General features: G+C 38.9%; 3 protein-coding genes across 9 annotated transcripts; 1 reads left to right on the top strand and 2 right to left on the bottom strand.

Annotated features, from left to right (window-relative positions):
* Positions 1-7,267: 7,267 nt before the first annotated feature.
* On the bottom strand, positions 7,268-18,498 carry Prokr1 (prokineticin receptor 1). The gene is made up of 2 exons (XM_048353558.1): positions 18,014-18,498; positions 7,268-7,964 (listed from the first exon to the last, which is right to left on the bottom strand). Exons 1-2 carry the CDS (start codon positions 18,496-18,498, stop codon positions 7,268-7,270), a joined length of 1,182 nt encoding a protein of 393 aa, XP_048209515.1.
* A 36,408-nt stretch (positions 18,499-54,906) lies between these two features.
* Aplf (aprataxin and PNKP like factor) lies at positions 54,907-104,761 on the bottom strand. 3 transcript variants are annotated; one of them, XM_048352644.1, is made up of 10 exons: positions 104,466-104,759; positions 98,254-98,325; positions 91,256-91,428; positions 89,048-89,195; positions 88,391-88,505; positions 82,604-82,788; positions 76,251-76,585; positions 73,323-73,448; positions 61,000-61,046; positions 54,907-55,352 (listed from the first exon to the last, which is right to left on the bottom strand). In XM_048352644.1, the coding sequence occupies exons 1-10, from the start codon at positions 104,559-104,561 to the stop codon at positions 55,153-55,155; spliced, it is 1,497 nt and encodes a 498-aa protein (XP_048208601.1). In that variant the 5' UTR covers positions 104,562-104,759; the 3' UTR covers positions 54,907-55,152. The 3 variants fall into 3 exon arrangements, with proteins under 3 accessions (XP_048208601.1, XP_048208603.1, XP_048208602.1); XM_048352645.1 differs by having other exon boundaries at positions 55,205-55,352; positions 73,323-73,444; positions 104,466-104,761; XM_048352646.1 differs by lacking the exon at positions 91,256-91,428 and having other exon boundaries at positions 104,466-104,598.
* Positions 104,762-104,974: 213 nt separating this feature from the next.
* On the top strand, positions 104,975-110,843 carry Fbxo48 (F-box protein 48). Of its 5 annotated transcripts, XM_048352650.1 has the most exons (5): positions 105,002-105,070; positions 105,255-105,515; positions 106,902-106,947; positions 108,094-108,435; positions 109,277-110,843. In XM_048352650.1, the coding sequence occupies exons 4-5, from the start codon at positions 108,130-108,132 to the stop codon at positions 109,436-109,438; spliced, it is 468 nt and encodes a 155-aa protein (XP_048208607.1). In that variant the 5' UTR covers positions 105,002-105,070; positions 105,255-105,515; positions 106,902-106,947; positions 108,094-108,129; the 3' UTR covers positions 109,439-110,843. The 5 variants fall into 5 exon arrangements, with proteins under 5 accessions (XP_048208604.1, XP_048208607.1, XP_048208608.1 ...); XM_048352651.1 differs by lacking the exon at positions 105,255-105,515 and having other exon boundaries at positions 105,004-105,070; XM_048352649.1 differs by lacking the exon at positions 105,002-105,070 and having other exon boundaries at positions 105,116-105,515.
* The last annotated feature ends 33,336 nt before the right edge of the window (positions 110,844-144,179 follow it).

The raw sequence follows: 144,179 nt of genomic DNA, 5'->3' as shown, positions 1-144,179 counted from the left end.
TTATATAAAGCAAAAGAAACTGGCTTTATTTTTGTTGTGCCCCAAAGGGGTAATTGTGAGCATAACATGTGAGCTGAACAGAGTGCTAGGACGTTTCTTTGCTGAGCCCAAGAGATCTCTCTCCCTTCTGGCAGCTCCTCAAGCACTGAGGCGAGCAGCATAGCTCTTGTGTGAGCAAACCATGTAAACAAGCCAGCCAGTGATTCTGCTTGGTATCTGTATGAATGCAATGTTCCCACTGGGGCGAACCCAAAGAGGGAAGCATTCCAAAGGAGCTAAATTCTCCAGGAAAATGATTCTGGACCACGGGCTTAGTGGATGTTCTTTGGAGAAAGAAGAGAGCAGCAATACTTACTGATCTACCTTTTCACAGCTGTGCAGTCTTCTCCCCACTCTAAACCTGCAGCTGTGGGGCGGGAGTTTTCTTAAAACCATGAAGGAAGGTTTTCTGAGAAGAGGCTTTAGACTGCTAAATCTTGTGGAATATCTCCACCATAATGGGGGATGTAGAGAGAATAACAAGGCAAAATCCAGTGGCAACACAAATATCTCATCTTACCACAAACAATGACTTCACTCCCCCCAAACGCCTAGTCCCCTAAGGAAGGACTTGGCAGGTGTCTTCAGCATGACAGTGCAGGCTTGGAAAGCAGCTGCAATCCAATAGCAGAGAGAGTCCTGAACTGAGGGCCTGGAATTGAGATGAAGCAAAACCTTCAAACCAGTTCTGGAAACACATCTCTAGAAGCAGATCTAAGAAGGGGCTGAACCCAATTTTTCAGGGTGGATCCCAAGGCAACAGGCCTATGGCTGAGTGTAGCATCCTCTGATAGTTCTCTAAGTCAGAAGTTCAATGTCACTGGACTGAAGTCAAGATGTTAGCAGGGTTGGTTTACCCTGAGGGCTCCTGGAGTGGCATGGGGATTGCCTTTCCTGGACTTTTCTAGCTTCTAGTGGTTGTGGTCTATGCTGTTTTCCTGACCTTCAAAGTATATCACACTAGACTCTGCTTCTGTGGTCACAGAATGGTTTACTTCATGTAGTCAGTCAAATTTATTCCTACCTTCCATCAACAAGGCCACTTCTGATTACAATGAGGCTTATTGTGAAAATGGCCCAGCACCAGACCTTGATTTAGTCACATCTACTATGGAAGGAAACATTCACAGGTATTAGAAACTAGATATTCTAGGACCATTGTTCATTCCACAATATATAAAGTAAATTATGTGTATGCATGTAAACATGTACAGAACCCCCATGAGTTTGTGGAGGGACATTATCATCTAGCTGCTGATTCTGCAGACTATGATTTAGTTAGATTTTCCTACTGTAACTAGCTACCTCTTTGTGAGATTGTGTTCTTATAATCACTATGTCTCTATCACAGACACACTTTGAATGTAGAGTATGAATAATACCTGAATACAGGTGTTGATATTTAGTAGATATGAGTGTATAATGACTGTATCTGTCTCTATCTTTCTCTCTCTCTCTCTCTCCCAATCCTGGAGCTTGAACTCAGTGCCTGAGCACTGTCCCTGGCTTCCTTTTTTTTTCTCAAGGCTAGCACTTTATCCTTTGAGCCATAGCATCACTTCTGGCTTTTTCTATATATGTAATGATAAGGAATCAAACTTCATGTATGCAAGGCAAGCACTCTACCACTAGACCATATTCCCAACCGTGAAATGTGTGTATATTTCTTTCTAACTATTTCTAACTGAAGCTCCCATTACCAAGGTCACACATGAAGGTCAAGCACTCATTACCTCATGCTAGATAAAGGCACAAGTATACCTGAGAAAGGTCACTGCTGTCCTACTTGTGAGAGGGAAAAAATACTTGAACTCTGAGACATGAGTGAAGGAAATTTAAGAAATGAAGGGATTTTGCTAAAGCAATGCATATAGCCTGATCCTAGGCTGGCAGAGGAGGATTTTCTTTTCTCCTCTATTGAAGTTGGGTTAAAGAAAATAAAGTGTCCTTATAGGTGTGGTAAAAACTAAAATAGAATTCTTCAGAGTGGTTTTGACTATGGTACTGGAATCCTGGAAAATATTGATATCTCACTCATGCGTGTTATGTAACATTGATTGAAGATGAAGAGTGTGTAAAAGATAGGCTGTAGTTAAAGCTAGCTGTTTCTGGGCTGATCTGGAAGCAGTTAGAGTCCATTTCCTAGGGTAGCAAATAGAAACAGAAATCTTGTGAAGTACCTTAAACTTTATTATTTACCTCAAGAGAAGTCTAGGGACACTCAGTCCTGTGTTGGCATCAGCATCATGAAGTTATCTTGAGCTCACTTTTCCTTCCTCCTCTCCTGTCAACCATTCCAACAATGCAAGCCTTATGTCATTATCCAAGAGGGTTCTTCAAGCTCCAGCCATTACCTCTGCATCTTAAACAGCAACATTTTAGAAGAGACAGAAGAAAAGAACATGTCCTCTTTTGGGAGAAAAATGCACATAAAGAGAATATAGAAATCATGACTTAATATCTGCACAGCTCAATCATGTAAAATGAAATAAAGGGGAGCAATTTAGAGCTAAAGAAATTCTACATGCCCAATCAAAACTAAAACTGCCCCCAAAGAAATCTCACTCCCTTTATCACTTGAGACACAAGAAAGGATTAAAATTAGGAGAATGTATTTAACTCAAGACAATATAAAAAGACAAATAAAATGAAAATGTTCAGAACCATGGTAATTCATGTAAGAACATAAAGTGACTAATAAGAATGTGACCAAGCTCAACATCAGGATCTTCAATGAGGTGTTTTCAGGGGATGTCCCCTGCTTTTCCCCAGGAACCAAAATATTCCCTCCCCTTGAGAGCAGGCGGCAAGGGACATGGGCTGGAAGTGTCTGCCTCATTTGCCTCTGTAACAACTACATCTAGGACAGTGCATGCTTGTTAGATACTTGTGTGATGGAGTCCTGGAAATCCAGAGCTTAAGGGTTGTTCAGATGAATCCTTGCCATCCCATTTAGAGTTGGGGCCACTTGCACAGACAGGGGTAGAAAATTGGGAACTCCAATGCTCAGTGAGGTCTCTTTATAAGAAAATGTCCTGTGAAAATCCATCTATTGAAATTCACATAGACCCATGTGCCTCCTTTTTCCTGTCATCTGCATTTCCACCAGTGCCCAAAGGGATGTGCTAACTGCCTCTCTTGGGGTAGATGCCCTTCGCCAGTTCAGGGGAACGTGAACTTGGATCACACAGAACACTATTCTCACTAACTTCTAGCTGATGTTCAACATTTCTTGACCTTATGAAGGAGGCCACAAGCCACACTAACTCTCCAAACATGCTCTCCCTCCCTCTGTCCGTCTGTCCATCTGTTCGTCTGTTTGTGTCTCTATCTACCTATCTCATCCCCCGCTTCCTGAGGCAGGCAGGGCTCTCCCAGCAAGAGCCTAGGGTTGTTGTTTTTTTCTCCATACCTAAAGACCTCCAACCAGGCAAATTAAGAAAGAGCAGCTATAAACATGTCTAAGCTTCCTAAAACCCTCCGGGGCCTCCATGTCTGTGCTGTGAGCTCCAGAGATAGAATGAACTAAACTTGGATTGTAAAGGAGCCAGGAATGTCTCTGCTAAACTGCTTAAGGGTCTCCAGAGAAGCCCAGACCGACTGAGCAGTCACCTCAAGGATTCCTGGAAAGCATTCTCTCTCCCCTTCCCAAGATTTTGCACCAAAGAATGCTGTGTTAGAAGCACCTTTGATTCAGCTCCAGGAGCCTTGGGGTCTAACCCGGGCTCTCACAAGGACCAGCTGTACGACCTTGAACATATCTCTTGCTCATTTTGAACTACATCAACTATACAATGAGTGTTTTGAATTTTATACCCTCACACTCTTGAAAGGGAATACCAAAATTGAGAGACACAGGGTAAAAAAAGACAAACAACTACAAAAGCAATACTTGCAAAACTGTTTGGTGTAAGTGAACTGAACACCTCATGGGAGGAAAGGGAAAGGGGAAGGAGGGAGGTGGGTGTGAGGGACGAGGTAACAAACAGTACAAGTAATGTATCCAATGTCTAACGTATGAAACTGTAACCTCTCTGTACATCAGTTTGATAATAAAAATTTGAAAAAAAATAAAATAAAAAAGAGGAAGAATTCATTCTTTGTGAATGCATTCCAAAATTTATCATAGTTATCAAGAGCAGGATTCATATTTAGAATTTTCTGTTCATCTCACAAATTCTTTAGCATTCTTTTCCAGAACCAACATGAAACTTGTTACACACTTCAGAGTGTGCTATAGCAATCACATTGCCTTGCTTTAATGTCTTTATTACAATTTTGTTTAGAAATATGTATTCAGTAGCCATATGTATCTAGACACTTTACTGTGGATTTGTCCTTTTAGTTAGGGAAATGGTTTGCTGTTACAAAATCACCTCTCTATTCTTCTGTCTAGAAAATACATGTGTCTTTTTGCATATTGCAAGAGTTTCGAGATGAGAAAAGAAAGACATAATCCTGAGTGCCTCCTTCAAATCTTACCATCAGTTTCTGGAGACATCATCTGAGTGTCGAGTTCTGTGAATCCAAATGTGATGTGCTGTAAGTCCATCTCTTGTTCATTTTGCATGTATGGACATTAAGCCAGTTCAACGGCTGAGCCCTAGCTCATGGCATCGGGATAAACAGGTCTTCAGATTTCAATTCTTGGCACTTAAATGCTAAAAGGTATTAATGGTTTTGCCAGAGCACACTTAAAGGAAGTACATAAATCAGTTAAGTATCTTCTGGGTGAACATGGGAAGTTTTTGAGCAGTATGTGCACTGTTCTCAGAATTTACAGAATCGCAGAATCCACTCAGTGGGCAAAGAACCATCCTATTAAAACTTAGAAAAGAATGGGAGAGGGTATCAGAAATGACAGAAATTTTACAGCAAACAATGAGGTGTACAATTTTATTTTTATTTCACTTAATAACAACATCCATAAAATCACAAGCAGACATTAACATCTGGAACTATCACATTTAAATGAGTGAAAAACATACATTCTAAGCTGAAAAGAAGAAAGGATTTTATTTATCATATGTGAAAAACACCTATTTATTACAATCAACTGTTGGTTAGCCTTCTAAATGGAAGGTAAATGTAATGCCAATTAAGGTATAACCTTTGATTATTTCTTAATCTAAATATTGTTTTCCATGTGTGCTTGGTTGAGAGTTGTATTTTTAATTAACTTTCATTGTCTAAGAGAATGCTGACTAAAATGTAAGGTAAATCTGTTGAAACAAGAAACAAGGCTTTGCAATATGTACTGTCAAAAATGAGAGTTGACTCTATTTGGAGGAGAAACACCACATAAGCATAACCTAGACTTGAAAATGTTAAATGATCCGTTCTACATAAGAAGAAAGGGAGACGTTCACCTGTAGCTCTACACACTCACAAGAATAAAAGCAGATTGAGAAACATGATTACACTGCTCAGATCCATGCTGACTGGGAAGATAGTCCAATGCCTCCATAAACACAAGGATGCTCTGATTCTGTCTGCTCTGATGGCAAACCCACCTGCTCAATATTTCCTTAAGGCCTCTGCCACCCAATCTCATGGCCCAGTTTATACAAATGTGTTATTAGGGCATGATACGCCTAGAAGAAAAAGGTCAGACTATTATTCACATTAGAAAACAACAAAAGGAGACGAGGACAAGGATGCAGAAGCCAAGGTCACAAGGTTTTCTTTGTCTAGGCATACTACACATATTTACAGCCCATTTTTTCACTATGCATATATTTGAAAGCATTTCATGTTATTCTGCTGGCTCCCATCACCACTTCAATAAGCCTTCACAAGTATTACCTTTTCTCCTCAGAGAGACGTTTCCTAGGGCCACACAGACAACAGAACCAAGACTGGATCTCAGATCTCCTTGGTCCAAGGTTTCAAATTCCCAAATTCAAAACATCAAGCAAAGGGAGGCAGGCTAGAAAGTGAGATAAGCCTTTAGTGAACCAGTGGGTTCACTAGACCTCATTGTTGGTACCATCTCGAACACCATTACCCCACATGACTTTCCAGGGAGCATGACTTCATTTACACTAGGAAGTAGGGATGTGATGATCTACCCCTCCCAAGGCCACCTGTGTTTTAAAATAAAAGCAAGTCATAATGCACAGAACCCTAAGTAGGATGAGATTCAGGCATCAGAGACAAAGGCACCTTGCCTTCCGTGTATACCAGTGATTGCTTAGGAGAGAGCTCTTTGTTCAGTCATACTTGAGAGCTGGTAAGAATGGGAAAACAGCATGTCATCACAGGAGATGGTCCATCTACCTTAAAGGAGTCCATGCTTCAGAAGCAGAGAGACATGAAAAGAGAAGGACTTAAGGGGAAGCCTACTTGGAGCAGACCACAATAACTGAGGGGTGAAGTAGCAACATCTTCTACCTAGAGAACCTGAGCTCTCAAGATAGAGCTCCACATGTCTTCAGAAGTATTGTTTTGACGCTTTCTATCTATACCACCCTTCCTCTGTTCCACAGCAAATGACTCGTAGAACCAAAGGGACAGATCCACACTGAGTCCACATATCCTTGTCCCAAGGACCTAAAACTCCACAAAGTCCAGCCAGAATAGCATCTAGAATCTGTCCATTCTCTTGATGACAAACCAATTCTCTAAAGCTTGGGGAGTGGCCATAGGCCAGTGTGGTGGGGAGGAGTCAAAAAGGTGGCACAGAATTTGGCCCCTCCCACTGAGGGTCGGCGATGAGAAGCTGCAGACAGTGAGGAAAATCTATTTTGTATTCTGGGCCTAAGCCTTGCTCATGTTAGGAGTGAACTCAAGCCCAATCATGAGGTGGACAAGTATGGGTGTGAGCAGCTGGAGTGACCCATAGATGCCCTCTCATTACAAACATATCTACTGCAACCCTAGGCGTCTCCTCTGGCTCCCTTCTGGAAATCCCCTTATTCCAGACAGTCTACACCACATTTTTTTTTCTTGGTTTAATTCCTATTTAATTTTGCAACTGAGTATCATCCACATATCAGGTTTCCACAGTGCCTACTCTTGGCACATATTAGACACTAGACAAGGAGAGCCCCATTAGACACAATCACATCAGGTCTTAGAAATCTCAAGTTCATTGAACGCAGGGGCTTACGTGGTGATCCACACACGCTGTAGAAAAACAAAAGTTGTGGTTGTTGTTTGTATCCCACCACACCCGCTAGTGTTCCCAAAGCCTCGGCTCATGTTGAACCTTTGCGAAGTCCGAGTGTTATTTTAGCCTGATACAGTCCACCTCTTCCGTGGCCGGCATCCCCGTGGTTTTGAGATCAAGGTCAACACTGGACTTGCTGCCATTGTGTGACGCCTTCCAGTGGAGCAACATGATCTTCTTGAAGTACTTGATGGTGTTGTTCTTGACGGTCACGAAGCACAGGGTGTTGATCATGCTGTTGCTCATGGCGATGCACTCGACCACGTAGAAGGCGGTGAGGTAGTGCTTCTCCTTCACGAACACGGTGGGGAAGAAGTCACGCACGATGGTGAAGCCGTAGAAAGGCGCCCAGCACAGCACGTAGGCCGTGAGGATGCACATGAGCACCAGCACCGTCTTCCGGCGGCAGCGCAGGCGCTTGCGGATCTGCTCGGTCTGGAAGCCTGGCACGGTCTTGAACCAGAGTTCCCGGGAGATCCTGGCATAGCACAGGGTCATGGTGACCACAGGACCCACAAACTCGATGCCAAAGATGAAGAGGAAGTAGGACTTGTAGTAGAGTTCCTGGTCCACTGGCCAGATCTGGCCGCAGAAGATCTTCTCCTGGCTCTTGACAATGATGAGGACCGTTTCGGTGGTGAAGTAGGCGGATGGAATGGCAATGAGGATGGACACGGCCCACACCAAGGCGATCAGGCCCGTGGCGGTCTGACATTTCATCCGCGGTCTCAGCGGGTGCACAATGGCCAGATACCTGGAAGGAAAACGCAGATGGAGTCAGACCAAGGGAAGGCTAGGTCTTGAATGCCAATTTCATTCTTGCAGCATTCTGGGGAGCAATGGAATGGGCATGTGTGAGCTTCCCACAGGCAGCCTTGAAGGCAAACCCCAGCTCTAACTAGCTGTGTAACCTCAGACAAGGTTTTGTTCATCTTTCTGAAGCTCAGCTTCTCTGCCAAAGCTGTGAATTGTTTTTGAAGATTCCATGAGATATTGTGTGCATTGCTCCTGATGAAGTTTTTAAGCTTGATATCTATGAACAAGAAATTCTTGTTAGCATTATGCATAGTATTCAATGTAGTTATGGTATCTTGCACTAGGTTCTACCTAGGCACTATACCCAGGTCCTTCTTGTTCTCAAGGCATTCGTCCTAATTATCAAAAGGTTCTGAGCTAAATAGGACTGACAACACACGAGTTGTTGGTAGAATGTGTCCTTTCCTTTTGCCTGAAGTAACAGGTTATGTTTTGTCTGCATCCTGCATTTTTAAAAATATTACTCTACATGCACAGGTAGAAGACAAGCAGGTTGCCATTTACCTCATTTTCCAGGTGGGAGGATGGAGGCTGGTGAGCAAGTAGTGACTTTCTCTAAGTCATCCAGGGCCAGATCACTGATAGGACATATTGAACTCTACTGCTCAGGGTGGATGGGAAAGTTAATACAATATACATGAATAGGCTTTCTTTCATTAACCACAACGTATCAGGAAGTAAAAGATACTGCTTCTATTCTCTCCACAAGAACCCACATTGCAGTTACCAGAGGAGACCAAAAGAGAGAGAACACTTTCCGGGCTCCGTGAGTCATCTGTGTGGTATGGCGGCGCCCTTCCCAGGGAGCACACACACTTACATTGAGAGCAATGGTTTCCTGGAAGACTGCACATCTGGCAGAGGAGTGGAGGTTAGAGGAGAAAGACGGGAAGGGAAGCAGGAGAGAAGTATTTATCAACACTGCAGATAGACACATTCTCATGTGCCCACAGTTGATCCCAGGCAGAACGGACAGATTTGAAGGAGAGCCAAACCAGTTCTGTTTCCTTTGAAACGAATCCCTATGATGTCATATACGTTGGGATTTTGATCTAAGGAATGATTTATTCTTGTTTTCTTTGGGGTGGGGGTAGTTTGGGGTTTTTTTTATTTGTTTATTTTTGTTTTAGGATTGAATTTCTACTCCACAAAACAAGCAGCCAAACTGATTGAGGGCATCTGGAGACTTCACTGATGAGTGCGATTCCTGCTTTATTTTTTCTGGCTCCCAAAAGATGTTGAACAAAGCTAGCTGGGTTGAGTCCACCCTCTGGGCACCTAGCTGGCTGACTTCCCAACCACCAGTTCACCTTCCTGCTACTCTAGGCAGCTGCGCGGTGCTGAAAATGAAATAGGAGTACCTGCAGATTGTAGGCAATGCTTTTGCCAGTGCATAGGTAAGGGGGCTTCATAAAGTTCCTGAAGCTCCTGATGGTGAGAGGGCCTCAAATGTGCTCTGCCTCACATTGAAAATTAGAGCTCAGGCCTTTTGCTCATGAGTTCAGAGCAAAAATCAGCATTCCAGCCTTCAGACCCTTGACTCAGCTAAGTTGCTCTCTCTCTCTCTCTTTCTGCCTACCCCAGTGTCTTCTGGTTTCTCTGTCAAAGAAAACTTTCCTCCTCATATTTGCTCTTGACAGGATGTTCTCTGAATTACTTCTACTCTTTTTCCCAAGAGTAATGTCCTAGGTTTCCATGATGCATCAAGCTCACAATGTCTGTCAGTGAGTATGTAGGAGGGAATTCATCCAGAATTTGAAAGAGCAAGAATTGAGTTTTTCTGTGAATTGAAGCCATTTATGCTAGCCCTGATGGCTAAATTTCCTCATCTATAAATGCACACTTTACCTGGGAACTGGGAGGCTCCACTGAACTACTGAATAAGCATAAAATTCACCTATTAATACCCAAGAAACTATGGGTGTCATAAAATGCACTGCTTAAGGGCTACTCAGCATGCCCAGCAATGTTCTTTTACCTGTTATTGGAAAGCATTGCATTTGCAACTTTATTACTTCCTCTTTTATTGAATCCAATTCTTTGTATCAAAACTAATCTTCAGTGTTATATCATTCTGGCTCTCTCTGACATCACCCCAATTCTATCTCCAAGGTTAATGCCATAAACAGTGCAGCAGGCCTTCCTGATACAGTCACCAACAAACAAGCAGCAGAAAAGGCTCCATCAATTTCTATCAGCTTTTTCCTATGTATAGGATCCATAATCCAGAAATATAACTTTAATAATACTCATTTATGTTTGCAAAGAAGTTTCGAATTCACAGAGGATTTTAAAACTTGCATTTTATTAGGTAATCAATAATTGGGTAAGATGCCCATCTAATGGGTAAATAAACTAAGGTTTGAGAAGTAAAATAACCTATCTAAAGATACATGGCTAGAAAGTGCTTAGAGCCCTGATTCAAACCCACCCCTTGCTGCCAGCTAGGGACCTCTCCTTTATGCCATTCACTTCCTCTCTTTCTAGCAAGAGCAAGCCCGACCCTTCTTCCCACCTCTCTGGAATCCTAGCAGCTCTCTTCTCTTTCCTTCATCACAGTTGATTTCAACCTACTGTTGCACGATGAAGTAGTCCACATTGAGCACCTGCTTTTCTCTACTCTGGAACATGCCTCTGCTTCCCCTATGCATGAATGACTTCAGTGACTTAGGTCCTGATCTATCCAAAGCCAACAGCTCTCAGGGACAAAACTGCTGCTGAGCCCAGAAATGTCCAGGCAGTAGTTGGTGTGATGGCAGTGGGCTGAGTGCTTGATTGGTGCATTTGGCATTCTCAATCCCCTGGACACAACCCCAGGTCTAACCATAGCGGAGGCAGATGCAGGTGCTACTAGGCTGGTTATAGGAGTATTTGTGCTGCCTTAGCCTGGGTGAAGTTGATCAGGCCTAAGCTGGCTTCATCAAGGCAGAAGGGGGCCTCCCAGCAGTCACATACACTGGCTGGGTGAGCAGTGCCCTGAAGGACCCCTGTGAGATCTGAGGGACACATACATCTCAAGGTCAGTGCAGGTTATATCCACATCTGAGAGAAACCCTAGGCCTGGCAGAGCTCTCTTTGCTGCTTTCTGCCACGGGTTGTCCCTCTGCTGAATTTTGAGATCCTTTGGAACATGACCCTGTCTTTTCTGCTCTCTGTTCTCCTATGCTCCTTGTCCCTGCCACACACAAACCCCCAAGTCTTCTCATATTCACCTGAGACATCCCCACCTCTAACCTTTACCAAACACTGTTCTATCCTCTTGCACTCCTTTCCTCTCCTTTGGTGATCATTATTTGTTGAATGCCACATTAAAAGTCCACCTCTTCCATGAGCCTCCTCTGATGGCGCCCGTATATTATATTCTCGGCCTTCTCTAAAGTCTCTCTACAATTTACCCTTTCCTTATTCACTAGCTGTCACTTTAGTGTTACTTCAGACAGCAGTGATTCTGTCTTAATTCCTTCATAAATTTGACTGTCCATGAATTTTGGTTACCTAGTAGGATTTCAATAAAATGTTATCCTTATCAAGAGCCTGGTAGTAGACGAATAGAAATATAAAAAAAGGCCACCAGGCTCTGGTGTATTGTGCCTGTAATCCTAACTACTCAGGAGGCAGAGATCTGAGGATCATGGTTCAAAGCCAGCTCTGGCAGTAAAGTCCCGCATGAGACTTTTATCTGTAATTAACTACTCAAAACCAGAAGTGGCGCTGTGATTCAAAGTGGTAGAGATCTAGTCTTGAGCAAAAAATCTCAGGGACAGCACCCAGGCCCTGAGCTCAAGCCCTGCAATGGACAAAAAGCAAGACCATGTTGACAGCTCACAAAAAGACTGAAAATGTTTTTGGAAGTACTTTTTCCTTTATTAAGACTGGAAGTTGAACTCAGTACCAAATGCTTTTTGCTCTACCAAATGAGTCACATCTCCAACCCTGACATAATTACTTTTGTACAGTGTGAAACTAAAGTCTGATGTTAGAAAATACAAGCCTGGAAGTAAGGGGAAGGGAGTTAGGCTATATTTTGAAGATGATAGAGTTATAATCAGTCATTTAAGGAGGAGAGACTGTATGTGCTAAATACAGGTTAATTTGACTGACACCTTTCTTAGTTCTTTTAAGCCAGGGGGCTTTCTCTCTGTGTTCCTAGAATTCATCAAGTCTGTTCTGCCTCAGGGCCTCTGCACTTCTCAGTCCCTTTGTCTCAGATGCTTTCTCCCCATTGTCACGATGCAAACTTTCCCACCATTCAGAGGAGGGTCCAAATATCTCCTTCTCAGAGACACTTTACCCAGGGTGTATCTCATGCTGCATTAGCCTTGATCTTCCTGTATATGTGTTTGGTTTTGTTCAGAATTTTTCTCACCTCTGAAATAACTTTCCCTCTTTGTCTGGTAGCTATCTCTCCCCATCTTTTGGAAATAACCTCCTTAAGGGCTAGGAGCTTCTTATATCTTGTCCACTATCAGTGCTTAGAGCAGTCTCTGCCATGAAGCAATCACATGAAAAGAATGTATGCATGCATAAACAAAGGTGTGGGGCAGCTGGGCAGAGCCTAGAGAGACAGAGAGAAGACCATGGGGAGACTCTGACAGTCCAGCTAAATATACTTGGTGGGACAGGGCTGAGTTTGGCCAGGATGTGGCAATGGGATGGACCCTAGAGAAGAAGGACAAAAGAGAGGCCAGAAGAAAAGAGATTCTCTAACTTCAATGTCTATAAGAACAAAGAACTGATAGCAGGCTCAGAGAAATCCAAGAAGTTCTGTTCTATCTTGAGAGCTGTGTTTCTTAAAAACCTTGTATTACTGTTTTGTCTAAAGCACATCATAAAAACAATAATCTCAATGAGAGTAAAGATGTTAGCCAGTTGAGAATAGGCATGAGTATACCTGGTTTTGTTGTTGCTCTTGATCTTTTTATGGGTTAACTGAAGAATTATATAATCACCACTCTTTGTGCAGTACTTAATCTCTTGTCTTAAGCATTGTTATATGCTGCTATAGATACTATTCTACATAATCTTCAAAGCAAGCCAGATTGTTTGGTTTTCTTATTATTCTCATTTTATAGCTGAGAACACTTGAGTGAGAGAGATTAGATTAACAAATACAAGGCCCTACAGCAAATAGGGAGGCCCTACAGCAAATAGGTGGTACAGTGGAATCTTATAGGCAAAATAAGTCTAACATGGTTCCCTAAAGAAGTTTCATTAGACAAAACTAAAAGCCTTTTTGGTGTGCTGATTTTGTGGCTTGAACTCAGGGTTCAGGCTGTCCCTGAGCTTTTGCTCAAAGCTAGTGCTCTACCATTTGAACCACAGCTGTACTTCTGGCTTTTGGGTGGTTAATTGGAGGTAAAAGTCTCACAGAATTTCTTGCTTGGGCTGGCTTCGAACCTCAGTCCCCAGATTTCAGCCTCCTGATTAGGTAGTTCTGAGCCCCAAGTACCTGCTTCTACCTTCCTTTGAAATAGAATTTCTTAGATTTTTCTGTTGTGGCTGGCCTGGAACCACGATCTCACCAATTTCAGTCTAGCCTCTACATAGCTTAGGATAATAGACACCTACTATTGTGCCCAGATATGGGTTGAGAATGGAGTCCTTTGAGCTTTTCTGTCTGGGCTAGGCTTGAACTGAGACCTTCTCATTCTCAGGCTTCCAAATAAGTAAGATTACAAGGAAGATCTATAGCATCTAGCTAGTGTTCAAATTTTTATCAGTGACATTCAGATTTGTCTTGATTAAAAGTCTGTGAGATTCTTATCTCCAAGTAACCACCAAAAAGCCAGAAATAGAGCTATGTCTCAAGTAGTAGCCTTTCCTACCCTTGGACAAAAAAAAAAAAAAAAAAACCCTTACAGATCAGGCCCTGAGTTCAAGCTCCAGGACTGGCACCAAAACAAAACAAGAAAAAACAAATTAACAACTGAATTAAAGGGTTAAAGGCATGGCTCAATGCTAGAGTGCCTAGCAAGCCAGAGGCTGAGTACAAACCCCAGTACCACACACACGCACACACACGCACACAGCACACACACACACACACACACACACACACACACACACTGAAATTTAAAAAAAAAAATCAAACACAGAAGATTCAGACAAAAATCAATGGTTCCTGGACCTCAAATTTAAAACTAGATAATAGCACCTCATTAAAATTAAAATCATTTGGAGCAAAGATCACAGAGACATATTTTAACAATACCCCATGCACTGGGGCAGCCAGCCAGTTAGCCAAGCCAGGGGCAGCCAGTCCTGCATGAAGTACAGTCTGGATGCAAGCTTCCCCTCAGAAGCCCATTTGAAAAACAGCAGCCCCCACAGTGCAGAGCCTGCTCCTAAGTCATCTTTGTTACTGTATCCAGCTTTCATTAGGTAAACTCACTCAACAAGAGAATGTGTGCAGTCTTTGAGACTAGCTGACTTTGGTGTGAAAGCAGAATATGGGTTTAAGCAAGTTCAGTAGATAAAGGCTGACTGTCACCAATACTACCTAGTATAGATTAGAAACACTCCAGCTAATCCAGTTTATCAGTCAATCTTGACTTCCTTTTTTAAAAATTTTTATTTTTATTTATTTTTTTCTTCATTAATTAAATTTTGTTGACAAAGTGTTGTGCAAAAGGGGTACAGTCACATAATAGGGCAGTAAGTACATTTCTTGTGATATCTTACACCCTCGTTCTTACTTCCTGTTTTCCTGGAAGTCCTACTAGAATTGTTGCTCCTCTTGCCACATGGACCATTATGTAGTGAAATGGATCTGCCCCAGGGGGCAGGGGCCACTCTCCACAGCAGATACTATCTTCCCTGCCCTTAATAGCCCAGAGCACCTCTTGGCCAAAGATGTCTTGCTAGCAAAAAAAAGTATAAATAAATAAATAAAACACACACACAGGAAATGACCCCATGGCTTTGACCTGTCCAAGTGCTCAGAGACGAGGTAGTCACTTTGATTTTCTGAAAAGGTCAAGGGGGAAACACCTGAAGTTCCTCGTGGCCAGCTCTGAGCAGCTCTCTCTCTGGAGGCAATACTCCTTCTGCTTGAGCAGAGTTCTTGCCTAAGTGGACAATTGACCAAGAAGAAGTAACCCTCAACCAGATGGCTTAGAGCACCAGCTATGGGTGACAGATCAAGGGCCATATCACCTGCTGACTCCCTGGGGAAAGCAGGCAGAAGCTCCACACCACTGTGGTTTTAAAGCCCTATGGCAACTATTTAAAGATTAATAGTATGTATTATAATAATAATTATAAATGAATGACTGACACACTCCTACAAATAAATCCCTTCATGGACCTTTCCTTAGGAGCCCTTTGCCATGCTCTGTGAGCTGAGCTCCTCCCTGAAATCCTGCTCTGGGGCTGTCTTGAGTGTGATGGCCAAATCTAACAGTGTAGAGCCCCGAGGCTGTGGAACAGGAAGAGCATGTGTGCTCCTGGCTCTGGGTGCATTCAGATCCAAGCACATCCAAGCCTGACTTGACCGTCTCTGGACCATAACAAAGAGCTTTGTACTGAGAGTCAGAAGCAGGCAGACAAGTTTGCAAAGGCTGTCCCCTAGAACAAAAAGCTCCCCAGCCCATTCACACAAGTTTTTATCACATGAAAAGACTATGTATCAGTTAGAATGGCCTATACTCTGAACTCAGGCAACAACAAATGCTGGAGGGGATACAGGGAAAGAGGAACCCTTCTCCACTGTTGGTGGGAGTGCAAATTAGTACAACCACTTTGGAGAACAGTATGGAGGTTCCTCAAAAAGCTCAGCGTAGACCTACCCTATGACCCAGCCATACCACACCTAGGCATCTATCCTGAACAACAGGTCTCAGGATATTAAAAAGACATCTGCACATCCATGTTTATCGCTGCACAATTCACAATAGCCAAAATATGGAAACAACCCAGATGCCCCTCTACAGATGAATGGATCCAAAAAATATAGTACCTATACACAATGGAATACTACATAGCGATTAGAAATGATAAAATATTGGTATTCGCAGGGAAATGGTCAGAACTTGAACAAATAATGTTGAGCGAGACAAGCCTAGAACACAGAGAACAAAGGAGCATGGTCTCCTTGATATATGACTGTTTGGGGGCGGGGGGACAGTAGAGACCAGGTCTGTGAAACAAAAAACTTCTTGTCAAATGGTATTTCCACAGGTTTGGGTCAGTGACCTTACATTATGTATCTAAAACCAAACAACTACTAAACATCAAAAGGTCTAGAATAGACCTCTCAGTGGATCACAATAGCTCAACAGCTATATACATATGATCATATAAGACAAGGATAAGCAAACTCTATTGTTGACATTATATTTAAAGTTCTAGGTGAATTTCCTTTGGCATACACCACGTGGCTACAGTATATGATTTTGGTACACTGGGTATTGTATATATGCCTACCTGATCTAGGGAAGGGAAAGAAAAATGAGGGTGTAAGAGATCACAAGATAGGTACTCACTGCCCTATTATGTAACTGTACCCCTTTTGCACAACACCTTGTCAACAAAATTTAATTAATAAAAAAAAGTCAGTACAGAAAACAAAAAGTGACACCAGTGACTCACACCTGTAATCCTAGCTTCTCAGGAGGCTGAGATCTGAGGATCAAGGTTTGAAGCCAGCCTGGGGAAGCAAAGTTCATGAAACTTTTATCTCCAATTAACCACAAAGTGGAACTGTGGCTCAAGTGGTAGAACACTAGCCTTGAACACAAAAGCTCAGAAACAGCAACCACACCCAGAGTTGAAGCCGCAGGAGGTGCAAAATAAAGTAAAATTAAATAAAAAAAAAAAAGACTATCAGAAAGATTTTCCACTATGTGGGAAATCAACTGTATAATTTGAGGACAGGAGGGAAAACTGAGAGTGAGGGAAGGGGTTCAAAAAGAAATGCTCTTTACCTGACTATGTAACTACAACCCATCTGTATGTCACCTTTACAATAACAATAAAATATATATTTTAAATGAAAGCTTTGTGGTGGTGTGTTTGCTGATATTATTTACCGTCACTAACAATAGGTGGCTTGTACTGTCCTGTGTAAATGGAAATAAAGATGGAAAGTAATTAGTGCAACAGCAGCAACAAGGAAAAGTGAGCATTATGTTACTTTTTTAATCTTTTTTTCCAAAACTACTCTTAATCTTTTTTTCCAAACAACCCTTAATCTTAAAAGTCAGTTAGAGAGGAAAATCAGTAAAGGAAGTCTAATGAGATTAAGATGTTTTATCGTTATTAAGGTGATGTACAGAAGGGTTACCATTTCATAAATAAGGTTCCCTTAAGATTTTTAAGTTGAATGCCAGGAGGTAATGGCTCACACTGTAATTTTAGCTACTCAAGTGCCTGAGATTTGAGGTTCCCCATTCAAAGCCAGCCAGAGTGAAAAGTCTATGAGATTCTTATCTTCACTGAACCAGCAAAAAGCCAGAAGCAGAGGTTTGAGTGAAGTGGTCTAGTCCCGGCTTTGAGAAAAAAAAAAAAAAAAAGACACACAAAAAAAACAAACCCCAAAAAAAGTCAATCAAGGGTACAAGGCCTTGAATTGAAGCCCTAGTACTGGAAGGGAAAAACAACAACAACAATAAAACACAATAACAGCAAGAAATCAAGAAAGAAAAAGATTTCCAAATTGACTCCAAAGTAACTGCCAGGAACAAAACTTAAACCTGCTCAGCACCTCCACTTTCCTATCTCCTTTAAACCTTGAACAGGTACACCTAAGAGCATGTGCACCAGAGGGTGAGCAAAAGTCTTCCAAAACCCAATCCTAGGGTGTCTGCTACCTCCTGTCTGACCAATGATGGGGCAGAACTCCTCCTACTGTTCAGCCAATGGGTAAACATTTAAGTGCCCCATGCATCTGGGAGGTGCTTCCCATCAGTGCACAACTGCAGGAAAGAAACTCAAGTCACGAGCCGCATGCCCCTTCTGCTCAGCCACCTTTGTCCTCCTTACACTCACCTGTCGATGGCGATGGCCAGCAGGGCATTGGTGGAGACGTAGAGAGACACAGTGCGCAAGTAGTTGACAGAGGCACATAGGACATGGCCGTGCTCCCAAGATAGTTGGCGCACCACATAGTAGTCCATCTCAAAGGGGCAGCAGACAATGGCCACCAGGAAGTCAGAGATGGCCAGGTTGGCGATGAGCAGGTTGGTAAGGTTGCGAAGCTTCTTGTAGCGAGCCAGGGCAGCAATGAAAATGAAGTTGCCAATGCCACAGACCAGCATGATGCCCACTAGGGCCATGCCAATGACGATCTTGGCAGCAAAAAAAGTTCGAGAATTGGTGACATCTTCATCTTCACCCATGGGCATATCGTAGTCACCATAGCTGAAGTTGAAGGGGAAGGAATCAGCTTGAACTCCATAGGAGTCAAGCTCAGAAAGGAAACTGGAGGATGTGTTGGTGGCATTCTCAGCTGTGACACCAACCGTGATCTCCATCTGGCCAGGCAGGGTGTGAGCACAACTGCTGGGAATCCTTTACAATGGTATCTACAAGGCTGGCCTCTCTGGTCTGCAGACACTCAGCCCACTCTTAAATTTAAGTTAATGTCCTTATCAGCTTTCTTCTCAGGGCTTCAGTATCCGAGCTCCATGCTAAACCTTTGAAAGATATATATATATATATATATATATATATATATATATAGAGAGAGAGAGAGAGAGAGAGAGAGAGAGAGAGAGAGGCAACATGATACAGAGAACCTGGCTGAGTTTAAAATCAGCCCCATTAGCCACCTGCTCAGAGTGAACAGCCCTTAGTGGAATGGAAATAAATGATCCAGTGAGAGAAAACAAATGAGTGAAAAACCACATAGCTTCACTCAACTCTGGGAAGGCTGAATGGCTGGAGAGACAATCAGCTCTGACTCCATTTAATTCCATTCCACTGCAAACTCAGTAATGCTGCACTTTTCCTCAAAGGCCAAAGTTGGAACTGTGGAGAGGCTGATGAGACCAGATGTGACCATCTCCAAACTCTGGGCACTATCCAGACAGCCGGATCTTAACATTCACTGCTTCCTGTGGCTCCAGAGAAATGATTCAATACCATTGAAGACAGTGTGGGGGGTGGGTTTCAGACAACCCATCAGCTCCCCTTGAGCTAGTAGTCTGAGAAAACATAGCTATAAAATCCAGAGCCTTTGTGCAGCCATCATCCCCTCTTCTCACTCATCTAAATGAGCTGTGTCCCTATAGTCTGAGCACAATATTTACCAAGGCCTGTCCCCAAGCACAAGCTGAAGGCGCAAAATCATGATCTGTGTAGGTTTAAAAAGGGAGCTGAGTAAATCTTCCTTAGCTGATGTGTTCTCTGGTGTTTAGCTTAAACTTAGCTCAGGTGTTTATAACCTCCTCCGGGCAGGGAATCAATAATGTCTATAAAACAAGGAGCTTCCCAGGGGGGCAGATTTTTGTACTCCAGTACAGCAAAGAGTCACTATTGAACACAAGCTCTCTGCACTCTGACCAGCTATGAGCAAGGGAGGAAAATCCTAAGCATCAAACCACATAATGGGGCTGCTGTGGGCTGACTGTGGCAGGAGAGGGTCTGTCTGCTGAGGACAAGAGAGGAAGCCAGAGTCCCCTGTCCTCTGAGTCTCCCTGGAGTCTCTTAGAATCTGAAGACATCAGAGTAAGGAGTTGCATGTAGAAGAGAGGCTGGGTTCTGGAGAGCACCCTAAATGTTAGGAGAAGCCAGCTGTGGTGACACATGCCTGCAATCCCAACTTTGATGAATAATCCTAGTTTGAGAGCTGGAAGCAGCAAAATTGATTTCCAGGCCAGCCCAGGCAAAGACAGAGAGACTCTATCTCAAAAACAAAATACAAAAAGGGCTGAGCTCATGAATGGGGAGAGCCAAATAACAACAATAATAACACCAAAGTCAGAAAACAAAAGGGAGAAGAATAGCAAACCCGAGTTCCTGGGAAAAGGAGACACCTACCCCAGGAAAGCCTGCTGGTCAAGCTCTTCAAAGGCAAGACTTCGGGAGCCTCTCTTTTTATTTATTTGGGGGGGGGGAGGGGGGGAGGAGTTAAAAGTCCCTCTGCAGCCCAACTGCTGCCTCCTTCCTTCTCCCCCCTACCTGAACCTAGCCCTTCCCCTGAGCTGCCAGATTTGCCCATCCCAGTCCTTCTTTGCCCTGCCAGGGGTGAGACTCAGAACCCAGAGCTGAAGCTCCAAGGCGTGGACCCAAGACAACAGGGCTGCCACCATTGGGGGTGGGGGGTGGGGTACCCGTCTCACACCCCCACCCCCGCCCTGTCCTTTTCACTGCCACTCCACCTCCAAGGGGTACCCCCCAAAAAAGCATCCTACTGGAAAGGCTTAAAGTCAGCTTTCAAAGCAGAAAGTAACCAGAACTTCTAGGGGGAATGCTAGGTGAGGAAGGCTTTAAAAGGAAATATGTCCAGCGGTCGCGTCCTCAGCTCCCAGGGGGAGGCCTCACTCCCCGATCCCCTCCCCCGTGTCCCCACTCTTTATTCCTGTGGCTGGATGAGTCTTTTCCTGGGTCCAACTTTCATCTGGGCGCCTGGTGGCTCTGCCCGAGGACAAAAGTAGGAAAGTGCCCGTGCTTGCTCTAACGACATGAGCACCACCGCAGAGTCCCTGCGAAAGCCCCTCTGGATTCAAAGCCCCCCACTTCCCAACCCGGCGGAGGCCGCCACGTGGGGCCCGGGAGCATCTCCTGCGGGGGGCGCGCTCCGTACCTGCGGCATCCTGGCGGCCAGCCTCCTCCTTCCCGGCCCGGGACCAAGATGCCCCCCGATGCCCGGCGGCACGAGGCCGATCTTTCTCCTCGGTGGGGACCCGCGCTCGCTCGGTGCGGGTGGAGGTGGCGGCTGGGCGCGAGTCCACGGAGCAGCGTCCGCCCGGCACTCGCTGTCCCCGCCTCCGAGGGTCTCGGCTGCGGGGGACTGGGCGGGGCGAATTGGGGGGTGGGGAGCCCGCTGGAGTCTGGGACTCCAAGTGGGGTTACGTCTTGGATCGGCCAGGCGGGCGAGCAGGTGGGGAGCCCGGGGTGGTCCCCCGGCCGTTGTGCCGGGGACGCCGATTGCAGCTCGCGGGGAAGACTGGCCAGAGGGAGCGGCCGGGCGGGCGGGCGCGTTCCCGGCTCCGGCGGCAGAACCGCCGCCTCGGGCTGGAAGCCGGGCGCCCGCGCTCGGAGCGGGGAGGACAGGTCCGGGCGTGGCTGTGCCCGCCCCGGGGCTCACCTGGCCAGCCCGGCGTCGCCACTCGTGGGCGGACACGGCCCCACTGAGCCGTGCGCTTTCAAAGGACGGAGGAGCCTCGGGGCTGCCCACGCCACCGCCCTCGCAGGACGCTCGTCCCCTCCGGCCGGCCCAGGGGGCACCCGGGCCTCAGCCGTCAGTCTCCGCACCTGTGGGGAACAAGGAGCTCAGAACTAGAGAGCAAAGCGATTGCCGCTGGGGCGTGGGGTGTCACGGCTTCATAGAGAAAGGTTACCCCACCCCCAAGGGTATTTATCTGCTCAGAGAAAGGCTGAGATGACCAGAGCTGGCTCCGAACACAGACTCCCTTCCAGAGCCTGCAGATTCCTCAAAACATTAAACACAGATTTATGACAAGATCAGTAATTGGCCTCTGAGGAACGTAACCGTAAAGAATGGAAAGCAGGAATTCGTGGCAGGATTATTCACCATGAATGGACGGCAGAAACCATCCAAAAGTCCAGTGACTGGTGAATGGATAAGCAAAACACATATGGTATATGTGGTATATTTGCCTACCGTAATGCCATTCAGCTATATGAGTGAATAGAGCACACACACACACACACACACACACACACACACACACACACACAGACGTTGTTGGTGAGGGAATTCCCTAGCTCCTGGGTGATGGTGCAGTAATGTAAACAGGTGTGGCCACTATGGAAAACAGTATGGTGTTGACTCTATTAGACTTCCTACACCATCCGGCGGTCCTGCTTCTGGGTATATATCTAGAAGAATTGATCTCTAGGAGATGTTTGGGTGCTCATGTTCATAATGGCATTACTCATAACGGGTAAAACTTGGAAAAACCCAAGCATCCGTCAGTGGAGGAATAGATAAATAAAATGTGATAGATACACAATAGAATATCATTCGAGCTTAGAAAGGAAGGATATTCTATTTTTTTTATTGTCAAGGTGAAGTATGGAGGGGTTACAGATACATACATTAGGTAGTAAGTACATTTCTTGTCCAATTTGCTACCCTCTCCCTCTTTTTTGTCACATGTTTATAACAGGGCCAGAATGTATCCTTTAGAATACAGATATAGCTTCAGAATATTGCTGTAAGTGGAATGAGACCAGTACAAGACAAATTATCTGTGATTCAACTTATTTGAGCTACTTTAAAGGAGACAAATTCATGGAGGAAGAAAGTAGAGCAGTGATTGCCAGGGTCTGGGAGAGATGGGGAACTTGGGCTGTGTTGTTTGTTTTTGTTTGTTTGGTTGTTTTTTTTTGAAAATGAAATGAACCCAAAGGCCCATATGCTAAAGCTTTTGTCACCAGTTTATATTGCTAATGAGAGATAGTAGTCTTTAAGAGATGTGGCCTAGTTGTTGGAAGTTAGGTCATTGGGACTTGACCTTGAGAGGATATTGGGAATTGAGGAATCCCACCTCTCCATCCCTCCCCTTCTTCTCTCTTTCTCCCCTTCCCCTCTCTTTCCTTTTCCCCTTCCTCCCTCCCCTTCTCCTTTCTTTCCAGCTGCCAAGAGCAGTTTGCTCCACCATGCACTTCCTGAGTTATATTTTCAAATACAACTGAGCCAATCAACCATGCACCGAAATCTCTGAAACCATGAGCTGTAATAAATCTTTTCTCCTAAGCTGATTTTCTCAGGTATTTTGTTACAGTAATGGAAAATGTGTTCTTGTTTAAGCAGCACAGAAGTCATGTTTCCCAAATGAAAATTCTGGAGATGGGTGGTGACAGTGGTCAATATGGTCATAACTGCCAATATGTTTAATACTAATGATCTGCACATTTAAAGACAGGATGGTAAAAGTACTATGTATTTGTAACAACCTTTAAAACAGGATAAAAAGAAATTAATGAATTATGTGGGTAAACCTTGAAAACACTATGCTAAGTGAAAGAAGCCAGTCACATACACACACACACACACACACACACACACACACACACACACACACACATATTGCATGACTCCACAGAAATACCGTGCCTAGAACTGGCCAATTCGGACAACAGTGCTTACCAAGAGCTGGGTAGAGAGCAAACAGGGTATTATTGTTCAGAATTTCTAAAACTCCTGGAACTGGATAGTGATGGTTAACAAACTATGATGTACCACCAAGTTGTGCCACCAAATTGGGCACTTAAAATGGTGAAATAATGATATATATAATGATATATATACATATATAATGATATATATATATAATGATATATATAGTACAGGCATAGCTCTGCGAGCAAGGCAGCCATCCCATGTCTATCCATGATTGGCCTCCAATTATTGCTAGTGGAAAAAGTTCAGAGATTGGATTTACTCTGCCTCTATGGACATTTGAGTTCAGGTAAGACATAAAACCTCTCTGTTTTCTCTGCCCTGTTTCCTCATTAACAACGTGAATGAGTTGAGTTGCATGAAGACAACACTACCAGATTCCAACATTTCCCACACTACATCTGGTTCATGTCTTGTGTCATTGAACAACACTTCCATCATTTTCAAAAATATTACCACACTGTCCAAGCTCTGACTCACATGTTTCTTGAAAATGGATAGAAGCTAAGAGCTTAGGATATGAAGTTCCTTTTTTTCTAGCTCTACATAGGTGAACCGTATAACCTTGTGCAATATAGATGGCCAAAGCCTGGCTTTCCTCATTTGTGAATTAAGTATGACAAAAGCTCTTATGTCACAGCGTTATGGTAAGGATTAAACAAATTAAGGCAAGTAAAGTGCTTAGTACAATGCCTGACACTTAGCCAGCACTTGGGAAATGCCAGCTATTACTATAACTGATTCTTTCCTTATCTTGCCCTGTGAAATCCTAATCAATCTTGGAAACCTTGCTCATCTGTTATTTCTCACTCCAAACCAAGGAATAAAGCCTAGATATCTGTGTGTTTAACCAAGTGTTTCTTATTGTCAAACATGTTTGAGAACCTAGGTACCTAAAACAGATAGATGGATGGTGATTTGTCAGTGTAAATGCCTTGACTCCTTTTTAACGCAGAAGAGAAAAGCATGACACAAAATCTATTAGTTATCTTTTGCTTATTGCATAACACAACACCCCAAAACATGGCAACTTAAAGCAAGTACATATTATCACAATTTCTGAGTGCCCAGAATCTCACCATGGCTAAGCTAGATCATTCCTGGATCAGAGTCTTTCAGAGATTAGAACTGAGCTGTTAGCCCAGGGTTGCAATCATCTGAAAGTATAACAGAAAGAAAATGCACCCCCAAGCTCTCACACATGTTTGCTGTTAATCCTGTTTTCACTGGGTGTTGTTAATAGATTTCAGCTCCCCATCATATTTCTAGTGCTGATCTTTCTTTTCCTATCTATGGATACCTGAGTGAACTCACAGCTTGGCAGCTGACCTAATAAACTTCTGCACTGTTTTGTGTATTGAAACAAACCCTGAGGTAATATGAAAAAGGAAGCACACACTGTGTATGAATTCCAAGAGGTGAGGGTCAGTGGGGATTAACATGGATGCCATCTTGGAGGCTAGCTGACAGAATTCTAGAGTTTCCTTTTCTTCTTAAAAGTCCCAGCAGGAATTGGTAGCTGAGGCTAACAATGAAATTTCCATAGTGAAGATAACCTGGAGTGGGAAGACCATGGATGATTTGGGGATACGTATATATCTGTATCTACCCTAGATAAATGGTAGGTAAGTCCAGAGGACATAGTTCAGGTGATTTATTGCACTCCCTTGGGAGAAATAGACTCAGGGAAGGAGATGCAGTCTCCAGTCTCTGTGTATGAGTACTGTTGTAGATCCTTTGAAGGGCTTAGGTGTCTGCATGTCACTCTGCATCCTCCTCCAGCAGAGAAGCAAATATCCAGCTGGGTTCTATGAGGAATCCATCCAATTAGAGTTGTGACAGTCTGACAGAATTAAACTGGGACTCCCTCATCTTAAAGCAAACTCTGAAACAACAACGACAACAACACAAATGTCTTTAATGGAATAAAAGGAGATGGACCCAAAACAAAATCTGGAACTCCATTAATGATTTATTTTTCAATCTTATTGTCCCAAGGACAACAAAAACCTGAAAAATTTTGCCTGTCATGTGGGGAAGAGCTGACGTGGCTCTTACTGCCTATAAAGAGAACAAGGACATCTGAGAGGATTTGTCATTTGCAGGATTCCTGAACAAACAAGATTCAAAGGACCGATTTGGGAAGCACTTTCTTTGGAGTTGTCCAGCCAATCCCAAACATACCCTTGGACTACTTTTGATCATCTTCTTCTCCTGTTCTACTGACAGTAGTCATCCTAGCCTCTGAATTCTTGTTTCTTTACTTTTTCCTATAATTATTTCCCTTGAGTTTAGGCATAAAAGTTCTTAACATCTTGGGGCTTTGATTTTAGCCATGCAGTTCCTATGATATTTAGTAAATACCACACAGAAATAAACTCAAAGAAGGCCTTCAAGGTCCCTCAGTGAGAACTCTCAGTTGGAAAAGGAGCTAATAGATGGTCAAAATAGAAAGCTACTCACCCTGTGAACCAGTGCCTGCTGATTTCAGAGCTCATATTCCAGTCCAAGTCTCCTAACTTTCAGCCCAGCCCTCTGTCCAGTTCTCTGGCCAGCCCACTCTCAACACATATCTACCTGTTCCCAGCTTGCCCTTCTCCATGGTCCTTGGCTCTAGGGCCCAGCTACAATTTCTCCTGTCTGGCAAATTTGATAAATCAGCTAATTTTCTGCTTTTCTCAGATTTGTTCTCAGCACACCCTCATCGAATGCCCTGAAAAACATCAAGGATTCCTGGAAGATGCCAGCACTGGCTCAGAGCTCATCCTGCTTCCTATTCCAATTACCTCTCCAGCACGAGTGCCAGCCATGCTCAACCAGCTTCCCAAAGCCCACTTGGCTGTTTATTTGACTCCCTCTGCATCTGCTCTGTCCCTAAAGTCATATTGGGAGGGAGAAGGTAGTTCATATAGAAACAGACATATCCTCCTTTCTATTGCTGGAATTCTTGTTGTGTTTTTTTCAATTTTTCTTTTTTTTATGGAAAAAAATCACACAGAGAGGCCAAGAAACAAAATTCCAAAGGAAACTATAAAAAGGCAAACAACAACTCCCTCTCCCACCCTCAGCCAAAAAAATCCCCCCAGTTTTAAAAAATTTACAAATGGCTGTCCAAGAAGGTTATAATTTAACATATCCTTTATGGAATTCTTTTGGAAGCTAGAGATACTGTTCATGTTTATTTGAAAGAATAAATAGAAAATAGCAAAGAGGTAATTTGTTACTCCACTAATAGCTGAATATTATGAACTTTCAGGAAACAAGAAGACATGAGCTTGATCACAAGGGGGCTCTGGTGTTGGGATTTACTGATGTCTGTGCATGAAGTCTGAACAGTCAGCTGAGCTAACCATTCTGGAATATTTTATATGAGAAGAAAAAGGGGGAGGGCAGGGTCAGAGCCCACATTTAGTATCTGCCTATCCTCTTAACTAAGCCCCATGATGATGAGGCAATGGGCAGCGGGACTTGGAGAGACACAAGAGCACAGGCCACACTGCTTTGGGGCTTCCTGTGCATCGTGAAGAATATCAGTGCTCTGGTCCTCAAGCCATGAGGTGGGTCCTTACTCCTAACACCATACCATCTTAGGGGAAGGCAGATCCAGAACTCTCTTAGGGGGATGTCCTGGAAGGGTGAGCTGCAGGGGAAGGATACGAGAGGGCATCTGGAATCTAAGCCCTCCAGAGACTCTCAAACACAAGGGGCTAGGATTTTTTTTTCTTTCTTTTTAAATTTTGAGACAGGGTTTTTCTGTGTAACCCAGGGTGGTCTCAACTTCACAATCTTCCTGCCTCAGCCTCCTGAGATTACAGGTGCTGAGATCACAGTGCTGAGACTGAGATTTTCTGAAGTAAGACTATAGAGACAGTTCTATCTCTATGTGAGCCCTTTATTCTACAAGCTGAGAATTTCTAGTGATGAAACTGGATGCAGTCACCTAAAAGTCCATTGAAAAGGAGGCCGTGAGGAACATCCATGGCTAGAACATAACTGGGGAGGTTAACACTTGGGTGATTCATATCCATCAGCTTACTAGTACTTCCTGCTTCTTTCATAAAAATGGTCCACATCTGTACTTTCTTCTGAAGAAAAGAATTAAAGAACTTCATATATACTGAAAAAAGGGCAATAAAATGTTAGGGAAAAAAGGGTATCACTCAAAATTGGGTTCTTGTATTAGTTTATTCTCTGCCACAATAATATGAAAAATAAAGCTTCCAGAGGCTGAAGTCTAAGGCACCAGGACAGGCATACTCACTCTGAGATCTGGGCCCATCTTTCTTAATCTCGTTTCTAGCTACTATTGGTGGCCATTTCTGGCACTCGTGGCTTTAGTTGTATCGTCTCTCCCCATCTTCACCAAATTCTCCCTCTGGCCTGTGTCTTCTTATAACATTTGCCTCTTACAATGACATCAAGCTTAGACTTAGGACCCACTCTGGTGACCTCATCTCAATCTGATTACACCTGTAAGTGCCCTAGTAAGCTACATTCACAAGTATCATGTCTTAGGATTGTATCATATCTTTCAAAAGAGCACCATTTGACTAACAACAAGTATGTTATGATAAGAACATGGAACACCGCATGGCCACTAAGAAACTGTGAAAATATATTTGGAGCTAGTAGAAGTTGTGACAGAAGAACAATTTTGAGAGAAGTGCCTAGAAAGAGCTATTTGAAAAGGCACTGGTTAGTAACTTTTGGAGATACTAGTAACATCCCATTCTTTAATCTAATAGCTGGTAGCATGGGTTTCTTCAGTTGGCAAAAGTGGATCCAGCTACACCCTTATGAGAAATGTGCTTTTATGAACGTATACTAGATTTCAATGAAAAGTTAATTAGGATCTGATGCTTTAAAAATGTACTGATTGACATGGAAAGATAGGATATATGTTACTGAATGGAAAGCCTCAGATTATAAAACCACATTGCAATATTATTCCATTCGGAAGGGAAGTGTGATGAGAACCTCCACAGAAGGCAATGTCTACAGGGACAAAAGAAAACTGCTCATATCCAACTCACAAGGGAAATAAAAACTGTGTTTTTCATTTCAATTAACTGCCTGTTCTGCACTTTTGCTGAACCTGTGCTATTGGCATAATGCTTTAAAGCTGATAAATAAGAAAAAGAATAAAGTAATCACCATGAAGAGGAGATTCAACTTCTACAGAAGTGAAATATATGCTATATAAAAGCAACAGCATACAACTTTGTCCATCAAAATAACCAAGGGCATAAAATTTAATGATGGAAAGTGGATTAACAGCTATTAAAGAACTCAAACAATCTAACTTCAGAAATATCTTGAACATCCTCCGATTCTTCAGTCTCCATTCTGCCAAGGTTTGCTTTATAGTAAGTCTAGGCTAATCTGATTGATTCCACACACTATTTTTCCCTCCCCGACTTCAGGTCTGCTGGACATTTGTTTCAGCTGCCGCCAGTAGAACAGGCAGAGGCGCCAGGCCAGAAGGATGACATCATTCAAAGTCAAGTGAAGTGTCAGAGCTCAGAGCCCGGTGCTGACCAACCCACTCTGGTATGGAAATGTACCACAGAAGACTAGACATGTGTATTAGAACTAGGGAAGGGAAAGGGAATATCAAAGTCGAGAAACAAAGGATAGAAAGACAAATGATTCCAAAAGCAATACTTACAAAACCATTTAGTGTAAACCAACTGTACAACTCATGGGGGAAGAGGTAAAGGGAGAGGGGGAAGCAGGGGAAAGGTGAGGGAAGAGGTAACAAGTTGAACAAGAAAGGTATTCACTGCCTTACATATGAAACTGTAACCCCTCTCTACTTCACTTTGACAATAAAGGGGAAAAAAGTGAAAATCATTTTTACGTTTTATTGTCTGTTACAAGATGGTCTTAGATTTATATCATTTTGAAGTTGCATGTGCCTCCTTGTGTGTATGTGTATTCTTATGTGTATGTGTGTGTTGGTGTGCATGCAGGGAAAGAGTGTGTGGTATACACAGGAAAGCCTCAAAAGCACTTTAAAAATCTTAATTGTCTTTATTTTCTATTCTAGAATGAGACTGCACCAAAGCACTTTTCTCTCTGGCAAAAAGCCAGGAAGATGTGATAGCTGACCTAATGAAACTGCTTTCAGTGATAATTAAAATAGTATTTAAAGAGCACAGGGAAAAGCCAAGGTTTGGAAATACCAAGGCAAAGGATTGTCTACAAAGCAGGCAAAGCAGAACAGGGCCCTCCACTTAAGAGTTGAGGTGGCTAAGCCAGAAATACTACTTTCTAGAGGAACACCTTGTCTTTGACTCCTTGCACTCTTCTCTAGCATTTTTCCTGGGGATAGCATCACCTTGCTCATGTTCAGGTATGCTGCTTACCTGTGACTTCTTCTCCACCATCTTTCCACCAAATACTATTCTCAGAAATAAAGACATGGGCTGGGTACTAATGACTCCTATCTGTAATCCTAGCTATCCAGGAGACTGAGATTGAAGGATTATAGTTCGAAGCCAACCCAATCAGAAATGTCCAAAAGACTCCATCTCCAAAATAACCAGCAAAAAGCCAGGCTGAGGGTGTGGCTCAAGTGGTAAGGTGCCAGGCAAGTAAATGTAAAGCCCTGAGTTCAAACCCTGGTACCAAAAGGAAAAAAAAAAGAGGGACATATAATGGCTTGGGCTATAGCTTAGAGGTAATCCACTTGTCAAACATAAACAAGGCCCTGGGTTTGATACAAGAGAACAAAGAAACATCATATGTATACATATATACTATTTAATTAGGCATAGTATGCAAAGAATATATTTGTCAATGTTTTAAAATATTATTTCTAATCAGAAACGCGACATCGACAATAAAGAAATGAAAAAAACAACAAACAGCTTATATTTAAAGAAATTTTTTTTTATTATCAATTTGTTTTTTATTTCAATGGGTACTGACAAATTGCTCCCTAAAAGACCTATAACAATTCATAGCCCTACTAACAATGCCGAAGAATTCCCCCCACCCCTACCAATCTGGGCTAGTAATAGGTATTTTAACTCTTTTCAATTTCAATAAATCAGAGAGGTAGAAACACATCCTTTGCCATTCATGAGCCCAAATGACATGTGATTTATTGAACATTTGCATTCCACGTCTCTGAATTACAGCTTATCCCTTTATTCTTTTTTCCCCCTCAATGTTATACCAATCTGTGTAATTATTGTATACTACAGAGTTTACTTCTTGGTCAGTGATACCACACATAACCATTTTTTGCCAGAATTCACACATTCCATGCTCCATACTTATAACAATAATTTCTCAGATTCTCTGTGGTAAGGAGACAACTTTAAACAGAGACTCAGTGGTACAAAATTGCCAAACCACAGTCAATCAGGGCTACAGAGCAGACAAAAACACAAACTTGGAAGTCATGATAGCAGTGTTGAGTTTCCTTATGGAAATAATTGCTTATTTTCTTTTCTTTTTTTTTTCTCAAATTTTTATTATCATACTGACGTACAGAGAGGTTACAGTATCATACGTTGGGCATTGGATACATTTCTTGTACTGTTTGTTGCCTTGTCCCTCATGCCCCCCTCCCTCCCCCCCTTTCCCTTCTCCCCCCTTAAAGAAATTTTTTTAAAAAGAAAAGCAACAAGTACAATCATACAAAGTATAGAAAACAAAAACTTTCACATGACTTTATCCCTGATTCTACTATTAGTATATTGCTATAGATACTTTCTTAAATACAGAATGCCTTAAAATAACCTTGACAGTATTTATTACCATGATATTAGCATATACAGATGTTTATTTCACAAAATAGATGGTACACTGTAATATAACAATGGATAAGAATACCCACTTCAGTTCCAGAATATTCTAATGGTGTACGTGGCATATTAGAATCTCTCTCTTTCTTTCTCTCTCTTTCCCCCGACCCACATTGGAGAGAAGGGTGTATAGGAAACCAGGAAGAATAATCTATGTCTTGAGAGAATTCCAAGTTTGTATTGTGTTCCCCAGGTAGAGCCTGAGAGAACAAGACAGTGGTTACTCTGAGGCTATCATTTCTAGAAAGAAAGGTGGTGGACTGGTCCTAGGTTTTAAAAAGAAAGGATCTTTGAGCATATGCCAGGGAGGCAAAGAGGCTTGTGAAAGATACAGGGACAGAGCTGAAGTACCCTGGGCTCAGACAGGCACAATGGCAGCAAGACCCTTCTCTTCCTGACTGAGGATGGTTTGGGACATGATGAAAGTCTTCACAGTGTGCTAGTGATCTTTGCTATTGCTTGTTCTTATAATTACTGGATCTTTCTTTGTCTTCATTTGTTTTTGACTTATCTTTTGAGATTTGTTCTTACCTATGCTTTTCTAATTGTGTTTATAATCCTCTTAGTGGTTTTAAATTTCTTTAACTTTGTTTATCATAGAGGATTTTTACTTTTCTATCAATTCTGTAGAATAACTTTTCTGGATACAGGAGTCTAGATCGGTAATTGTTATCTTTAAGGCTTGAAATATATATTTCCAAAACCATTGAGAAATCTGTTGTTATTCTTATAGATTTATCATCATATGTTATTTGTTCTTTTTCTTTTCCTTTTTGGTTTTGGTGATGCTAAATATTGAATTAAAAGTCTATAATTGCTAGGCATACTCTATCACTGAGCTATGCCTCCAGCCCCTTTGCACATTAATTCTTTTTAAGGTAGTTTTCCATTTTATGGCTAGGCCAGCCTGTGCTGGCCTTCCTACTTGACTTCCCCTTGTCACTGAGCATGATAGGTGCATACTACTACAGGCAGCCATTATGCTTCCCTTGTAACTTGGATAATCGGTGTAAATCACCACACCCAACCATTGACTGAGAAATGGAATTGTGCAAACTTTTTATGCCTGTGCTGGAGTACAACCATGATCCTCCAGTCTCTACCTCCAAAGTAGCTAGGATTATAGATTTAAGCCACCATGCCTGGCTGACTTGTTCTGTCTTGCCTTCTTCTATAGATTTAATGTTTTTAACTATAGTATCTCTTGAAATGGTTGTTTTCTGGTCTTGTCTTTAGTATCCTAAAAGGGTCTTGTACCTTGGTAGATGCTTCTTTTCCAAAATTTGGTAACCTTTGTCTATTACTTTATTGAATATCTTCTATTTCTTTAGCTTTCACCTCTGTCATTCATTCATTTGGTCTTTTAATATTTTTGTCTCTTATATTTCTTTAATTTTTGTTTCCTTTTTCTTCATCAGACTATTTAATACACCTACCTTGCCTTTCAGTCTTGATAGCCTATATTCCATTTGGTTCAATTTACTAGAGAGATTTTCCACTCAGTTGGTTTTTGTTTTGTTTCATTTTTTAACTTATTGAGATTTTTTTGATTTCCAGAATTCCAGGTTGATTCTTTCTTAGGATTTCTGCATCATTACTGAATTCCTCTTTCGTGCTCACTTCGGCAGCACTTATACTAAAATTGGAACGATACTGAATTCCTCTTTCATATCCTGCATTCTATTTCTTATTTCATTCAGCTGGTTACTTGTATTATCTTTGAGTTCTTTCAGTTGTTTATTTGTATCTTCACATTGATTCATGCGTGTTTTTCATTCATAATCACATTCATTTCATTGATCCTTCTTCTGATCAAGCTTCTGAGTTCTTTGAGTTTTTTTCTTCATTATCTTTGGTGTCTCTTACTCTGGGGTTGTTGACCTTTGGAAGCATCATGTTGCTTTTTTTTTTTCAATAGTTCCTGTTTCTTCATTGAGATTTATACAGTTTAAACACCTATACTCTTTCAGTTGAAGTGTCCTCACTATTCAAGCAAAGTTGTGTAGTGAGGGTTACAGTATAATCTTTCACAATTGGATTGGTTCTGTAGGAAAGTCCCATTTGCTCAGGACACCAAGCCTAATCCCCAGCAATACTCAGATAGGGGAAAACTGGACTTGGGTTTTCTTAATTAAGGCTTGCAGCTATTTGTGGGTTGAGGATGGGGCTGGTCTAGGATCAGTTGTCCACTTCTGTGTTACTTCCTCTATAGTGCTTCCCTTTATTATGTGCTTGGAAGCCACTGTAGCATCCTAGAACCTTTTAGTCTATTTGCAGTCAGGTTCCCACTTTTTTCCCAGGCTCTGTTATTTGTGTCCTCTGGAGCAGCATAGGTATAACCCTCAGGGTATTCCCCAAACGTGCCTGATAGAAGGGGAAACAAGCACACTGAGTACTGCCCTGGTAGTGGGGAACCGAAGGAGTCAGGCACTTTGCTTACAAGTTCTAGTTCTTTCAGACTCTGTCCAGAGCATCAGTGGAGAGGAAGAGGCTGGGAACTTCACATGAATATCAGGTCCTATGCTCAGAGCTCTCAGCCTTTCCTGGCAGCCAGCTCCTACAGCTAGCAGACAGTTCTCGGATTCTGAACACTCTGTCAGGCATGGGCTTTGTGCTATAACTGCAGTGATCCTCAGGCACTTGGCTTTGCAGTAACAAGGGAAGATGGGGCCACCAACCACCAGGTAGGAAGGGACCAGCTGGCAACACAGCTTGCACTTCCCAAGCTCCTGTCAACTTCCCGTGTTGCCATGTCAAACTGTTTTCCTTTCTACAAGCCTTTCATCATCTCCCTTCAAGACCTCATGGCCAGGTGCCTCAAGAACCCCTGAGTTGTGGTTGCTCTTTGATTTTAGGGCTTGTGGCTAACTCAGTCTTTTGACCATCAGGCCTTTTTGAAGACCGTGCTTCACTGTAGCTTTCCAACAAAGAAATGAATAGTTGTCTTTTCCTATCCTGTCCTATCGTGCAGTAGAAGTCACTATCAAGCCAAATACCCCACATTGTGTTTTAAGGTTTGTTCCACAGCTGGGTTTTCCAGTTGGTCTCAAAGACCAAGGTCTCTAGACCTTGTGCTGGAGGCTTTCAGCACCCCTCCCTCCCAGGGAAGTGGAGCAGAAGCTGCTGTTTCCTAACATACTCTGTTCAGTTTCTATTTCACCAGGCTTTTCAGCTGTTCTCTCTTTATTTCATGGCTCTTGGTGCTTTCTTTCTCATTTTCAACCTGGACTCCTCATGTTCACTAGTCTGATGGAGAGAACTTCTACTCTGCCACCTGGCTCCTCCAGGCTGATGGTTGTCTCATGGGTTTTTCAAGTCTGTCAAGATATTTAATGCAGGAAAATCTTTTTTTTTTATAAATGATATTATGACAACTAGATATTCATGTTCAAAGAATCAATTTGGACTCTTCAAATCAAAATAAATCAAAGACCTAAACGTAAAAGCTAAACTATAAAATTCTTAGCTTTAAAGCATAAGAATAAGTGATGTGGGCTGGGAATGTGGCATCACAGTATAGTGCTTGCCTAACATGCATGAAGTCCTAGGTTCGATTCCTCAGTACCACATAAACAGAAAAAGCCAGAAGGGGTGCTGTGGCTCAACTGGTAGAGTGCTAGCCTTGAGCAAAAAGAAGCTCAGGGACCATGCTCAGGCCCTGAGTTCAAGCCCCAGGACTGGCAAAAAAAATTTTTAAGAGATTTGAGTTTAGATATGACAAATTTCTTACAATCAAGCAAAGGAAAAAGTAGGGTGATTGGACTTCATTGAGATAAATTCTTTGTATTCATAAAAGATACTACCAAAAAAAAAATGAAAAGCCAACCCGCAGAATGAAAGAAAACATCTGTACATCATATATCTAGTTTCACCAGTATCCAAAATAATAGAAAGAAATATCCAATAACTAAGAAGACAATCTACTTTTTAAATTGCCTTTTTTTAAAGAAGGTAAATATGTGGCCAATAAACACATGAAAAAATGATTAACATTACTAATTACAGGAAAATTAAATCAAAACTTGAATAAGATACCATGTATACACACCAACCTAGCAATAATAATAATAACAGAAAATAACTGTAGAGGAGGATGTGGAAATTTGGAACCATCATAATATATTATTGATGAGAACACAAATGGTGCAGCCAGTGTGGAAAATAGTTTGGCAGTTCTTCAAGAAGTTATAGTGTATGATCCAGAAGTTTCCTTCCTGCATGGATGCATGAGAACTGAAAATATATGCTCATTCATAAACTTGCATATGAATTCTTGTAGCAGGATTATTCATAATAGTCTAAAACAAAAAAAAATCCATCAACTGATGACAAGTAATTAAAACAAAATGTGGCATAGCCAGACAATTGAATATTCCCCAGTCACAAAAAGAACAAAAGTGCTGTTCATACCACAATGTGGATGAACGTGTGTGTGTGTCTGTACACTAAGTGAAACAAAACAAAATTCTACTTATTATATGAGCCCTTATTAAATTATCTTCCTTGTGTTTTTTAAGTGACACACTGATCCCAGTCATGAGAAAAAAAGATAGTTACATGGGATATACATTGTAGTGCCAGAATTCAGTTAGGTTTATACAACTGGAAACTTAATGGCCTTCCTATCTTGCTGGAAAAAAATGAAGCAGGAGAACAGGAAAAGATACAGGGTTGAACTTGACCTTCCAACTCTTAATTTTGTTTGGGGAACTAAGGGGCTTCCTGGGGTTTTATTACTTCCATGAATATGGTTTTAATAAAAGTTGATCATCAGAATCACCTGAAAGATATTATTGGTACACTCTCACTGTATATACTCACCTCCTGAAGTATCTGATTAGCAAAAGAATAAAGTATATTAAGATTTCCTTTAACTTTCAAATAAGACAGCAAATAAAAATAGAATTAAATAAGCTCAAAATATTGTACTGCATAAAAAGATAGAATTTAGTTAATTTAGAACTAAGTTAAAATATGCAGCAGTACTCACTAAGACTGAGTTATTTCCAGATATGAAAGATGTGAGGAAATCTTAGTGGGATGGCATTTTGTTTTCTGGTTTGTAACTCCTTGAATCAGGAAAAGGCTGTCTGGGTTTCCAACAGCATCTATATTCAAATAGCAGTTCATTTTCCTACCTTCAATTCAATCCAGTCACTCTATTTAAAAGGTCACATTGTTTTAAAGTTCCATCAAGAAGAAGAGGTTACATGCAACAACAATTTGAATGCACAGGTTGAGTCTCTGTATGCTTCATACATTTAACAACCAAAAATTGGGAATACTTCAAAGAACATATCTGTACTGAACTGTACAGATAACTTTTTATTATAATTCTTTAAACAATTTAGTACAGCAAGTGTCTATCATATTTATATTATCCTAGATATTAGAAACCATCTAGAGATAATTTAAAGTAAATGGATGGCTATATATAGGTGGTATGCAAATACTGTTTAATTTTACATAAGGGGCTTGAGCCTCCTCAGGTTTTGGAGTCCTGAAACCAATGCTTTCCAGATATCAACAGATATCAATAATGCTGGAATTGAAGAGAGGGATGAGGGTTCTAAGCTGGGTCCAGTTTCAAGAAAAAGAACTAGCTTATCTAGCACAACACAAAAGCAAACTAGTCGTTCAGCAAATTTCTGCTAGATTTTGATTGTTATAAATGCAATTAATTATTCAATATACAAATATATCTGTTGTCAAAAACACGGTCACATTTCAAGCCTAGAGCTTGGGAGTACATGGTATTATTTATTAATAATTCTCTGTGTTCACACTGATCTGTAGCCAAAGTTTGCTTTCTTAGCTCCACAAGCCACATCTTTCTCAGTAGACTTCAGGCTTAATCATAGGACTTACTTTGATGGATGTAGTGAGTGAACATACTAGGACTACTCGCATGGTTCCACTTAACCTTCTGATGGCCTGTCTTCAAATTGAGAATAATAGTCCTCAAAGATAGGAATGAGAAGACAGAGAGAAAAGATGTCCAGAGGCATAAAGCAGTGACAGGTCCACACGACTCATCTGCTCCCTCTGAGGAGGTTTTAGGCTGCAGTGTGTTTGGGGAGTTGGGTGGGTTAATGTTTATAGGTATATTAATTATCGATTGCCACATAAAAATTATCCAAACTTAGCAGCTTAAAACAGCAACTGTGAAACCCCTAAAGTGCTTCAGAAGTTAAAATGCTTACCACAGGACCTGGTAGCGCTCAGCAAAGAGCAGCTCTTACCATCCATCATCTGTGCTCTCATCAGGGCCTCTGTATAAAAGAAGCAACATAGTGCTGGGACAGAACATGAATCCTGGAATCAGACGGGTGTGGCTCCACAGGCCTATGCTTCCTTTCATTAGCTGTACTTTCCACATCCCCAGCAGGATGAGGAGAAGCAACAGCTGGGAAAATAGGGGGCACCTATACAAGGCATTTGAAATCACTTGGAGAAATCCAAGGATTAGAAACAAAACCAAATTCCAACTTAAAAAGTCACCTTCATAAGGCTGAGGGTAGAAACATTCTAGCACTAGTGGCTATAAACACAAATGCCTGCCCACTGTCAGTGTGAAATAGGTGAACTTTCAGAGGCAGACAATAGTAGACTCAGAGGAATCTAACTCCTTCATGTCTTTTAGCAAGACTTTGGTGTTAGTGTTTGTGCTGACTAGTTGGTCAACAAATCAGCTGTGCCATAACCACGGTGTGACCTAGCATCTTGCTGGGTTGAATGGTGTGACAGCATTTTGCATAGCTGGAGGCTGGAGTTCTGTTTTGCACTGGTTACTTTTAGGGTAGGGTGTTTCTTTCAGCTCAGCTGCACCATGATCTGCTCACTTTAGGCCTCCTGTAGTTGCTGGGATCACAAGCAGGGCCACTACATCCACCTTCCCTCCTTTGAGATAGAGTCTTGTGGACTTTTCTGTCTTAACTGGCCTTGACTGTAATCCTCCCAGTCCAAGCCTCTCACGTAGCTTCGGCATGAGATGTGCTAACCACTACGTGCAACTATGAGTTAGAAAAGACATGGTCTCATAAACTTTTCTTTTGGGGCTGGCCTCTAACCATGATCCACTCATTCTGAGTCTCCCTCAAGTAGCAAGAATTACAAGTGTGAGCCACTGCTCCTGGCTTTCCATTGATTTGATTACTGTAGCTTTGCAACATTTTGAAATCAGAAAGTATGAGAATTTCAACTTTGTTCTTCTTTAAAACAGTTTTCCCCATTCAGGATCCTTTGAAAGGCTATGCAAATTTTGAGATTGATTTTCCATTTCTGCAAAAAAAGAAAAATATCATTGGTATTTTTATGTTTTGGGCAGCAGTAAGGTTTGAACTCAAGGCCTCATGATTGCTAGGCTCTAGGTGCTCTACTGCTGGAGTTACACCTTCAGCCATTTTAGCTTTAGTTTATTTTTTAGACAAGGTCCTGTTTTCTTCCCCAGGCTTCCTTGGCTCCATAATCTTCACCTTCTGCATAGCTGGGATTATAGGTGTGATATATGTGATTATACCATACATCAGGCGCCATTGATTTTGATAGGGCTTACATTTACCTGTAGACCCTTTGGGGTAGTAATGACATCTTTATAATATGAAGCCTTCTAATCCATGGAACTGAATTGACGTTGCACTTATTGCTGTTTCTTGAGTTTTTTTTAGCATTATTTATTGCTACATCATACAAATCTTTCACTTCCTTGTTTAAAATTTCTCCAAAGCATTTATCTTTTTGCAGGGGAGGGGAGATACTATGGTCAATGAAATTGTTTTCCTAATGTCCTTCACAGATTTATTGGATGTTGATACACAAAAATACATCGACTTTTGTGTGTTTATTTTGTATCCTGCACTTTTGCTGAATTTTAGTTCTAATTGTATCTGTGGGATTGCCCTTCCTTAGGGATTTCTATATATAAAATCATGTTGTCTGTAAAGTGAGATAATTCTTCCTATCCAATTGTTTTGTCTTTCCTTCATATCTGTTATTACAATAAAACTCATCTATCGGGGGCTGGGGATATAGCCTAGTGGCAAGAGTGCCTGCCTCGGATACACGAGGCCCTAGGTTCGATTCCCCAGCACCACATATACAGAAAACGGCCAGAAGCGGCGCTGTGGCTCAAGTGGCAGAGTGCTAGCCTTGAGCAGGAAGAAGCCAGGGACAGTGCTCAGGCCCTGAGTCCAAGGCCCAGGACTGGCCAAAAAAAAAAAAAAAAAAACTCATCTATTGGCTATTAAGTAAATATTTTTAAATAATTCAGTCCTTTTAAAATGATATTCTCACTGGGAGATGCTGGCTCATACCTGTAATCCTAGCTACTCTTATCGGGAGGCTGATATCTAAGGATCACAGTTCAAAGCCATCCTGGGAAGGAAAGTCAGTGAGACTCTTATCTCCAACTAACCACCAGAAAACCAGGAGTAGAGCTGTGGGTCAAAGTGGTAGAGTGCAAGCCTTGAGTGCAAAAAGGCTCAGGGACAATACCCAGACTTTGAGTTCCATCCCCATAACTGACAAAACTACTACTACTACTACTACTAATAATAATAATAATATGCTCTTTCACATTCAGAAATGTCTCAGAGTGGTGTTAAGTTACATGGCCTAAGGCTGTACAGAACATATCTAGACATCCTATACTCCTGAACACAGGTTTCTGAAACTTCTAAGCTTATGTCCTTTACTTGTCCTGTGACTCCAAAATTTGGAACCTGTAATTTATAGATGAAGCTGTCATGGTCAGCCAGCTGAATTCCTGAAAACTAAGTATAACGTTTACAGGAGAACACAAGACAGATTCCATTATAGAGATGGGTGAAAGATCCCCAGCATGCTCTGGTAAGGAGGAGAGATGTTCTCCCAAGATATTGGTCCTCCATGAAGGAAGTTAGGAAGGTATGCTGGGATTTAAAAGAAGGGGACAATCTTCAATCTACATAGAACTAGAAAGAAAGATCATTTAAATGCACAAGAAAATAACTGCAGTATTAACTTGTATCCAGTGCATACCAGATGTACTAAGCATATGAGAACTATGTTAAATGCATTTCTTTTTGCTTAATAATTTCAACCCTTCTAAGAAGTGAATGTGCTTGCCCCATCTCCATATGCAAACTGCACGACTTCAATTTCTGCCAGCAGAGGGAAGTAGAGAGCATATTTTGAAACAAAAGTAAAAGATGAAGAAAGGAAAAGTTTTAAACAATAATAAACAAAAGGCATATTTACAAGTGGAGAAAAGTATATATTCATATTGACCAACGTGAACAAAACCTTAACAATACCCTATTTCCAAAGTGAATAGGTTTGGGAGGTTCTTGAGAGCCAAGCACCCTCATTAATTCAACTAGAACCAAGCATGCCCTTCTTTGGGTGCAGAGAGCCAAAGCCCAGGGATAATTATGAAATGGTTTCAACTGCCAGACATCCTCCAGAAGTCCTCTTTGAAGTGGAATGTAGAAATAACGCAGGTAATCAGCTCCACTGGCTGCTGGGAATGATGCAAACACATTATTCTCCCTAAATTAAAATACTCTATTCATGTGCAGAGCTCAGAAAAAAAATGTTTTTCACTAAAGGTCAAGAAAAGCAAACAGTGCTTGAATATGATTATTAAGCCAGCTGTCAGTCACTGGCAGTGAAACAGGCAGGAAGACATTTGAAGGCAGGAAATCGGCTGCAATTAGCATAATGGGATCTTCACATTTCTAATCAGGATCTCCTCTTTCAAAAATACTTTGTCACACACACAAAAAAAGAAAGAAAGAAAGAAAATGATGCTAGGTGGCTTCTGGGTTGTTCCTTTATCATACCTTCCTGTGTTAAGCAGCAAATCTGGCAAACTAGACTTTAGTTCGCTAACACTATGGGTTTCACTGGGGCTGATAATTGTGTGAATCTGTCACGATTTGCCCATATTCTCAGTTAGGACTTTGGAGCAAGATGAAAGCATGGAGAATAGTCAGACCTCCTGGCACTTCATTTTGCTTGTACATTTAAACACAAGAGGAGGAGGGCCCAGTAGGAGGACGAGTTATGTTCCTGAATCCATGACTATGCACCAGGAATGTGGCTCCTGCCACAGTCTAGCTACTCAGGAAGCAGAGATCTGAGAATTGAGGTTCCAAGAGCCTCTTACCTCCAAGTAACAAGCAGAAAATCAGAACTGGAGGCATGGCTCAAACTGAAGGCATGGAACCAGCCATGAGGGTGGGGAGGGAAAGGGATATGGGGCTAACTGGAGGATTTGACCCACAGCTGTAAAGGAGGAGGAGGCCACTCCCTGAGACACCTGCCCCACCCTTATGTGTCTGCCATGCTCTCAGGCATTGCCCCTGTAGCTACTCACAACACCTCTCTCCTCTTTAATAAACCAATTGAAAAGCAGGAATAAGATACCCCAAATGTGAATTACTCGTGAAGTGCCAGACTTTGAAGTCAGGCCCCATTTTACCACGTGAACCCCATTTTACCACGCGAACCTGAGATAAGCAGGCCCTGTGAGCAGACCCAGGACAAGCCCATTAGGGCCCAGTCGGTCTAGAACTCTAACCGCTGGGAATGCTTAACTCTGACCACCCCTAGAATCGAACCCTGAGCCAATCAGATTTGTACCTGTGTCCTAATCTTGCTTGCTTGAACACCTGATTGTTGTAACTTTGTTTTTTGCCTTTATAAGCCCTGTGTAATCACAGCTCAGGGCTCCCTCCTAACCTCTGCTGTGTCGGTGGGTAGGACGAGGCCCGAGTTGCAGCTCACTTACATAAAGCCTTGCTTTTGCATTTCGGAATGTCTGAGTCTCGGTGGTCTTCTTGGTGGTGATTTCACGACTTGGCACAACACTGGTAATATAGGCTGAGGTGGCAGTATCTGTGGGTGGATTTCATGTTGTTCATTTTGTCTTCTCGATCTTTTTTCTGAAATAAAATTACAAGCAAAGCTTAAAGTTTAAATATTATTTGATTATTGTACATCAAAGTGTCATTACATTGTAGTAATAGACTACCCGTTGATAAATATTGTTCTGTATTTTTATTAGATTTTAGATATGAGGTCATTACAGGGAAAGCAGTCCCTCGCTAACTGGAATTACAGTCAACATACCTCGCCAGTCAATGTTGCTTCTCAATAAATTCTAAAGGTGTGGTGACCAAATACAATGTATTTGTGTCTTGTTGAGTGCAAAATCAAAACAAGCACAGTCAAGGAATAAAAGGAGAAGGATGCATTACCTTCAGCAAGCAAGGAGACATAGGGTTATTTCCAAAGCCTGTTCTCCCAAAACGAAGGAAGTAGAAGGGATTTGTTCCAGGATCCTACACATATTCCTATAGGAAAGCACAACTCTAAACATCCTCAGTTCAAATTCAAGAAGAAGTGGATGACACATTTTGAAGCATCCTTAACCCTGCTCATGACTCACATATTCCAAAGGCAAAATGGCAGGAATGTCTCTGGGCTTTAAAAAAAATCATAAACCTCTAGCTGAAAAAGAAATGGGGGAGGGACCAGGCTCTTTGAAGGTGTGTTAATATAGGAAACTGCCACTCCAGATACCTGCCTTCCTTCTCAGACAGCACTTCTTCCAGCAGCACAATTAAATGATAAGGATATCTCTACTACTTTCACTTGGTATTTATTTCCAGACACCATGATGACACACAAACACTTCCTGAGGGGATGGTCTGACCAAAGTTAATGAGCTATACAGAAGAGTTCAGAAATATTACCTAACTTGTGATCAATAGCAAAAGCTACTTTAGGAATATGGCTTAGTGGTAGAGTGCTTGCCTAGCATGCAGGAAGCCCTGGGTTCGATTCCTCAGCACCACCACATAAACAGAAAAAGCCCAAAGTGGCACTGTGGCTCAAGTGGTAGAGTGCTAGCTTTAGAACAAAAGAAGCTCAAGGACAGTGCCCAGGTGCTGAGGTCAAGCCCCAAGACTGGCAAAAATAAATAATGGGGACACATTTCAGAAACAGTAGGTATGGTAAACTGTTAAGGAATGAAAGTACAAATTTGCTTTTTCTTGATAATACTCATATTGATAATATACCTGATTTAATCTCATATGGACAATTTAGTTCATCATGGTACTTCATCATTAAAACCCCATTGAGTTTCACTATTAAACATCCTGCAGAATCTGAATCCCTGGCAAAGTCTACTGCTGACTGTGGGAATGGGAACTGTAGGAGGAGAATGTCAACTTTGGACCTCCAGGCAATGCCACACTCCTTCTCAGTTTCTTCATTTTTATTCTAAACCAAGACCAGAACCCAACTCTTAGTGGGCTAAGCTCACCTAAGAGAAGAGAAACTCTATCTTCTGATGGTCAATTGGGAGAGATTTTGATACCCAAAGAACCATAAGGAGACAGGCAATGTCTCAGACACTCAGGCTGTCTGACACAGGTGGTACAACCTCCCATAAAAGGGGATCCAATCATACCCTCAGTTTCATTCCCCTCTTATTCTGTGCATTCATGTGCATGAACATCATCCTTGGCTTGAGCTTCTTATATCTTGCTTTCTTGTCTCCATTTACTTCTTTTTTTTTCAAATTTTTATTATCAAACTGATGTACAGAGAGGTTACAGTTTCATACGTTAGGCATTGGATACATTTCTTATACTGTTTGTTACCTTGTCCCTCATACCCCCCTCCCTCCTCCCCCTTTCCCTTACCACCCCCCCCCCTCCCCGGAGGTGTTCAGTTCACTTACACCAAACAGTTTTGCAAGTATTGCTTTTATAGTTGTTTGTCTTTTTTTACCCTGTGTCTGTCAAATTTGGTATTCCCTTTCAATTTCCTACTTCCAATACCAGTATACACGATTTCCAATATACTCAGATAAGATTACAGAGATAGTGTAGGTACAACCACAGGAAGGTGATACAAGAACATCATCAATAATAGAAGCTACAGATACACATGGGACGTTGAAAGTAGTTACAACTGTGATATAACAATTGTCTCCATAACATGGAGTTCATTTCACTTAGCATCATCTTATGTGTTCATAAGGGTATAGCTATTGGGCCTTGTGATGCTCTGCTATGACTTGCCTAAACCTGTACTAATTATTCCCAATAAGGGAGACCATAGAGTCCATGTTTCTTTGGGTCTGGCTCACTTCACTTACTATAATTTTTTCCAAGTCCTTCCATTTCCTTACAAATGGGACAATGTCATTCTTTCTGATAGAGGCATAAAATTCCATTGTGTATATGTACCACATTTTCCTGATCTACTGAGACATCTGAGGGGCATCTGGGTTGGTTCCAGATTCTCTCTATGACAAATTGTGCTGCGATGAACATTGTTGTGCTGGTGGCATTACTGTGATTTTGTTTGTGGTCTTTTGGATAGATACCCAAAAGTGGGGTTGCTGGGTCATAGGGGAGTTCTATATTTAGCCTTCTGAGGAATCTCCATACTGCTTGCCAGAGTGGCTGAACCAGTTTACATTCCCACCAACAATGAAGTAGGGTTCCCTTTTGGCCACATCCCCTACAACAATTGTTATTGTTAGTTTTCTTGATATATGACATTCTTATTGGGGTGAGATGGAATCTCAATGTTGTTTTGATTTGCATTTCTTTTATGGCCAGTGATGTAGAGCATTTTTTCATATGTCTCTTGGCCATTCTCATTTCCTCATCAGAGAAGTCTCTTTGTAAGTCTTTAGCCCACTTGATGAGGGGGCTATTGGTTCTTTGCGGTTTTGTTTTGGAGGAATGTAATTTTTTTAGTTCTGCATATATTTTAGAGATGAGGCCTTTGTCTGTTGAATGTCCGGTAAAGATCTTCTCCCAGTCTGTGGGCTTTCTGTTTATCTTGTGAGCTATGTCCTTTGCCGTGCAGAAGCTCTGCAGTTTGATGCAATCCCATTTGTCCAACCTTTCTTTGATTTGTAGCCTTTCTGGGTCTTTGTTAAGGAAGTTCTGTCCTGTGCCAAGGAGCTCAAGTGTTTCTCCTACTCCTTCCTTTAGTGTTTTCAGGGTGTCTATTTTGATTTCGAGGTCTTTAATCCATTTGGAATTGATGTATTTCTGGAAGTTGCCTTGGGCCTCTATAATAGAATGACACGGGATGTAAATCCATGCAAGCCCATGGGGAGCAGCAGGGTGAGTGTAGGCAGAGGAAGAGGCTGGTCTGTGTTTATACATTTGCCTAGCCTGCACTTTAGTCATCAGAATTGAAGGTCATGAACGCCGCACCACACTGAGTGATGAAATGCCATTTCCACTGGCATTTACTGTTAAATTGCATGCTGTGTTTTATTGTACCATAGCCATTACTGTAGAGGATAGAAATTGTTAAAGTCTTTTTTTTTTTTACTAAAGGGAAGGGAGACATTATGTAAATCACCATTTCTATCAGGTCTGAGTTGGCTGAATTCTAGCTACCAAGCATACACTTGAACCACCTGAATTCTAACCATCAATTTGTTCTTCCTGGGAGGGAAGGTAGACTCTCATAAGAATTAAAATGTTGGGCCAAGCACCTGTAATCCTAGCTACTCAGGAGGCTGAGATCTGAGGATCACAATGTGAAGCCAGCTCCAGCAGAAAAGTCCATGAGACTCTAATTTCCAACAACTACTCAGAAAAAAAACTGGAATTGGTGCTCTGGCTCAAGTGGTAGAACACTAACCTTGAGCACAAAGAGGTTCAGAGACAGTTCTCAGGCCCTGAGCTCAAGACCCAAAACCAACAGAAAAAAAAAGAAAACAAAATTGAGATCTTGGTGTAGGAGTCTGTAGCACTCACTTTGCACACAGGAAGCCCTGGCTTCCATCTGCAGTATAGGAAACAAAATACAGTAAAATTGAAAACTTTTCCATCATTTGTTTGAAGTTGGCAACAGGAGAAAATGAAATATAAAAGGAGTGTCAGACTCTGCATTAGCTATTTAAAAGAAATATGTCTCAAGCAAAAAACTAATGGTACCTTACTGTCTAGATTACATAGCTCCAAGCAGACTCCCAAGTTCAGCTCCAGGCATTGTCAGGCTGTGGCAGGTAAAGAAATAGAGTATGACAAGAGCTGGCTTATGCTCTGTGAGCACTTGCTCAGAGAATATTGACCTAGTCTCCTATGGTCATTTATCTCCTCTGCCTAGGGACTTCATTTCTCCCCCCACTTTGAGACGTTTGTTCTGAGAAAGTCCAACCTTGGTATTCTGAGTCTGGGCTCTGTGCCTGCAAGATTAGTTAATGCATTTGTATATGTGGCCAAGGTGAAAGCAGCAGTTGCCAGGCAACAAGAAGACAACTACCCAACCCTCCTGTAAGCCAGAGTTTGGATTCAATTTAGAACAAACAAATGGGTGTCTTTTTTTTTTTTTTTTTGCAGTAAGTTCATATATTAGAAGGGAAACTTTGGGACAGCTGGGATTTATGTCACCTGAGTGCCTCAAACAGAGCTTGGTATCTTAGGGGAGCTCAATAAACAGATATAGAATGAACATGTGAAAACTAGGAGTTAAGTGACAGTGGCCAGCACAACTTCATAGCTCTCAAACCAACAAAAGCACATATTGCTTGTGTTGAAAATGAGCTAACCACTTTGACAGGCTCAGGCTGAGTAGTTCACTCATGCCCAGCGCTTCCAAACCCCAGTTCTTTTCTTTCTTACCTTACAGCATTAGGAGCCATTAAGTTGTTCAGGAAATAATGTCAGGGCCAGAGAAGGCCTGGTCCTTCCCACTGATACAAAGACACAAGACCCATGACCAAGACAGGGGTGAATCATCCCTCTCTCCCAACTCCTGCCTTGGCACTGTTTGTGACTTCTCTGCAAAGCTGCCTGTGACCTTGTCCTGAACCCTGTGTTTTCTGAATGAGCCGGGTGTAGGAAGGATCTTATAGACTGGGCTCCCAGCCCAGGGTCTTCAGTAAAGGTTGTGGGTGCTGTGTCTCTGCCTGTCCCACTCATCTCCCCCTGGCATAGTCAAAGACATCCTAAGGAAAGATTCAAATCTCTCCAGGTAGCTATGACTCATCTTCCCAACTTCAGGGTCAACTTGATTCTTAATTACAAGGCATATTAAAACAAAAACTTCCCTCCCCACTGCTGTAGCTTAACACCATACATAAATCTCTGACAATTAGTGACATGCACATTGGTGCAGCAAGTCTGAAGATTAGAGCTTTTAATGTAGTCCCTGTACACAGTTGAGCTCAGGATGCACTAACAGGTACCACTATACCCTAATAAATTCTGGCTCAAAACTTGAGGAAGTATCAATTGTTCACAGTCAGCAGACTGTCAGACATTTTCAAACACAAGTGTTAAGCTTCCAACATTTCTACAGCAGTGAGCCACCTCAATGACTAATTTTTGGAGACAGGACAGGAAATGAAAGATCCTAACAATTAATGACTACAATTTTCTGAATTATACTCAAGCACTACAATCATAGTGCTGATTATACAGCTTAATCATACTTTCACACTTTAATCATAAAAGTGTGGCCTGTCTTGATGGAGTCTTGATACATCAAAATCTGGGCAGCTGAAGGAAACATAAAAGATCTTAGGTAGTCTAGTCAAAGGGAAGATTGCCGGAAAAGGACTAAGACAATTTGGAGGCCTCTGTAATGGAGGGTTGGGGAAATCTTGACAAAGTCTACAGGGTAAAGTGCTCAGCTCTGACTCCTTGTTTGTCCTCATCTGGTATACGTTCCCTAGGAAAAGCACCTGATCGGTTATCAGGGGTCAGAGACCACTTGTTCTGAAAGAGGAAGAATCAGAGGGGGAAGGCATGCCAAGGGATGTAGCAGCCATGCCAAGCAGCTTCAAAATTTCATCTTTAAATCAAAGCGAAGGTAGCTATAATCAGCATGTGGTATGTCAAGGAGTGATGTGGGAAATTTTTTTTAATTATGTATATATTTTTTCATTTATTGTCAGAGTGATGTACAGAGGGGTTACAGTTTCATACATAGGGCAGTGTATATATTTCTTATCCAACTTGTTACCTCCTCCCTCATTTTTCCCCCACATTCCCACCTCCCCATTTCCCTCCTGCTCCCATGAGTTGTGCACCATACCATATACACCATATAGTTTTGTTAAGTATTGCTGTTGCCTTGGTTTGTCAATTTTGATATTCCCTTTTCCTTCCCCGGTTCCAACACACGTATATACAATATCCAGGGTTGTGGGGAATATTATTAAGTACACTGTCATTCTGATAGGCCAGTATTGCACTTTTGTTTAAACCAAATGTCATGGATAAAATGTTAATTTTAAAAATCAGTTTAGAGGCATAGACAGAATGCAGTTGGAAGCGGCGGGGCAGAGGGGTGGGGGGAGCTTGGGAAGATGTTTTCATGAATATCTAGACCACTGATTCCAAACAGTTACTTCATGGACCAGTAAACTTAAGTCACAAAAGTACTATTTATCTCTTTAGCAGTCAGTTGGCATGGTTAATACTTAGGCAAAGGTGAATAGTGTCATCTTGAGATGTGTGCCATTTTTTAGAAATAACAAGTATTGTATATCAGGTAGATTGATCTGTGGCTATTGATTAGAACCACCAAGCAACACCATTGTATCTCCTGTCATTTAGCTCTTACTTGGCAACACTTAACTGTCAAAGGAAGATACATTTTGCAGCACATAATCTAAAGGGCTGGGTACACAGTTTGCTCAATCTTCATTTTGGAGCAACATCTTTTTGTTTTACAGCAAGAGATGAATTCCATGAGATCCTTTTATTAAGCTAGCATTAACACAATTAAGGAATATTCCAGAACATTCTCGATTTAAACACTGGGGCGAGGGAGGAGCTTGTTTAGAGTCATATTAGCTCAAGGTCTTCAATCTCCATTTCCTACTCTCCTGGGTGTGTACCTTTCCAGGCTGTGATACAGGCCAGTGTTGGCCTGTTAACTTGGTCACGCTGGCACAAGCACTAAGCTGTCCAGGAAAGACCAGATCATTTAACCTTTACAATGAAGACAGAACATTATGGACAGGATATTCCCAGAAAGATAAGAAAACCCTCAAGATTCAAAGATGAAGATAAAGCACTACGGTGACTCATCCTATTTTACCTTACACTATTCCTCCACCTCTAGCTTCTACAAACTCCCCCACCCAATATGGTCTTACTGGTTGTGTTGGTAACTGCTGGAATATGGAGGGTACAGGTGATGAGTAGCCATTAGATTTGGAACAGATCATTTATTGCTTAATATAATCGACACAAAACAATCACCATTTCTTGGAGATTCAGCTTCATATTGAGACACAAACATTTTTGTACAAAATAGGAATAGCTGAGTCAAATGTTTCAACTATAATAGCCATGATTAAATTATTTTTGAGAAAGACGTGATCAGTTAGCACTTTCTTATTATCACTGAAATTATGAATATCTTAGGTTTGAAAACTTCATGGCCAAGAACTATTTCATCTTTTTAAATTTGTACCTATGGTTTTCATACATATTCTATGAATTGTACTTGTGTCTTTGACATGTTTCTTTCATCGATGGCTATCAATATACATAGGCTTCTAAATGTCTTCAACTTTAATATAGTTTTTTTTTCTAGAAAGTCGTATATTAATCTAGATTTGAAAATTTACTGACATGAAGTTATGAATATCCCCTTAGAAAATTTTAAAACACTCCCATTTATAGTTCTAACCCTTTCTATTTTTAGTAATTTTTCCCTAAGAGTTGTCTATTTTATTGATCATTTCTGAGACTATTTTTTTGTTTTATTGACCTAGTCTACTGCTTATTTTAGACTTTTATTCCAAGATTTTACTTTGTTAATTCCTATCTACTTCCCTTGGATAGACAGCAATCTAGATATTTATTGCTTTTTGAATAAAATATTCAGGTCATTTATTTTTAATCTTCTCCTAATACATTTTAAACAAAGTATTATTCTCCTTCAAGTACATCTTAGGCAATATGTGACATCATATGCTCATCATTTATTTCTAAATAGTTTCTAATTTCCATCTTATTTCTTTTTTCCTCCTCCACAAGGATGGTTTTAATCTGTTTCACATTGGTAGATTTATTTTTCCTATCCTTCAGGGCTCATTTTCATTCCACTACACCATAGGAGGTCTTCATCATGGTTCCATAGATACAATTCCACCTTTGTTTGACACATCATCTGAAGTTCTCTCGTCGTAGTTGGCTCCAGTATGAGCTGCTAAGCTCACATCTAATGGAGTTTAAAAATCTCGAGAATAATATATGATGCTGCTGGAAGTCCTGAACTTTTAATATGGGTTCAGAGTATTAGCGACTTCTATTTATGGCTTTACATCTTTTATACATCATAAAAAATAAAAGTCATACAGACTAATCCTAAACTTCTGAATGACTAATTTTCTTTTGAGATACTTGCAAGTGTCCTTGATTCTTATTGTTGGGGAAGATAGCTCCATGGTGAGTCACAAATTCTTTTCTAACAGCATCTTCTCATCCTTGATGGCAGAAAACAGTGTGGGGTGGGGGTTTGGGAGGGCTTAACATAAATCCTAAAGGCCTATCTGAAAGATTCTGTCCCAGTGGATCTTCAATGGAGCCTGGCATTCATTCTTTAAAAGCATTTTATAGGATATTGGAATGCACAGCAAAATGAAGAATCACTGTTTACTATGTTTAAATTTAAAAATGTTGACAGAAGTACAAATATCCATTCCCTAATACAACTTTCTGAATTGCCCTTTCTATGAATTCTTTCTCTCTGTTTAGAAAACATTTCCATGTTGCCACCATAGCAACAATAACAAACTTCCATGGAAAAATAAACAGATAAGTTACACATTCAAAAGTATGTTTAAGCCAAAAAAAAAAATGGAGCTGGGAAGGGGGAATCAGGAGTGCTAGAGCTAGAGGGAGCTGAAATGTCCAGTGGGGAAATCCTTGAATGAGATGAACATATAACTGATAACAGCACTCATGATAAGCACCTTGAAAGCAGACTCTATATTCTTTGACTTGATAACACCTAAGAAAGAAAGTCTAGAACCCAGTGGAGTACATCTGTGACTGATAGGAGTAAAGTACATTATGCACTGAGATGATATTGTCAGAAGCAATTAACATTTGTCACTTTTCTTTCTAAACATTTTATATAGGTGATGCTTTGTAGGTTAGCTTTGTGGCTTTGTAGGAAGAGACTAGACACAAATCCCGTTACAGACTCCTGGACTACAACAAGAACCAAATGGGAATGCAACAGTGACACACAGAACTCTGCAATAGGCCACTTGTGCGACAACAATGAACTCTGTATAGATTAGTTGCAAGATTTATTTACCAACTATTTACCATCTATTTATTATGAGCTTCATATCACCATTCAGGAAGAATCATGGTCTCAACTAGTCCACCAGCCTTATCACAGTCACTGTTTACAATCACTAAGATCTCATAGTTTTGGAAACAAACTCATGGCCTTGTTAGACGATCATAACTTCTGAGGGTCCTAGGAAACTGTCCTCCTTCCAGACTATCAATCAAAAATATCTGTTTAGTTGGGAGCTGGTGGCTCAAGCCTGTGATCCTAGCTACTCAGGAGGCTGAGATCTGAGGGTCTTTGTTTGAAGCCAGGCAGAGCAGCAAAGTGCATGAGACTCTTATCTCCAATTAACCATCAGAAAACCAGAGGTACAGCTGTGGTTCAAAGTGGTAGAGTGTTAGCCTTGAACAGAAAAGCTCAGGGACAGCACCCAGGCCTTTAGTGCAAGCCCTACAACTGACAAAAAAAAAATTTATAATTAAGCATGTGAGAAATGTGTAGGTGATCATTTTTATTTTGACAAAGGAAGCTGGGATACAATTTAAATTTTATGAATACCAAAACAGGCAGAATTGGTTTTTAACTGCTATTGATGATAGCAATTAAACTTTTTTTGGTTATACTGCTGTTCAGAACACCAATGGTCCAATGTCATTAATTTTACCTCCATTTTGGAACTCAGATTTAAATATAGTCCCATGACCAGTCCAATTATCATTACCTTACAATTAGTTAAAACACATAATTCATACATTAGTTTTACTCAAAAGTATTTTCAGGATGATTAGAAAAGTTTCATCAAACTACCCTTAAAAAGAAGCTATTATGAACTCTTTCACTTATGCCAACCAAGAATATTTTTTGAAGCTGGGTACCAGGGGCTCACGCCTATATCCTACCTAGTTGGGAGGCAGAACAGGGAGGATCACAGTTCAAGGCCAGCCTGTGCAGAAAAATTATGAGTCTCCTTCACTGAGAGCGAGGTGCTGTTACATGCCTGTCATCTTAGCTATGCTCAGAAGCCTAAAATAGGTGGACTGTGATAGGTGTGCACACAGGCAGAAGTAAGACTCTATCTCAAAAATAATCAGGACAAGAAGATAGATCTGATCAAAACAGATTGTCAGTGAATATGAAAATAGAACAATTGAAATTGTTTTAGGAAGATAGAAGGTGCAAGGGAGAGTGACAGAGGGGGTAAGATTAATTGGAATACATTGTATGCAGGCATACAAATGTCACAATAAGATCCCTGCTTGTAGAGCTAACGAACATTAACAAAATAACAAACACAAAAAGGGCTGGAAGTGTGGGTCAGCAATAGAATGTTTTCCTAAAAAACATGAGGCTCAGAGTTCAAATCCCACTGTAGCCACAAAATAAAAATAAATAAAACAAAAACACAAGGAAGATCTTTTTTATTTTTTTTTATTTTAAAAGACTGGTATTACTTTGAAATCTTTCCAAATAACTTTATTAAGATACATATTTCAAAACCATAAATTTATCCTTTGAAAGTATATAATTCAAAGTTTTAGTATGTTTATGGAGTTGTATAGTTATCAGCCCTAATTTTAGAAATTTTGAACACTCAAATGAAACTTTACACTCATCAGTTTTCCCCATTCGCTCTGTCCATGCCCCTAGCAACAACACTTCTACTTTCTGTCTCTATGGATACACATATTTTAGAAATATCACATAAATGAGTCATACAGGATGCAGGTCCTTGTGTGTAGTTCCTCTTAGCATACTTACAAAGTTCTTCAACATTGTGCCATTTATCAGTTTTCATTCCTTGTGTAGCCAGATAATTTAATACTGTATTGCACAGGTAGTCCACATATTATTTATCTACACATCAGTTGATTGGCACTATGGTGCTTCTAAATTTTTGCTATTAAGAATAATGCTTAATTAAATGTGGGTGGTTCGTACTTGTATTCCAAGCTACTTAGGAGTCTGAGATCTAAAGATCTTGGTTTGAAGCCAGTCCACGCAGGAAAGTCCATGAGACTCTTCTAAGTAATCATAGAAAAAGCCAGAAGTGGTGCTGTAGCCCAAGTGGTAGAGTGTTAGCCTTGAGCAAAAGGAGCTTAGGGACAGCACCCAGGCCCAGAATTCAAGGCCAAGGACCTGCCCCCACCCCCCAAAAAAATGTTTAGTCAGTTGCTGGTGGCTCATGTTTATAATCCTAGCCACTCAGAAAGCTGAGATCTGAAGATTGTGATTCTGTGATTCTGTTAACTAACAAAAAGCCAGAAGTGGAGGTGTGGCTCAAGTGGTAGAGCACCAGCCTTGAGTGAAAAAGCCAAATGAGAGTGACATTCCTGAGTTCAAGCCCTATTACTACTGCCTACCGCCCCCTCCCCCGCCCCGAAAAAAAAAAGAATAAAGCTTCGGTGGACATGTGTAGTTTGTAGATGAATGTTTTCACTTCTTTGGGTATATACTTAGACGAGACCGGGCGCGTTCAGGATGGTATGGCCGTAGACTGGGTATATACTTAGAAGGGACATCAGAAGGGAGAATAGTTCTCAAGTAACAAAGTAGTAGGTAGTAGTCTAGAAAAAAAAATGTTTATCTTTCCCTGCTTCAGCTTAAGTGAACTTTAATATTATGCAATTACTTTGGAGCCAGATTTTAAAACACCAAGAAAACAATATAGTAAACCTGGTTTTCTCTTCTAAGGTAAATTTTTGGGTCCCCACAGTGTGGGAAATAAGAGTGTTTTGGGTTTAGTAATTTATGATTCCAATATATACCTCCTGCTCTTTATATACAACTCAACCATTACTCAAAATTCTAAATTATGCTTTAAATTCTAACCCATCTAGAATGAAGAGCATTACTGGGCCTGAAGTGGTTTAAGAACAGAAATGCAGAGACCTACTTTATTAAACTGGAGAATAAGGGTTACTTCTCTGTATGAGGCCAGATTGTTAAGCACAAAAATCTGGCCACTTTTATCAGAACACATACACAGAAAATAATGTCATTTGAGAAAAATACAGTTAAAATTATTTCTATATTCTTAAAGAAAGCATTAGTGAGAGGAGAAGTAATGAGATAGGGCTTTAGTTTGAAAAGAAAAAAACTAAAATCTGTTGAGCTTTCCTCCTTTTAAACTCAGATATATGGAAAATTACTGTTGTAAAACATAAAATTACATTTCTTGGAAGGTGAACATTTCTATAGCCTGGCTGGACCTATTTGGTAGGAATTTCCTGAAGTGTCAAAGATTAAAGTCCACATCTAGGATATTAAAAATAGCTGATATGTGATGGGTGTCATTTTTAAAAGTCTGTCTTTGCTAGAACTCTTAACAAAAGCGAAAAAGGTGTGCCTTCCCACTTATTCATGGAATTTACCTAGTTAAACTTGCATAGTACTCTATAAAGACAGAATCTTTGGAAAAAAGAAAAAGATCAAACTTTTATACAATCTATGGCTTTTTAATTAGCAATATAAAGTATGTGAAAGTATGTGAAAAATATTATTACTCTTTAATCTCTCTGCTTCATTTCCAGGTGCCTGAAATGGGGGAGGGGGGCAATGGAATACAGTCTATCACTTCAAAGAGGACAGGCATTTCAATGTTTTGTTTTGATGCAAAGAAGTCAATGGTAAAAGTCATAACTATCAAAGAAGGAAAGCACCTCTTTAGTTTCTGACTTTTTCCCATAAAGGAAACAGAAAAATGGTTATTTTTTTCTTTTCATAAACATTTTTGCTTCTTTCAAAAGCTCGTCCATATCTTCCTTCTCTTCATCTTCCTTCCCCGGCTCCCAGTCAGAGTCTTCATCTGTTGGTTCATAGTCTTCCTCCTCATCGTCTAGAAAGCTGTCATTCAGGTCATACTCATTGGGCTGCGCATCATTACCTTCATCTAAAATGTTTCTCGCTGAAAAATAGAATTTGACACCCACACATCAGTCATTACTCAGTCTGGGGTGGGAGATTCTCACTTTACACTACTGTACACTACTGACCACTTGTTACCTATTATTATCACCTTGTACCTTGATGCCCTTGAGACTAAAAATGGCCCATGAGAGTCAAAATAATTGTTCCTGGCAACATCATAACTACATTCTACATTCCAACGTGGTGGGGTGTAATCGGTCCCACTCATCCTCTGCGCCTCCCTGGTACAGTTTTGCTCTCTCACTCCCCACTGACTTGGCCTAAGAAATGAGACTGGAAGAAGTGTTTGCCACTTCCAAGTAGATAATTGGGGGGGGGCGGTTTATTTTTTGTTTGACAGTACTGGAAATTAAACTCAGGGTTTTAGTCTTGCTAAGCAGATAGTCTACTACTTGAGCCAGGCTCCCAGCCCTTGCATTTCTACTTTGTTTTTCAGATAGAGTCTTATGCTAACTTCACTAGGGCTGATGCAAACTGAGATTGTCCTAACTCTGCCTTCTGCACAGCTGACATCACAGGGATGTGCCACCATGCCTGGCAGAAACAAAAACATTTTCTCTGGAAATCTCCATGGAAGAAGACAGTCCCTGATGAACAGCAGATGTATAAGATAAAAACATGACAGCCTGCTGGCAAACTTGGAAAAGTCTTACTGTGCTGAACTCTCTTCACCTTGTTCCAATTCTTACCCTGAGATCTTGCATACTGTACTGTTGTAGAGGGAGGTCTCTTGTTAGATCTTCAGCTATGTGCACCTAGTATTTCGTTTTCTATTTCATTCTGTACCCCTATCAAAATTTTGTATGATATTCTATACCACTACCAAAATAGATTTTCTAATTTTTAGGATTCATGTTTTCAGGGCTTAAGAAGTACTTTTCTATATTCTCAACTTAGCTTTTACTTTTGCTAGATAATTTATTACTGTTTTATAAGCTCTTTGATGCTTTAAAAATTATTTTAAATATATTTTAGCTAGTTCTTAGAAAAGTATTGTTAGTAGTTTCACATGTGTTTTGATTAACAGCTTCCTAAAATACTCACATATGATATGAAGATTTAACTTAAAAATCAAGGAGTCTTATAGGAGAAAAATGAGAATAATGACAAAAGGAGTTATTATATCAACATTTCTAACTCCTATAGACTATATTTTCCCTTATTTTACTAGGATCTATTAGTGGTACAAGAGGTTTCATTTTCATATGCCCATTATGCTAAAATAGACCTTGATTAGACTTGCCCTTGGCATCGTCCTCCCTCAAGCTCCTCCATCTCCCAAACAATCCCAGCAGGTGTTATTTTCACATACAAACATTTATCACACTCATTTCTTCACTCTGCTTGCCCTTTCTCCCCTTCCACTGGTGCCTACAACCTATATATTTTTCTCAGTATCACTCACCTCACTCATTCTAGAGAGGATTTAAAGTAGCTTGTAATGATGATAATAAAATGCAAACAAAAGAACTAAAGACATCAAAAACAATATACACCCTCAACTAGTGGGCTAAAGATTTAAAAAGAGACTTCTCTGATGAAGAAATGAGACTGGCCAAGAGACATACGAAAAAATGCTCTACACCACTGGCCATAAAAGAAATGCAAATCAAAACAACACTGAGATTCCACTTCACCCCAGTAAGAATGTCCTTAATCAAGAAAACTAACAATAATAAATGTTAGAGGGGATGTGGCCAAAAGGGAACCCTACTTCATTATTGGTGGGAATGTAAACTGGTTCAGCCACTCTGGAAAGCAGTATGGAGATTCCTCAGAAAGCTAAGTATAGAGCTCCCCTATGACCCAGCAGCCCCACTTTTGGTCATCTACCCAAAAGACCACAAACAAGAACACACTAAAGCCACCAGCACAACAATGTTCATCACAGCACAATTTGTCATAGCTAAAATATGGAGCCAACCCATCAGTAGATGAATGGACCAGGAAAATGTGGTACATATACATAATGGAATTTTATGCCTCTATCAGAAAGAATGACATTGCCTCATTAATAAGGAAATGGAAGGACCTGGAAAACATTATACTAAGTGAAGTGAGCCAGACACAAAGAAACAAGGGCTCTATGGTCTCCCTCATAGGGAATAATTAGCACAGGTTTAGGCTAGTCACAGCAGAGGATCACAACAGCCCAATAACTATACCCTTACAAACACATAAGATGATGCTAAGTGAAATGAACTCCATGTTATGGAAACGACTGTTATATCACTGTTGTAATTACTTTCAACACGCAGTGTGAAACCGCAGCTTCTATTATTGATGATCCTCTTGTATCCCCTTCCTGTGGTTGTACTTGCACTACCTCTGTATCTTATCTGAGTACACTGGAAACCGTGTATACTGGTATTAGAACTAGGAAACTGAAAGGGAATACCAAAATTGAGAGACACAGGGTAAAATAGACAAACAATTACAAAAGCAATACTTGCAAAACTGTTTGATGTAAATGAACTGAACAACTCATAGGGGGGGAAGGGGGAGGGGAGGGTGGAGGGGGGAATGAGGGAGGAGGTAACACACAGTACAAGAAATGTATCCAATGCCTAACGTATGAAACTGTAACCTCTCTGTACATCAGTTTGACAATAAAAATTAAAAAAAAATATAAAGTCTAAATCTAATAAAATCATCTCTAGCAACCCAAATATGGCTTGTAGTCAAATTATGTCTGCTTTATTTTCACAAGAACAGATGAGTGTTTTTTGAAACAGGGTTTGCTATACAGCCACAGACTCCTGAATGATAGGATGATAGTTGTGCATAGCCAAATTCTGCTAATGCCTCAAACTGGGTTTTTTTAACCAGTACTGGGCTTGAAATCAGAGCCTTGTGCTCAGTTGGCTTGCTTGCTTAGCTTGAGCTCTACCATTCAAGCCACACAAGCCCATCTTCTTGCTAGCTATTTTTGGAGATGGAATATCTTGAACTTCTCTACCAGGGATGGATTTGAACCGAGATTACTGACCAGCTAAGATTACAGGATTGAGCCACCAGCACCTAGAGGAAATTTCCTTTAAAAAATTATGGTGTTTTTTTAGACAAATGTCTGTTTCTGCCTTTCAGTGTACATAAGACCATAAAAGTAAGGAATTACTTATTTAGGAAAATATATGAATCAGTGAGCTTCTTGATCTAAACATGAATTAAGGAAACCATTTTAGAAAGAAGCAGGGCTTTGAAATAAACATGACTAGCACTTAACATGGAATGTCAGTCTTCATAAAATTTTCTTAAGCAAAAACACTATAGTATACAATGAAAGCAATGAAGAAAAGTCCCTTGTACAGGTATTCTCCAACAGGGCAAGCTGACATTATATAATGGAATCTAGGCAAAATTTTCTGAAAACTTGCTATGGCAATGTTTTCAGTATTCCACAGCAAGCTTTTCAGTTTGAAAACCAAACAACTCAATCTTGAGACTATGTTCTAGAAGAATCTCAAACCACAGCCACAGTATTGTGCAGAGAATGTCACTGTTCTGTGAAAAGCTATAGACACACAAAAATAATAACAGTAGACTAGCAGTAGCTGCTTGTTTGAAAACCAATAATAAAATGTAGCTTTCTGTAATTTTAATTTTTCAATTGTGCAAAATTCAATTTTTTTTTTAAGTTAAGAGCTTTCAGGGGCTGAGAATGTGGCTTCGTGGTAGAGTGCTTGCCTAGCATACATGAAGCCCTAGGTTTGATTCCTCAGCACCACATAAACAGAAAAGGCCGGAAGTGGCACTGTGGCTCAAGAGGTAGAGTGCTAGCCTTGAGCAAAAAGAATCCATGGACAGTGCTTAGACCCTGAGTCCAAGCCCCAGGACTGGAAAAAAAAAGAGCCTTTAACATTCTCTTGTATTATACCTGGTTTAGCTAAAATATAGCCATTGAACATATTTGAAAACTCCAATTTCACCTTTCTACAATAAATGGGTAATACATACACATGGTATTAGGATTTTAAATAATGATGTAAGATATGAGAAAAACAAGTATGTTAGAATTCTGCATTAAATATCTCTGAGATACAAAATATGAAAACATAGTATTTAATATTAGGAATACTCCAGATTCTTAATTTGTAAGTTTTAAAGGGGAAGAGATGTTTTGACTATATTGGAACATAATGACTTCTATAAGTACAGAGTAGTCTCTCATTATCTATGGAGAATATGTTCTAAGTCCCTAGTAGACTCCTAAACCACAGCTACTACTGGCCTCTATATGCACTGTTTTCTCCTATGCAATCACACCTATGATAAACCATGAATGAGTAGACACAATAAAATATTAAGAACAACAATAATAGAATAGAATAATAAATAAAATATGCTATAATAGAAATTATTTTAAACTTAGGAATTGGGCCGGGCACTGGTAGCTCACACCTGTAATCCTAACTACTCAGGAAGCTGAGATATGAGGATTGTGGTATGAAGCTACTCCAGGCAGTAAAGTCCATGAGACTCTAATTTCCAATTTGCCAATAAAGAACCAGAAGTGGAGGTGTTGCTCAAGTGGTAGAGCAGTAGCCCTGGACAACAAAACTTAGGGACAGCATCCAGACCCTGAGTTTAAGCCCCAAGACCAGTACAAGAATAACAACAACAAACTTATGCACCAGTTATTTCTGTACTCTTGTAGTTGATATTTTTCAGATCCAGGCTGACAGCAGTGGGAAACTACAACAGTGGAAAGGCAAACTGTAGGTGGGGGCACTGGTAACAACGATGACTGTAAATGAGATTATAAAGAGTTGCCCAAAAATATGTATACATTTTTTCTTAAGAAACACTAATTTTCCAGTAAAAGAAAACACTAAGGATTCTAGAAAATATTCTTCATACAAAGAACATTCAATGATATTTCCAAGAATCAGTTATTACTCCAAAATCTTTGCAGAGAAAATTCAGATGTCTTGCATATGATGCAGTAATAGCTTTCAGTAAACAGTTTCTATTCCTATGAAGATACACACCTGTCCTCTGGTTGGGTAGTGCCATAATTTGTCAGTAGAACATATTTTTAATAAAAAATTATCTTATTGCTGAAAAAGAAGCTACTTTACCATAAATAAGACATCATTAGATGTAACCCAGTAAAGAAAGTCTAGCATATAACAAAAACTTCAGACTCTATTAGCTGAGATAAAAGCAGAATATTTATGTCTAGAGCATTAACTCACTAAAGAAGGTTCCAATAAAAAAATACAAATTAAATTCTTTTAGTGGGAGACTATTTTCATCACTAGTTGGTTTTATGTATGCACGCATAAGTAAGCACAGTCTAGTTAGTGCCTATCTTATTCTCTCTTTGTGGGCATGGATAAATTGTTTGCCTAGTTTGTCTCTGCATTATATAAATGATGCAAAGAAGCCAGAATTTATTAAAAGGAAAAATATTAGAGTTTAGAGAAAGCAAACACATGGGTTTTTATGTTTGTCCCAACAGCTTCAGTATCTACTAAGGGTGCTTTGGTTCTGAAGAAGGTGATTCAATGCTAGCTCAAATTAACCAGTGGTTCAAGGATAAAAATGTAAACTAAGTCAGTTAAAGAGTCCATTTTATTACTGTTCCTAGAAATCATGGAATCCAGAGCTTAACTACTCACCTGGAATTGTACTATGTCTATACTCAATCTTGTGCTGGGGATTCTTCCTGAAAAAGATAAAAGAAACAAAAATAAGGCCTAGTTTTCCAATTAATAAAAATCATTAAGACTTGTAGCCTAAGCTAGAAAGTAAATAATCTACAATAAAACTAAACCATAAGAGGTCTTATATTGAAAAATATTGGCCTTTTGATGATAGTATTTGCTGAACGCCTATTCCATGCCAGGCACATTTCTAGGTGCAAAGGCAAAGTAGAGAATTAGATAAAGTTCATCAGAGAGGGCTGGGATTGTGGCTTAGCGGTAGAGTGCTTGCTTGGCGTGCATGAAGCTCTGGGTTCTATTCCTCAGCACCACATAAATAGAAAAAGCCGGAAGTGGCACTGTGGCTCAAGAGGTAGAGTGCTAGCCTTGAGCAAAAAGAAGCCAGAGACAGTGCTCAGGCCCTGAGTCCAAGCTCCAGGACTGGCAAAAAAAAAAAAAAAAAAAAAAAAAGTTCTTGTAAAGAATGTTAAACATGATACCTATATGACATCATTCAGATAATGCAAAATTGTGCTAGCAGCAACAATATGAAACAATGGTTATACATGATTAATACATTGATTGGTACCTCTTTCTTAGGGGATCAACAAGAGTGAACTGGGGTATATCTGCAATAGGTATGTACTGAGGTACACAATTGTCTATTGTGCCTGTATCATAAATATTTTTACTGGACCAACTTACATTCATTTATTCAGTAAATATTGTCTGAATGTCTCACTATATTCTGGCTCTAAGAAGTCAATGAGGCTAAAATATTTGATGAGATACACATTCTTGCCCCTAAGGAGACAGTCTAGGGGCAGAGGTAAGACAGACATTAGATAAGCATTTTCTTAATTGAAAAACAACTTCTGTGAAGATGGGAAATAACTTCTTATGATATCTTTCAGGAAACAAGGACTACATAAAGGCTTCTTCTGTGTCTCATGCTAAATAATGTTCTTCATTTTGCTTTTCATTTGGGACAATTAAGACATCGTGTGTGTGTGCGCGTGCGTGTGCGCACCCACGCACACAGCAGTACTGGGGCTTAAAACTCAGGACGTTTCTTTCTTACCTGGCATTTTTTGCTCATAGGTTGTGCTCTACTGCTTGAACTACACTTCTTTTTGTTGGCTAACGAGAGCTGGTTTCAAACCTAGGTCCTCAGATCTCAGCCAGTGTCTAGCTCTAAAGCAACTTTTGAAGAATTGAATAATTTACATTATAGATTGATATAAAATTTTCCCATTGTCTTTCCCTGCAACTTTGTATTTCCAGATGCATTAAGTGGATTAAAATGGCCAGTCTCAGGAAGCAGATTCCTAACCTCAAATCTAGTCTAGTCTGTGAGTTGTAAGAGTAAGCAGTAAGTATGATCTTAGTGGCTTATCCTCAGGTGCGGATAAGCGATATGAGACTATGATCTATACTTTCCAGCTTAGTCAATGACCATCTAATGACATAGATCTGGGCAATTTAATGAACTGGATTTTTAAATGCTACAACAATTAGATGAATAAATTTTCCATTTATAAATTCCTTTGTGGTATTAGTGTAAAATGTCTCTAAAGGTTCTTTTCTATCATTTGAAAAAGTGTGCACTTTGTGTGCAAAATATTTTGTAAATAATTATACCTTATAAGTAATGTATATTTATCCTTTGTGCATCTGACACTCAGTGGGATCCTGATGAGCAAAATAAATAATTTCTAACCATATAGAAGCATCTCCATTATAAATACCTGGGCTTTCTTGTTTTCAGCAGTGACTACTATTTTCTCCCTATATTCTTTTTATCTCCCTCTTAATTTGTTGAACAACAGGAAGGAATTTTACTGCTTGAAAGCTGTTGTAATCATGTAACCTGCCTTCTGTGGCAGACTTTAATTAATGCTACTTTCAAGACTTGCAACTGAAACCCTAGAATCATTTTAACACTTGCCAATTAAACTTTCTCCAAGGAAAAAAAAGTTTCCTACCCACATTGTTCAGTAAAAACTGATCATGAGGCTATGAACTCTTGAAAGATGTCTATTAGAGCAAAGGAACTGAATTTAAATTTTTACTTAGTTTTGCTTAATTTACCATTAAATTATGAACAGCTACATGTGGCTAGTATGAGTCAACTGAATAACACAGGTTTAATTCAAAAACTGCAAAAAAGGAAGATTTTTCTCTGCTCAGAAAAGATTAACTTATAATTACAACTCCTCTCCTAAACAAAACATTTTCTATTATTATTTGTTTTTTTTTTGTTTTTTGTTTTTTGTTTTTTTGCCAGTACTGGGCTTGAACTCAGGACCTGAGCACTATCTCTGGCTTCCTTTTAAGACACAACACCACTTCCAACACAACATTTTCTTTCTTATAGACTCTCAATAGAAGTAAAAGTTGTATAGGTAGAAGTGTTATTATCGAAACTAGGAAGACAGTGACTAAAATAAAATCAGAATAGCAACTAATATTAGAAAGGCTTACTGTGAATCCACCTCCTTAATGGCTGCCTAAGCTTCAGTTTCCTTGCTTGTGAAAAGCAAATAAATATCAGGGACATGAAGCTGTTATACAACCCCATGCGATAACACACAGTAAGTCCTTAGTCCAAGCACTTGGGAAGTGGTAATGTTAACCATGGAGTCATTGACTATTTCAAGAAATAGTCACAGAGTACTTATTTCATGTCAAGCCTGAGTCAGACGTCAGTGATACTTGGGTATTATTACTCTTCCTTCTGACTTTTCCTATAATGTGAATATTGAGTGTTACAGGAGTGCAATGCACAATTAATTAGGGTCATAACTCAACAGTTTTGAGAAATGGAAAAAAGATTCTACTCAAGATTGTATGGTTGGGGTAATTAACCCAAATCTGACCTTTTGAAGGAAAGGAAATTTCAGACTTGAAAAAAATAAACTGGAGAACTTGGAAGTGATGGGTAGCCATAAAGAAGCACAGCTGAAGTGACGATTTGTGGGAAGATGTTTCCTTTCTAAACAAGCTCGTACAAAGCACTGAACATTAAGTTCTGTCATTATAAGTATAATAATACTGTATAATTAATGTTAGGCACCAGGGGAGGAAGATGAAGACTGGAATAACAAAGGTATTTTTTACTTGAATCTAGAAAAAAGATTACTGGTCATTTAAGACTGGTCATGTGAGACACCACAGGTGAACTTTGAAAGGTCCCTTCAAAGGCTCATTTGTTGAGATCCTGGTCCCTAGTTCAGCATTTGAAGAAACTGAGGGTGGGGTCTAGCTGGAGAAAGTAGGTCCCTGAGAGCAGGTCTTTGGGGTACACTCTCCAGAGCCCCTTCCCCTCCATGTCTCTCTGCCTAGAATCCACCAGGAAGTGAACAGCCTTCTTCTACCAGATGCTCCCATAGTCATGGAAGACTGAGCCAATGGCATGGGAGAGAGACCATGCACAGCACCCATTGAAACCATAGGCCCAAATGTCTCCTGCTTTCCTTAAGTTGTTTAGGTCAGATATTTTGGTCACAACTATAAGAAAGTAACCTATACGTTTGAAAACTTTTTAGTTTGAAAATAGTCAAACCTAAACATGTGGGCAAGAATACAACAGTGAAGTCCCATATAATTTCACAAGATCCTTCAGTGTTAACATCCTATCTATATGGATCACTTACTATCTATAGTTGTTTGAGATTTAAAGTATTTTTGTCCTTCCTTTGGCAATGTCTGTTTGAGGTAGCCAAGAGACCTTACTTATCTTTCTTTGCCCAATTTGAGAAGGATTGCTGAAAAGTTACATATAATCTGAATTATTTGCTCCAGCCTTTTTTGAAAACTGACTTAGAAATTTTCAAGTAAGTAAATGTGCTTTAAAAACAAGTAAAGAAATGAAACCAAGAAAGTTACCTATGAGACTTAAGTACAGTTGATATAGCAAATAGCATTATAAAATTGCTGATACCAACTGGCAGGCCACAAAGATGAAAAGGGACAGTAACTTTGTAAAAAGAAAAAATGAAGATGCAGCAGCAGAAAGCAGAAGGATTGGTCCAGACTGAAGTTTGCACAGGCAGTTCTCCATTCTGTTTTCTTCAAACATGCCACAGTTGAACTCAGAAATCCTATTTACACACTCTCACAAACTATCCTGACCAGGACAAGCAATTTCAGAGTAAATGTATGAATGAATAAAATAAAAGCTCTATAGTTGGACCTTCTGAAAAAGAAAAGCAAGGGCTCCTGAGTGGCTCAAGTGGTAGAGTGTCGGCCTGCAAGCTCGAGGCCCTGAATCCAACACTCAGTGCCATCAAAACAAAAACAAGAAACAAAAAACTGAACAGCAGAAAATGTATCATGAAATTTTACATTTAAAAACTGGAAAAAAGCAAGTTTATGTACAGATTTCCATTAAAGTTGTTTCTTTGAGGCACTGCTAATGGTTTTCATCCTTTCAGGCTAGTACTCCACCACTTTGAGCCACAGCTCTATTTCCAGATTTTGAGTGGTTAATTGGAGATAAGAGTCTCACTTTCCGGCCTGAGCTGGCTTTGAATCGCTTTCCGCAGATCTCGGTGTCTCCTGAGTAGCTAGGATTACAAGGGTGAACCATTAGTGCCCAGAGACATTGGAATTTTGATAGTAATCTGAATTAGCAGACTACTCTGGGTAGTATAGACATTTTAGCAATATTAACTCTTTCAATTCATAGTTATAAAAATGTTTCATTTATTGGTGTTTTTGCCATTTTCCATTAATGTTTGATAGTTTTCCATGTATATGTTTTCACCTCCTTGGTAAATTAATTTCTATGCATTTTCTTTTTTGTAGGTATTATGTCTTTCATTAATCCTGTTTTTAGATAGTTGACTATTAGTGTTTAAAAATGCTACTGATTTTTATGTTGATTTTATATCCTGTTACTTTACTGAATTCATTTATTAGTTCTAACAATTTTTTGGTAGAGTAGGGATTTCTCTCTATATAAGAGCATGTCATCTGCTATATTTTTCTATTAAATAGGAAACATGGACATTTGTTTTGATACCTTTACAACTTCTTAAGAAAAATAATTGTTTTTTAAAAGTGAATAACTTATAATACAAGCAAGTTTTTAATTCTCATTGGTTGGAGTACAAAAGTTTCTGGATTGAAAAGGACCTTCCTAGCACTTAAACCTTATCCCTCCAGACATTAGCACAGATGTTCCACTGCCCCGAGCCTGCAAAGGATCCAAGAAGAGCACCTAGCCCAACTTTATAGCTTTCACAAAGACTTCAGGGAATTCTGTCTTTGTATTTCTTTGCCTGCCTGTTTGCCTGCCTTCCTCTTTCCCTCCCTCCCTCCCTCCCTCCCTCCCTCCCTCTCTTCCTTCCTTCTTTTTTGTGCCTATCCTCGAACTTTAACTCTGTGCCAGGATTCAGCCCCTTAGCTTTTTATTGTCAAGGCTAGTGCTCTACCACTTGAGCCACAAAACAACTTCTAACTTTTTCTGAGGACTTCAGTGGAGATAAGAGTCTTGATACTGACAAAGAAAATGGCTGGTTACCAGAGAACCAAATAAATATAATAAGAAATGACAAGGCAGGGCCCTAAGAAGGTGGATAACATGGCAGGAGTTATCAAACATCTCTCAGTCTGAACTATCAATATTCATGGAATTAACTCCCAATTAAATGACATAAAATGACTGGTCAGATTAAAAAAAATGCCCTTCTTGTAGTTAATGCTAATTTGTAATTGTGATATTTAGTAAACTTCAGTCTATGGATCCTGATGTTTGTCAGAAACCAATCCATTTGGGAGGCAGTTTTTCTACTGGATATATGTCAGAGTATTCCTAGTATTACTATGTTGAAATGACTGTCAATGTGCTCATACTTATTAACAGTCAAAGTACTCATTGAATCTTTTTACATAAACCTAAGACTGAAATACATTAGAATTTCCTGCCATTAACAATTGGTATTGCTTCTCCAGGAAACCATGAAAACCTGACCATCATATTAATCAGAGTCAATTGTAACAGGTTCCTGAGGTACAACTTGCTCAGCACTGTAAGATACTTAGCTCTAGTCAATCACTCAGGTCATCTGGGAACAGAGTCGTACACAAATGCCTGATAGAGAGATGCCACTCCCTCTTGGACCTGTTCACATCTATTTTTTTATCTTTGAACTTTAGAGTTTGTAGAATCAGAAGAGCTGAGCCAGAATGTAAACTAAACCACTGACTTAGGGAAAATCTGTGAACCAAGCCTCTTTCTTTATCTGAAAGGCAAACATAGAACGAGCTTCTTTGTTCTGAGGGTTAGATGAAGTCAAATCTATGAATAGATGTAGGCTATTAGGCGTTTCATAGATATTAGTCTTTTTTTAGACATAAAAATCAATTTTGCTTTAAGATGTCTTAAAATATCTGAAAACTCTGTCAATAGATGTAATTTGCAATTAATACTAAATGGCTAAATTTTTTCCTTCAACAATATATATAATTCTGCTTGAATGCTTCTCAATCATATTTCACACATTTATGTACTAATTTCTAATATTTGGATATGCAGATTCCATTCTCAAAAATCATTTATTTCGGGGTGGGAATATGGCTTAACAGTAAAGTACTTGCTTAGCATGTATGAAGCCCTGGGTTCAATTCCTCAGCACCACATAAATAGAAAAAGCTGGAAGTGGCACTGTGGTTCAAGAGGTATACTGCTAGCCTTGAGGAAAAAGAAGCCACAGACAGTACTCAGGCTGAGTCCAAGCCTCAGGACTTGTCAAAACAAAAATCAGTTATTTCATAATAATACAAACTATTTTTTCCATATAAGTCTACATTGTAGCTAGGTGGCAATTGTGGAAAAAAATCAAGGTATTAAATATTCCCTAGAGTAATACACAAGTCCATAAGAATCTATAAATCTGAGGTGATACACCTAAGTTTAACCTCAAGGTTGGTTTCATGTGTATACATTCTATTTAGTGCTTAATTTACCAAGTAAGCCTAGGAGTGATGCATGAAATTCTATTACTCACCACAGGAAGAGAATGAGTCAGAGACAAGAACAGCCATCACTGGGTTATGCTGGACATTATGTATCTAATGTTCTAGTTCAGACAAGTGCCTTAAACTAATCAAACCCATGAAATAGAGTGAGAGTCTTCCAACAGAAATCAGTGAACAGAACAAAAGAAATCAGTTAAATATGTAAGATGTTTAAAATGAGAATACCTTCTAGTTTTTTCAAATTATCATTATTTTCAAATAGGATTTGTCAGAAAATGTTAACAATACTTATGGTCCAGAAAAAAATTTTTATAATTACATATAACTATATGTAATTACATAAACACTTTCCTAAACACTAACTTTCTACATTAAAGAAGATGTGAAAGTCTTTATTTTTACTGCAGTATGCATATAATTATGCAATCAGAATTTATTTTTCCTGTTTTATTCTTGGATGAAATAGCAGAAAATGAAATATATTCACACATGTATAGTTTCCTGTTTCCACGTTTGCTTTGTACTGACAAAACTGTGACCCTACATAATAATACTTGGTAATACAAAGCTTAAGTAGTTGACATGTAGTATAAGACTACTTAACATAGTATATACAACCCTGATTATACCTAGATATATCAAAAATAAAAACTGAAATTACACAGATTCAAAAGATTAAAACAAGACTTGGAAGCATAATCATAGTAATAATAATAATAATAGTAATAATAATAATGCAATATAAAGCTAGCATTCAATTAAGATATTGTTTCTATTTGAGAATAATGTGTACATTGTTTCTAGTTTTCTAAATACCATTTGTTGATGGTTTCAGTGATTTATGATTTGTGAAATTTTAGTATTTTTCACATGTGGTTATAGTAAAAATAACCAAACTAAATTGAATCATTTTATTTTCTTGATACAGTGAAAAACATTTTCTAGCACTAAACAGTATACATTTAGTAAATGATTGTCAAAAATGTTAAAGAAGTCAGGTGCCTATGGCTGGCTCAACAGTGTAATCCTAGCTACTAGGAGGATGAAATCTAAAGATCACAATTTGGAGCTAGCATAGGCAGAAAAGTCCATGAGGCTCTTATCTCCAATTAACTAGCACAAATCAGGGAGTAGACTTGTAGCTGAAGTGGTAGAGGGACAGCCTTAAGTGGAAAAAGGGAAGTAAGAGCTCAAGATGCTGAGTTCAAGCCCCAGTACAGGCACAAAAAGAAAAGACAAAAATAGAATATTAAAGTGGGAACTTGGAATATAACATTGGTTCTGTTTAGTAGTGATAATAAACCTACTAGATATGATTCTGTATAAGTAATAATGATAATGTGAGAAGAGATAGTATATAAATACATAATACGATTCTGCAGTTAGAATTTGTTATTTGGTTTAATTAGAAAGTTAATGATTCTTTCAAATTACCTTATCTAAAAGTTTTTCATTCTTTGTTATTTGCAGCTAGAATCAGAATGTAAAACAAATAAAAGCTGAATTTTTTCCTTTGTTAATTTTTCTTTCCTGAGATTTTTGCAGAATGTGAGGTATCATTGTTTACTTTACGTACTGTTGCAAAAATAAGGAAATAGACTGAGCTACTAAGACCATAAAGCTAGTGAGATCTAAATCAAATCTTCTCCCTCCAGTCCAGAATAGTCCTGCCTATACTGTAGTCAAGGCTTTCTAAAGTAGTAATGATAATCATCATTTTAATATAATGACAAAATATAGTTAAACAACAAGAAACCTCCATAGGGAGAAAACCTTTCCTGTCTATATAGATATGTTTAGATAAAGAAATGAATGCATTTATTAGCACTGGTAGGCTAGTGGTCTTGGAATAATTTCTGTTGACTATTCCCTGCTCTGACCTTTTCTTTTTTTTTTAAGTGACACAAATTCAGCAGTGTTTTACACCATTTGTCTTGTCAAGTCTTCTTACTTTTCTCAAGAACAGATACATTTGGATTTTGCTTCTAAGAAAAGATACAAGGCACCATACTGAACCAATACTCTTACAACTAGAAAAAAACCTGACAGATTATTACATATATGACAGAATTGTAATACTATAAAGTCGTTGGCATTTTGACAGGACATTAAGTAGGATTAAAGATTCATTTAAGCGGAGTACTGGTAGCTCACGCCTGTAATTGTAGCTATTTAGGAGACAGAAACCAGAAGGATTATGATTTTTTTTCCAGTCCTGAAACTTGGACTCCAGGCCTGAGCACTGTCCCTAGCTTCTTTTTGCTAACACTCTGCCACTTGAGCCACAGTGTCACTTCTGGCACTTTCTAGATATGTGGTGCTGAGGAATCAAACTGAGGGCTTCATGTATACAAGGCAAGCACTCTACCATTAGGCTATATTCCCAGCCCAGGATTATTATTTGAGATGAATTTAGGCAAAAAAAGTTCATGAGACTTCATGTCAACCAATGCTTGGGCACAGTGGCACACACTGTCATTCCAGTTTGTCAGATGAGATCAGGAGGACTGTGGTTACAAGCCAGCCTGGGCATAAAAATTTGCAACTCCCCATCTCAGTAGAACAATTTAGGCATGCCTATTATGGTGGTGCATAGCTATCATCCCAGTTACAGTGGAACAAATAAATAGGAGGTTTGCAGTCTAGGCTATAAGGGCAAAAAGTAAGAGTCTACCTTAAAAACAACCAAGAACATGTCCATCTTTATAATTAGGTCTTCCTGAAAACTTTTTCTCTCATTGAAATTTTATAGCTTCTCAAGAGATTTTTTTTTTTTTTTTTTTGGCCAGTCCTGGGCCTTGGACTCAGGGCCTGAGCACTGTCCCTGGCTTCTTTTTGCTCAAGGCTAGCACTCTGCCACTTGAGCCACAGCGCCGCTTCTGGCCGTTTTCTGTATACGTGGTGCTGGGGAATCGAACCTAGGGCCTCGTGTATCCGAGGCAGGCACTCTTGCCACTAGGCTATATCCCCAGCCCACAAGAGATTTTTTAATACTTATACTTATTTCTAAAAATCTGATACTTTTTTATGTTATTATAAATATTACCTTTATCTTTATTTTCTAACTGGTTGGCATTGGAATATAGAAATTCAATTGATTTTATATATTGATCTTCATATCCAAAAACCTTGCAAAGCACTTATTAATATTTATAATTCATCAGAAGGCTACTCTGTATTTCCTATGCATACAGTAATAATCTGCAAACAATGTAAGTTTTATCTCTTCCAATCCTTAACAATTTTTGTCTTGTCTTACTACACTCGCTTTGAATTGCTACTGCAAAGATAAATGGACATACTGATAATCTGCCTCCTTTTCTTATTTCTGACTTTGAAAGAACATTTTTAGTATGTTACTTCCAAGAGTATTTGCTGTAGATTTCATAAATATCCCTTATAGGAATGAAGCTCCCTTCCATCTCTGTTTTGTAGTCCATTTTTATCATGAATAAGTGCTGATTTTTGTCTTTTGGGGAGGAATGTCTACTAATATTTACTTATTCTGCTCATATCGTAAATCAGATTGTTCTTACTATTGAAATGTGCATTAGTGAAAATTTCATTCCTAAAATAAACCACATTTGGTCATTACATTTTCCTTTTTATTTATAGCCTGACTCAGTTTTCAGGTTTTTTCATGGTACTTGCATTGAAAGTAAGCTTGCTTTGTAATCTTTTCTTTCTTGTATTATTCTTGCTGGGTTGTGTAGCAACTTACGAGGATTTTTTTTTTTACATTTTTTGAAATAACATGCAATAATTTGCTTCTTACTTGACCGAGTGCACTTAAGTATGCATTCGATTTCTCTAATGTTATAGAATTTGCTTTTTTTAATCACTTAACTTTCTAATTTTATTTATGTGGTACCAAGTAATTGAACTCAGGGCCTCATGCATGCAGGTCAAGCACTCTACCACTAAGTCATTCCCAGCCCCTTGGACTTTCTTTTTTCTTGCATCTGCTTTCTAAAGTTGTATTTTTCTAGAAATATGTCCATTTCTCCTAAATTTTCAAGTTTATTGAGTCAATCATAACCTCCTCTTATTATCTATAGGATGCTCTTCCTGCTTGCACAGTGGAGCATTTATTTTTCAGATGATAAGATATTATATGTTTGCTTTTCCTTTCCAGTTTCAGAAACTAATTATATCCTCTTATGGAACACCACAATCACCAACACAGTGACAACTTTAGGTGGCCATGTAGGTTCAATAATGTGTATTTGCAAAATACACATTATTACACATTATCTAAATATTATTATCTAAAATACACATTATCTAAAAAAGATGGCTATGTTGGGCTAGGCATAGTGGTACAGTCCTGTAATCTCAGGATCAAAATGAAGGCTAGCCTAGGTAAAATGTTAGTGAGACCCTAGCTTAATAAACCAGCTGTAGTGATACTTGTTTATAATCTCAACTACAAGGGAAGTGGGAGGATAATCATAGTCTGAGACTTGTGAAAGTATAAGAAGCTATCCAAAGTATAACTGAATACCAAATAGATCTGGGAGAGAAGCTCAAGGGGTAGAGTGCCTGTCTGGCAAGCTCAGGGCCCTGAATTCAAACTGCAAATATGTTGTTCTAGTATTACACTCTCTATTTTCACTTTGGTAGTTCAGTTCAACTCAAATTCGCCAATTCATTAAATAAAGTTTTCAACAAGGACAAAATCCTTTGCTGTCTAGATCCTTGCTGCCTAGAGGGGAAAATTCTGATAATGAAACACATTCTCAAAAGAGAAGCCCTACTCAGTGCATGGTATAGAAACACAGGAGAGATACTCTTACTCTTCTGTTATGACCGAGTTTTAGGTGTTGGCAAGAATGGTAAAGTAGCAGGAGAGTCAGAGATAACATCCCCAGTGGATATGTTAAGGAGAAAGTCCTTAATTACCTGATCTGCATTTTGAAGTTAGAAATAAAGACAATTTCAGGTATTTATAATATTTGAAACTTCAACAATTTAGGAATATCTAAAAGAAACATCCTTCTACCTGTTAAAAAAATGAAAATCTGTTATCTATGGAAGTGTAAAAGACATAGGCTTGAGATGATAATCTGCTCAAAATCAAGAAAAGAATTTAGGATAATATACAGACATGAAAATAAAACTAAGAAGCAAGGGAATGAGTAGGGTTGGAAAATATGGGAGTAGAATAATAAAGGGGTGATACTAATCAATATGCACTGCACACATAAATTGGACGTGGTGAATTGAAACACCTTTGTACAACTATTTAAATAATTTTTTTGGAAAACAAAGAGAATTTCAGGTGAGAGGTACAGCCAAACACTCAATTTCCTTACCTGTAGCAAGAGGCTCCATAGGGGCATTCAGGCCGGCCATCAGCTTCTTCTTCATCCACCACTTGTACATCTCCATAGTCATCGTCGCCAGGGTGGCTGAAGTGTTGGAAATGGACAGGATTCTTCCTATGAGGGTGACAAAGGACTGTCAGAATGACAGATATTTAGTGACTGTAGCATGTATCAAGCAACACACACTGACTGTTTCAGAACAAGAACCAATATACTATGGTGATGACATAAAGTTGATGACATCTAGTCAGTATAGGATTCTCACAGAAACTATAAATTTCTCATGTCAAATGCTTTATAAGCACACATAGGTCCATAATAAATATATAACATAAATATCACCAGCATATGCTTTTTAAAAGTTTAAATGAAGTGAACACATCTATGTACCATCTGCTAAGAAAATGAACAGAACAAACCTCCTTACAAATCTTCTGTAACACCTCCTTAGCCATTAAACCCATTTGACTACACAAAGCTCGTTCTACTGTTCTAAAAGTATTTCTTAAACTCTTCAGTTTCAGGCCTCTTTTACAATCTTAAAATTCATGAAAACTTTTGTTTATATGGGTTATTTTTCCCTATTAGAAATATATAAGGATGGAAGAGATGCTGTGGCTCAAATGGTAGAATGCTAGCCTTGAGCACAAAAAGGCTCAGGGACAGTGCCCAGGCCCTGAGTTCAAGCCCCACAACTGACAAAAAAAAGGAAGGAAGGAAGGAAGGAAGGAAGGAAGGAAGGAAGGAAGGAAGGAAGGAAGGAAGGAAGGAAGGAAGGAAGGAAGGAAGGAAGGAAAATATAAGGCTAGATTGGAAACATTTGTCTTGTGGATTGGGACGTTCAAGACAAGGACAGCATTTGGCAATGGCCTCCTGCTGAGCTATAACTTGATGGAAGGAAAGTGAGGGTAGATACAGGGAGTTAAAACATGAGGGGTAGATAAAACATGATACCCCACTCTTACAGTCCCATGAAAGCAGGAGTTTACTCTCATGAGAAAGGCATTAATTCACTCATGATAGGTTCACTACTCCCATAACCCAATCATATTTGTGCTATTTTCAAATATTTTAATTTTATAAATTATTACTGCTTACTATAACCAATATTAATCTCTACTTATACTCATATTTTCCTCCTAGATATCTAGGATTCCATTTTCAGGGCCCTTCCTTCTTTCTTAACATTGAACTCATTTGTTGTTGTCTAAGTCCCAAGACAACAAGTTTGGCAAGTGACACAAAAAAACAAAGAAGACTCTGTGTCCTGGCTGCCTCTGGCATTTTCAAATGTGGGTGCGCAGGTCTCCTCATTCTTTCTGTCTCTCTTTCTCACTTGTCTTCAACAATACTTCACAAACTTCACAATAACCAGAGGTGAAAACATTGCCTTATCCTATTAACTCTCAAATGACTGGCGTGACCTTTTGTAGATAAAAGTTATAAAAGTTATAGGACAAATTAAAGGAATAAATGTTCTATTCACTGAAAAGAGAGAAATTCAATTTACATCTGGTTTTTAAGGTTTATTAAGGGAATATACAGCATTAATAGAAAAACTGTATAACACCAAAGAATAAACTTTTCAATGGTATCAACTTAGGGGAAGTATGGAGATAGGAAATAAAGAGAACAAGAAGTATGAACTAAAGCTGTAACACTGAAGCTGAAGAAAAGCTACATTTAAATGGGATTTAATTATGAATACATGTAACAAGAACTCAGTATATGTCATTTCCTCTCCTTTGTAACAAAAACATTTTGGATTTTTTGTTTCAGTGTTAAATATTTCTTAGGTATTAAGTATATAAAAATTATTTAAAATCTAAAGTCAAGGCTGATAAAAACTAAACACAAATGAATAATAGACAAAATATTCAATCATCATCAATCATGTTTTAACAAAGATAAATGGGAAGTTTTAACATTTATCCAAATACTAAAATGACAATGTACTTTTTCTTTTTGGAGCCTGTTCCAGGGTTTGAACTTTGGGTCTGGGCTCTGTCCCTGAGCATTTTTTGCTCAAGGATAGTGTCCTACCACTTGAGCCACAGCTCCACTTCTGTCTTTTTATGGTAGTTTAGTGGTGATTAGAGTTTCATGGACTTTCCTGCTGGTGCTGGCTTCTAACCTCAATCCTGAGGTCTCATCCTCTTGAGAAGCTAGTATTACAGGTGTGAGCCACTGGCACCTTCTAAAATGACAGTATACTTTTATGAGAAATATAATGAGTATAAAATAAACAGAATATGTGATATAATTATACTCTTTGCATGAAAGACAAGTGACTAGCATGCACAGTTATATTATTTCCTTAAATAAGTTGCAATGACAAAAAAAATTTTGAAATGGGACTGTGTAACTATATGCATGTAATTATAAACATTATAATGATATCATAGCATAAAACTGATTATCATTTGAATTCATAAAAAATCATTATTTTAAATTTCACAATATGAAAATAGAAAAAAATATTTTATTAGAAAAATATAAAAGAAAATACACAAATGTGGTAAGATGCCAAAGCAATCTATAGTTATCCTAATAGTTAGACTATATACAAAAACTATTTGTGAAACCATCTCCCTAGTACTGAGCCATTAAATAAGTAGTATTTAAGTCTGGATGGTTCCATTTTCAAGTCTGGATTTTCCAGTATTTAGACCTTTGCATTAGTCAGCATGTCTACCTTTAAAACATTTAATTCCCTGTTGTATCTTAAAAGCCTCTGGCATGATTTGCTAGAATGCATACAGAAAGTGCAACCCAGTGATAATACTAGAAACATGGTAAAGCTCCCAACCTAAGCCAATGGGGTTATACTAGGTTTTTAATACACTATAGCATAGATCTCCATGGTTCTATGCTACCTAATAGTGGCATTATATTCTACCTGTGATTTCATTTTACCTGTAGCAGTTTGCCCCATACATGCAGGATGTCCTCATGACCTTGTTTCCTTGTGAGCCTTGTGGAAGTGAATCCATTGTCTTTGTATGAAAAGTTTGAGGACTGGAGGGATCAGAGCCAGAATCCAGATGGCATCTGTCAGACTCAGTGGGGAACAACTTGCTTTGGACACTCAAACAACTCTTAGAACAGCTTGCTGCCTTGTCCTCTTCATTTGGTGTTTCCTTAGTCACAACTTTATGTTCAACTACAATTTTGTGTCTCTGTGCATTAGTCTTTATACTACTCATATTTATATTATTTAATGTAATTGGAGAAAATGAGTCTGGTATTTCCTACAAAAGATCAGGAAAAAGGTCAGAAGCCATAAACAGTACTATGCTCACCAAAAATAAAATAAAATAAAATTGATGAAGGTATGTTAGGACCCATTCTGACAAAAAGCATGTTTCCATTGAGATGATCTGAATAAAAGTTTCCATTTAACCAATTTAAAGGTGCTTTGCACCAAGTAAATACTCTCATTAGAATTGTAGAACCTTTTGAATTTACACCTACCACCAGCACAAGTAGTAAGCCTAGTCTTGTTTTAAAAGCCCTCTAATGACTTAACACTTCCTGCAGAGAAAGGAACATTGCTCAGATAAATGCTAGTCATCCTGATAATGACCCCTAGCTGATGACAATGCATTAGCCACACATATATTTACCTCATGGACAAATAAGGATTCATGTTATGATGGCTACCATCTGGAAACAGCTAGTTTCACTGCTTAATTCCAACAGGTCGAATTTATTAATACTAATATTATTATTAATACTAAGTGTTTAATATTTTTCTTTCCTTTTTAAAGAAACACACTATAGAACTGCAAAATACTATTTAAGTGACTAATCATCTTGCTAATGAACCTGGCTTTTATAGTCATTCTGTAAACTAACAAAAGAACTATGAGAACAGCAATTACTTGGCTATTTCCTGCTGGTAGCATTCATGCCAACTACTCTAAACCATACATTCTGCTTCTAAACCACTTGACTACTCTCCAATCTCATCCTGCACTACTGCAGAACTAACTGGCACAATTCAGCAATGAGAACTCTGAACTAGGAAGTGAGTAATCCTAACCTGTCCTCTGACTTGACAGTCCAGTTTTCATTTTCCCTGCTTAGCAGTGATCAGCAAATCCACTAGATCTCCAATAAAATGTCAGTCTCAGGTTCAAGATGGCATTTCCAAATGCCATAGGTAATTCTCTTGGAGTGTCATTCTCCTCTTGATGTCAGAAAGGGAGGAAGTAACTTCTTCCAACAAACTGCAAACTCCCTATACCTTAGAACTTTCAGCCTCTCAATTCTATACAAAGCCTGGGAGTATGAGGGTGGAGTCTTCATATACCATTTAAAAGGCTCAATGAGGAAGAACTGATCCTCATTGATAGTGGCTCCTTTCAAACATGAGATACTCATGTTTAGTACCTCTGATCCCAGATTCTGCTCACAGTGGTAGTTTGAGGGAGACAGGGAAAATATCACGCTAAGCAGCCTAGCCCACTTATTACAGGAAAAAAAAAAGACAAAAGTAGGGAAATGGTAAAATAAATTAGAATACATTCCTACTATGAAACATTGTACAGAAATTGAAATAATAGTTACCTCTCTAAAAATGTCTTTAAGCAAACAAGAATAGTCTATATACTGTTATGCAATTTAGCTTATTATATATTTATACATGTCTACTTATATAAACCCAATTAGAACACTTAGAATCATGCAAAATATTAGTAAGACAATGGGATGAAAGAATGGGACAAAGCCAAGTCTTCCCTCTTTATTCTGCATATTTCTATAGTTATTTTTAACAATAAGCAGGTATCATTTTAAGTGAAAAACCCAAAGAAAATGAAATATAATAAAATGTATAGCATCATAATTTAATTTCCTATTTTAGTTTCACAAAATATAAAGAAAATATTCTTTTATTTTTAAAAAACAGTTTAAATCCTTACAAAGAGCATGTTTAACATGTTAACTTATTCTGAAAGAGAAAGAAATGTTAAAAACCAGTGGTAACAATACTATGGATGAGGGATTCTCAAATATATTTTAAGAGGCTCCAAAACTTGAATTCTTAATTCTCTTTACGGAATTCCATGAAATATTGATATATAATAGACCCTTGGCATTCAAAAATTTAACACTCATGGTTTCAATTATTTATAAATGATCCCAAAATCCATTACATGCAGTAATTTTTAAGTTTGCTGAGACTTAAAAGTACTGTGCCAACTACAAAGCTTAGGAGCTTGAACTAGTCGTTGAACTGACAAGTCAAGGAACAGGAAAGATGGAAGAGGCTCTCTCTATAGAAGGTAGAAGAAAGAGAGCTTCATTATTTTTCTAAACATTCCCACATTGCTTATTTCTTAAGATTAGATGGAAATAGAAGTATGGGAATAAACGGAATGCTAGAAATTCCTAAGAGTGACCAGATTTCCTGCAAAGGAAACTGCTGGAAGGTACCCTTGGTGCTTGGCGGTGACTAGAATGCACTAATAAAGCTAGTAAAACAGTCTGATAACTTGCCCCAAAGCACTTCCCTGCCCTTCAACCATCTGAACTCTTTTTTTTTTTTTGGCCAGTCCTGGGCCTTGGACTCAGGGCCTGAGCACTGTCCCTGGCTTCTTCCCGCTCAAGGCTAGCACTCTGCCACTTGAGCCACAGCGCCGCTTCTGGCCGTTTTCTGTATATGTGGTGCTGGGGAATCGAACCTAGGGCCTCGTGTATCTGAGGCAGGCACTCTTGCCACTAGGCTATATCCCCAGCCCCCAACCATCTGAACTCTTAATGTATTGCCAGGGAAAGAACTTCTCCTCTCATATAAACTCAGTGAGGTAATTTGTTATCGTTTCCAAGCTTCCCTTGGCAAGAATGTCTGTGTGGCTAAGTTGTCTTAAAAGTCCTGCATCAATTCCATTAGCATCCATACATTAATGACTGAATAATCCCAACCTCCCCATTTCATTCCTGAGCTTCAAATTGATATATTCAACCACCAGCTCAGCATTTCTTCCTCAATACTACGTGTTCCTCAAACTCCAAATGCCAAAACAAAAATCCTGCCTCTGTATTCTCTACCACAGTTACTGACAATACAATCAATATAGTCATTCCTTCTATCTAGAAATTTGGAAGTTTTCCTTTCATTCCTTCTTTTCCTAACTTTTCCCAGACTTGAACAATTAGTGCTAATTTTTCTTACCAGGTATTTTTCAAATCCAATGCTTCCTCATCATCCTTAAAGTCACTGCCTTGGTTCCTGAACAAAGACCCAGAAAGGCTACAAATCAAAGAAAGGTTGGACAAATGGGACTGCATCAAACTGCAGAGCTTCTGCACAGCAAAGGACATAGCTTGCAAGATAAACAGAAAGTCCACAGACTGGGAGAAGATCTTTACCGGCCATTCAACCGACAAAGGCCTCATATCTAAAATATATGCAGAACTAAAAAAAATTACCTTCCTCCAAAACAAAACTGCAAAGAACTAATAGCCCACTCATCAAGTGGGCTAAAGACCTACAAAGAGACTTCTCTGATGAGGAAATGAGAATGGCCAAGAGACATATGAAAAAGTGCTCTACATCACTGGCCATAAAGGAAATGCAAATCAAAGCAACATTGAGATTCCATCTCACCCCAGTAAAAATGTCATATATCAAGAAAACTAACAATAACAATTGTTGGAGGGGATGTGGCCAAAAGGGAACCCTACTTCATTGTTGGTGGGAATGTACACTGGTTCAGCCACTCTGGCAAGCAGTATGGAGAGTCCTCAGAAGGCTAAATGTAGAACTCCCCTATGACCCAGCAACCCACTTTTGGGTATTTATCCAAAAAAACCACAAACAAAATCACAGTAATGCCACCAGCACAACAATGTTCATTGCAGCACAATTTGTCATAGCGAGAATCTGGAACCAACCCAGATGCCCCTCCGTAGACGAATGGATCAGGAAAATGTGGTACATATACACAATGGAATTTTATGCCTCTATCAGAAAGAATGACATTGCCCCATTTGTAAGGAAATGGAAGGACTTGGAAAAAATTATACTAAGTGAAGTGAGCTAGACCCAAAGAACCATGGACTCTATTGTCTCCCTTATTGGGAATAATTAGCACAGGTTTAGGCAAGTCACAGCAGAGGATCACAAGAGCCCAATAGCTATACCCTTATAATCACATAAGATGATGCTAAGTGAAATGAACTCCATTTTATGGAAATGATTGTTATATCACAGTTGTAACTACTTTCAACATCCCATGTGTATCTGTAGTTTCTACTATTGATGATGTTCATGTATCACCTTCTTGTGATTGTATCTACACTATCTCTGTAATCTTATCTGAGTGAATGGGAAACAGTGTGTACTGGTATTAGAATTAGGAAATTCAAAGGGAATACCAAAATTGAGAGACAAAGGGTAAAATAAGAGAAACAACAACAAAAGCAATACTTGCAAAACTGTTTGGTGTAAGTGAACTGAACACCGCAGGGGGGGAAAGGGGGAGAGGGGAGGGGGGTATGAGGGACAAGGTAACAAACAGTACAAGAAAAGTATCCAATGCCTAACGTATGAAACTGTAACCTCTCTGTACATCAGTTTTATAATAAAAACTTTTAAAAAAAAAAGTCACTGCCTTGGCTCAGATTCTATTTCTTTCTCTCTTTTATTTTCTTTTTGCTAGTAGCAGAGTTTGAACTTGGGGCTTTGTACTTGCTCAGGTTGCTTGCTCAGATGGCACTCTACCATTGAGCCATGTTTCCAGCCTGGCTTTCTGCCTGTTAATTGAAGATAGAGTCTTGCAGACTTTTTGGCTTGGACTGGCTTCAAACTACAGTGCTTTCAATTGGATCCTCTTGAGTAGCTAGAATTAAAGGCTTGCACTACCAGTGCCTAGCAATTCTATTTCTTGACTATGTTAACAAATAACTCTTCCTTCATTCCTAGTTTTTTACCTCATTTTCTTCTAATCTCTGTTGAAGAGAGTTGCAGAAATTATCTTATGGCTGAAAATATCTTAAGGCAATCTCTCTGCAAAATACCCCTTCCTCTTCTTCCTAATGGCTTTACCTCCATCTCACATTGCTACTTAAACTTGCACTAAGACTTCTAAGAACAATAATTCCCAGTCTACTATAGCTGAGTATCCCATATCTAAAATGATTGCAACTAGAAATACTCTACATTTCAGAGGTTTTTTTTTTAATTTTGGAATATGCACATAGACATACAGTTGAGCATCCCTAATCTGCATATCAAAAATCTGACATTTCAGGGCCCAAATCCAAATCATTTTGAATATCTTATCAGTGTGCAGAGTTTCAGATTTGGGAGTATTTAAGATTTTTGGTCAGGGGATTAGAGATTCTCAATCTGTATTTGAATCTTCTGTATCTGGATCTTATTTGCCCTTCTAACTTTTCTTGTGTCTTCGCCTCCTCTGTACTACCTTCCTTTTCCTACCTCCTATCCTTTCTTCTCTAAGTATGAAAAGAACAACTCACAGGACAGGTCTGAACAATCCACCACAAGCTCACTTCCACCGTGATTCTTAAAGTGTTTCTAGACCTTTTCTTTCCTCTTTCAGTTTTTACAAACTCATTAGGATGATTTGCTGAATTGGCATTCCTTAACAGTGGGTATTCAGAATAATGAGGCCCATTTTTCAGATGCTTTTCAAAAATGGAACAAGAGAGTGACAGCCCCAGGGCAGAAAATTTATGCATTTTTCTTATTTGGAGAGAAGTGGCTTATGGTGAGAATTTCCCTAATACTTGTAAACCAATGGCAGAGCTTTGTGGGTCTTCACTTTTTAGTCTCGGAAAGAGTAAAAAGAATAGCATTGGTCTTGGAACAGTGTGCTCGGGAACAGGTCAAACGTCAGCAGCTGTCACAGAAGTCAGTCCTCTCATATTCTACCCTCACACCTGCCTCCTCCTCACGAGACAGAAACCAGTTCCTCAACGTGGAATGCAAGAGCTAGGTTTTCAGGACTGAGGCACCAAATGATGACCAGAGGTACATAGTCTCCATCTTTTCCCAGGCTGAAAATTTCTAAGTGGATACTTTCATTTTCTATAATGTACATTAACCTGTGCATTAAAAACCAAGGTAGTTTTATCTTCATAAACTCAATAATAAAAAGCAGGTCTTCTTCTTCTTGATGTATATAGTATAATTAATTCCTATCACTGTATCTAGGCAAAGGCTGTGAAGTGGTACTTGCTACCCAGAACATGTAACACAGAAAATAAATAATGAAATACTGATTTTTTAAAAAAATCACCTTGGATGAAATGACAGGCTCTTCTTGATCAATATTTTTATACTTTTTTCCTGAGTTTTGTTCTGCTGATATACTTTCTGAATTTCCTGATGAAATTAATTGTTTTCTGCCTTTCTGTGTCATATCTAGTAGAGTGTTTTCTTTGCAGATCCCTTCTTTTCCATCTTCCTGGATGATATGATTATCTGAAACACACACATTTAAAAAATATATATTCCATGTAAAAAAAAGAAACAGAATATGAACAGAAGAGCATGTAGAATTAAAGCTCCATTCATACTAATACCAACGTGGAAACATTTACTTGCAAATTACACAAATTACAAAGCAAAAGCACATGGCCAAGAGTGCTAAACCTGGTGTGTGCCAGGCCAAGATGCAACATGAGCTCCACATCTGTGTTTCACCTAACTTCTCTGAGCTTCATCTTCATCTGTAAAATGGGAATTATAATAATTCACGGAATTACTAGAAGTAAATGAGGTAAGATATGTAAACTAAGTTCACAACTTGCTACTTCATTTTTTGTTTGAGTAATACCAATTAAGTAGCTAACTGACTTTAACTAATGAAATATTGCTACCATAATTTTGAAATTATAACACTGAATTTCTCGAAGAAGAAAAACTGACCCAGAGAAACTCAATGAACTTTGCATGTATATATAAATATATACATACATATATAGATATATATACACATATATATAAAGTCCCTAATATCCACAGTTACCTTAACAGATAAGAACTCAAAGTAACTCAAAAGGAGAATGACATCTACATGCTTTGCTGATAAAGTCTCAATGACAATGGACACTGTATCCCATGTAATACTCACCCAAAGTCCAGTAAGTTAGTAAACCTAAGTCACTATCACATTTTGTTAACTACTTTATAAATCATCTAATAAGAAAAAAATGAGAAATGGAGATGTAGCACAGACGCAGAACACTTGCCTAGCATTTACAACACCCTAGGTTCCATACCTAGCACTAAAGAAAAAAGGAAGGTAAAGTAACATATGGGTAAAGGTAAGGGGAAGGGGAAGAATAACGATTTAAAAAGTAAAAGGTAAAAGAGAAAAAGGGAAAGGGCCACCTACTTTTTTAAAGAAGAAAATATGCATAACTATCTCTTCTACACCAGAAATGATCATTTGATGAAGGCAAAAATTTTATGTGTCTTAATAACTCTCTTCCTTGTGTTTTCGGTTCCTACAAATATGCCTAGTACAAGACTGGTGCTCAACAATTATTTCTAAGTGAATTGTAACTATAAACAGAATTTCTTCAAAGACTCCCCTAGAGCCAGGATATTAGTATGTGAACAATCTGTAGTTACTATTTTAGTGTACTAAAGGAGAGGTCAGTAATTTTTTTTTCTGGGGAAAAAAAAAACCCCAGAGAGCATACAGTTGAAGTTCTGTGGGCCACACTGTGTCAGTCACAATTACCCAACTCTAATTTGTAATTAGAGAGTAGCCATGCATTGTGGCTGTATTCCAATAAAGTTTTATTTGCAAAAATATGCAATGGGCCAAACTTGGCCCATTGGCTGTAGTCAGTTTACAGAAGGACACTCACATGGACTGAAATACTAAGCTCTTCTTTAAATTCAGGAAGTATCAGTGGAATAATGTCCATCTTTTCAGAGAAATATCAACTGAACCAATATAAAAATACTATTTAGTTATCAACCTTTAGTTACACAGTTACACTTTCCAGTTTCACTTGTAGTCAACCATGGAGAATTACAGAAACAATTCATACATTTTAAACCAATTGCTATTCTGTGTAACACACTGAAATCTTAATCTTGTTCCCTCTCACTCATTATCCCTTGCTCCAGTGTATCCATGCTATGTTCTGGTAGCCATTTAGTAACCTCCTTGGTTATCAGACCAACTATTGTGGTATCACAGTGCTTGTGTTCAAGTAACCATATTTTACTTAACAATAGCCCAAGGCACAAAGTGTGACTCCAGTGATCGAGTACCAGCCATGAGCAATCAAGCTGCCCAAGACCAAGTTCATGAGAAAAGAAACAATTCTACTTATCAATATATCTACGTATAGCTATACAGCTATATTGTATTATATATTATACAGTATATCTATATTATATCAATATACTGATGTATAGAGACAGATGTAACTGTATATAGTTTGATATATAGTTAGTTACATATAGTACATTCCATATGTATCATGTATATTCATGTGTATTTATATATCATATATATGGAATATTTATTCACATATGAAAGTATATAATATATAATGTATGCATGAAATACATATGAATGGCTGGCTTTGAACTGCAATCCTCAGATCTCAGTCTCCTGAATACTTAGGATTACAAGAATGAGTCACCAGTACCTGGCTTAAGTTTCTTAACTTTGATATTAGGTAGTTATAAAAAATTGTTTCAGTTCAACAAGTCGGATTATGTATACAATGCATCTTGATCAATATTAACCATTCCATCAATCTTTCCTAATCTCATCTAAGATTAGTTTAAGACATTGAAATGAACAAAGCAGGGCTGGAAGCATGGCTCAAGTGGTAAAATGCCAGCTGTGAGCCAATAGACCCAATGAGAACTCAAGGTCCTCCCTCAGTTAAAGCTAGTACTGACACAATCTATTCTCACATTGACTCTCTGAAGTAGATGACTACCTTCCATTATTCCTATTTCATACATAAGTGGCTCCTGGAGGTTAAGTAACTCAAGGTGAATTCCTGAGCCAAGACCTAAATCTCTCAAAATGCAAGCTCTTTTTCTTGACCTACCAATCTATTAGTGAAGAAAATGTTTACAACTCTTTCAGTATTTCCAATTCAAAAAGTTTATTACTGAGAGTCCACTATGAAGTGCACTAGATGCCTTGCTCTCCTAACTTAGGACAAAGTCCACTCACTTTATAGTCCTCAGCATTTAGCCTTCTCTATCTTTCCAGTTACACAGAGGCTTCCTTTCCATTCCTGTAACTTGTCAGGTCCCTTCCTGTTTGGAAACCTTTGCACAAGCAATTCGCTTTGCCTGGAATATCATTTTCCTAGCTAGCTCACATATTCTTCGAGTCTCATCTTAAACATCAGTTCTTTGTTGGTAAAGGGGAAGCTGGTCTTTAACATACCATACTCTGTACTTCTCCATCCTAGTAACCATAATGTATTTATGTGAGCACAATTGTATTTTTTCTCACTCTCTCTCCAGCTAGCCCATAAGATCTGTATGAGTAGGGACCATCTGTACTGTTGTCACTTAGCAAGCAGCTGGCATGGTAGTAAGCACTCAATAAATGATCTATTGTATACTAGAGTAAATGAGCACATGGTGGTCACTAAGAGCTCGGGCTGAGAAACAGTCAGGTGAACCTCATTTAACCAATAGTTGGCTATGTAACCTTGGCAAGGCACTTAACCCCTCATACCATGCATTTGTAAAATAGTGAGAAAACATTTCTTATTTCTTGGTGGTCATTAAAAATTGCACTGAAAGCACTCAGAACAATCTTTGCAAAGTTGAGGTGTGATTTAAAGCCTTAAAAAAGATTCACTCATTCAACAAATATGTTAGCCAAGATGCACTGTTAATAGCACACCCTCCCTCCACCCCCATCAACTTTTGGGATAAAATCTAAAAAATAAAGATAAGAAAAGTAGACAAAATGTATATGCTTTTGAACAGTAAAGACAACAAGCGCTATAGTGAAATTATCTAAGAAATTGAAGAAACATTTTAAAATTGTATGTTAGCTATTAAAAACTAGAAATATATATATATATACACATGTGTATGTATATGTGTATATACACTTCAAACACTTAATACATAATAGGGAAGTGGTATCAGTATATTTAATATATATGATATATAGCAAGAAAGTTTATCTCTAAAGTATCAAGTATTGCATCCACAGCCTGTCCCTATTGTAATTAATTCCTGAAACATATGGTGTTGCTTACAAATACAGCAGCAGGTGATAAAACATATCAAACAGATTGCAAAAATATGAGAAAGGAAAAATTTTTAAAGAAATATATATGAAATATATATATACATGTATCATCAGTGAATCATAAATTGAATCTTTAAAATTAATGCCACTTTAAAACTGACACATTATAGAACACTGAGGAATAAAGATGAGTATGTCCTATAAATGTAAAGAAAATCTAACTGAATAGAAAGTTATATATTTTAAAGGTATGTAAAGTATATCTCAATAATTCAATTTTAAAAAATACGTAGTAAGGTACCATTATATACCATGGAAATAGCTAAGTTTTAAAAGAGATTGACAAATATACATGGAGTAACTAGAACCCTCTCATGCATTTCCAAGGCCTGTGTAATGGCACAACCACTCTGGGAAAAGATTTTAGAAAGTTAACATATCTACTCATTGACCCAGCAGCTCCACTTCTCAAGAGAAATTAAAGCATGTGTTCACAAATGTACTTGGATAAGAATATCTACCAAAACCTGCAAACAACTCACATGTCTATCAAATGTCTATCAAAAGTAAACAATCTGATATGGTCAACAACTGAACACTCTTCAGCAATAAAAAGAAACAAGGAAGTGATAAACTAAAAAAAAAAACCACATCATTTGGACCCCACAAATATAGACAATTATTTATGTTGTTGATTAAAAATGAATGTAAACAAATAAACAATACCATAGCATCAGAAGAGCTAGAAAGACCTAAAAACTATTTAAATATGTTTTTAACTAACTTTGCCTATCTATGAAAATATATGTGTTACAGATACCAATCATTTCCTTTCTGACTGTGCGCTTTTAGAGATCCTAGACCTAGAGGCCTGGTTTACCATGGGCCAAAATGATTTTCTTACTGAAATGTTGACTTGAAAAGACACAGCTACCTAATACCTAGTTAGTAATGAAGGCTTAAGGAAAGAAGACTTAGGCCAACACCAGAAGATAGGTAAGCCAAAGAATTTTCAAAATCATAGGCAAAGACCTCTGCTGTGGAGAGAGAAAAAGATTACAGCTCTTGTGTACAGAAGGGAAGAGGGAGGGACTGCCTGTCCTCCCATCTCCCAATGAGTCTTGACTATACTCCAGTACCTAGACGTGGAGAGCTATTCTAATTTTACACATTTTCCTTTGATTAAACTAGATTGAGCAAGCTCTGGTACTTCCAAATTAATAAAACTGTGCCTGAAGATGATAATTAGTGAAGACTCTAAGAACCCTAAAATGACTAGAATATCCAGCAGAAGACAAAATCACCTTATCTGCCATCTTAGTAAGCTGTACCAGGACAGAGGTCAGATCTTCTCTGAATCTCCCAGCTCAAGCATCATACATCTGGCATTTTTTATTTAATTATATTAACCTTAAGTGCTCTTATTGTGCTTCCCTTTTATCTTAGACATGACGCCAACAGGTTCATTTGAAAATCAATATTAATATCTTAAGTCTGGAATATAATAGTACTTTTAAATGAAAACAATCAGCAGAATGGTATTTGATAAATGGCATAAAATAATAGCTTATGCTTTAAGCTAGAATTCAGGTACAGATCCAAAGAATTCTTAGCCTTAGGAAGGGTATGATGGTACAGGCCTGCAATATAGCAGTGAGGTGGCTAAGACCAGCCTGGCTATATACAAAGATCTTACCCAAAAACATGAATATAACTAAAGTCTTAGGCTAAGATACACTGTATACACAACTACTCTATAATGGTTTTTAAAAACCTTTGAGTTTTACTTAATGTTTTCTTAGAAGTCAACAAACAAAAACCTACCTCCACTGACAACAGGTGCTAAAAGGTCTTGATCACTCATATTTTCTGCTAACATCCAAGCTGGAAGGATTCTTTTCCTCTGGGCAGGGTTTGTTCTACATTCACCTAGGAAAGGCTGAAAGGGCATATTCAAATTAATTCATAAAGATAACCATGCGTCCTTAATGAATGTATAAAATCACTTATACTATGCAGAAAGCTGAAATATCCATCTCCAACTGTGGATTTAGTTGGTTAAATTTTGTAAAGAATTAGTTAAAATCTTTATTAGTTGAAGTGTTGGCCCATTGTAGTGTTCTCTAGAGGTTTAACTTAAAACCAAAGCAGAGCAACACCAAGACTGTTATGGTATACCTGATTTTAGTGGTCTCTCTCTCCTTAAAATAACATCAAGAACACATTGGAGGGCTGGGGATATAGCCTAGTGGCAAGAGTGCCTGCCTCAGATACATGAGGCCCTAGGTTCGATTCCCCAGCACCACATATACAGAAAACGGCCAGAAGCGGCGCTGTGGCTCAAGTGGCAGAGTGCTAGCCTTGAGCGGGAAGAAGCCAGGGACAGTGCTCAGGCCCTGAGTCCAAGGCCCAGGACTGGCCAAAAAAAAAAAAAAAAAAGAAAGAACACATTGGAAGTAGATGAAATCTTAGGTTTCTCACCAGGCTATTAATTGTGGAAGTCTGGCTCTTGGTTATTTCTGGGCTCCTTTCCAGCTGTGAGGTACCAGTTGTCTTTTCAGGTAAATTAATCACAGGAGACTTTGGTATTTCATTCAACATATCATCTTCATCAAATTTTTGACTGTTTCTATGAGATAAATTAGAAATGTGCTTTTTCATCATTTAAAACACTTCTGCTGGTTACCATACCATTGGAAACATTATTTTTTAGTACAACTGACTGCAGAATTGTGCTTTTATCAAAAAAATTTTTGAAAAATAGATTACAGAACAAAATATATGGATCTTAATATGGTCTTCATATATTGTCATACTATTGCCATAAAATACATTAGTCTAAGATGGGCCTTGAAACCAATTTAGAAAACTCAAGACCACTGCCCTGTATTTAAGACCACTGCCCTGTATTTAAGACATAATGTTAGCTAATGAGATAAATTAGCTAATATTTTTTAGCTAATTTAGTTAGGCTATTAGAAAGAAATTGATGACATTTTAAGTTCATGTTTACATATAGCTACTACCACATTTCTGGCTAATACTGCTACTTGTGAAATATCCTGAAACTTCCTATATTTGTACTGGAAAATTGTGCTTTCATTGACTCCTAGTGTATTTAATTTGGACTTCATTTGCTCTTCTTGGTCAATTAAAACTGACCTCTATCAAGTTTTTAAGTTGTTTTCAGTATCCTTCTGCTAAAAATGTCTTCTAATTTTCCTAATGAGTTTTCTTAGACCCTGGAGTTACATAAACATGTGTTAATTCCAAAATATATAAAGATTTTATTTTATTGTTTTTATTTTTTTCATTTCTTTATTGTCAAAGTGATTGGGGTTACAGTTTCATACGTAAGGCAGTGAGTATATTTCTTATCCAACTTGTTACCTCTTCCCTCATTTTCCCCCCACTTCTCCCTCCCCATTTCCCTCTCCCCAGCACGACTTGTACAGTTGGTTTACACCGTGTAGTTCTGTAAGTATTGCTGTTTCATTGGTTTGTCTTTTTATCCTTTGTCTTTTGATTTTGGTATTTCCTTTTCCTTCCCTCATTCCAATACGCATATATACAATATCCAGGGTACTAAAATCAGTTATAGTGATATCAGGGGTAAAAACACAGGAAAGAAATACAAAAGAAAAAGAGCATAATTTCACATGGCATGTTGAAAGTAACAACAATGATATACCACTTGTTTCCAAAACTTGGAGTTCATTTTGCTTAGCATCATCTTATGTGTTCATATGAACATAACTATTGAGCTATTGTGATCTTCTGTTAGGATCTGCTTTTATTATTTTATTTCACTTTGAAGTACTGGGAACTATGCTTGCTGTTCAGTGCTCTGCCACTTGAGCTCCAGCCCTTTTTTATGTGGCTATTTTTGAGGTGGGGTCTCATTTTACACCCAGGCTGGCCTGGGTTACAGTCCCCTTGCTCCTTTTCTCATGTCACTGAGGGCGACAGAGACATTCCATTGCATCTGGTCATTGTGCTTACCTGACCATTGGTTGAGATGGAGTCTCACAAACTTTTTTTGCCCAGATGGCCTTGAAGAGCCATCTCCTAAGCTCTGCCTCACAAGTAACTAGAATTACAGGCTCAAGCCCTGGTACCAGTCTATATTTTACTCATACTGATTTTTTGTTTTATACCATGTGCAATTAGAAAACATAGTCTGTACAATTTTTCCCATCTGGTTCTATAGGTCTAGTTTATAATCTAACAAATGGTTCAACAATCTAGTGTGTGAATTTTAACTTCATACCAGATACTAGTATATTTATTCTAATGCATATATTTCTTCAATTTCCCTATTCAGTATTTTCTTATATTTTTATAACAAGAGTGTAGTCTAAATCATAAGTTGATACCTTAATACAAACTTTCAAAAGGGAAAAAAAACAATCAATTTCAAATTAACTACCCTAGTAATTGTTAGGTGGACATTCAGAATACAAAGGTACAAAACAACACATATTTGGAGTACTCATTACTAAGGCATAAGTTTCCAAGGTAAAATGTTTTCTAAATGCATGTACACACACATACATTCACAACATGCACGCACATACACTACCACATCTCCAAAATGGTTTGATATGAAAATTATTTCTATTGACATATTTGTGACGGTTAAAGAATAAGATTACAAACACATTACTTACTCTCACCAGGCAAACTTACATTAAGGTACATTCCAGATCTGTTTCAGAATGTGTAGTGAAAACAAGGAAAGTGTATTTGTCACCTAACAAAGAAAATCTATCTCCAGGATGCAACCAGTACCATAGATTTCTCTTCATCGGTAAGAGCTGGCCTGTCTCAGAAGACTGATAAAAGCATGGATTTGTATGCATCTAGCCAATAGAAAGAGAAGACAATGATAAAGTAACTCAAAACCATAAAAAAAACCCAACAATATATGAACTGATGTAGAATTTGGGTATCAAAACAATTTAAGTGTAACTTACACTGAAAAGTTTAATATACCTGGGATTTACAAGTAGCATAATTACTATTTATATATAAATTTCTCCAGGAATCCAAGAAAAAAGTAGTAATTGATTAACTGGCTAAAATATTTTTGTTTTGTTTAATTGAGACCTCTATATCCACTGAGATAAGAAACATGAAAAATATGTAATTCTCAGTATGACAAAAAATAAGTCCCCCAACTCTTAAATTTAATTTTATTGTAAAGATCACGTACAGAGGGGCTACAGTTACATACATAAGAGAGTGTTATATTTCTCGTCAATCTGTTACGTCCTCCCTCATTTTTCTCCTACCTTCCCTCCTCCCCAATTCACTTCCCCCCCAGTTGTACCATTAGTTTACAACATACTGTCTTGCAAGTATTGCAGTTGCACTGGTTCACCTTTTACCCTTTATCTCACCTTTTTTATGTTCCCCTTCCCTTCCCTAATTCAAACAAACATATACATAATACCCAGGGTACCAGAATCAAATACAGTGATGACAGGGGCTAAATCATAGAGAAGATAAACAGAAGAAAACAGAAATAATTTCATATAGTATGTTAAAAGTAACAACACCAATGAGAAACTGTTTTTTTTCCATATTTTGGAGATCATTTTCCTTAGCATCATCTAATGTGATCATATGTATGTACCTAGCTATTGAGCTATTGTGATCATCTGCTAGGACTATCCTAGAAATATACTAATTATTACCAATGAGGAAACTATAGAGTCTATGTTTCTTGGGGTCACTTAATGTAACTTAAAAATGAGAAACTGCAAGAAGAGATTCTAACCAAATCTCTCAAACAACACAGATTTCCAGTTTGCTGAAAGAGGAATCTTATTTTATTCAATGAAACTCCTAGTATGAAGATCATCATTCATATTCAGTCAAAAGCAGCAACTATACCTAAGTCAAAACCATTATACTAAGCTGGGTGCCCATGGCTGATGCCTGTAATCCTAGCTACTCAGGTGGTTGAGATCTGAGGATCGCAGTTCAAAGCCAGCCCATGAAGGAAAGTCCATGAGACTTTTTTTTTTTTGCATTTACTCCTTATTTATTTATTGTACTAGTTCTAGTGCCTGAACTCAGGGCCTGGGCGCTGTCCTTGACCATAAGACTCTTATCTCCAATTAACTACCAGAAAATCAAAAGTGGCACTGTGGCTGAAGCTGTGGCTCAAATGGTAGAGCACTAGCCTTGAGCTGAAGAGCACAGGGGCAGAGCCCAGGCCCAGATTTCAAGCCCTCCACCGACAAAAATTCTTTTAAGAAATAAATTGAAAAAAATTAAACTGTCCACTATTTTGAATTATTTTTGTCACTATCTACCTGTTAACAAAGATAATCAGAGTTATTAGTTTCCTTCAAGAAAATCAAAGATTTATTGAGAAGCACTTTTAAAAATCTCAAATAGAATTAAGGTGAAATAAACCACTTCCATAATTCACTTTATTGGCAGCAATATCATTGGATTTTCAAACACACAATCTACAGTACGTCTCCTTGGTTTTGGCTTTGGTTTTTCAATAGAATCCTATATACAGTAACTCTGCCTGCCCCCACCCTATTTTGCCACTATAAATTAGACATTTTCTGGAGATATCAACTATCTCTCCAATATTTCAAGTAAATAACCACCTTTACATTGGGCACCGGGTTGGGGGGAAAAGATGTAATTGAAGCTAGGATGAAGATACTCTACCAACTTCTGACAATTTCATGAGCCTCTAGTTATGAAATCAGCTCAACATGTATGTACTATTAAAAATATTCTATCTTTTGAGTAAACAGGAAAGCAGTAAAAAGTACTTAGGAAAAATGTGGAGGTAGAATATTAAAAAAGAGACACTATAAATTTGGTAAGTCATTATTTCATTTGTCAGTAGTTTTACAAAACATACATAAAACTTAGAAATGAGATGCGGAGCCTGGGTGCCAGCGAGCCATGCCTGCAATCCTAGCAATTCAGGGGGCTGAGATCGAGGCTGGAGGTCCAAAACCAGCATGAACAGGAAAGTCCATGAGGCTCTTATTCTCTGATTAAGCACTCCTAAAAAGCCAGAAGTGGAGCTGTTCAGTAAGGCTGGAACACTAGCCTTAACTTAAAAAAAAAAAAAAAAAAAAAACAACTCAGGGACAGTACCTGGGCCCTGAGTTCAAGCCCCAGAACTGGCACAGAAAAAAATAAAAGAAGTGAGATTCAGTATACTTTATGCAATATAACATTCCTTAAAAGAGTCATAACTCTTGAGTTTTGTTAAGTATAGCAAATTATAAGATTATAATTCAAGCTTGTTGATAATAGACCACTGGCTATTTTAACAACCACTCCTAACTTATAAGTGCTGCTGCTCAGGGAAGGTAAAGTGTTTGAGTATGGTAAGCACATGACAAACAAGCAGCTTCTAAGCTTGAGTAAGTATTTAAATTTGGGAATCATTCCCCTTTCCTGTATTCCCTTGTCCTGTATTGAAGAATGCCATGGGCAGCAGTCAGAAATGCTGGTTTATCTAAGCAGCAAAAGCCAAATCAGGAAAATGTATAGCTTTGCCTGAACCCTGAGTATTCTAAAAATGAGGCTAGCTTCTTCTCATAGGCTACAGTTATGTCCATGTTCTTAGTCCTTAGTATTCATAAAATTCAAATGAGTCTCTAGATAACATTCAATATTGACATAGTCCTAAGCTTACAAAGTAAGAAAATTGTGAGAGTAGAAAAAGTAAAATACTTTTCTTACAAAGCCATCACAAACTCTGAGGAAAAGAAATATCCAGTTTGAATATTTTTTCCTTGGCTGAAAAGTACTTAATATTTAAAGTATACATGGTTAAATATTAGGCAGTTAGTAAGTACAACCACAAAAAAAATCAGCCCAAGTTTCATGATCATACAGGAAATCAGAACAAAGTGACATTCTAAGAAAGCCTATTTATAGAGCCTTTAAAGCTAAATACACATTACTTATTAGTTATGTTTTCTTTAAAAATCTATGTCAAGGGCTGGGAATATGGTCTACTGGCAAGAGTGCTTGCCTCGTTCATATACATGAAGCCCTAGGCTCAATTCCTCAGCACCACATATATAGAAAATGGCCAGAAGTGGTGCTGTGGCTCAAGTGGCAGAGTGCTAGCTCTGAGCAAAAAGAAGCCAGGGACAGTGCTCAGACCCTGAGTCCAAGGCCCAGGATTGGCAAATAAATAAATAAATAAATCTATGTCAAATGACACACATGCCAAGCAAAATGTCACACATACATGAAATCCAAAATAGTAGGCAAAAATATAGCAATATTAACCAAAAAGGGATATGACATAAACCCAAAAATTTGTAATGAAAAACTGGTATAATTGCATGTAAAATATTAAGACTAAACTGTCACGTTTGTTAAAAAATGCACACCAAATAGATTAAAACAAAAAAGTCTGTTTATGTGTCTGTATATATGGCTTATTCGAACGTATTAATCAAGCTGGATATGGTGACACATTTCTGCAAGTCCAGCTAGTTGAAGGATCGTGGTTTCAGGATCACCTATAAAAAGTTAGTAAGACCCTGGTCTCCACTAAACTGATAATGGTGGTACATGCTTATAATCCTAGCTACATGGGAGGCATAAGTAAAAGGATCACAGCCCAAGGCTATCCCCAGTCAAAAATAAAGACCCTATCTGAAAACTAACTATAAGCTTAAAAGAATGGGAAGGGGGGTGAGCATTGGGAAAGTATCTCGATTAGTAGATTACCAGCCCAGCAAACCCTGAGTTCAAACCCCAGTAGTACCAAATAAGAAGTATTTGATTATAAATTATACATTAAATATTATATGTTAAATATGATTCAAGTCTAATGTGAAATAGGTCTACATTGTCTAAATACTATAAATATGTAAAATGCTGTCCAACTTCCTCCCAGCCCAGAACCAAGTAGTTCTGAATAGTCCCATTCTCTCTAATACCAGAAGAAAGGAAAGGATCCCCCAATTCCTTCAATGAGATGAAGGAATTTGCAAATCCGAATCAACAATGAATAACAGAGGCTACCTACATAAGAGATATAATGTTGGTGTGTGCCTTTTACCAAAATCAAGGGATTATAAATGCAAATTGAAATAGATTATATTTTAATTTAAGAGGTGGAGCAAATGATACATTAACCCAGAAACAGAACTCAAATGCAAATCAGTTTTCTATAGCTTTCTCTTGGAGTTGTCATTAAATATTAAGGAAGGATTGATGTATGTCCCAAAGAGAGGCTTATTTTCAATGTTTAATTCAGAAAACATATCTTTCAACAAAACAAGTTGAGGAAAAGGCCATCAGAAGTTTTCACAGGTATTATGAAAGTCTTCTCTTCACTGGAAGAGGAACAATCAAACACAGGAATGTTGTAAAATAAAGAAAAACATAATTGCCCAAATGTGTATATTTTGAGTCAACACCAATAGGGAAAAAACTGCAATTTATATATAGTTCTAGAACTACTCACTGAACCATCCAAATGCCAAAATGAGTAAGATTTTACAAAATGCAATAAATGCACTGACAGCTATGGATACCCTGAAGACCTAACACTGGTAACATGGTCTTCTACAAAGAACATCAGTTTGTCTTCATAATGTACTTCCTTCCTGCTGATATCAGACTGAATATTAAATGTAAGTGCTGCATTAAAAAAGCTAACATCAGGGGCTGGGGATATAGCCTAGTGGCAAGAGTGCCTGCCTCAGATACCCGAGGCCCTAGGTTCGATTCCCCAGCACCACATAGACAGAAAACGGCCAGAAGCGGCACTGTGGCTCAAGTGACAGAGTGCTAGCCTTGAGCGGGAAGAAGCCAGGGACAGTGCTTAAGCCCTGAGTCCAAGGCCCAGGACTGGCCAAAAAAAAAAAAAGCTAACATCATCTCCTCAAGAGTCAGGATCTTATCTTCATGTACTAGTTTCACAAGTTGTGAAAGGTTAAATTAAAGCATCTGAACTCACGGCCTGTCCCTAAGCACTTTTTTTGTTTTTTGCTCAAACCTAGCACTCTACCACTTGAGCCACAGCTCCACTTCCAGTTTTTTTGGTGGTTAGTTGGAGACAAGAGTCTTAGGGACTGATGGCTTCAAACTATAATGCTCAGATCTCAGCCTTCTAGGTAGCTGGGATTACAGGTATGCGCCACTAGAACCTGGCTAAAAATAAAAGGGAAATGTTAGAACACAAAGAAAGAAACTCATCTAACTTTAAAGTTCAAATTATGAGGGTACCAATAGCTTGTATCTGTAATCCTAGCTACTTTGAGGCTGAGATCTTGAGGATTGTAATTGGGCAGAAAATTTGTCAAGACTTTCAACCAACAGCTGGGTACAGCAACTTGTGCTGAGATTGGCAGGATCAAGATTGTAGACCAGCTCACAGAAAAGCCAAGAGACAATCTCAAAGGAAGAAATCGGGCATCATAGCACCACACTGGTCATCCCTACAATGGAAACTTAACATAGGCTGATTGTGAATGGTACACCCTATCTCTAAAACCAGCCTGAGGTATGAGGGCTTGAATTCAAACCCCTGTACTACAAGAAAAAATACTTTTGTCCTAATATTCAACTATCAGTATTAAAACTACTTATATTTGGCAGTATTGAGGTTTTGAACTCAGAGCTCCACTGTACCACTTTTTCTCAGCCCCCAAACAACTTTTTTTTGGCTTTGTTTTTCACATAAGGTTTCTCATTTTGCCCATAGCCATCGTCAGCCTCAGACTGCTATTCTCCTGCTACGCCTCTCAACTGGCTGGGATTATAGGTATGTGCCACTATGCCCAGCCCAAGATACAAATCTTTTTTAAAAATTGTTTATTCAGAGTTGAGATGAGGTAAATTCAGCTCTAGTTAAAATTTCTTCCAATATTCGAATTGAAAAGATTCTTTTCAAATTTTGTAACTATTCAATCAACACAGGAAGATAAAAATACTTATCTGTGTTAAAAAAGCACTAATGATGTAAGATGAAATTGTACAGAAAGATGAAAATAAAAATTATTTTAGAAATGGTATAAATTAATGAATTTAATTCCATAACGATAATTTTGCTACCATACCATCTAGTCCAAAATCAATGACCCCCTCATGTGCATATTTCATTCTCTTGCACAGTAGATTCTGCAGATGCCAAGAAATAACTACAGAGGGTGGTTGTCCTTGCAAATCACATTATTCAAGGAATCAAAATTCTGTCCCAAGCAGAAACTTTCAAATTGTAATTACCTTAAAACCTTGAAGTTGAACAAGTTGTAAACCTTAGAAATATTCAGCTCTATACAGAGTTATAGGAATTTGTTAAGATACCCCCCTGTAACAAAACCGACTTCAGTCACTACCTCTCCTCTGTCCCCAGCAAAAGCCAACAGTCATAAACTTTCTTGAAGAATCTTATTTGGAATATCTAGTTATGAATACAACCATAATGTATATATGAACTGACAGACATATTTCATTAAAATTCTAACTATGTAAATGGAGCTTTATCCAGAGAGAAAATATATATAACTTAACAACTTAGGTCTACTTCCCAAGGATCTTCTAGCCAAAGAAAGGATAGTTGCTGATACGAATTCCCTATTTCTATAACCTTAGAAGACAGCTACCTCTGGTCAGGCACTGGAAGGATGAGAGATAAAAGACTTAAAATACATCATAACTACCATGCTTACCGGCTTGATTCGAAGCTGACCACCCACCACCTCAAGAATGGCATGCTTTCTGGACACCTTTTTGTCTGTTATCTGCAATAGGAAAATAAAAACATCAAATACAGACACCTCCTAAACAAGCAAACCGTAGGCAAACAATTCCCTTGGCATGTTCCTGAAGTCAGGAGGCTAGATAGGAAGTATGTCACTCATTCAACAACTGTGTAAGTTTTGTTGGGGGAAGTGGATAGCAAAGGAAAGGGAGAAGATGAATGGGAATAGGAAGGACAGATAAATATAAACACTTTACTCACTATACATACCTAAAAAGAGAACTACATAAGTTGAGGGTATGGATGTGATTGGGAAATATGAGGGAGAATTATGCATTATACTTATAATCTGACTTGTTCAACTGAAACTTTGTATCACTGCTTAAATTTTTAAGTAAAATATTTTTTGAAAACCATGTATCAATGGCAGTCCTCATTTAATAGATGAAACAATCCAGTACAAAATAATAGATGAATAAATGGCAGGGGCAAAACAAGCGTGGGACCTAACATCCCCAAACCTTCATGATCCTCTACTAATGAAAGACATCTTGTAAGATTCTTAGCAATAAGCCTTGAGAACAGATTTATATATAATACAGTGTTATAATAACAAAGGCCTTTAAAGACGCAGTCTGAGAAATTTAAGGGTTATGAAAAGTTGAGGCCAGACAGGCTTTGATCAGGCAAATTTGCATTTAATCTCTGAGACCATCTAAGTAGTTATGAAAATAAGAAAACAAAGGGAATAATAGTAAAAACCAAAGATTTACAATGAGAGAGATTAGGATCTATTTTTTTATTTGCTCCTGTTTTGAGCCAACAATGGTCAATTTCTGCTCACAATGATTCCTGCATCCCCAAGTTTGAAATTTATATTCATTTTAAATGGTGAGAATGATCACCATTCCATTTCACTGTAAACACAACCAATTATCTCTTTTACCTGTGGCTCATACATAAGGAAAGCATTTTAAGTACTGATTCAATTAACACCACAATTATTTGACTCATCTCTTAGTTACCTTACTACCTAGCACTTAAACTCTGGCATTATCCACAGAATGACCAACTGCCTGTAAAAGCACACAAGTGTGACGCATCTTCACAATTAAACCCCTTAATTCTACAAAAACCTGTAAAAAAATAGAAAGTGCCAGAAGTCAGCCTTTATTTTTTGTGGATCAGGGAGCAGTTCCACACAGAAAATATAGAAACACTAAGCATCCCAGAAATGTGAGTGCTCTAGCAATAGTCCCCCAAACCAAGGCTCATTTTTTAATAAAAATTTACTACCAGAGTAAGTTCAAGATAGTTCGTTTTATGCCTATTGTTAGCTTTGATGGCTCCTTTACAGAAATAAATGTAAACTAATCAGAAAAAGAACATAAGACCTTGATTCCTTTATTTTTTCCAAGAGTACAGTTACCAATAACTCATTTCTTCACTTGCATAGAACTTTCACTTTAACATTGAGGCTTAACATAAGGAAGCCATAGCTGTTATTCATATTGTACATATTTAGACAGTGGAAGCCCAGATAATTTTAACTTGGGTGGATCCCACTCCAGGTAGACAGAGCTCCAAATCCACATGAGTAATAAACAAATGAAAATAATATATGCACAACAAATGTACTACATCTACACAAAAATCACTTCCAAGCAATTATAGGAGATGCATATTATTCTGTGCCTCCAGGAGAGAAGTTCCTATTTCTAATTTTGGGGGTCTCAAGATCTCACTGTTACTTCAGTAACAAATGAATTTCCTAACCAATAGAGTAATGCTTTGCTAAAGATAAAAATCACAACATATGGGGCTGGGGATATGGCCTAGTAGCAAGAGAGCTTGCCTCGTATACATGAGGCCCTGGGTTCGATTCCCCAGCACCACATATACAGAAAACGGCCAGAAGTGGCGCTGTGGCTCAAGTGGCAGAGTGCTAGCCTTGAGCAAAAGGAAGCCAGGGACAGTGCTCAGGCCCTGAGTCCAAGGCCCAGGACTGGCAAAAAAAAAAAAAATCACAACATATGATTCCTATACTAACTCACTGTATATTTCTTTGAAACTATAAAACTACACTGTTGCAGTGTAGTTTCCTATTTCAATCTTTTCCTATTTCAATCTTTCTTTGAGACAGGCTTCACTAACACTAGGAAGAAAAGGGTATTTTAAAATGATGCCAAAACATAACGTGACCTCTAGTGGACACATCATTCCATTACAGTGTCATTTCATGACAAACCAGTCACTGTTATAGACTAACAAAAAGGTCCTTTTTCTGAGTATGGTGGTACACTACTATAACCTCAGCATTTGAAAGGCAGAGACAGGAAAAAGAATAGTTTGAAGACAGCTCAAGCTACACAGTGAAACCTTGTCTGAAAAATGAACAAATAAAAATAACCTAAATTCTGATCATACTACACATATCCTTCAAAAAAGTCAAAGTACTCAACAAAAAGAGCCAATAAAATCACTCATATCCCACACCTAAAGCACAGCTAAGAGACTGATGAAGATCTTAATTTACATGTAAGAAAGATAAACATCAAATCCAGCAGATCAAGCTCTGGATCAAGCAGAAGTCAGAGGGCAAAGTGAAGAAAAGGGGGTTAGGCACATCTCAAGTGGGAAATACTGAAAACCTGTCTCAGATACAGCATTTCCAAGCTCCAAAAGGAGAGGCTTAAAAATATGGAGTAGTAAACATAACAAGTTCAGAAAAGGAACCAAGTAGGAAGGAGGAGTGTGTCTAATTGCACAGATCTTGACTGGATAAACCATCTTCTACTCAGAGAAACCAAAACTCTTGGAGAAATGTTTGAATCTAGGTCCAAGGAAGGAAACACTAAACTGCGGACAAAAAAACACTCAGAGAGGTCTTTAAAAGACTTATTATGTATCAAGTTCTCTACTTAGTGTGTGTCTATAAGTTGTTTTCAAATCTAGCTATGCAGCAGAATTATCTATAGAGCGTTAGAAAAAAAATACCGAAACTTGATCCTAACTTTAATGCAGGAAGCTGAGATCTGAGAATCCCCATTCAGAGCCTGCCCAGGCAGACAAGTCAGAGAAACTCTCCAATTAACCAGCTTAAAGCTGGCAGGAGAGGCATGGCACAAGAGGTTGAGGGGCAATTGAGTATGAAAAAAAAAAATGAACAAAAGCAGGAAACCCTAAGTTGAGCCCCAGGTCTAGAAAAAAAAAGTACCCAGAAACTCAGAAAAAAACCTACAAAAAATTACATTTCCAGAGACAGAAGCCCAAATCTCCAGAGTATGAAGGTATTTGAGAAAATAGCATACTCATGTTGAACAGTAAACAGAAGGGGAGAGATTTGGAGGCATGGAGGAGAGATGGACAGATAAAGGGGGTGAGAGAGAAACAAGAAGGAGAGAGAGAGAGAAACAGAGTGCAAGAGAGAATGGTAAGTATATGAGGGAGGGGAAGGAAGAAGTTTGTAAGCTTCCATCGCAATCAATGGCTGGAAGTGATGGCATGTACCCGAGCTTCCAGCTACAAGTGAAGCACATCGCTGGGAGCAGCGGCACATGACTTGTCTCCAGTGACCTGTGGGAGGACATGTAGGAGGTTCACAGTCCAGGATAGCCCAGACATAAGGCAAGACTCTAAAAGACAAAAGTATGAAAATAAACTAGGCAAAAAGGAGTAGAGGTATACCTCAAGTGGTAGAGCAGCTCAGTGCCTTTGAAGTCCTGATTAATCCCTAATATTGCCAAAAAGGGTTGGGGTGGGGTGGGGTGTGTGGGAAGAAATGAGCCATCAAACTATGCAAAGACATAAAGGAACCCTAAATGCACATAACTAAGTAAAACCTGAAAAGCTTCACACTAGGTGATGTCAATACAACATTCTGAAAAAAGGCAGCATTACAGAAAAAATTGTTAGTCCAGGGGAAGAAGGGAAGGGTAAATAGGCAGAAGCATAGATAATTTTTAAGGCATTTAGATAGATAGATAGATAGATAGATAGATAGATAGATAGATAGATAGATAGATAGATAGACACTGAAATAGTGGAGACATGAATATCATTGAATATTAGTCAGAATCCACACACTGTAGGGTGCCATGAGTGAACCCTCACATAAACTGTAACTTTAGAGAACAACGTGTCAGGGGCAATCTATCAATGAAACAGATGGGGCACACGGTGGGAGATGCTGAGAGTGCAGGAGGCCTTCATGTGTAGGGGAGGTGCCACAGGGAAACTGTACTATCAGCCTAAAACTGCTCAGTCTATTTTTTTAGTGATTACAATAAAGAAATGTTTACAAGGCTAAGTAGGATAGTTGAAACAATGGGACTGCCCTGGGCACTTAGTGAACATTTACCCAATTATCCAATATACCACAAACTTTCAAATGTTAGATCTTTAAATCACACACTCAGCCAAAAGGGCTTTTCCCTCCCTGGTGTCCACTCCTCAGGAGCCAAGCTTCTAGCAGCTCTAACCCTTCAAAGTCCATCACGTCACCAATCCTGTAATACAGAAAATAACTGAAAATAATGAAAAAGTCGGTCAGGTTTATAAAACATAAACCAAAAAGTAGACCGCTGTATTGTAAACAGACTTTTTGTTTTGTCTTGTTTTTTTTTTTTTTGTATGAGTACTGATGCTTGAACTCAGATGTTTGGGTTTTGTCTTTTTTTTTTTTTTTTTCCACTCAAGGCTGGTGCGCTATTACTTGAGCCAACATATCAAGTCCTAGCTTTGGGCTAGTTTACCAAAGGAAAAAGTCTTGGATTTTTCCCAAACCTCAGTACTCAGAACTCAGCCTCCAGAATAGGTGAACTGACTTTAACCAAGTCAAAATTGTTAGTTACAAACTTTACTACTTGAGGAAGCACACAGTGACTGATATTTTAATCTTAACATTTAAAAGGAGGGGGAAAGTCCCAGAAAGCTCATTCAGATGTTTGTGGGGTTTTTTTCTCCTCTGTAGGGTAACAAACTACAAACAAAGTAACAAAATCTTACCTATACAACTACTCACTTGGGGAGGGAGTGTCAGTGAGGGGGGAGGGGATAAACATGTAAACTTGTTTCTCAATAACCTTACTACATAAACATGTATTTTACACGGGCACACACACACACACACAACCACCACCATAAACGACCTTAAACCTCACTCCTTTCCTTATCTCCCAAAGAGTACTAAGGCTAATCAATGGTTCCACCCAGGCACTGCAAGTTAGCCAGGATAATAATGTATACTTCTTGCTCCCTAGTATTACCTAACACACAACTTCCACAGGTTAGGATCCATGCCTTGCTCATCTATGTATTATCCCCTCTTCCAGGTATGCACCACAGTATTAAACCTGCAAAATTTCATGCACAAACTGGACACAAGAAAAGTTTAACTGGAAGTGCAGGGGGGGGGGGAGGATCACAGATGTACTTAGATAATTGGCATGTCCCAAATTATCTAACTACTAATCCCCCTAAAGAGGCTGGACAAAAGATTAGTGGCAATGTACACTCAAGAGGTTAGGTATCACTTTTAAATAAACGATTTATAATCCATTTCTCATCTGAACAAAAGGAGGGTTTTGAGAAGATATGTATACATATATATTTACATACATATATACACCTTTATATAATAGTTCATATATATGTATATATACACATACATTTCTTATCGATAGATAGCCTGGAACACTATGACTACTAGGAGGTTGGTACTAAACTTACAAAAAATTAAAAAGCTATTACAATGAAAGTCCACCCAGACCTATAGAGGAGGCCAGAAGAAATTAGCGTGGATTAAATCGAGGTGACAAAACTACTCTTAAGTATTTTAGGCATTGTGGGGCAAGACAGTCATCTTTAACAATTATTTAGCTATTGGCCTGGGAAAACTAAAAGGTCTGTTTACAATTTGCATTTAAAATTCTCGGTTCCTGGGTGCGTACGGAGAGAGTCTGGATCTGGCCCCCAGCCCCCGTCCACCAGCCCCTGGCAGGAAGGACAGACAACCCAGTCCGTGTCTTTTAAGAGGCAACATGGAGAATGTCCGTGCGGTGACCACGGTGTGTCCGGTGTGTGCGGTGTGTCCGGATCTTCTACACAGCGGACAGGCAGGGAAGCCTGGCCGAGGCCCCCGCCCCGCAGTCCGGGTGGCCGAGCCCCTCCCGCACTTACTCCCAGCAGCGGCCCGCGGCCGATCACCGTCTCCCCGGGCGCCAGGGCCACCCGGGGGCCGCCGTCCAGCGGCTGCAGCTCGAAGCCCCCGGACATGGCGGGCGAGGATTAAGCACCCAGACGAGGAGACAGCGCCAGCAGCTGCTTCCGCTTTCCACACACCCACGCCGGACTAACCCGGCCGCGGGAATTTGGAGCTGGCAGGAAAACAAAAATTGTGCGTGTTCCACGCAGGTCAGAGGCCCCCGGGCGGCTTCCGGAGTCCCGCCCCCGGGGATTCCCCGGTCCGTCAGCCTCCTTCCGGGATTCCTCTCCACCCCTGCCTCCCGCCCTATCTTCACTCTCCCCCTCCCACCCGGGCCTGGAGGATGCCGGGCTTTGTAGTCCGTCTGACGGCACCTTTTCCCTCCATTCCCGAGCTCAGACGTGCCTTGACAAAACTACTAATCCCAGAGGGGAGTGCGCGCACCTCTCTGCGCCCACGCAGTCCAGTCAACAGGGTGGGGCTAGAGTACACGGGCTGGGGTGGACCATGGGGAGGAATTCGAATCTCAGAGAACTTGACAACTTAAATCGCGGGAGCAGAAGACACCGCCACGGAGTAGGTAGGAGGGTCTTTCCTTTTCGCATGCTAGGCCTGCATTTTGGGGCGGGGATGGCGGGTTGCAGCCGCTCCCCCCCACCCCCCCGACCCAGCTCCCGGGGCCCAATCATAGCCTTCCATGTGCGGACTGGAGCCGCCTTGACAGTTACTGCTGACTGTTGTTATTGTTTTCCTGTCGGTGTCAGGTGTTCTCGGCACTCGGACCGCGGAGCCCACCCTGACACACAGCCCCTTGTGTGGCTCGGGTGGGACCTGGGGTCCACACCTGGTAGGGGGTCCCCCCGCCGGTCCCGGTGTGGCCGAGCTGTGCCGGCTCCTCTGATCGCTCCTCTCCGGTGACACCTGCCAGACAAGCTCTTGCATTTCTGGAGGGCGCGGCGCAGCTCCCTTTATGAAGGGGTCGTTTCCAGCTATACCATCCTAACAAGTTAAAAGAAAGATTGCTAGTGAGATTCTTTCTTTCTTTTCAAGAGACCTGGCCTAGGATCCCTCGACTGCTAAATTAAAATACCTTCATCTGGGGACTATGTGGGGTGTGAAAGGGGACCAATGCATGGGGGATGGGGAGGGTAGGACGAAGGTTAAGAGAAGTGATCAAAGTACATCATATACGTGTATGAAACTGTAGTAATGAAACCTTTAATAGTTTTTTAAATAACTTTAATAATCTGGAGAAAGGTAGGAAAAGGAACGCCTTCCTCTGCATCCTATGGAATCGTTTGACCGGGAGAAGTTTTTGTTTTGTTTGTTTTGTTTTTCCGTGGGTCGTGGGGCTTGAACTCTGGACCTAGGCTCTGTCCCTGAGCTCTTCAGCTCAAGGCTAGCACTCTAGCCACAGCTCTCCGGTTTTCTAGTGATTAATTGGAGATAAAGAATCTCACAGACTTTCCTGCAGGGGCTGGATTTGAACCACGATCCTCACATCTCAGCCGCCTGAGTAGCTAAGATTACAGGCGTGAGCCACTGGCACCAGACCAGGGGGAAGTATTTTATTCCCCCAGGTTAGATCCTGGGAGAAGTACCAAGACACTAACATTCTCCCAATAAGAGATTCTTTTTTAAAATATGGTGACTTGGCATTGATTTGTTTGAATCATTGAAGGAGAGAAGGTGTATGGCAGAAACTTGCTCTTGACTCATGCTCTTGTTTTTACTTCTTTGCTTTCTTACTTCCCCAAACCCGCTACAGGAAGTCCTCTCTTGAACACAAACATTTCAGTTCTCACTACAACTAATTTGGATCATAAATAACCTAAATGAATGGTTGTCACCACGGTCTTAGCAGGTGCAGACACATATATCTGGGCACTTTGTAGACAGAGACTTGTTACAAGCTGTTAAATACATATTTAATATATATAAATATTATATAATAATTGTATAATATATAATTGCAATGTATAATAAATATATAACAATTATATTAATATGTAACATATGAATATATTAAATATGCCTATTTAACACCTCCTATGAGACCTCAATACCCTCCATTATGAAAGGAAGTGTAATAAGCTGATTTAAAGTAAATACAAGTTCTCTTTATATGCAGAAGTAGTTCAATGGTGGCCACTTACCCAACCTTTCTTTCAGAAACCTGCAACATTCTAAGCAATTTAGTTGAATCTAGGCTTTTAATCCTTAGTTACCTTTGGAGCTGAATAATCAACACTGTTTATAGTTATTATTCTTTGCTGATCTCTGTTATCAATAGCTCAGCCTTAACTATGTATGTAGGATAACTTCACTAATCTTAAACTAAGTTGAGTATTTGAAACTATTTGTCTTTGATGGAAAGCACTCATCTTTTCTCCTGCTTTTCTCTATTTCAGATAGATTTGTGTCAAGATTGAGCACCTACAAATTAGGTGCAAGGAGGTATACAATGCTTATATAAACGATTGGAAGTCCAACTGGTAATGTCTAAATCACAAATTGCAGATGAAAAACTTAATAGCAAGGCATTTACCTCAGACAACAAGTATTTAGGAGTTTAGTTGAACTGTAAAATGCTTCAGTGAGTTCTTACAATAGTGACTGTTTCTAAGGTCAATAAACAGGGTCCAAGGACAAGACATCAACCCAGTCATTATGAGGCTCTGAGTTTAAACTCCAGTATGTAAACAAAAAAAAAAAATAGACTGTTAACCTCCTTTAGATAATAGCATTTAATTTTATTGTACTACAAGGAAAAATATTTATATGGTATTTCACACAATGTTTTAATTTTAAAAAATCACTTTTTGGGCTGGGGATATGGCCTAGTGGCAAGAGTGCTTGCCTCGTATACATGAGGCCCTGGGTTCGATTCCCCAGCACCACATATACAGAAAATGGCCAGAAGTGGCGCTGTGGCTCAAGTGGCAGAGTGCTAGCCTTGAGCAAGAAGAAGCCAGGGACAGTGCTCAGGCCCTGAGTCCAAGCCCCAGGACTGGCCAAAAAAAAAAAAAATCACTTTTCTCCAGAAGCTTTTGAGAAAACATATCCATTCAAGGAGCTGACCCTCTGTGGACACAAAGAGCTCTCAATGGAGCTGCACCATCCGATCTGGGACTCTTGAGACCATGTGGCTAATGCATACTTAAAATGGGACTAATCTAAAATAAGATGTGCTCTAAATGTAAAACACACAGGACCTTAGAGGGGGTATTATAAGGGAAGATATAAAATGCTCATTAGTTATAAATAAGCAAGTATGCTCCAATGTATGAAGAATCATTTTCCTTTTATAGAATGTTCTGTGGTAATAAAAAATTGTTAAAGACATTCAAAAAGATGGTTACTGACAGGTTGAGAGTCCCATGTACAATTCAGATATGAGGCTTCATGCTTTATAGGCTCTCTTTGTCAGTCTTCACAAGAACACACAAGAGACAGGCAGCTTTGGTGCCATTTCATAGATTAAGAGGTTGAAGTTAAGAAAATTGCAGTTTTTTAAATCATACTTCAAAAGTATCTGATTCAGAGTACAGTTAGAGTCTGAATTAGACTGAATGGGTCTATATGTTTCAACTTTGTCTTTAGATTACATATGAAGATAATTTATTAAAACAACAAGTCATGAAGAAAACTTCCAAGAGGAGTAATGAGTTGAGAGTTTCTGTTACCCAGTGGAAATCTGTGGATGCAGAGAAGGATAAAAATGAGAGTCAAAGAACCTTTGCTCAACGGCTACCTCCAGAAGTCGCTTTAAAGATTTTTAGCCAACTGGACATTCAAAGTTTGTGCAGAGCTTCTGTCACTTGCAGGAACTGGAATGATACAATACACAATAGTGACTCCCTATGGAAGCCTCACTGCTTGTCTTTAAGAACTGTGTGTCAACGAGAAATAGATGATGATCTACAAAGTGGTTACTCCTGGAGGGTAAGTTTCACCTTGGCAGTCTCCCATGTTTCTGACAGTGTTGTGGTATTGGGTTTGAGACAACTCCAACTTCTGCTTGGAAAAGTTAGAATTTCATATACAGAACATCACAGAATGTGTTGACCACTTTAGGAAATGATTTAAAATTGAGTTACTGTTTTTTTTTTCATCCTGCTAAACACAGTCTCCACACTATTTCCCATCAATCATTTGACTTTTTTTTTCAAATTTTTATTATCAAACTGATGTACAAAGAGGTTACAGTCATATGTTAGCATTGGATACATTACTTGTATCCAAGTTACCTCGTCCCTCATTCCCCCCTCCCTCCTCCCCCTTTCCTTTTCCCCCTATGAGGTGTTCAGTTCACTTACACCAAACATTTTGCAAGTATTGCTTTTGTAGTTGTCTTTTTTTTACCCTGTGTCTCTCGATTTTGGTATTCCCTTTCAATTTCCTGGTTCTAATACCAGTATAGACAGTTTCCAATATACTCAGATAAGATTACAGAGATAGTGTAGATACAACCACAGGAAGGTGATACAAGAACATCATCAATAATAGAAGCTACAGATACACATGGGACGTTAATCATTTGATGTTTTGTAAAGCCCAAAGTACAGAATGTTCCTCATAAGCAAAAGGAAAGTCTACTTTTTCTTACTCAACCCAAAGCCTTCGATCTGTGCGAGTGCACACACATACACCACAAGTGTACATTTTGCTAATATATGTGTATAGCATTGTAAGTAATTATTATTTTCTCATCCCTGTGAGTCTGCTGCTCTTTTTTTAACAAACTTACCAATGGACTACCTTGATCATGGTTTACCCCTTTTAGGTAACACTACTGAGAAATTACCAGAAGAGTAAAGTGAAACACCAATGGCTAAGTGGCAGATACAGCAACATATCCTCTTCCTTTAGCCTACCAGAGACAATCATGTACCCAATGGACGCAGATACATGGGGGGAAATTCTAGAAGCAGAGCTGGAAAGATAAGTGAAAAAAAAAATCACACAGTCTAAAACCAAAATAACTCAGCTGCAAAAAGTGGTTTTATTTGTTCATATTTCTCTCTAACTCTAAAAAATTTAAGAACATTTAAAAGAGGGCAAAGAAAGCAGAACATTATAAAAAGGAAAGCTTTATTTCTATTTTGCACTTTAGTAAAAAGAATTCTGGTTTTGCTGTACTGAAAAATCATGAAATGTTTTTCTTAGAAACAATATACTAATAGAATGATTTCAAAATGTATTACTTTATACATTTATATTAGTATATGGCATTACTTTAAATGATAGAGTTTAGCATTTTCTGGTTAATGAAAATTCAAACACTTGAAATTGACTTAAATAAGAAATCATAATTAGACTTGTGAGAGAAGTGAAAATAATAGACACATGTTTGTTTAAACAAATAAAAATGTTTATATCCATAACTTTAATATTTTCCACTTCATGGAATCAAACTGGATTGATTATCACATAGTTAAACTATATAACTGTGTTATAACTGTGACTTTTTAGAAATTAATCTGATTTTAGAGCTAAAGCTAAACAGATTAAAATTTCCATTACTTCCCTACAAACCTGACACTATACTATGGGAGTTGCCACATAATATGTTTATCTCAGGGGAACTTTCTGCCATCTTTAGAGACTCTAGTGAAATCTTCAGAGATATCAAAACAAAGGTCTTTTTCTTTATTTTTCCACATTTACAAGAAAAAGAAATTATTCTAGAGGACCCTTCACACTTGACTTTGTTAAAGTTTATGACTCTCCAGGAATCTGAAAAGTTTTTCCAGGAAACTGAAAGCTTTTATTTATTTCATAAAAACAGATAAATCCAAACTGTTCATTCTGAATCTAGTCAACACCATCGTCAAAAGTGTCTATGAAATATTTTAGTTGGGATGGGATTTTCTTCCTACAATGTGCTCTGTAGCACAAAACATGAGTCTAAGCAAGACATATTAACAAACAACTACCAGAAAAATGGCCCACCACCTACAAATTCTCTTTGTTGGATCAAATAAACAATGATTCTTACCTACTTTCTTCTTAGAATTGGAAGAAAACTAGAAAAATCTGGCCGTTCACTTTTCCCTACCTCACTGAGTCGCTCGTGCTGCTAAGCAGTCACCATTTTGTACTTTTCTCCATCTCTATATCCAATCAAGAAACAGTTCTTAGTGAGTTTATTCCCCAAATATTGAGAAATAATTCAATCCTTCTCTGTCTTTCTCTCTGCTACATTACTGAATTCGGATCCTTATATTGAGGTTATGATTACTACAGTCAGTAACTTCTTAATTGTTATTCCTGCCTCCCCATTCCTTCCTTTTTACTATCAACAGTGTAATCTTTCCAAAACCCCCAAATTAGCAAGTCCCCTATTTTAATTCAAGAAGAGATCAAAGCCAGTAAGTTTTTTTTTCTTTCTGTTATTATCATTGTTGTTATTTAGTAGTTGTACAAAGAACTTACAATTCCATAAGCCAGGTAGTGAGTACGATGCTTCTTGGTCAATGTCAACACCTCCTTCATTTCCCATTGCCCCCTTCTCATCCTTACCCTCAAGTTACATAGTTCATTTTTCATAGAATGTACATTAAATATAATATCTACCTTTGCCAGTAAGATTTTTAATGATGCTTTCTGGCCTACATCTATGCCTCTTCTCTCACACCTGTCCTACCCCGTAACTTCTAGTTCCATGCACATTTTCTCACATCTGCCTTGAAACAAGTTGTTTGATATACCTGAAATGTTCTTCCCCGCATCCCACAGTAACTTTTCTTAGCAAAATCATTTTTAAGACTCATCATTTTAGCCTGAAAAAACATTCTGGGTTAAATAGTCCTTTTAAGATTCCCAAACTTCTTTGTTTATGGAACTCTCAAAGCTAATATACTGTGGTGAATTGTCTGTAGTATTTGTCTGCTATCCCTTTCGACTGTGAAATTCTTAATGGCAAGGACCATTTTTATTTATTCTTATGTTCATAAAACCTGGCACTTAGTAGATGTTCTATAATTATTCATTAAATTATTTTTATTATCTATATTTTAATCATACTCAGAATGGATAATAAAATTTATATGATTGTAAATAAAATATATTATAGTAACAGATTTACTGTGTGTTAATGGATAAAACTACCTTGAAACTTAATATGTATTTATTAAGATATGTAAGATGCTTGATGTTAATGTTAATATATGGACAATTGTAGTTTTCTTTAAAGATACAAGAATAAAATAAGAAACTAGAAGTGTTTTGTTATATATTCAAATGCTTGAAAATCAACTCAATCTCAAAAATAACATTATCTTACATTATTGATTCACCCCAATCAGAAGTATTATGTTTGCAAGTTAAGGGAATAAACCCTAGTGTTTTTTAGTACTATTATGTTAAAATGATTCTATAAGAAGTTATAAGCTGTGACCACAGTCCAAGGAAGATTTTCAGCTTAATGATAATTTGTAAAGTGTAGGCTTAATGAAAAACATCTTTTATTTATCAGACCAACTACCAGTATCTGAGAATGTGAATGGGTGGAGCTGAACAGAGGAAGGCATGTTCCTTCTCAGATAAAATACTGTGGTAAGCAAACATGGTATATAAAAGAAGCAGGCTTGCTGGGAAAGAGTAATAAAAAAAATTGCCAGTGTTTTTAAATTTGACATCAGTTTAAGATTTAGTGTTTAAAAAATAAGTTTAGAATTTGCCAGGTGCCATTAGCTCAAGCCTGTAATCCTAGCTGCTCAAGAGGCTGAAATCTGAGGATCAAAGTACAAAGTCAGCCCAGGCAGGAAATTCTATGAGACTGTTATCTCTCATTAGCCACCAAAACACCAGAAGTGGAGCTGTGGTTCAAGTGGTAGAGCATTAGTCTTAAACACAAAAGCTCAAGGAAAGCACCCAGGCCCAGAGTTCAAGCCCTAGGACTGGCACAAAAATAAATAAATAAATCAGCAATCTTTCTAAGGCCTAACTAGGATAACTTTTTTTGCTTTTGTTTTCCCCAAAACTGAGTTCTTACTTCATGTTTGGCTCCAATTCACCCTCCCTGTGAAGCTCTCACACATGGAAAGCTAGAGAGAAATAACTTCTGGAGATAATTACAGCAAAGAAAGAAATTTTTTTCAGCTATAATTCTTTTTTATTTTTTAGTTTTTATTTTATTATCACACTGAATTACAGGGAGGTTACAGTTTCATACCTTAGGCATTGGATACATTTCTTGTACTGTTTGTTACCTCATCCCTCGTCCCCCTCCCCCCTCCCCCTTTCCCTTCCCCTCCCCCCATGAGTTGTTCAGTTCATTTACACCAAACAGTTTTGCAAGTATTGCATTTGTAGTTGTTTGTCTTTTTTTATACCCTGTGTCTCTCGAATTTGGTATTCCCTTTCAATTTCCTAGTTCTAACACCAGTATACATGGTTTCCAATATACTCAGATACAGAGATAGTATAGGTACAACCACAGGAGGGTGATACAAGAAGATCATCATTAATTGAAGCTACAGTTACACATGGCACGTTGAAAGTAGTTACAACTGTGATATAACAATAAAAATAGTTGGAGGGGATGTGGCCAAAAGGGAACCCTACTTCATTGCTGGTGGGAATGTAAACTAGTCGAGCCACTCTGGCAAGTGGTATGGAGATTCCTCGGAATGCTAAACATAGAACTCCCCTATGAACCAGCAGCCCCACTTTTGGGTATCTATCCAAAAGACCACAAACAAAATCACACTAAAGCCACCAGCACAACAATGTTCATCACAGCACAATTTGTCATAGCTAGAATCTGGAACCAACCCAGATGCCCCTCAGTAGACGAATGGATCAGGAAAATGGGGTACATATACACAATGGAATTTTATGCCTCTATCAGAAAGAATGGCATTGCCCCATTTGTACGGAAATGGAAGGACTTGGAAAAAATTATAGTAAGTGAAGTGAGCCAGACCCAAAGAAACATGGACTCTATGGTCTCCCTTATTGGGAATAATTAGCACAGCTTTAGGCAAGACACAGCAGAGGATCACAAGAGCCCAATAGCTATACCCTTATGAACACATAAGATGATGCTAAGTGAAATTAATTCCATGTTATGGAAACAATTGTTATATCACAGTTGTAACTACTTTCAACGTGCCATGTGTAACTGTAGCTTCAATTAAAGAAATTCTTAAGTACCAATTCAGTTTTGCTCTGCACAATAAAACAATACTTGAAAAGAAAGACAATAAAACTAGAAAGAACAGACTAAACGAGACTAAAGGTAATAAAACAAAGCAAGGAATGCAAATCTGGTTATAATTTTTTAAAGCTTTGTATTCATATTCAGTAATACCATAAATAAAAGCTACTTTTACTTTTAGCACACCCATTCTGAACTTTCCATTAATTCTTGGTTCTTGCCCAATTGGGCGGGATGAATAATAACATGAGATAAAACCATAGAGTTTTATAAACGACACATTCTACAATCATAAATACATAGTGCAATCATAAACACTAACTTGTCAAGGAAGGGTTTTTTAATAACCATTTTCTTCTGAAGCAATGAGTCTTCTGGGCCCTGTAGGAAAGCCAAGCTGCCTGTTTGCTCATTTCAATTTAGTGTTAATGGGACAAAATTGTACAGTCCAACTCATCACACAGTGAAATCCTGGGAGAAAATACATACGATTTTTTTTAAGTTTTTATTATAAAACTGATGTACATAGAGGTTACAGTTTCATACGTTAGGCATTGGATATATTTCTTGTACTGTTTGTTACCTTGTCCCTCATACCCCCCTCCCTCCCCCCCTTCCTCTTCCCCCTCCCCCCTTTCTCTTCCCCCCCACCCCCCGGAGGTGTTCAGTTCACTTACACCAAACAGTTTTGCATGTATTGCTTTTGTAGTTGTTTCTCTTTTTTTTACCCTGTGTCTCTCAAATTTGGTATTCCCTTTGAATTTCCTACTTCCAATACCCATAAACACTGTTTCCAATATACTCAGATAAGATTACAGCAATAGTGTAAGTACAACCACAGGAAGGTGATACAAGAACATCATCAATAATAAAAGCTACAGATAAACATAGGACATTGAAAGTAGTTACAACTGTGATATAACAATTGTTTCCACAACATGGAGTTCATTTCTCTTAGCATCATCTTATGTGTTCATAAGGGTATAGCTATTGGGCCTTTTGATGTTCTGTTATGAATTGCCTAAACCTGTACTAATTATTCCCAATAAGGGAGACCATAGAGTCCATGTTTCTTTGGGTCTGGCTCACTTCACTTACTATAATTTTTTCCAAGTCCTTCCATTTCCTTACAAATGGGGCAATGTCATTCTTCCTGATAGAGGCATAAAATTCCATTGTGTATATGTACCACATTTTCCTGATCCATTCGTCTACTGAGGGGCATCTGGGTTGGTTCCAGATTCTCGCTATGACAAATTGTGCTGCGATGAACATTGTTGTGCTGGTGGCATTACTATGATTTTGTTTGTGGTCTTTTGGATAGATACCCAAAAGTGGGCTGCTGGGTCATAGGGGAGTTCTATATTTAGCCTTCTGAGGAATCTCCATACTGATTGCCAGAGTGGCTGAACCAGTTTACATTCCCACCAACAATGAAGTAGGGTTCCCTTTTGGCCACATCCCCTCCAACAATTGTTATTATTAGTTTTCTTGATATATGACATTCTTGCTGGTGTGAGATGGAATCTCAATGTTGTTTTGATTTGCATTTCCTTTATGGCCAGTGATGTAGAGCATTTTTTCATATGTCTCTTAGCCATTCTCATTTCATCATCAGAGAAGTCTCTTTGTAGGTCTTTAGCCCACTTGATGAGGGGGCTATTGGTTCTTTGCGGTTTTGTTTTGGAAGAAGGTAGTTTTTTTAGTTCTGCATATATTTTAGAGATGAGGCCTTTGTCTGTTGAATGTCCGGTAAAGATCTTCTCCCAGTCTGTGGGCTTTCTGTTTATCTTGCGAGCTATGTCCTTTGCCGTGCAGAAGCTCTGCAGTTTGATGCAGTCCCATTTGTCCCATTTGTCCCATGTTTTTAAGAAAAAAAAATTTTTGAAAACCCTTCTGCTTTTTGGTGGTCTTGTAAGTAAACAGGGCAGTTTCCTTTTTCTCAATGGTTAGTTTTAAAACAAAGACTATATTTTATCATTCTTGGTATATTTGTTCATCTTTTTTTAACCTCTCAGACTCCTTTTATGATATGTATATTTTTATTTTTCCTAAATTTTTAAATTTGAATGATTTTTTTTTTTTTTTTTTGCCAGTCCTGGGCCTTGGACTCAGGGCCTGAGCACTGTCCCTGGCTTCTTCCCGCTCAAGGCTAGCACTCTGCCACTTGAGCCACAGCGCCGCTTCTGGCCGTTTTCTGTATATGTGGTGCTGGGGAATCGAACCTAGGGCCTCGTGTATCCGAGGCAGGCACTCTTGCCACTAGGCTATATCCCCAGCCCAATATGAATGATTTTTGATGCACACTAAGCTATAAGGAGAATTCTATGATCACCTAGTGATCATTAATATCAGCCATGTTTTATTTATACCTGTCTATACTAAGCCTTGAAACCTTCACACTGTTGCTAGAGAATCTTGGGATCAGTCAAAGGTTGGGGGAACAGGGTGTCCTGTACATTCTAGAATCTTTAGTGTTGTCTCTGAGGGTGCCAGTGGCACCCTCTCACAAGTCAACCAGAAGTGTCTGCAGACATTGCCAAAGTCCCCTGAGTGGGGGACATCACTTTCCTTAAGAACCTGCAGTCTAAACTATATTAGAACAAAACCACACCACCACTACACATGTCATTGAACTGAAGCACTTCAAAGGAGATTTACAAACCTCATGACATTTGTCTCCTAAATATCGTAAAATATATCTCTTACATACACACACACACACACACACACACACACACACACACACCTATACAATCACTTCATGAACACAAAAGAGAAGGTGAAGGGAAGGTGAATATGAGCAAAGTACTTGGTACACATTTATAAAATAGAGTAATGAAACCTGTTTATAAAAAAGGAGAAAAGGAGGGATAGCTGGCTCATACCTGTAAACACTAGCTGTTCAGGAGGCTGATATCTGAAGATTGCAATTCAAAACCAACCCATGAGGCTCTTATTTCTAATAAACTACCATCTATCCAAAAGACCACAAACAAAATCACAGTAATGCCACCAGCTCAACAATGTTCATCGCAGCACAATTTGTCATAGCGAGAATCTGGAACCAACCCAGATGCCCCTCAGTAGACGAATGGATCAGGAAAATGTGGTACATATACACAATGGAATTTTATGCCTCTATCAGGAAGAATGACATTGCCCCATTTGTAAGGAAATGGAAGGACTTGGAAAAAATTATAGTAAGTGAAGTGAGCCAGACCCAAAGAAACATGGACTCTATGGTCTCCCTTATTGGGAATAATTAGTACAGGTTTAGGCAAGTCATAGCAGAGCATCACAAGAGCCCAATAGCTATACCCTTATGATCACATAAGATGATGCTAAGTGAAATGAACTCCATGTTATGGAAACAATTGTTATATCACAGTTGTAACTACTTTCAACGTCCCATCTGTATCTGTAGCTTCTATTATTGATGATGTTCTTGTATCACCTTCCTGTGGTTGTACCTACACTATCTCTGTAATCTTATCTGAGTATATTGGAAACCGTGTATACTGGTATTAGAAATAGGAAATTGAAAGGGAATACCAAAATTGAGAGACACAGGGTAAAAAAAGACAAACAACTACAAAAGCAATACATGCAAAACTGTTTGGTGTAAGTGAACTGAACACCTCAGGGGGGGAAAGGGAAAGTGGGAGGAGGGAGGGGGGTATGAGGGACAAGGTAACAAACAGTACAAGAAATGTATCCAATGCCTAATGTATGAAACTAACCTCTCTGTACATCAGTTTGATAATAAAAATTTGAAAATAAATAAATAAACTACCAAAAAGCCAGAAGTGGAGCTGTGTCTCAAGTGCTGAAGCACTAGCCTTGAGCAAAAAGGCTCAGGGATAGCACCCAGGCCCAGAGTTCAAGTTCCAGGACATTATCTGAATTATGGAAATATCACAATGAAATCCCTTTGCACAATGCATACATATTAATAAAGTTTAACTTTTACATAGCAACCATCCCATCATAATACGGCTAAAAACTAGCCAAAATAAATTTTCTTCAACTGGTCACAAAAAATTGTATTTTCAAGCTTCTGAGTACGTACCAATCTGTTTATGAAAAATAGTCATTTTATCATTACCTGACTTATGTAACTGTAATGACTTTGTATATTCCCTTTATAATAACAATTTTAAATGATTATTATGAACTTTTTGAGACATTCTGTAAAGTAAAAAGAACTATTCCATTGGATATTTAATTTGTATTTATCCTGCTGTTTAAGAAAAAAGTGATTTTATTTTTGGTGTGTTTCAACCTACTTTTTCTTATTTTATGAGTGATTTTTTTAGGTTAGGGAAGATAGCTCTCTATTTATGACATATGTCACCATCTTATTTCTCCTACCTTGTCATATGTTTTTTTTTTTTTTTTTTTTTTGCTTAGGGTGCTTTATTTTACAGTTTATTTTTATAAATGCTACTGCACCTGTACATTGGATGTTGTTTTCCCTACAATAAAATTCTAAACATGTTTTCTCTTAGTACTTGGATGGCTTATTTTTTCCATCTAAGTTTTTCCTAGAGTATGGTGTATGTTAAGGATTCATGGTTCTTTTTTGTAAATGGCTGTGCAGTTTATTGAGTTGTATGATCTAAGATGTTACCTCATTCACACAATCAATTTTCTTTCTACTTGATTCATTTCTGAACTTCCAACTATGTTATAGATCTTTGTATCTATTCATGATATGTTACAGAGATTTATTATGCATTGGTATTTAATAAGTTTTCTCTCTTCATTGATTCTCTTTCCATGTTTTCTTATATATGCATATGTATGTATTTTTCCATGTTAACTTTGGAATTCATTTGTCTAGTTCCAAGAGAATAACTTGCCATAATTTTATTAGGCCACCATTAAGTTAGAGATATTCCTGTGTATTTTCAGGAATATTTTCCCATATATATATATGTATTTATATAATTTTTCCTCATAAAAGTTTTTGTATACATGTCATATTTATGTCTAAGTGTTTTATCCTTTTTGCAATTGGAAGTTCCTCTTCCTTTACCTTTTAATTGGCTATCATTTACACACACACAAACACACACACACACACAATTGGTTTTTATATTTTAATTTTATGTCTTGCTAATTTACTGAGTTTGTTAACTCATTAATATTACCTTTTGTCATATTTTAGTTCATTTATTGTCAAAGTGATGTACTAGAGGGGTTACAGTTTCATATGTAAGTCATTGAGTACATATCTTATCCAACTTGTTACCTCTTCCCTAATTTTTCTCCCACCTTCCCCCCATTTCCTTCCCCATCATGAGTTGTACAATTGGCTTGCAATATATAGTTTTGTAAGTATTGCTGTTGCATTGATTAATCTTTTATCCTTTGTCTCTCCATTTTGATGTTCTCCTTCCCTTCCCTAGTTCCAATAAATGTATATGCAATACCCAGGGTACCAAGATCAGTAACAGTGATATCAGGGGTAAAACCCTGTGGAAGAAAGACAAAAGAAAATGGCATAATTTCACATGTTGGTTGAAAAATAACAACACCATTGATAAACCACTTATTTCCATAACTTGGAGTTTATTCACTTAGCATCATCTTATGTGTTCATATGTACACAGCTATTGAGCTATTGTAATTTTGTGCTGGGACTATCCTAGCTAGACATGTACTAATATTCCCAATGAGGGAAAACATAGAGTGTGTTTCTTTGAGACTGGCTCACTTCACTTAGAATGATTTACCATTTTTCATATTTTTAATATACTTTAATACCCGAAAATAGAGTTTTTCTTCTTTCTCAATCCTTGTGCCTCTTATTTTTTTTCCTTGACTGAAAACAATGACTAAAGCTGCCAGTATGAAGGTGAACAACAGTGGGAATAGGAAACATCCCTGCTTGCTCCTTACCTCAGTATGAATGCTTCTAATATTATCCATGGTAATATTCTTTCTCACACTCTCTCACACGTTTGTGTGCACACATGTGCACACTCAGACAGGTACACACCTGCCCCATCCTCTCCGCTCTCTGTCCTTGACTAACTCCCATACATACGTTTGTGTATGTATGTCTGTATGCTCGTGATAAAATAATATCCATTAACTTCTATTGTGGCTAGTACTATAATTAGGAACAGACACTGAATTTTATATGGAGCTTTTGTGGTGTCTGTGATTTAAGTGACTCATATCTCATTGGAGAATTTTTAAGGACTTCACAAATACTATATTATTACTCTATGCTTTTTTCCATAAAATAGCGTCTTAGTTGAGACAATGCATGTACGTGTTTTCTCAGATCCAGATAATCAATAGCATTGAATATTATTGAAAAACTTTATAAACTTTCTCAAAACTTCCCTTTAGTTAAGTACCTTTTGTGTGGCCACAATCAGTCTTGGAAGGTATGTTTTACCATTAATCTTTAAAAAATACAGAAATGGAAGTTTATAGAAGTAAAGTAACTCAAGCAATGTGAAACCCTCTTGTGTATGAAGAGACCCTGACTGACAGGACCCGTTCTATTCACACACATCACCTTTGAGGCTGAGTAAATGCCAATCAGCTGCCAGCAGAGGGTGCAATATTTCTATTAAAACCCAGCAAGTGCTTGGTTGAGACAGGGAGTTCATTAACGCAGACATTTTTGCTGAAAGAAAATCTCAGATATTAGAATTTGTCTGAACAATGGGACTAAAATTAATCCTGCTTAAAGGACATTTAGATGAATGGGTCTTTCCCAAAGAGAATGTAGGATATAACCCACCCCCCAAATCTAATATTTTGTATTGCTACAAATTTAAGATATTAGGGAATTTAAGATGATAGAGAATTCTTTTCCCATTCACCCCCAGTCCTGGCCTACTCACCCCATAGGCACCGACTTTGGTTCCCAAAAGCACAATTAAGAGCATTTAAACTCAGCCTTTGTACTTTTTGTCCAAAAATAAGCATTCAAGTCTTTATTCTGAGCAGATTTTTAATAGTGTTATTATTTTATATTTATTGTTTGTTCCCTAAATCTTCATCCTGCTGTTTCCATTGATTCTTCAGCTCTGTAAAGTTGGGTCCTATGAATGTATTTCACATTAATGGATGTGAGCTCTAAGGTTGTTGGTTCTAGAGGCTTAGAATCAAACTTTTTCTGGTGGAGTTTCTTGATTTTTTTAAAATTATCTTTAAGTAGTTTTATAAAGTAGTTGCCATTTAGCAAAGCAGTTTATGAGTGCAATGCATCTTGATCAATAGCACCTCTTTCAAAATTCTCTCCTATCCTTTCCATCTCACCCTTCCCTCCATCTTATTAATCTTTTAGGATGTACATAGAATCCTTGACCACATCCCCCCCCCTTCATTCATCTCCCCCTCTCCTCTTGACCTCACCCCACATCATCTCCTAGTGTTTATTTTGTTGAACTGACCTTGCCTTTCTAAGCAATTACACTATTTGAGATTCCCTTGAATCTTCCATATTTCAGTTAATACATGTTTATAAACTTATAGATTCCACATATGCAGGAAAACATGCAACCTGCATTAACATTATTTAAGTATAGAGAAATTTCTCTCTTTTACCAAAATTGTATATCAATTCTGGCCTTTTACATGAAAAGACAGTTAAAGGTAAGGGTAAAAACACTTTGAAATATATATTTTTATTAGTTTCTCTCAAATTTACATAGGCAGAAAGAATAAGCCAGGAAGAGCCTTGGGGAATTAAGCAAGGTAATCAAAATTCATATGCACTAATCCATTTCATTTAAAAATAAGCCTGCTATGTGCAAAATTTAAATTTCATCTCCTCAATTTCATGCTTTAACGTTTTTATACACACATCATATCCACATATCAAGATGGATAGAAAACTGTGCCCAGCTACAGTGTATAATTACACATTTATGTGACTTTAGGGTTTTACTTTCCTAATCCTGCCTAAAGTAGTGTATTTGTGATTCAGAAGTCATCACTAAGATTAGAATCCACAGATGATAATAATAATAATTCTTAGTTGAGCACATACTATATACAAAGTGCCCTCCTATATCTCAAGAGGAATTCCAATCCTGTAACTGCCCTTTATTAGTTATGTTAGTAAATTATCTGTACCTTATGATTTCAACTGTAAAGATTTCAAAATATCTATTTCATATCTATTTACATATCTATCTCATTATAGATAATGAGGATTAGCCATCATGTCCCATCCTTATGTGACAAATCTTACATGCCTTTGCCTCTATTAATTATTTTAGTACATAAAAACATAAAAAATTTATATATATTATGGGAGCTACCATCACGTGTTAATGCATGGCTTACATGTTTAAACCATGCAAAACACATTTTAATATGTGTTCTAATACAGGTTTAACATTTTGTTTTATTATATTGTACAATGTCTCAACCAGGTTAAATATATTTATCTCCCCAAGCATTTACCATTTCCTTATGGTGAAATGTTCAGAATACTTTCAGCTTTTTGAAACATACATTGATATTATCTAGGATCATCCTATGTCTCATTTTGAGTTATTTTTTGTATAATTTCTGAAATAAAGGACTTTTTTTTTTTGCATGCAGCTTTCTAATTGCTGGTGAGCAAGACCAGCTCTGATATTAAAGAGACACTTGAGTGGTGAGTTCACAGACCCTGGCAGTTCAAGCCACCTCCAAGAAACTCCACTAGAGATCTCTATCCTTGAAGGTTGTTACTTAACCCAAAGTTTGCACCCAGTGACTTATGTGGCCTGACAATCTTTTTCCTTTTTAAATAATGGGAGTTTATTCCAGACTTTCATTCCATAAACACTTGGGGATTTTGAGTTCAATTTTAACAAGTTTCAACATTTGGATTTTATGTAGCTCTTAGCCTTTTGTCGCCTCTATTTTTATTTTCTATATTTGCTCTAGCTTATTTTAGCTTTGTCATGATTTTCCTAATCTAAATTTAAGGGCCTGGAATTTTTACTTCTTTAGCTTGTCTATCCTTGAGTTTATGAGGTATACTTTTTATCCTTTTTCTTTCTTTTTACTTAGCCTGAATTTTAATTCTTTTTAATTTTAAGTCATTAACTCTCAATTCAATTTTAATTTTAATCTTTCTTTTCTTAATGTTCTTGTTGTTGTCCTTTTAATGTTTTTCTTATTTTTCTGTATTTAACCAAATCTGTTTCTTTAATTTCCAAGTCATTTTTGACTCAGTTCCTTTTAGTTCAAGTTCCTTTTTTAATCTTTTAACTTAAATTCTTAGTAATAGTGTGTGTGTATATATACATTCCAGCCTGTTTTCCCTTTGAAATGTGTTTTCTTTTGTCCACAATTTCTTTTTAAATGCCTTGCCTCCTGCCCTTTCTCCTCCTATTCCCTTCCCTCTCATCCTCCTCTTCCTTCCTTCCCAAGCAGTAATGTTGGGCAGGGTTTATAGATTAAGAAGGAACATGGCTGTGGTGCTATCCACACTATATACAGGAATCTTCCTTCTGTGATCTATGCACTTCGCTTTCTGGTCTGTTGAGCAAACCATTTGTCTCCTGAATTCAGTGTTTTTCTCCAAAAAGAATTATATTAACTTGTTATACCAGGTACTTTCCATAGCTCTAAGCTTCCTGGCCAGTGTATTTGAAATGTCTGTTTGTTACCTCTTCTAAACCCAGAAGCCTCTGACATATATTGTTATGCCAAGTCGCAAGAAGACCACCAAGAAGGCCACCGAGACTCAGACGTTCCGAAATGCAAAAGCAAGGCAAGGCTTTATTCAAGGGAGCTGCAACTCGGGCCTCGTCCTACCCACCGACACAGGGGAGGTTAGGAAGGAGCCTTGAGCTGTGATTACACAGGGCTTATAAAGGCAAAAAACAATGTTACAACAATCAGTTACAGCAATCAATTGTTCAAGCAAGCAAGATTAGGACACGGGTACAAATCTGATTGGCTCAGGGCTCGAGGCATTCTGGGGGCAATTAGAGTTAAGCATTCCCAGCGTTTAGAGTTCTTGACCGGCTGGGCCCTAATAAGCTTGTCCTGGGTTTGCTCACAGGGCCTGCTTATCTCAGGTTCGTGTGGTAAAGTGGGGTTCACGTGGTAAAATGGGGCCTGACTTCAAAGTCTGGCTCTTAAATATAAGTAGTCTGCAAAAAAGGTAGAGATTTAGGCAGAAGATGCCTCTTTGTTCACCTTTCCCCACTGCAGTAAACCACATAGCCGGCTGCTCTCAACCAGAAGCCCACAAAACATTCCAGTAAGTTCTGTCCATTAGACATTCAAACGATGTCCTGCATCTTCCCCTTCTTATCAATTTCATTCCTCACTTGGACTGCCACCAGGCCATTCCAGCTCCAGTTCCCATATAGCAGCTCATGGGATTTAAAATATTGTATTATAAAACCCATCAGCAACTTCTTATTGTGCCTAAAACAAATCAAAGCCTCCTTGTGTGTCCTGGCCACACCTGCCTCTTTTCTCTCTCCTTTCCTCCTTCCTCACATTGATTCTTCTTAACAGGTTAAGTTCTCTTACCTCAGAGCCTTAGCCCATGCCATTACTGTTTCTAGAGTCCTTGTTCCTCCATTCTTTATAATGAAGGTTCTTTCTCATTTTTTTTTTTTGCCTGTACTGGGGCTTGAACTCAGGGCCTGAGCACTGTCCCTGGCTTCTTTTTACTCAAAGCTAGAAGTCTACCACTTGAGCCACCGCCCCACTTCTGGCCTTTTCTGTTTATGTGGTGCTGAGGAATCGAACCCTGGGCTTCATGCATGCAAGACAAGCACTCTACCGCTAAGCTATATTCCCAGCTATCTTTCTTATCTTTTAAAATAGGGTTTTCAGCCATTCTGGTTTGCCAGTGACTAACAGGATTCTAGGGATCCAGGAAAATTAGACTTAAAACCAAAAAGTCCTGGGCTGGGGATATGGCCTAGTGGCAAGAGTGCTTGCCATGTATACGTGAGGCCCTGGGTTCAATTCCCCAGTACCACATATACAGAAAACGGCCAGATGTGGTGCTGTGGTTCAAGTGGCAGAGTGCTAGCCTTGAGCAAAAAAAAAAAAAAAAAAAAAAAAGAAGCCAGGGACAGTGCTCAGGCCCTGAGTCCAAGCCCCAGGACTGGCAAAAAAAAAAAAAAAAGTCCTGACAATTAGATGGAGTAAAGCAGCTACTTTCAAGCTGTAGCTTAAGAATCATTTCCTTGCTTACTGTGTCCAAAGCAAAATTCCAACCAAAGCCTTCACTGTTCCTCATTTCAGCATCCTGTTTCCTTCCTAGAAAGGACTAAATTATGCTCACAATTTTGTCACTCTATGCAGGTTTTTACTTGTTTTCTCTGTCTCCGTCTACACTGTCCTGGCCGCCATCAGACCTGTCTTAAAGTATACTCCAGTGTAACCCAATTGGCTAGCTCCCAGCTTGGAAAGGACAGGAGTACTCATAAACGCTCAGGCTTGCTTGTATGAGGAAAACTACAGTGCTTAACCTTTAGGTAAACTTCTATAGAATGGAGCAATCACATTCATCTCAAGCTTACTTCTGTGTGCTTTTAATTGGATCCACAGCCATTTTTCATGGAATCACTTTAAAAAAATCCTTTTAAAGCCAGATGCTGATAGCTCACACCTATAATCCTAGCTACTCAAGAGGCTGAGATCTAAGGATCACAATTTGAAGCCAGCCCAGGTAGGAAAGTCCATGAGACTGTTATCTCCACTAAACTACAAGAAAAAAAAAAAAAGAGCCAGAAGTAGAGCTGTGGTTCAAAGAGTAGAGCACTAGCCTTGAGTACAAAAGCTCAGGGACAGTGTCCAGGCCCAGTGTTCAAATCCCAGGAACAGCAAAAAAAGTCAAAATCCTTTTATCATGTGAGTGTAGTGTATGGCTTTTCTTTGTTCTCTCTTTGTACTCTCCTCACAATGTCGATGAGTCCCTGGAAAGCCATTCAATTTCTTTTTTTTTTTTTTTTTTTTTTTTTTTTTGGCCAGTCCTGGGCCTTGGACTCAGGGTCTGAGCACTGTCCCTGGCTTCTTCCCGCTCAAGGCTAGCACTCTGCCACTTGAGCCACAGCGCCGCTTGTGGCCGTTTTCTGTATATGTGGTGCTGGGGAATCGAACCTAGGGCCTCGTGTATCCGAGGCAGGCACTCTTGCCACTAGGCTATATCCCCAGCCCTCCATTCAATTTCTTAAAACACAGAAGTATGTAAGTTCCAAGTGTCCAGTAGCCAAGATAGTAGAAGAATAAGAATAAAGCGTCCTGAGTGGGAGGAAAGCATACAAAACCAAGCGTGCCTTCCTTTTGCTCAGCTACAGCATAAGCAGATAATCTCGTACACACTGTGAAATGTTGGTTGAACATTGAAGTTGGGGAAGGAAATGAACACAAATTGAAGGACAAAGTTATCTTGAATAGTGTGATTGGGTTCAAACCCAGGGTCTCATGTTTGCAGTGCAAGCAATTTACCACCTGCCTCACACCTCCAGATCTTTTGCCTTTAGATTATTCTTCAGATAACCTAGTGCTACAATTATCTTACTTGTGCCTCCCAAGAAGCTTTGGATTACAGATCTGCACCATTATGCTCTGCTTGTTGGTTGAGATAGAGTCTCATTAACTTTTTACCTGAGATGGCCTCAAACTACAGTCCTCTTCATCTCTGTCACCCAGGCAACTAGGGTTATGAGCATGAGCCACCTCATTATAGCTAGTGTGATAGACTTTCTCATACAACTTGAACATGCATATGAAACTATCATTAGGTGATATACATTATCAGGCCTTCCTTCTAAGACCTAACTCTAGGTTCCAACAAAGGAGAAAATAATTTAATACCCAATCCATTTCAACCCTTACACAAATGTATCAGCAAATATCTACTATCATCAGCATTTAAACTGTGATAAAATTATTATTGAAAAAAAGAGAGACCTTTGATTCAATGTGTGAGTTATCTCATGCAGGGGCTTTTTAGCACATTAAGAAATTTAGAGAGAATAAGATTTTTTTAAAATAAGAATAAAATAATAAGGAAACTTTCTAATGTTTTTATTAAAAAATAAAATAAGAAAACATTACATTATAGAAAGTTCTTGACATCCCTTCTCCAACCAGTATTATTCTAGGCAGCAATGTCTGGTCCTATGTTAGCTGAAGCACTGCTAGCTGATCTCTCCTTGAGCTTTCTGTTAGCATCACCTACTGGCTTACATCCGATGCCTCCTCTATGGCCTCTCTTCTACTGAATAGCAGTAGAGGTGAGGAGGACTCTCATGGCAGCCTAACCTTAGTGATTGCCTATTGACATCCAAATCTCTTCTAAGTCTGTGTAACTCTGCAGCCTCTCAGCCACTGTCTGATGTGGGGGGAAGCTCTTTTTATCTACAGCAGAATAGTGGTAAGCCCCTGGATTTTAATACGAAAAAGAAAGGCCTGGAATCTAGATCAAAGCTACTCTCTTATTGTACCCAACTCTTCCTGGACTGGTCCATCTAACATTGGCATGGAGACAACATACTGTCTCCTAGCTTCCTCTTAGTTTTCAGTCCTAAAAAGGGAGTAAATCCTTTCTACTGCTGTCAATGTCAAGAAGTGTCAGTACTAGAATATTACCTTATCCTCACTTTCAAATTGCTTCTACAGCAGCCCCCAACCTTCCCTTGGGGAAGGGAGATGGACACGTATTTGGAAAGGCACAATAACATTTCTGTGTTAAATTACATTTTCCTATTTTGATTTGTTGCTTCTTTAATTTGGAGCTAAAATCTCACACATTTTCCTCTCACTAAGATGCAAATGCTAGGTCTTGAATTTCTTCTTGCAGTTTGAAACATAGTTAGCCCTCACATCCATTATAGAAGAGATTTATTTTTATTCGTAATCGAAACAGCTGATCACAAATACAGATATTCCCAAATATGGATATAATTCTTTCATAATAGGTTTTATATCTAGGCTAACCAACTTCTAAAATATTTGTAAAATTCTGTTCTTCCATAATAACCTTATTTCTTTTTGATGATCTTGTTGAACTTCAGCTTAGTAACTTCTATTTATAGCAGTTTTTCCCCAACTGTCAATGTCAAGTTAGATGGTAAAAATGAGTAGTCTAAGCTCATTTTCATAAAGTGAAAAGTTAGAGGTGTTCTGGATATTTAGCCCTTTATGATTATACTTCATGTAATGCTTTCTATTTTTGGAATCTGACTTCAATGTAGCTAAGTGGGTCAGATTGTTATTTACCAGCTTAAGTTTCCCCAAGAGACAATTTCCCTAGCAATAAGTAAATTCTCTAAGATGTTTATGTAGCAGCCTATGGCCGCCCAGGAAGGAAGATGGATTTAAACTGGGATAAATTAAAATGCCAATCCCAAAAAAAAGCTTTTGGTTCATCTTGTGAGTTATCTAATGCAGGGACTTTTTAGCACCATAAGAAAACTCATGTGAATAAGATTTTTAGAAAAATCAACATTTCCAAAACTTCTGTAATATGTGCAGTACTAATTTAATTTTTGCTACTACATCATGCAGCCAGTTTATGAGACAGAGCAGAGAACAGTCTGGGAACCAGAGAATGGCATCTAATGCAGTTTACGGTGACACATGGATAATACTTTCCATGTTGTAATATTGGGGACTGAATATTCCTGATAAACTTGTAATAACTGTTTTATGTGTCATATCCTTGCAAATCATTCTGTCTTAAAACTTAAGTCTCATAAAAAGGCCAGGATTAGCACCCACTTATTCAGGAGCATCATCATTCGGATGGTTTATATTAAAAAGTGTATTGCTTTTACAATTCAGAGCAGGAGAAATCCAAAGACAGAGCCCTTAATCACTATATCATCCAAAGATGAAGCCCATCAAGTAGCCTAGGGGAGGTCAAGGGGAAAGCAGGAAATGCAGTGCACTGGTGTACTACATCAGTGCACTTAGACACTTGTTTCCTAGTGTCTAATGATGTCAAACAATACATCAAGTAATACCATGATTAGAACCATTGGCTCTCATGATTCTTTCTTGCACCACCTCACAGCTGTTTTACTCTCTTCCCTCAGGCCATGTTTCTCACCTCTCTCCCACCCACACTGCTTTTGCTGTCCTTATGAGCTGAATGTTACTCAAGGATAGTGGTTTGCATTTGTTATCTTTGTCAGGAAGGCTTTGCCCACAGATATCAACAAGGTTTACTCTCCTCTTTTAAGTCTCTGTTCCAATGTCATCTTATGTGAGATGCATCTTACATTATCTTATCATTTTTCCCTGACCAACCTCATCAACAGAGCTCCACTAGACCCTGACCCTCAACTCTTTACTTATATCACTTTTTATTGTAATAATACCATCACATTATAATTTACCTACTTAGCAGGACTATAAACTCAACAAGATCAACATCTGAAATCTTTTCTGACACATAGCCGTTTGTCAGCATGTAGTTTGAATGTATATTAATCAGATGAATGAAAAACATTTAGCCAAACTACTTTGTGGTAGCCAGATACAGCAGGATTATTAATCTACCAAGAAGGGTAAAAACCCCAACTTTGTTTAAAGGATCTATTTTTAGAGTCTGCAAGGCAAATGTCTAGCAAACAACCTCCCCCTTTATCTAACCAAATGCAAATAGCTACCTAAGAGTATTCTCTTCAAAGCTCTAATATGCTTTCCTAATTTTTCCTATTCTCCAAATGCCTGTAACCACTTTCTGAAGTTTCTGGATTCACCTTTAATAGATGAATATATATATATATATGAAGTGAAGCTATGGCTCAAAGTGGTAGACCACTAACCTTGAGTAATAAAGCTCAGGGACAGTGTCCAGACCCTGAGTTTAAGCCCCACAACTGCAAAACAAAGGAAATACATATATACATATATATATGGTTGCATATGAACTTATCAGACCAATCATATAATACTAATGCCAATATATTTAAACCTTCTTCCATTTTAAATTGTCCATGTTAATTATATATGTAATATATATACACCAAATATAGATATATATTTAATTTTTGAATTCATTTTTAAACTCATTGATTTTAGAAACTTCAGCTTCAAAATCCTCAGGCTGAACCAGGCACAAGTGGCTCATGCCTGTAATCCTAGCTACTAAGTAGGCTACGATCTGAAGCTCATAAGTCAAAGCTAGGCTGAGCAGACTCATCCCAATTAAACCCTAAAGAGCTAGAAGTGGAGCCAAGCGAAAGCATAAGGTCCTGAGTTCAAGTCCTATTACCAGCACCAAAACAAAACATTTAGGCTTTGCAAAACAAAGGATTCAGCCAAATAGCATTTGTAGCTATCCTGCAGGTGGAATAAAATGACAAACAGTACCCCCCACACACTCATGCTCATCCGTGGAGCAGCACGCCAAGTGCCTTTCTTTCAGTGACACTGGAACCTATGATGGGACCATCTCAACTTTCTGACTCATGAGACAAAGGCGAGAATTTCAGAAGCACACACAGGAAGCAATGGAATGGAGCAGCTGGAAGGAGACATATTTGCAAAGGGTATTTTCCATTTTTTTGGTGGGTCATCAGAAAACATCTATTTAGAGAGAGGAAGTCTAGAATAAATCCAGGAATGTCTAATAAGAGTCAACAAAGTATTGGTGAAGTATACAGAGATCAGTGAAAATGTAAATATATCTTATTGTTTTGCCTTCCTGAAAAATAAGAAAACCTAACCTACATTGGGGAGGACATAGAATTGGGGCTAGGCTACACAGTCATGAACCAAATTATGATATTTTGGTCAAAGACAGGATGTATATATTCTATGGACATCTTGGTTTGTGCAAGTGCACTCTTATGATCAAACAATGACAAAAAACACTCACTGGTGTATTTCTCAAATGTACTCCTGTTTTATAGTGAGTGATTGTTACTTTTGTTTCCTTAGGCTTGTTGAGAAGAGACAAGTATTTTTCAAGAATATATGAATGCATGAAATTGGGGGGAAAGACTTTCCATTTTAAGAGAGACATTTGCATATCCACTGGCAGATTTCAACAGGGAGATTACTAAACATAATCAACTGGGCCCCCTACAATCATGAAAAGTTCTCAGCTAGAGGAAAAGAGGCAGAGGAATGGTATCTAGTGGCCAGTGCTGGCTGTGAACATGGAAAGAGGTCCCCTAGGTAAGGAATATTGGCAGCCTATTGAAACCCAAAAATGTAGACATTCCACAGGGCTCAACCCAAGAATCGAATCTTGCATTTTTTCCCAATGCAACAGTCAGTGTTCAGAAGTGCGACCTTTGGGAGGCGATCTCATCATGAAAACTCTGGCCTCATGAAGGAATTGGTCTATTGATAGAAAAATGGCTTAGCAGACTTTGGGGATGGGGTAAAAATTTCAAGAGATAGGGCCTAATTGAAGGAAGAAGGCCATTGGCATATACACTTGAGGTATTCTGATCTCTCTCTCTCTCTCTCTCTGTCTCTCTCTCTCTCTCTCTCTCTCTCTCTCTCTCTCTCTCTCTCTCTCCTTTTCTTCTTTCCTCCCCTTCCTGGCCACCATGAGATGAGCTTTGCATTACAAAAAGTTCCTTGCTATGATATTCTGCCACACCATAGGCCCTGAACAAAATAGAGATAAGTGATCCTGGACTGAAACCATGAATCAAAAATAAATCTTTCCTCCTTTAACTTTATATTCTCAAGTATTTTGTCATAACAATGGAAAACTAATATACTTGCCCACATCTTGAGACCATTTTGAAACTTATAACCTCCAAAACTATGAAGGAATATGAAAAAAAAAACCTCAGGAACATGTTTTCCTTATGACAATGATAGTTTATATAAAGGATCACTCAAGAAGAGCTAGATGAAGAGATTAATAGGACAAGATACAGGAGCAGTTGAGGGGTGTTATTCTCTCTTTTCTTGTACCACCTTCTGACCATGTCTAACAGAGAGCTCTCCAAACCTTATCATTTAGGGGTTTTTATGAAAGTTTCTTTGGTAAGCACAGTTAGCCAACTCATTGGCCAATGAGGAGTGAACACATTCTCCAGTCCTTTGTTCCTTGAAGGTTGAGGGGAGCTAAAAGTTCTAAGCTCCAAATCATACAGTTGGTTTCTATATTAATCAGACCCCTTTCTCAAAGAGCCACATCATTAGTATGAATTTGCGTACAGGTGAAAGTGGCTTATTAAAAATAGCTATGTTAGTCAGTTTTTCTCAGTGTCATAATACATGGTATTATCAACTTCTGGGAGAAAGAGATTATTTTAAACTCACAGTTTCAAAGGTTTCACTTGATGATCACTTAGCCCCATATACTTGGGCAGAATAACATGGCAGCAGGAGAGTGTGGTGGAAGAGCTTCTGCTCATGGCAGCCAAGAAGCAGAGAAACAATAGAGAAAGGCCAGGAAAAGATGCAGCCCCCAGGAACATACCCCCAGGGACCAACTCACTTCTACGAGGCCCCACTTCTACTTTTCACCATCTCCAATAATGCCATCATATTATGAATCCATCAAGGAATTTATTGATTAGATCTGCACCCTTAGGATCCAACTACTTCCTAAAACCCTCCACCAGGCAACCAAGCCTAACCCTGTGTGACAGTTCATATACAAACCAGAACACTAACAAATCACATTCCTCTTAACCCATCTTTCAAAATGTCCAAGGGCTTTAAGAACCCTATAACAGAAATCAAGAATGAAAACCAAAGGCATAATTTTATATTTTAAGTCTAATTTTAGTAAAACTTTGAGTGTTATGTGATTTTTATTCCCTACATAGATTTCTGAATTTTGTATCAGACAACTTGTATTTTACTAACAAGGGCCTCCTATAGTTCACCAATATTAGATATTAGAAAATAGTTTAGCGACAAGCTGAGTTTTGGCAGTGTTTTTTTTTTTTTTTTTTTTTTTTTTTTTTTTTTTTGCCAGTCCTGGGCCTTGGACTCAGGGCCTGAGCACTGTCCCTGGCTTCTTCCCGCTCAAGGCTAGCACTCTGCCACTTGAGCCATAGCGCCGCTTCTGGCCGTTTTCTGTATATGTGGTGCTGGGGAATCGAACCTAGGGCCTCGTGTATCCGAGGCAGGCACTCTTGCCACTAGGCTATATCTCCAGCCCAGAAGTTTTGGCAGTGTTAACAAGGGTTCTTTTTCCCATGTGGAGTTTAGAGTAAAAGAAATTTGTAAACTGGTTTGGAGGCATAGGACATAGGACAGTAAAACCAATGAGGAAGCTCTTGAAATAATCTAGACAAGAAATGATGGAAGTCAGACCTAAACACAGATGTACAAATATGTAAAAAGAAGGATGATTTTAATATATATTAAAGAAATTAGTCACTAATGGACTAGGGAGAGGCCCAGAAGGAGATAAAGGAATTGAAGAATGTGCTAGTTAGGAAACCAATGGATTTATTTCTTCGTTGTTTTTTTCCTCCTTGCAATGAATCTCGAATTGGTCTATGGATGGGAATGGAAACTCCATACCCACAATCAGTAGCTATGAAAATAATTCATTTTCCCTTTCAGAATGTAATGTTGCTAATCTGCCAAGAGGCATGTTGATCTTCTTGAAGAACAGTGCCACACTGAGAACTCAGCACTGGTCTTCACAGCTGACAGGTTAGACATTCAAAGGTAGCTATAGCCAGATCAGCCTTGGAAAGTTGGAGTCAAGGCTCTTGGCACTATGCAGGGCCTCCATCCCTGCCACTGTGAGCACTTCATTCCTGTGACCACTGTGCCAGCTCTGTGGTGACTGTAGACAGAACTAACATCAACTGCACATGATTTTGAGGTGAAAGGCTTTGAGGATGTTAACAGACAATTCATATATCTCCACACTTCACAGCCACTCCTATGGTCCATCCTTATGCAGATCCCTCTGAGGTCCTTGTTTCAGACAATCAACTCCTTTTCTTTACTAGCCTTTTCTTTATAACTGAATAGGTTATACAGCACTGTTCACAAGCACATACACACACACACACACACACACACACACACACACACACACACACACAATCTTGGGCTACTTCTCCTTCCACAAAAAAGCAGATGGCCAAGGGTACTGCCCAAAGATCTGCCCATAAGGAAGATTGTCCTCTGCCACTGTCTGAAGGCTAGCCCTGTTTCCAGATTTGCATTGCAGTCTGAAGGCTTCTTCCCCCCCAACTTCTGCTTCTTTCTCTTTTACCTCTCATGGGATTCCTCCTTCCCTTTGTAAGTAAACCTCTTCTATTCCTCATTCAACTCAGCATCTGATTCCTACAGACCTCCGCTGACATCTCTATACATATGAAGGGGGCAACATGAGAATCTAGGCACATGTGGAGGGTGAGGTTATGTGGGGAGAAGTATGCTAACCCATTTACTTCAGGGGACAGGTGATGAGAACTACAAGAGGAAGGAGAATGCAGAGTAAGGATAGATGAGAGTATTAAGTCTTCTCCTCTACCCTTGAGGATTTTCAGAAAATGTGATGAGGTATCCAGATTTCCCACAGGATGTTTTTCAGGAGATTGATATCACTGTATTTAAATACTGAAGAAAATTAGCCCTGAAAGGTGGAGAATTCATATTACATAGGTTATTAAATGATTTGCTCAGGAAGTGTGTGAGAAATAAGGAGACAAAGCAAAACATTAACCAAAAGTTTAAAATCTAGGTCTGAATTCCTATCTTGTATATCCTTGGCTAATCCTTGCTTTCCCCATTTGAGATTCATCTGTGAAATAATAATAAATGGGACTGTCTCAAATGAGTAAGGTGAATTTAAAATAAAATAATCTTGAGAAATTATTTAACAGTTTCTGGCCCAAGTGGAATATTGTTATTTTACTAAATCTTAGGAATCTCACCTGTGCCACTCCTTGAAGTGATAAAGTGAGCATTTAGCCTCCAAATAATTACAAGCATATGATTTAAGCTGTGTCCATACAAATTGGACCTTCTTCACCCTTGCAAACAAATTTACCAGTCCCAATACAATGAATGTTTTACTTATCCCCCAGGAAAGACAAATGATACCAAAGAAGCAGGAATTGGGTTCCTAATTATTCTTTGTCCATAGATACAGTACTGTCATAATTGGGGCAGAACCTGTAGCTAAAGAAACTTTCACAAAGAAGGATCAGTTTACAAACTGCATTAAAAAGTAGATAGAGTTTCTACACTACATGTGCCACTTGACCTATTAAATAGCTCAATCTTGTAAACAGCTCTGCCGAACTCATAGGATAGTATTTCATTGGCACCCATTTACATTTGTAGTCATGCCACAATCAGAAAGGAGAAGACTTCTAAATCATTTGCACCCTGTTCAAAGGCAATGAGAGGAAGTTCACACATTTACTTCCCGATTTTAATATTTTCTGTTTGCAGCTGTGCTACAATAAGAGCAGTCATGTTGGCACTGTGGAAATTAGATAATAAAGAGGAAATGTGTAACACCAAGTAAAAAGCATGAGACCCTAACAGAACCCCATATCCCATCTCAGGATACATGTTTGTCTTGTTGTTTCTAACTACCTGCTCTTCTTTGCCGAAAGCTTCCATTCTCTGAAGAGCAACTTCATGTCAGAGGTTTCCCAATCTTCAGGAATTCTTCCTGTGAACTGCTGTGGCTGATGAGTACCTGCAAGACAGAAGTTCAGGCCCCAAGTGGCCCAAAGACCAGCTCGCAGAGGCTGTGTGCACTGTGCGAAAGTGTGTAAGCCTCTCATCTCCATGAAGTCCTACTACATAGTGGTAACATGTTTTGACCTTTCATTATGTTCCAGAAATTATCCTAAAATATTTACAGAAATTTTAATACCATCCTTACATTAACCCTAAGTAGTAGTATTTAAATACCCTTTTTGTTGATTCACATCGCAGGCTAGGTAAAGTAACTGGGTTGCAGTAACTAACCTGCCTCTCAATGAAAACTTCTTGGAACTGATCTCTGGGAGACTCATTGTCATTAATCTCTTTCTTCAAGCTTGGTAGCAGACCCCTAAGGTTGTGGCCGAACAATACCCTCTTCTTCATATGTATCTTTTTTTTTTCTACTTCTAAAGCAAAGATACACTGTTTTTTAAATTAAAAAGCACCAGATACCAGTGGCTCATGACTATGGTGCTAGCTACTCGAGGCTAAAATCTGAGGATATAGACTGAAACCAGCCTTGGAAGAAAAGACCATGAAAAAAAAATCTATCTCCAATTAACTAGCAAAATGCCATATTGGAAGCATGATTCAAGTGGTAGAACATCAGCTGAGTTAGCAAACTGAGGAAATGTGAGGCCTTGAGTTCTATATTTTGGCCCCAGTACCACAAAAAATATAAATAATTTTTCAACTAGCCTAAAAATACGTTGAAAAGTAAAGCAAATGAAATACATGTACACAATACAGTCTTTGGCAAGGACATGCAGCTTATTTTCTGATGGCTTCGTTCCCCACGCCCTTCATATGGCAGGCATCACCTGGGGATCTGGTTCAAAGTGTACATTCTGAGACTCATGTTGGAACCCAGCTTCCTCATTTCTAGTTGACTCCCAGGGATGCTGTTGCTGCTGTGTGGATGATATTTTTCACTTCACTGCCACATCTTTACACTTTGGCAAACACACCAACATTCTGTCTGTATCAGGAACCTAATCCCTCAGTCCCATTCAGTACACTTTGGCCCATCTGCCTCCTCTAGATTCCCTGCCTGGCTATCACACATATCCTCACTCCATCAACACTTCCAAAACTAGAGTCTCCACAGCAACCTGGCCTCTCAGGGCATTCTGACTAATTCTGTCATTCTTGCGCTTGGATCACTAAGGACTCCTGGAGGAGGTTGCTATGGGCTGGATATGGCACCCAACGGTGAATGACCAACAAGATTAGTCCTCGATATGGTGGTGGGAAATGGTATGGAACTTTAAGGGGTGGAGCCTAATGAGAAGTCCTTAGGCCATTGAGGTACTGTCTTAGAAGTAATGAATATAGCTCTTGTGGGTCCCCAGAGCTCTTGAGAGAGTCAGTTGTTATAAATATCTGAGTTTGATCCCCTGAATTGATTTCTTTCTGTCTGGCTATGTGATAAGTCCCTCTCAATCAAACTCCCACCAAAGAGAGTTTGAAATTCGTTGAGTATGAACAGGACACTTCTCTGCTTAAAATTCACCAATGCCATTCTCTGAATTAAATCCAGCTCCTTCTCTGCCTCTCTGATCTCTCCTCCCACTTCTCCCCTAGTTTCTCAAGCACAAAATACATTATCTTTCTTCTGCTCTTTGAACGTAAGTGCTCAATCTTGCCTTAAGATCTAATACTTTTTGTATAGATTAGAATGTGTTTATGCCATGCCTTGTTCCATTACCAACATGGCATTTGCAATGTGTGAATTATCTCTCCCACAAGAGAATGTAAATTTATTGAGGATGGATTTATCTGCCTTATCTAGCAATGAACAAGCAGCTAGTGGGCTCTAGTAAATAGAGCACAATTAGACAAATAAATGAAAGAATTATCCTACAACTCTTAGGAGCAAGAAGGTGATTTTCTATTTTATAACTCACTATACAGACATTAGGAATGAATAGTCTTAAGTGGCACTGTAGCTCAAGTAGAGAGCTAGCCTTGAGCTGAAAAGCTCAGGGCAGCACCTAGGCCCTGAGTTCAAGTCCCATGGTCAACAAGAAAAAGTAAATAAATAAAGGAATGAATCGTCTACAACCACTTCCCCTTTTTCACCACTCTCCCCCTTTGTCTATGACTTCTCACACCATTCTTCTGAAACTGCCATCTTGAAGGTCAACGCGATCTGCCACGAACAAATCCAACCACCTTTATTCAAGTCTCATTCTCCCTGACCTCCATATAGTTGATACTGGTGACTACTTCCCTTTTCATACACAATCTCTCTTCTTTCTCTAGTCTTCTAAGATACTTCTTTGGTTTATAGTTGTATCAACCTTTTTCACTTATTCTTTCTCCTACTACTGATCTTTATCTACAAATCCTCCCTACTGTCCCAACACAGACCTCAGTCAATTTCTTAATTCTACACATAGTCTTTCAGGACTTCAGTTCTTACTGTTTTGTGCTCATGAGCCTCAGCACCCTCCCTACCTCCCTACTTTCAAATTCATGTACCAAGCCCACCCTCACTCTCTGAGTTCTCTATAAGAAAAAGATGCAAAACTAAAAAAAAAACTTTATCCATTCAGCACAAATAGAACCTCACGACAATTGCCTAGATGTATATTTACAATTATCCAGTAATAACATTTTCTTCTGATCTTAGGTTACCTCATTTGTAACTCAGATAGAACAATCAGAAAATTATCTTTCTTGAATGTTAAGACATTGCCAATGAAGGAAAAAAATCTACACAATAATATTAGATATGCCCTTTTCCTTCTGAATTACTACTCAACTAAAGTCCAGTAAGGAGGACAAGGAATGTCCTAGAATATTTCTGGTTGTGGGGCATGGAAATGAGGAGTCTAAAGAAGAAAAATAAATATTCATGGAGATTTCAGATACATTAAGTTCACTTTTCCTATTTTTTCTCACTCAAAGCTAAATGTAACAAAATAGGGTATTCATAATGCAGTAACAAACTAAACTACAGTAGCAGAAAAGAGAAGCATTGGTTTTCTTGCTCTATTTTGTATCTCTTGTGGTTGTTTGTGGATCTGGTTAATATCTTTGACATCTGCACATTGGGAACCAGCCACCCTGAAAGTGAAATGACTGTCATGAACCACATAGTTCAGCCACAAATTTGACAGCCACATGTGTAATTCTACATTTTCTAACATCCACATTTTACACAGTCAAAAGACAGGTGAAGGAAATTTTAATAATGCTTTTTATGTGATGGAATATAATCAAAATAATGTTTTTAATGTCAAATATATAATATACTCATAAATATATACAAATGTAAAAATATTGATGAGGGTTTTTTTAATATAAAATAATCTAGTCACTGATAAGGAAAAGAGAATTCTAGAATATCTTATCCTAGCCATGAAATACCCAATCCAAAACTAAGTGCAGGACAATACACCACTACAAAGGGCTGGGAGGCATAGTCCTAGAATATACCCAGCAGACAGACAGCTAGAAATGTATAGCAAGTTCCCCCTCAGAGCTGCCATATTTGCCTTCATGAGTAATATCTTCTTATACTAACAATAGCCCCTGAAACCATCATGTTGACTGGGCCAGACTCCCAGGAGGCAACCAAAATTGAACCTTTCCCCCCACCTCTCATACCACATTCAAATCAGTTCTCTGGAACTAAACTTTTCCCCATCCCAGTATGGACTTTCAGGAACACCCCATCATTCTTCTCATTGTCTCTCAGATAACAAAAATCCAGTCCCTTCAAGTCACAAAAACCATCTGGACTTGACAATATTCCCTATGACAGAGCTTGGCTTCAGTGAGTCGGGCCTGTGAGGCTCCAGAAGCCTGCAGAAGCAGGATCACTAACGTTGGTGAGCACTGTTGCTACTGCCTCCAGTGCTGCCAGAAAAGTGGTAGGCCAGCAGGCAGAAAAGGCCCCACTTCCTTGGCACTCACCCAGAGATGGCTTCCTCCAAAACCCTCTCCTCTGTAGGCTTTGTGGGGGTTTAGAGACTTCCCAGGAGGCAGCCTTGTGAGTTTCTGTTCTTTGTCCCCAGAGGACCCATGTGATCTGTTTATTGGGCTCAGCCACTTCGCTTGCCTCTGCTTCCAGAACACCTGTCAGCCACAGCCTCTGGCCTTTAGACTGTTTCCATACTGGATCTACTGACATGCCTGGGGTTGCAGAGACTCCAGAGGACATAGTGAAGGTCAAAGCCTTCCTGAAGCCTCTTATGGTCTGCTTGCGGTAGAAGGAATCCATCTCACTCCATATGCATGGAGGGAAAGGAAAGCTCCACTGCCCTTCAGCTTCATTCCCCAGACTCAGCTCCGCCCTTGCCATTGCCCTGTTAAGTTCTTCAACCTTTTAAATCTTTTCCAAGGGAGAATTGCACAAGGTTGTAGACCTGGCTTTTTTTTTTTTTTTTTTTGCCAGTCCTGGGTCTTGAACTCAGGGCCTGGGCACTGTCCCCAAGCTTCTTTGGTTCAAGGATAGCACTCTACCACTTGAGCCACAGCACTACCTCTGGCTTTTTCTGTTTAGGTGGTACTGAGGAATCGAACTCAGGGCTTCATGCATCTTAGGCAAACACTCTACCACTAAGCCACATTGGACCTGGCTTTTGACCACTCCTTTAGCAGCGATCACATTACTTTCATGTGGGGGGAACTGGTGACCCCTACTAGACTCTGATCCTTTGTAAAGCTTTAGCTTGTGAGAGACACAAGAATCTCATTTTACTATCTTTTTTTTTGGGGGGGGGGATGTTCCCATACTGAGGCTTGAACTCAGCACCTGAGCACTATCCCTTAGCTTGTTTTTAAGCTAGCACTCTACTACTTGAGCCACACCTCCATTTCCAGCTTTTTGCTGGATAATTGGCGCTAAGAGTCTCACTGACTTTCCTATCCAGGCTGGATTTGAGCTGTAATCCTCAGATCTCAGGTTCCCGAGTAGCTAAGATTACAAGCATGAGCTAGCAGCACCTGGCTTTCATTTTACTATCTTGTTAAACTACTATATGTTGAGTTTCCAAGCTAGTACAGGACATTTTACTTGCATCAACTTATTTAATCCTCACTGTCACCAGTGCACAGTAAGTGTTAGTATCGTTATATTGCAGCTTCACAGGCATGACTAGAGAGTTTTGTCCTAGGTATAGTCTGTGAGATATGAACTCCCTTCTATAGGAAGGGCAGGGAAATCCATAGTCACTCAGAATTATTCAACTTCAGGAAGTACCTTGGAAGGAGGAACTGTGGGCACCTTGTCTGACCACAAAGCAAAACTAGCTTTCTGGCTAAACATAGAGCTCCCCTACAACCAGCATCTACCCAAAAGATTACAAGCAAGAGCACACTAAAACCACCCATGAGCACAACTATGTTCATGGCAGCACAATTTGTCATTGCTAAAATATGGAACCAACCCAGATGCCCCTCAGTAGACAAGTGGATCAAGAAAATGTGGTACATATACACAATGGAATTCTATGCCTCTATAAGAAAGAATGACACTGCCCCATGCATAAGGAAATGGAAGGACTTGGAAAAAAAAATCCTAAGTAAAGTGAGCCAGACCCAAAGAAACATGGACGCTATGGTTTCCCTCATAGGGAATAATTAGTACATATTTAGGATAGTCGTAGCAGAAGATCACAATAGCCCAATAGCTATACCTGTATGAATACCTAAGATGATGCTAAACAAAATGAACTCCAAGTTATGGAAACAAGTGGTACATCATTGTTGTAATTATTTTCAACATGCCATGTGAAACAGTACCCTTTTTTTCCCCTCGTACTACTTTCCTGTGGTTTTACCCCTGCTATCACTGTAATAGTGAGTACTCTATATACGTGTATTAGAACTAGGGAAGGAAAAGGGAATATCAAAATCAAGAGACAAAGGATAAAAAGACAAACCATTCCAAAAGCAATACTTGTAAGACCATTTGTGTAAACCAACTGTACAACTCATGGGAGGGAGAGGGAAATTGGGGAAGAAGAGGTGGGGGGAAAATGAGGGAAGAGCTAACAAGTTCGATAAGAAATGTACTCACTGCCTTATATGTGAAACTGTAACCCCTCTGTACTTCACTTTGACAATAAAGAAGAAAAAAACCCTGCTTTCCTGGTAATGGGCTCTGCAGCTAGCTCATCATGCTTACATCATTTTCTTGGGAGGCTTGGTCAGCTTCCTGTGTTGAAATACATCATCGAGAAAACTGCTAAGAGGTCTAGATTACTTCATTTACTTGGAAGGTGGTGAGGCTTCAGGGGAGCTTGAAAAATATATAGTTTATTGTATCAGAGTATGCTTTGTGCAAAGGAGGATTTGTTTTAGGGGGGTTGGTATATGTGCATTTCAGTATGAATAGCTTCTCGTGACTTTCCTTCCTGAGACCCTCCCTGCCTTGGTGAGGGGAATTCAGCAGGATTGAAGGCGCTGTCTCTCATCTCTGGTGGGTGAACAGCGTTTGAGAGTAAGAGAGCTATCTATTCTGGGATATTTTAGCAACTCAGTGTTCAGACTCAGTGACATATCTCATTTTTTTGAGTATTAAGCAGATACTCCTGATAGTGTTGGAATTGACAGACTTTCTTACTGGATGGCCCAGTTCTTACCTTCAGAGAACTGTGTGTGAAGCTGCCTGAGATTTTTCCTTGCTCACCGACAATGTTCCTATAATGGAGATGGTTCTTACTCTGCAGTGGAGACAGTGGAAAATGCAGGAGTGTCCTGTGTTAATGCACAGTCAAGACCCTTCTAAGAAGGTTTTTGTTTTGCTTTGGTGCTGTTCTTGGATCTTGAACTCAGGGCCTGGGCACTGTCCCTGAGCTTTTTTTCTCAAGGCTAGTGCTCTACTGCTTGGGCTACCACAGCCTCACTCCCAACTTGTTGGGTATTTACTGGAGATAAGAGTCTCACAGAATTTTCTTTTTTTTTTTTTTTTTTTTTTTTGGCCAGTCCTGGGCCTTGGACTCAGGGCCTGAGCACCTTCCCTGGCTTCTTTTTGCTCAAGGCTAGCACTCTGCCACCTGAGCCACAGCGCCCCTTCTGGCCGTTTTCCATATATGTGGTGCTGGGGAATCGAACTGAGAGCTTCATGTGTAGGAGGCAAGCACTCTTGCCACTAGGCCATATTCCCTGCCCCTCTCACAGAATTTTCTTCCCAGGCTGGCTTTGAACCACAATTCTCAGATCTCAGCCTCCTGAGTAGCTAGAATTGCAGGCCTGAATCACAAGCACCTGGCAGAAATTGTGTTCTTAAAAAGTTCCCACCGCGGTGTCTCTCATATCAGCCTGCTTGGTTAGCACTTGCCTCTTTATCTTAAAATTGAAATGAGGAAAAATTCCTGTTGTTTTAGAGTTCTGATCACTTGAGTTTTGGTAGAAGTATCCATCAGTATCTCATTATAGTCTTAATTTATATTTCCCTAATGACTCGTGGCATTGAGTATATTTTTATGAATTTATTAGCCATCCATTTATCTTTGGAAAAGTGCTGCTTTCTTCATTGTTTTTTATGTTTTCTTATTGCTGACAAAACATAGGCTTTTGATCATACAGAAGCTTTTTCCGGTATATACTTTCTCATCAGTAAAATTAGGCTTAAAAAATGTTAAGTGGTGGGTGCGGGTGGCTTGTGTCTGTAATTTTAACTATTCAGGAAGCTGAGATCTGAGTATCACTGTTGAAGCCAGCCCATGAAGGAAAGTCTGTAAGACTCTTAACTCCATCTAACCAGCAAAGCAGGAAATGGAGGTGTGGCTCAACTAGTAGAGTGTCAGTATTGTGCAAAAACATCAAGTGAGAGAGCAATGCCCAGAGTTCCAACCTCATACCAGTGCACACAAAAAGTTTTAATTATATACACAAGTCCACAAGTATGTGTGTATATGTGTCTGAGCATATTTGGATGTGACATGCATGTGTGTTTCTGAATGTGTGTGTGTGCAAGTGTATATGCATGTCTGAATGTGTGTGTGTGTATGTGTGTATACATCAGTTTAAGAAAATGTTTTTCAACATCATGCTTCTGGGCATTTGCCCAGAAGCCTCAAAACCAGTATCAGTAGGACACAGCTGCTACTTGCCTAGGTATATCTAACCACAAAGGTTTCTATTTAAGAAAAAAATGATGAAGCCTTGAACCCAGTATTGAGGTGAGCTCTGACCTATCAGGAAATGTTGCTGCAGCTGATAAAACACAACAGTGGACACAATAAGACAATGATCAAAAAGTGGTAAGAACCAAGTACATTTGTGTCAGAGCAGAGTGCTGAAGCAGATGGATTCAGATGCCAGGCGCCCCAGCTTCGAATCTCCCTCAATGAAGGCACTCATGCCCAGGGGTTACATTGATTCACTTTGTTTTTGTATTTATAAAATGCAGATAAAGCTTCCTCACACAATTGTTGTACAGATTAAATACAAGAAACTTGTGTGCTGTGTGGCCAAGTTCTTGGCATTCATAGTTCTAGCTGACTTCATGGGCTGGCTTCAGTAAGCTCTAGCTGTTATTATGTTATGCATATCCACATAGATATGTAGAAATATTGCATACTTTTCGTGACTTACAAATGTATTTCTAAGGTCTTACAGTGTTGTTTGGATGATGAGCTCAGGAGTGGGAGCTTTTGGACCAGATAGACTGTTTGTGTGTTCACACAGCGGGCAGATACTCTTATATGGAAAGTGGGTTACTTTGAGGGAAAGTGGCTTTCTTAAAGGACAAAAAGGAAGCATTCCACCCAGCATGATTGCAGCCATGGTCGAGTCAATTCACGCCTGCACAAACTAACTTCTGCCATGTGTGCCCAGTCCCCATCTTGGCCTGTCAGCCTGCCTGGAGCCAATGAGATCACCATGGTAACTGTGTAGTCCCCTATCTCTGTCCCTTAGAGCCCCAGGTGAGAAGACTAGAGGACAG

This window comes from Perognathus longimembris, chromosome 8, assembly GCF_023159225.1.
Source record: "Perognathus longimembris pacificus isolate PPM17 chromosome 8, ASM2315922v1, whole genome shotgun sequence".
NCBI classification, from domain to species: domain Eukaryota; kingdom Metazoa; phylum Chordata; class Mammalia; order Rodentia; family Heteromyidae; genus Perognathus; species Perognathus longimembris.
This window is presented reverse-complemented; position numbering and strand designations above follow the sequence as displayed.

Bases quoted from the DNA above. Each gene is read 5' to 3' on its own strand.
- Fbxo48 (XM_048352647.1), top strand. From the start codon at position 108,130: ATGAAGAAAACTTCCAAGAGGAGTAATGAGTTGAGAGTTTCTGTTACC. The intron at 108,436-109,276 runs GTAAGTTTCACC...TACCCCTTTTAG, and splicing joins AAAGTGGTTACTCCTGGAGG to GTAACACTACTGAGAAATTA.
- Aplf (XM_048352644.1), bottom strand. From the start codon at position 104,561: ATGTCCGGGGGCTTCGAGCTGCAGCCGCTGGACGGCGGCCCCCGGGTG. The intron at 76,586-82,603 runs GTGATTTTTTTA...GATCTTTTGTAG, and splicing joins AGCCTGTCATTTCATCCAAG to GAAATACCAGACTCATTTTC. The intron at 61,047-73,322 runs GTAAGGAAATTG...TATCTTTTTCAG, and splicing joins TATGGAGCCTCTTGCTACAG to GAAGAATCCCCAGCACAAGA.
- Prokr1 (XM_048353558.1), bottom strand. From the start codon at position 18,498: ATGGAGATCACGGTTGGTGTCACAGCTGAGAATGCCACCAACACATCC. The intron at 7,965-18,013 runs GTGAGTGTAAGG...TTTTCCTTCCAG, and splicing joins CTGGCCATCGCCATCGACAG to GTATCTGGCCATTGTGCACC.